The sequence below is a fragment of the Nuphar pumila genome, chromosome 14, assembly GCF_984573655.1.
Source record: "Nuphar pumila chromosome 14, dmNupPumi1.hap1.1, whole genome shotgun sequence".
In the NCBI taxonomy this organism is placed as follows: domain Eukaryota; kingdom Viridiplantae; phylum Streptophyta; class Magnoliopsida; order Nymphaeales; family Nymphaeaceae; genus Nuphar; species Nuphar pumila.
In genome coordinates, this window is record NC_143262.1 from 7,243,998 (window position 1) to 7,388,176 (window position 144,179).

At 37.1% G+C, this 144,179-nt stretch overlaps 4 protein-coding genes, 1 non-coding gene and 2 pseudogenes across 8 annotated transcripts; 4 read left to right on the forward strand and 3 right to left on the reverse strand.

The window, feature by feature from the left end:
* The first annotated feature begins 19,596 nt into the window (after positions 1–19,596).
* LOC149816214 (purine permease 3 pseudogene) lies at positions 19,597–22,634 on the forward strand (annotated as a pseudogene).
* A 2,427-nt stretch (positions 22,635–25,061) lies between these two features.
* On the forward strand, positions 25,062–28,121 carry LOC149816215 (purine permease 3 pseudogene; annotated as a pseudogene).
* A 6,507-nt stretch (positions 28,122–34,628) lies between these two features.
* LOC149816216 (chaperone protein dnaJ 1, mitochondrial-like) lies at positions 34,629–90,310 on the reverse strand. 3 transcript variants are annotated; one of them, XM_089986605.1, is made up of 20 exons: positions 90,061–90,310; positions 89,831–89,939; positions 88,960–89,052; positions 88,686–88,777; positions 88,052–88,135; positions 87,917–87,955; positions 87,388–87,510; positions 86,850–86,891; positions 86,655–86,742; positions 69,602–69,666; positions 69,370–69,432; positions 69,205–69,277; positions 68,247–68,338; positions 59,821–59,892; positions 58,642–58,698; positions 48,064–48,112; positions 47,913–47,982; positions 39,915–40,003; positions 35,506–35,769; positions 34,629–35,401 (listed from the first exon to the last, which is right to left on the reverse strand). In XM_089986605.1, exons 1-19 carry the CDS (start codon positions 90,115–90,117, stop codon positions 35,720–35,722), a joined length of 1,407 nt encoding a protein of 468 aa, XP_089842731.1. In that variant the 5' UTR covers positions 90,118–90,310; the 3' UTR covers positions 34,629–35,401; positions 35,506–35,719. The 3 variants fall into 3 exon arrangements, with proteins under 3 accessions (XP_089842731.1, XP_089842732.1, XP_089842730.1); XM_089986606.1 differs by having other exon boundaries at positions 89,837–89,939; positions 90,061–90,308; XM_089986604.1 differs by having other exon boundaries at positions 89,837–89,948; positions 90,061–90,251.
* A 16,027-nt stretch (positions 90,311–106,337) lies between these two features.
* Positions 106,338–106,409, forward strand: TRNAW-CCA (transfer RNA tryptophan (anticodon CCA)). The gene has a single exon. It is a non-coding gene; the product is annotated as a tRNA-Trp (tRNA).
* Positions 106,410–106,496: 87 nt separating this feature from the next.
* LOC149816218 (uncharacterized) lies at positions 106,497–109,335 on the forward strand. The gene is made up of 2 exons (XM_089987594.1): positions 106,497–106,982; positions 107,835–109,335. Exons 1-2 carry the CDS (start codon positions 106,608–106,610, stop codon positions 108,966–108,968), a joined length of 1,509 nt encoding a protein of 502 aa, XP_089843720.1. The 5' UTR covers positions 106,497–106,607; the 3' UTR covers positions 108,969–109,335.
* A 2,482-nt stretch (positions 109,336–111,817) lies between these two features.
* On the reverse strand, positions 111,818–116,658 carry LOC149816219 (uncharacterized). 2 transcript variants are annotated; one of them, XM_089987259.1, is made up of 5 exons: positions 116,241–116,658; positions 115,213–115,287; positions 114,902–115,041; positions 113,669–113,806; positions 111,818–112,226 (listed from the first exon to the last, which is right to left on the reverse strand). In XM_089987259.1, exons 1-5 carry the CDS (start codon positions 116,524–116,526, stop codon positions 112,020–112,022), a joined length of 846 nt encoding a protein of 281 aa, XP_089843385.1. In that variant the 5' UTR covers positions 116,527–116,658; the 3' UTR covers positions 111,818–112,019. The 2 variants fall into 2 exon arrangements, with proteins under 2 accessions (XP_089843385.1, XP_089843386.1); XM_089987260.1 differs by lacking the exon at positions 116,241–116,658 and adding an exon at positions 115,466–115,543.
* Positions 116,659–119,597: 2,939 nt separating this feature from the next.
* On the reverse strand, positions 119,598–140,066 carry LOC149816220 (protein RAE1-like). Its single transcript, XM_089987699.1, has 12 exons — positions 139,978–140,066; positions 139,729–139,824; positions 139,052–139,138; positions 138,854–138,922; positions 138,564–138,757; positions 136,939–137,080; positions 133,928–134,008; positions 125,017–125,145; positions 123,805–123,882; positions 122,884–122,955; positions 120,389–120,469; positions 119,598–120,010 (listed from the first exon to the last, which is right to left on the reverse strand). The coding sequence occupies exons 2-12, from the start codon at positions 139,783–139,785 to the stop codon at positions 119,960–119,962; spliced, it is 1,041 nt and encodes a 346-aa protein (XP_089843825.1). The 5' UTR covers positions 139,786–139,824; positions 139,978–140,066; the 3' UTR covers positions 119,598–119,959.
* Positions 140,067–144,179: the final 4,113 nt, after the last annotated feature.

The window sequence follows — 144,179 nt, forward strand, 5'->3', positions numbered from 1 at the left end:
CAACTCTCTCTCTCTCTCTCTCTCTCTCTCTCTCTCTCTCTCTCTCTCTCTCTCTCTCTCTCTCTCTCTGTGGCTGGTTAGGGTTTGTGATAGCAGCGAGGGGTTTGAAGAAGAGTGGGAGGATGAGAATGGCATGAGAGATAGAGAGGCCCACATATTTGGAAAGGAGAAAGAAGAAATCTTCTGTGAAAATCTAAGGGGTCAGTATCTTTCAAAAAATAAGAGTCAATCCTACTATAATATTCATCAGTAGGATAAATTGATAAATTTTTAATTAAAATTGAATTAAGAATATTTCCTTACAATATTGATATACAAGTATTTATAGGCCTCTAACCCACCAAGATGTTTTCATACTGTAAATCAGTTTTGGAGAGATTGTATCTTCAACCAAAAGATGACAATGCCCCTAGGGAGCCTTAAGCCGGGTAGAAGTACCATCTTGCCCTGGTTGGGCGTTGAACCAAATAAAAGGACTTTCTTGCCCTTTAACGATTTAAATATTCTCCATGCAACCCTTAATGACATTTGATCACTCTCAAGAACCCCTAATACTCCTATACACCTACTTGGGTCATCATATCCATAAGTTCCTAATGAAAAAGATATTCAAACCAGCTCTAAATAAAAAATACAATAAAAATAAAAGAAATCTCGAGCTGCTATCAAATCAACCTTGTCCTCAAGCATGAAACTCAGGAAGCACTCCATCAGTTAGTCCTCGGTTCATGCAGATTTCTATGTATAATGGACTATGAAAGGAGGTTGTCTTTGGTACAATGCTTTGAGTGGGGTCATGCGGAAGGCAGAGTGCTGGCCAAAACAACACCTTTTTTTTTTCTAACGAAGAGCTTATGATTGTCATGGGACCTTTTCGGTGGACTCCGAGAATACTTCCTTATATCATCATCATCAGAGTATTTGTTTAAATTGGGTAACAATGGGTTCTTGTGAAACTACATCTAAGGTGTGAAGTAAGAACAACTACCCACCTTGGTGCATAGGTTTGGATCATATGATCTCTACGAAAGACCGAGGTGGCCACGATATCCATTCCTTGATTCTCATGCTCAAACGTCATCTTCATGGACTTAAAGTCTCACATGGTGGATCCTAAGGTTTGCAACCATTGCATCGCTAGAACCATGTGTATCACTTTCATGGAAAGGACAAACACATCTAAACATAATGTAGTGCATTGGATCTCAAGCACCAAACTGGTGCAATTGGCTTCGCAACACAGCTTGCTGCCATTTTCATCAACAGCTTCAAAATGAATGTGTGAAGTGGTTGGTCACTTATATTTTTTGGCCATTTGGGCACATATAAAGTTTTGTGTGTTGCATGTGTCTATGATGATGGAAATTGTGGTGCCTTTGAGAGTCTCTTGAACCCTCATTGTTTAGAACACTTCAATTCCAGCAAGTGCATGGAAAGATATCTTCATGACTTTCACTTGGGGGTTCATCATCATTCACCTTTTTGTCCTCTTCTTTCTTTTCTTATTTAATTTTATTTTCACTATTTGTTACACAGTACATATGCATGATCTTACATTTGTGGCTGAAGCACCATATTTTATCACAATGATAGCATAGCCCATTTTTTGCCTTTTGACTATTTCACCATTGGACAACTTTTTTACATGAAATTTTATACTTTTAGGACTATCAAAAGAAGATTTCAAATTAGAATCGAAATTATCTCTGTCGGTGGCTGCATTGGAACCGCTTGGTCCACTCTTAGAGGAAGAACAAATTTCAAGTTGAATGGGTTATGAACCAGATTTGATCTGAATGCTTTTTCAAACTATTTTTATAACTTTTCTTCAGCCAATCGGGCCTACTAATATCTGTTCATGATGATGGTAGGATGGCTGGCTTGCACCTCGATTTAAAGCTCATAGTGAATGCTGGCTATGAAGGTCGATATCAAGGCCTCATGTGATCAATCTCATATCAAATTGTTGAGTCATTTAAACTCGAATTGGTACTCCATCACTCTGCCTATTTGAAAAAAAAATAGAGAGACGTTGTGGTTAACATATGTTGATGGCCCAAAATGTAGCACTAGCTAGGGCACGTGAAAATACATCTCAATTGGTAACTCCTAGGTTTATTTTGAACGAATGGTACCAGCACATTGCATCATCCTTCAAATGGATAGAGTCAATCTAAACTTTCTCCATTTCTGGTGTTTGCATTACCCGAAAATATCATTTCATCTTGAAGATACAGCTAGTTGGATCCTTGCCATCGGATGAGAAAAAATTTAAATGGGGGTGCTGCATATGATTGTGCTATGTCAAGTTTTCTAAAGGGTGCCATAGTTATCTGGTCTATGTTGGTTGAACCCTCCTAAATTCCTAGAGGTTAGGTTGGTCATGAACTCCTGCATCATGGTAACTAGATCATCAATTTTGTTGTTCAGTTCACTCATTTGAAGTTGGGTTTAGTCCTCAAAGAGTCCACAAATCACTATGCTCTGTGGGCCACCATGGCTTCAAGATATGTTGGTTTGGGTGTTGTTGTCAAGGTTATGTTGTCAGTTTGGGGGCTATGTGAGGATCTGAGTAAGCTAAAAGTGTTGGTTTTGTTGTTTGATGCCTGAGGTAGGGTGCAGGTATTTTTTGGGGATTTTAGAATGATTTTAAAGGATAGAACTGACAGATTTAGGATTCGTCAATCATAGTTTGGTAGGGTTTGGTATTTTTCTTATATCTCAAGACTGAGATAGGATTTTTCTTAATCATAACTTGGGTCTGATTGGGGACAGGTAAGGCTATTTTGTCTTAAATTTTTCAAAGTTTTTTACAGTGGGGTGGGCAGATGGCAACGATCGTAAATCGGTTCCTATCCAAATCTATAATAATTTGAGCAGAACATATGCCTGACTTGGGACAAATAGATGAGGGCTTATACTACTTTGATCAACGAGAAACAAAATTTGATTTTGAAGCTCGGGATGTGAAGAATATTTACCCAAACTTTTAGCTTCTAATTCATCTTTTGTGGATCAGGGTGAACCAGACACTTTCAGGTGTTCAGACAAGGTTGGATCTGAACAAATTTGACCACTACAATGGTTTTGGACACTAAGCTTGTGTCTTGAAGATCATAGCCTTACACCTTACATAGATCAGAGGTTCGTATGAGCTGGAATGTCCATGAAAGAATGGATCTGACCTTGAAGAAGATCAGAAGACATAGCGGATGTTGTGGTACTCTTGAACAAGGTTGATCTCTATTTTTAGGATTGCTTTGTAGATTCAATAGTAGAATCTTCTGATCTAATAGTGGGGACGTCTGATCATGCTTCAATCTTTGCTCTGACAACCAAAGATGGTCTACTATAATACCAAATCCATGGGTTCGGAGAAGAGAGGGACATCGGAAATGGCATGAGATAGAGAGAGGCCCATATATTTGGAAATGGAATAGAAATAAGGAATCTTCTTTAGAAAACCAAGGGAGCCAATCTCTTCCAAAAAGAAAGAGTAAATCCTATTATAATATCCATAGGCCAAATTGTGAAATTATCAATTAAAATTGAATTCTGAATATCCCCCTACATTGTTGCTATATAGGTATTTATAGGCCTCAAAGCTAAAGGACGACAATGCCCTTAGGGGGCGTTAAGCATGGTAGATTGAACACCTTGCTCACAATGGAGCATTGAGACAAATAAAAGGACTTCATTGCCCTTTAACAAATCAAATATTTTTCATGCAACTCTTATTGACCTCCCTCTCAATAATCCCTAATACGTTCATCCACTCATTTGGATCATTGGATCCATAAGTTCCTAATGAGAGATATATCTAAAATAATAGCAGCCTAGGGTTTGCAGAAGAGAGGGGGGCTGAAAATGACGTGAGAGAGAGCGAGAGAGAGATTGAGAAATGTGTGAGAGAGAGGCCCACGTATTTGAAAAGCGGAAGGAACGAAGGAATCTCCTTTGGAAATCCAAGGGAGTAAAACTCTTCCAAAAAGGAAGAGCCTATCCTACTATAATATTTAGTAAGCCAAATTGAAAACTTTTCAATTAAAATTGAATTCAAAATATCCCCTTATAATATTTGTATACAAGTATTTATAGGCCTCAACATCTTGGAAATCAATTTTGGAGAGATTGTCTCCTCAGCTAAAAAACAACAATGCCCCTAGGGGGCGTTAAGTCTGGTAGAAGGACTACCTTTCCCATGGTGGGATGTTGAGCCAAATAAAAAAAAAATCTTTCACTACAAGAAAAATGCTAATTAGCGACGGAAATTTGCGATGGATTTTTTCTGTCGCAAATTTGCGACGGATCAGCGAGCGAAAACTATTTGTCGCTAACATTTGAAATATTTGTAAAATTAGCAACAAAAATATTTGTCGCTAAATCCGTCGCTAATTAGCGATAGATTAGCGACAAAATTTTTTCGTCGCCAAAACACTACAAAAAAATGCTAATTAGCGAGGGAATTTTTTCGTCCCTAATCCGTCGCAAATTAGCGACGGATTCGAGACGAAAAATTCCCTCGCTAATTCTGTCGCTAATTTTCGATTTAAATCGGCCCGCCTGAAGCGCGAAATTTTTCCTCCCCCCGTTCGAAATGTTTCTTCCCCTCTATTTTTCCCTCCCCTCGTTCGATTTAAACCATCCCCACCTTCCTCTGACGACGCGCAGCGACCTCTCGCACCACGGAGGTCGACCTTCTCAGGCACCTCTCGCACCACGCGCAACTTCTGCAGCCGCTCTGCAGCGATCCCTCCGTCCCTGTCTCGTTGTCCAGCCTGACGGCACCTCCATCCTCCATCTTCCATTCTCAGGCACCTCTCAGTGGAGACTACTCGGGCACCAACGACACCTCCATCCTCCGCGTCGTCGTTCAGCCCGACACCTCCTGCAAGTTCTCCCCCGTCAACCCTGGCTACGTCACATGCCTTGACCGCTCCTCCCGGCAGTGCCCCTCGATAGTCTCCACCGCTCGTCCCGCCTCTCCCTTGCCGGATCCTGTCTCCACTACGACCCCTTCTCTCGCCATGACTGGCTCACTGCAGAAGAGCGTCCCGACGTCGGAACGCGCCGGTTCTGTGCAAAAAAAAATTGCTCCCTGCTGGAGAACGCACCGGCAGCGAGTAATTTTTTAAAAAAAATTTAAAAATTTTTTAAAAAAATTTAACGATGGATTAGCGACATATATTATCCATCGCTAATTTAAAATAGCGAAAGACTCGCGATGGATCATATATGTCGCTAATCTGTCGCAAATTAGTGACAGAATTAGTGGCGGATAAGTTCTGGCACTACTTAGCGTCGAAAAATTCGCGATGAAAATTATCTGTCGCTAATTCGATGCTAATCCATCGCTAAACAGTTTAGCATCGGATTAGCAACGAATTTAAGTCGTCGCTAATCCACAGGTTTCTTGTAGTGTTTTAACAATTTAAATATTTTTCATGCAACCCTTATTAACCATAAAAGTCTATTATGTCTCTCTTAGTAACCCCTAATACCCTCATACATCCACTTGGATCATTAGATTCATAAGTTTCTAATATCAGATATCTAAAACCATCCCAAACATAAAATACAATAAAAATAAATGAAATCATGAAGGTGACGTCAGGCTACTACCAGTTTGAATGATTAGGGATTTTGAATTAAGGTTTGATCGATTAGGGCTTTTTAATTAGGTTTGATTGATTAGAGCTTTTGAATGAGGATTTGATTTGATTTGATTAGGGCATTTGAATTAGGGTGTGATTGATTGGAGTGTTTGAATTAGGATTGATTGATTAGGGCCTTTGGATTAGAGTTTGATCGTTTGGGGCTTTCTAGTTAGAGTTTTTGAATTAGGTTTGATGTGATTAGGGCTTCATTTGATTAGGGTTTTTAAATTAGGCTTTGATTGATTAGAGCTTTTGAATTAGGTTTGAGTAATTAGGGATTTTGAATTAGTGTTTGATTGATTAGGGCTTTTGAATTAGGATTTGATTTTATTTGATTAGGTTTTTTGAATTAAGCTGTGATTTGATTAGGGATTTTTATGGTTAAAATTTTTCAAGATTTTGTTAATACCCATTAAAGCATTTGTATATAAAAAAAATATGATTTTTTTCTTAAATTACCCACATTTTAAACATGTTTTGGTATTTGGATTCAATCTGAGATCCATATCCAACGCAAAAACTAAATGCAAAGATGTTCAAACACCGAAATGGTGGGGCGGATCGGGTTATGCAACCAAAATGAAGCTATCCGACTCATTTTCTATATGTACCCATATTGTGGTCACAATGAAAATCAAACGCTCGACACAAGGAACACATGTCCTTGTCCATTTGAAGCAAATGCTGAACAAGGATCATTATTCTTGTTCTAGACAGAACATGTGTTCTGTTTGTGTTGGATGAATGAGCCATTCAAGCTTGGACAAGCAATCAAACAGACCCTAAATGAAGATCATAAAAATTCAAGATCTAATGTATACTGAATAATTTAAATGAATTTTCAATTTAACCAGTCTTTGGTTCCCAAATGCCCGTTGGATAAATTAATTCCCTATAACTGACTCGATTTTATTAGATAAACAAATGTGAGCATCACAAGTTGAAAGCAGATCATGAGTTTGAAACCCATGGGTGTGCATGTCTTGCCGTAAGGTGAAAGCTGGGTGCACTACCTATTTGAAAGGAGGACCTAGGGTTGGTACACTGATGCCCTCACAAGCGAATGAGGTAGCTTACTCCAGTTATTTGAAAAAACCAAATATTTGTCAGGCTTGTAGGTCTTAGAGGATCGCTTGCAATTTGCATTGGAAAAATTGCATCTAGAGTGACACTTTTTCCTGATATTCCAAAAGGAACTCTATTGTGGGTGTCTTGAATTTTGGACCGATCTGATCTGTGACCCGATCCAAAAATATTTTGGTGACCGCACAATGGAATTTTCAATGGGGTTTGTAATGGCATGTCTAATTTTATAATTTTTTTCTTTATACCTGTTAGGATTTTATGTCCTTTGTCATATTTATAGTCATCTCTTTTTGAGAGTTGGGTATAAGAGTTTAGCTGTATTGGAGCAGAGCCGGACCTGTAAAGAGGCCAATGAGGCTTGGGCCTCAGGGCCCAAAAAAATTTTAGGGGCCCATTTTTAAGGCCAATGAGTATTGTTTAGGTATTTTATATAAATATTTTATATATTTTTATTTAATATAATATAAATATTTGAAATATTATATTTATTTAATGTGAATGCAAATTTTATTGTTATTTTGATTCTTTAAAAAAAATCGGAAGCGCTGCCCCCCGAACTCCTACTATTAATAAGGGGCCCATTTTTTCCCTCCGCCTCAGGCCCCATAAAACACAGGTACGGCTCTGTATTGGAGATTAGGGTTTTAAGAACTTTGTATCATGCCTTTGTATTTTTTTTGCATTCGTTAGTCGATTTATTGATTATCCTTCACCCATGGACAAAGGCATGAGTGCTGAACCGTGTAAATCTCATGTCTTCTCTTGTTCTTTTCTTCTTTTTTATCTTTCGGTTTCCTTCGTTTTCATTGTGGTTTGCATAACAATTATATTCTTTAAACGACATTTCAAGACCTTAATAAAGAGATACTGTCAAAATAGACTTTTGTAGTGTAACTCAAGTTAACCATGACTTATATATGATATAATTGTTAAAATTTTCATACTGTATAACAAAGCAGGTAAAGCATAATTGTTGAAACCAAAAATTGAAAATGGCACTTTATATAGATCTTAATTAACCATGAAATTTAGGCTTCTATTCAGTAAAAAGTTGGGTCCTAAAACGTTTTTTTGGAATATCGGGCAAAAGGTGGGTCTCTAAACTGAATTTTCCCTTTGTATTTTTATGTCACTAGACAAAGTCTGGGGTCTTGTGTCAAGGAGAGACATGACACGACACATAAACATGCTGCATGACACGCCATGGCACGTTTTAATATATTTTAATAGTTATGAACACTTTCACGTGTTTATTTTTAATAAATATGTTTTCATATTATTCATATGAAATTTTGTTTTTTAATTAAAATTACTTGTCTACATGTCCTACTTTTCATTGAAATCACTTATTAGAGTGTCAAATCTACATACTTACCTAGCCAAATTACCATTTGGGTTTCTTGTTTTAAACTCTTGGTACAGTGTTCCAGACCGCCATGTTTTCACCTTTTTTCTCAAATAAGCACGTGACAACAGTATCACCTCTTTTTTTTTCTTTTCTTTTCTTTTCTTTTCTTTTTTTTCATGAAGAAGAACCTCCCTAGGAATGGGGGGGGGGGCCCTAGTGGATATTAAACCTCGCGTGCATTTGCCACAAAAAACATTCTCAAAGTGGAATTGATTTGGACATTCCCAAAGTGGAATTGATTCTATTCAAGACGGGGTCCAATTAAAAACAGGGTCACTTGAGGTGGGGTTGGTGCCACGTCGGTTGTTGCTACTTTATTTTCATGACATCATTAACTGAGAATCAATTCTAAGCAAGACGGGGACCAGTAGTGCAACATGAGGTGGGCTTAATTGGTGCCATATCACTTGTTACTTACTGCTCTATTTTCATAATACTTAAGCATCATTAAAAGAGCCCCAATTAAGGGGGTTTGGCATAGTGGGAGGGGGGGCTTAGCTGTTAGGCAGGTGGTGAGGTTTTCATTCTCACATACCTTAAACCTTTGTGTATAAAAAGGGGCAAGGCATTACCCTTGTTTATAAGAAGGGGCAGGGCATTATGTTCCTTACTCGTGCCGAAGCAAGACGACTTCCTAAGGGCAAGAGGTGCGCCACGGTTTACATCGTCAAAAAAGAAACCATGATTATGGCAGACTTAGCCAGCACGACTAGGTCTTTGATCATGAGGGTGGTTTCCCCATTCCTCATCAAACAAAAACAAAAAAATCACTAGCAGGTCTATATATATATCAATCACACAAACACTCAAGACCTTAAATATCATCTTATGTTTTCTTTCAATTAGTGAAACATATCCCAACAAAATGCAGTCTAGGGCTGGAAAACAAGACAAGCCATGCGTGACTAAGCTCTATACCACCAAAATGAACATATAATGACGTGTCCAAGCCATCACTTAAAAAGGACGGAGCCATTACTATATATAAATATTAGTGACCGCTTAGTGTTCAACACTAAAGATGATGAGATAGATATGTATAACAGTTTTCAAGTGGGAAATCCTTGCCTCAAGGGGGTTGGCGTAATTGGGTGGGGGTCTTGGCTGCTAGAAGGGCAGTCAAGGTTCGATTCTCATGGGTGTCGCCATTCTACGCGCAAGCCAATGTATAGCATAGTCCCCAAGGGCAGGTCCTGACCGTAGGTATGGAGCCAGCACGATCAGGTGTTCTTGCTGGGTGCGGTTTTTCTTCGGGTTATAAATTCAAAAAGTGAGAAATCCTTAGTGCCAAAGAGTTTTGCCAAATAGGGAATCTTTTATTCAGTTACTCCTTTCCTATCCCAAAATGGTGGATGATAGTGGTGACGTATTGGGCATTCACCTTTATCCTATCTCATGGCTGGCTAAGTATAATAAGTATGTAAAGTGGTGACGGCCTGGGCACCATTTATTTAATTTCTTGTGATTGCCTTTCCTGGCCGTCACCAACAGTGTTTTTTGTTGTAGTGTTTATTTTTTTTTAAGAAAAAATAATATTATTTCAGCAGAGAAATTTTATAATACAGTATAATAGGACTGACGAGAGATCAGTCCTCATAATTACAAAGTTGTTTCAAACTGCAAAAATGAAATGATCCTGAAGATTGGGCCATTTAATCACAATTCTTTGAGGGAGTTTGCGAAGAATGAGTGGTTGGATCGTATAGGCTTATTAACTAGTAATATATACCAACGGGGGGCTCAGCTTTGTTTGGTAGGAGCTGCATGTGTTGGGACGTTGCAAGTTCAAAACCCAATGGTATGGTATGTTACTGGTGGGGGTCTGCCTAACCCCAACTTGCCTTTATATATAAAAAAAACTAGTAATATATTCTAAATACATTTTATATCATAGAATGTGGATGGTTGAATTACCTGGCTTGTAAGCAATAAGTGTACATGGAGTACTTAAATATTATTGCTTTTAGCTTTGACATAATGCACTTGATTTGTAAATGAACCATTTTTAGCTTGGGTTGTCAGTATATTTAGAGTCCAATGTTTTTTATTTTAAATTAAAAAGTATATTTTTTATTAATGTGCCAGCTTGATCTGCTGGAGTTCAGCTTCTTTAACTCGGACTTGCCAGTGTGCAATCGCATGGGAACGTTGTTTGGTAGGAGTCATTAGTTCAATGTTTCACAGTCCATGAAAATTTAAGAGAGAAAAAGTTCTTCTTGTTCTTTGCCTATTTGGGGATTCTCTGTTACCCCTAGAGAAAAGTAAGACACGAACAAACAGCAGCAGATAATGAAGCATATGAGCAGTGCTGACCGTTACGGTTTGGAAACAGGCCAAGTTGCTTGTCTTGGTTCATGTTCAGCTCATAAAAAGCTAATTCAAACTCGTAAAATAGGCTCTACATGCTGAACATGAACAATAGGTATAAGACTCAGCTTGGCTCGTGTGAGCTCATTAAGTAGTAAAAATATATTTTATACATATTTTACATCATATATTATATGTAGAACACATGATTCAACTATTTGATTTATGAGAAATAGGTTTAGTGGTAAAATCTTAACTTATAGCCCTGAAACAAGGCATTTTTTGTAATCCCATTTCTTCCAGATTTGAAACAATGTATTTTTTTTTCTGTAAACAAGTCAGCTCGAACTTAGCTACTTTATCTCAGGCTAATTATGAGCTTGAACTTGGTTTGGCTTGCCACAAGAATGAGCCAAGCTTAGCACTTCAAGCTCGGCTCTTTCAGCTTGTTTACCAGGCCTACCGACCGTCTTATGGCCTTTGGCTTGTGAGGAGCTGTTGTCAGAATTATAGTGACCATGCATGTTAAACATCGAAGCAGGGTATTTCAATGAGCTTGTTAAACATAGTCTATTTCGAGAACAAGTACATTTGTCCATAAGCCAGGGTAGGACTGCGAAAAGAGATGAGCTGCTCCTGTCTCGGCTCATGTTTGGTTTGGTTTGGTTTGTAAAGAGCTGGCTCGAACTCATGAAATAGGCTTGATGACCTCGATTATGAATAACCAATGTTCGTCTCCTATAGACTCGTTTATTAATAATAAATATATTTTATATCAAAAAATTAAGATGGCTAAAGTGTTTGGCCTGCAAGCTATAAGTTTAGAGTTCAAATGCTATTGTGTACTAGTTTGAGCTTGACTTAGTAGGTTTAGCGTCTAAATTTTTATTGTTTTTAACTTTCAATATATATATATATATATATATATATATATATATATATATATATATATATATATATATATATATATATTTTATTTTTATTTTTTTTTGTAAAATGAGCTTCTTAGTTTAGTTCGGGTTTTTCGTGAACCCAAGCTCAGATAGGCTCGACACAAGAAACGAGCCAAACTTGAACACCCTCTATTTGGTTCGTTACGCCTGTTTACCAGCCATAAGTCATTGTATAAAGAAGCAGATGGTTACACCTCTCTCTCTCTCTCTCTCTCTCTCTCTCTCTCTCTCTCTCTCTAAATGGGGCTCCACTCAAGTATTTGATTGAATTGCTGAGAATTGGAGATTAGAAATGTCTGTTATATAGTGAACTGTGATGTTGACGGTGAATAAGAAGTGTTTGATGAAATGCCTAAGAGAGATGTGATCGCTTGGTATGTTATATATCACAGTACATCCAACGTGAATCATCTTCAGATGCTCTTGGACTCTTTGGTAGGAGGCACGTGAGGCCCTATGTCATACTTGTTGATGCGATGGTCGGTTTTTCAGCTTACTTACTGGGTTTAGCATGATTTCTTTACAACATCGAGTTGTCTCAGACAGTACCTTTTTCTCTAGTAAAAGGGCCTTCTAAGGATCCAGTTAAGGAGACACGGGGTGTGTCTGCATGGCAACCATTCGAGTTTATTACTCAACCAGCCTGTTGAGAGTCCCGAAAACAGAACACTGTGTGCAGCAAGGATTTGCAAGATAAATGTTTGCCTAAATGCCTTAAAGAGATGGCTTTGCTTAACGCTATTTGTCACTCCTAGGCACTTTTTATGAGCGGATTTTGGAGACTGCTGCAGACATGTAAAACAAAGTATGCTGCCTTAATGAATCATCACGCATAAAACATAAGCTATAGCTTGTTAAGGATGCACATATGGGTGTATCTTTGTCTTTCAAGTTAGATTGTACTGACGTTGCACATGGATTTAGTATTGCATGCATTAATATTGTTCATATGTTGGTCTTTGACATTTGATTTGGTATTGCATCAGATAATTTGCTGCAGTTTATTTCTCGAGTTACGCAGAAATTTGAAAGAATGTTTCAAAAAAGAAACAAACGAACTCAAAAAATTAGGAAACCAAGTGATTTGTACATTTTTTTTTATTATGTTCATAATTCTCTCTAAAGATAAGAATTTTCATGTGAACATATGTAGGAAGCAGGGAAATTGCTGTTTTTATGAGGTGATGGATGTTGGGAGATACTTGGTCTTTAGTATGGGTTCTTTTATCTTTATTAATTTATGAGAATTTTTTTTTTCTTTCTTTTCTTTTTTCAAGGATGCAGTTGGTCATGATTCATGAGGGTTGGCCGTGCTGAATTCTAATTACCTGATTGTATAGTTTGATTTGGATCATGAGTTGTGTTTTGTGGTTTCAGTTTTTTTAATTGAATTAAAGTGTTGGTTTTCTTCTTTTCTGATTGTTTATTTGAGTGTTTAAATCTGTTGATAAAGTGTGGTGTTGGATTTTTAGAGAGTGTAATTTTGAGTTTCAAAAAAGGTTAGAAATGGGCTTAATTGGCTCTTTTGGCCAAAGTTTTCTTTTTAAGGGTATTTGGTCTTTGTGGCTGAGACGCACAGTAGCCAACCCCAATAGGTCAGACATGTCAGGGTCAGCCAAGTGAAAGGCCCTTGTTTTGGCTGTTTTGTTTTTGGGTTAGACTAACTAGGTTAGGACCTAGTTAAACCAACTAATGGGCTAACTAGGAGCCCATGCACTTTGTTGGTTGAGATCTGGTTGTGTTTTGCCTCTCTTTGATTTTTTGAATGCAAAACCCTTTTGTGATTGCCTTTTTGTTGAGGAAATGCAAGACATTAGGTATATTTGGTTGTGTTTTCTAAAAGTGAAAATAATGTTCAAAAGGGATTCACATTCAAAAATCTTATTAGACCTCACAATAAAATGAATTTCACACAAATGAGATTCATTTTTTAAATCTCACTTTTGGGTTATGTGTCAACTCACTGTTTATGATACTTATTTTTTGGAGTTATGTGTCAAAAAAGTTTTGTTTAATTTTGAAGTACTGTTATGATATTCACTTTCTAATTCACTTTCTAAAATATATTAGAAAGTGAATCTCATGTGATCGAACCAAACTTACCTTTGATGGTGGGTAGATGAGGTCTTTGTTTTCAACAAATTGCAAGCACTAGCTTTTCATCACTTGCTTAGAGAAACATGCATATAATAGAGGGAAAGGAAAAAGAAAAGGAGAGTGGAACTTGCCACTCTCATTGTTGTATAAATTGGCTTGTCGGGCTTTAAGTATAAATTCTTGACCTGATTAAGTGTAAAATTTGGGTTTTAAGCTAGTCTGATCCCGGCCAAACTTTGATTAAGTCAAACATGGTAATGCCTATATCCAAACTGTTTACATCTCTAATCCTGGAGCTTTACTTGCTAGGGCAGTAGTTAACTCCTGCCGTCCATTTTGAGAGAGGTGGGTTCCAGGATACATGGTATTACTAAAATAGGATGAGTACTTTGATAAGTACTCAACTCCATAATTGGATCAAGGCCCCCCACAGGTGGGAGCACATCATGTCAGATGCAATTAGGGGTATCAATGGGTTGGGATTGACCCGAACCCGACCTATACCAAACCCTATAAGGTCAGGATTTGGTGATAAAAAAAAAGGAGGTCTGATTAAAAACGGAGTCTGATTAGTATATAAAGCCAGGTATTGTTTGTGAAATTTCATACCAGATCCGAGTCCAACCTGAATTCCAATTAAGACTGGTGATTTTTCAATATAAAAAGGAAAAAAAAATATTGTTTTACATGGTATGGACTGAGCCTGGTTCGTTAAAGCCTTAAAGGGTCTGGGTATGGTTTTTCTTAAAGCAGACTCGATAGGATCAGGGTCCGGACCGGTACCTGCACCGCAAAACAAATCCAGGTTAGTTCTCTGGTCCGAACTAGATCTGACCTGTTGACACCTCTAGATGCAGCTCTGACTGTTTACCACAGCTGTTTCAGATGCCGTTCATCTATGTGATGAACAGCTGCCAAAATATCATAGATGGATAGGTTGATACTTATGGGTCCCAAAAAAAAAATTAGAGCAAATCATGTTTTAGATTAACGGCAGCTGGAACAAAATGAAACAACTGGTGTTCTGGATGACGCTCATCACACAGATGAATGGCAGCCAAGGCAGCTCTGGTTTACTGTCAGAGCTGCATCTGACCAGATAAGCTCTTCCCACGTGTTCCATATGACATGGGTACAGTTTAAAGTTGGATAAACACTAATTTTTAAAACTTACTTTTTAATAACTCAAAATCCCTCAAAAGTTTTCAACTACTTTTCATTTTTATTCTTGTGCTCATACATATGCAGATGTCTCTTAAAATCATAATATAATTAATCACAAAGTCATCAATTCTGTCTGATGTACTTGTCTCATTTCTATATTCGCATCCAAGTGACAGACTATGATCCTATATTGTTCTAACACATTTTTTATTAGAATAACATTTTCTTTTAGAGCTTTTTCTATAATCATTCTTTCGTTATAATGTATTCCATTTTACAAAATGATTGCTCCCTTTATTTGGTCATCCATGACTAGGGATGGCAGTGGGGCGGGGCGGGGGACAAGGTTTCCACCCCCGCCCCGCCTCAAAATTTTATCCTCCACCCCCGCCCCGCCTCCGCGGCGGGAATGGATTTTATCATCCATCCCCGTTTCATACCCTTCATCCTCGGTCCAAACGGGGATGAGGCGGGGCGGGGCGGGGATATTGCGGGGAAAAGTGGTCGGGGCGGGGATCGGGGCGGGGCGGGGAAAAGTGCACGTCCACCCCCGCCCCGCCTCCGCGGCGGGGATGGATTTTATCCTCCACCCCCGCCTCCATCCCCGTTTCATACCCTTCATCCCCGGTCCAAACGGGGCGAGGCGGGGCGGGGCGGGGCCCCGCTTTCCCCCGGTCCACTGCCATCCCTATCCATGACCAGGAAGCTTGTCGTCACGAGAATACTTTTTTTTCCATAATAGAGCAGAGCCAACAGATGCCAACCTCTAACTGCTCCACAACCAGAGCCCCTGTTGGTAGGAAGAGTGACGTGAGGATTTTGAAATGTAAGAAGGTACGGATGTCAAATCTTTTAGTCCATATGATAGGCACGATTGTGAAAAAATAAAATAAAATTTGGTGATGTCAAATCTTGGAGTCAAATCAGCACGATTAAGAAAAAAACCTCTAATCTCCGATCGCACAGTGGCTGGGTCAAAAAAATATTGTATATATGTCCTCAAGACGAGACGAGAGATGGAGGGTGGTTAGGTGCTTAACGAACAAATAATTGTGCCATTATATTGCACCTGATCTTTTTACAACATGGGCTGCTTCCGGTTGGTACGATCCTTGAGGTTTGCAGGGAGGCCACCAAGGGGTCTATTACTTTGACGTTCCATCATTTTGGTAACATTCACCCGTTTCTGCTCGCTTAGGTTAATATGGTATTGTTGGACATTTTAGATCGAGTTTCATCATGTTTAAGGCATTCTTAATGAATGCATTAGTAAAGAGGAGGTTACTTGAATGTGAATTTTTTACATTTAATATGACATGTGAAGAGTTCACAGCTCTCATCCTACTATAAATTGAGGCAAGGTTGCTTGATGAGTGCAATCATGGTATTCTTTTTCTCTCATTTGAGTTCAGGGTCGTGCTCATCATCGACTTGATGGCTTGAGCTCATCGTGAGTAATAGGTTAAGGAGAACATCAAACACCCATGTTAGCACTCCCTTTAGTCATTTTTATGTGTTTTTATTTTTATATTCTGGTTTTTTTACGCCATCATTGGATTATGAGCTCACACCACACATTAGTTGCGCATATTCAAAGTGTGGGTGTACCAACATCCATATGGCGCTTGTCAAAAAAAAAATTGGCATTGTTCTTTCTCACGGAACTCCCATTTGTTTTTTAGATATCGAACGACGATGAAGAAGCATTGAGAAGCAACCCATCGCCTGCCACAGTCGTTTCAGTCAATCATTCGGTTGGTTGTTTGCCAACGACTGTTGAGGCAGCCTTTATTATACATTCTTAAATTTTGACCATCTCTAGCTGACAATCGATGATCCACTAGTGGATCTCAGTTCATTGACATGTGAGGATCTTGTCTGAACGATATTGAATCACTCAAACTTTCTCTTGACCTTATGGCATGAAGCTCTCTGGATAACAATACAAATATTGAACAAGATTTTTACGAAGGTTGTCTAAAATACTTCTTAAAGCTATGGACCGATAGAAAACCTTCTTTGTTATATATACGCATATGTGGATGTCCAGCTGAAGGTAAATTGTATAATTTACATATAAAAGCCTTTGATTCTAGGACGACTAGTAGATTTTCATTTGTTATCTAAAAAGAACAAAGTGCTTTAAGTTTTATTGTCAATCTCATACACTACAGATAGTGAAAACAGAAAAAACAATATTTATTGAAAATAGTTCTATTGAGATAGATGTATCTCAAAGTTTTGAATTTGAGAAAATGTAGGATTTAGGTTTCATACCTACGAAGAAAAAATGTCAAGTTTTTTCTATCATTGTCCCTTTGGATAATACTAGAAAAAATCTGGTCAATGAACGTCAATCCCAAGTAGAACAAGTTATTGATAAGGATATACAACAACAACAACAACAACAACAACAGAAAGTAGAGGTTCATTTTGAACCACCTGTAGCACATGTATAAAGGTCTACGATGATCAAGAAATCTATTATCCATCCAGACTATATGGTGTATTTGCAAGAGATCAATGATTTTATAGACATTGATAATGATCCATTTATCTTTGCAGAAGTCATTGAAAGTAAAAGATTGATATTTGATCAATGTCATGAAAGAAAAGTTTGACTCTAGGACAAAGAACCAAGTATGAGATCTTGTACATTGACTTAAGGGAATAAGACCTATTGGTTGTAAGTGAATTTTTAAGACCAAGACAGACTTCAAAGGGCGAGTGGAGAGGTATAAGGCTAGGCTTGTTGCAAAGGGTTTCATACAAGTAGAGGGCATTAATTATAACGAGACTTTTTTTCTTATCTCTACTAAAGAATCATTGAGGATAATCATGGCCCTCATAATTTATTTTGATTTATAGCTACATCAAATAGATGTGAAAATAGTTTTTCTGGATGAGGATCTAAAATATGAGGTATATATGCAACAACGTCCTAGTTTCAGTGTAGATGACTCTAATAATTTAGTTTACAAATTGAAGAAATCAATCTTTGGACTTAAACAAGTCTCTCGCCAATGGTATAAAAAGTTCAATTAGGTGATTTTAAACTTTGGATTTACTGAAAAAATTATTGACCAGTACATATACCTTAATACTAGAGGGTGTAAGTTCATAATTATGGTTTTATATCTTGATGATATTCTTTTTTCAACTAATTATTTGAGTATACTATATGAGACAAAAGATTTTATTATATCTCATTTTGACATGAAAGACATGGGTGAGGCCATGTATGTTCCTAGGATTGAAATCCATCGTAATAAAACTAAGGGTGTCATTGGCCTTTCTCAGAAATTATATATTTTTAGAGTTCTTAAAAGATATGAGATGGAGAATTATTCTTCTAAATCGACATCCATATTGAAAAGAGATAAATTGAGCTTAAAAAAATATCATCGGGATGATAATGAAAAGACTTATGACAATTTTCTCATATGCTTCGACAGTTAAGAGTTTGCAGTACGCACAGACTTGCACATAACCAGATATTGCATTTGTTGTGAAAGTGCTTGGTAGATAATAGTCTAATCCAAGCATTACGTATTAGAAGGCAACAAATAAGGTCACGTGTTATTTGAAATGAACGAAAGACTATATGTTGACCTATAAAAAAGTTGACCACCTAGAGGTCATTGGGTACTCTGATACAGACTTAGAAGGATGCCTCGATAATCGAAAGTCCACTACTAAATATATCTTCATATTGGCAAGTGATGTTGTCTCATGGAGAAGCAAAAAGCAAACTACAACTGCAGCTTATACTATAAAAATGAAATTTATTGCTCTATACGAGACTTCATCTCAAGCCATTTGCATAAGAAACTTCATTATAGGTCTTAGGATTATGGACTCTATTGAGAGACTACTAAAGATCTTTTGTGATAATAAAGTTGTGTCTATCTCGAATAACATTAAGAGTTCAACCTCATGTCGACACATGAAGTTAAAGTACTTTTTTGTTAAAGAAATGACTAAGAATCATTTAGTGTGTATTGATACAATCAGTATGAAGAAAATGATTTTGAATTTTCTTACTAAAAGGTTATCACCGGATTATATTTTCAACATGTAAAGGGCATGAGTTTGTTTCATTTCTTTTGAAATATGGCAATACATTATGGTTATATTTGATCACATTTGTGAAGCTAAATTGATTTTCTATAATTTTGTGTATTGTTGATTCTATATAAAGGATCTCTCATTTGGGTAGAGATAATAACAAAATAACAATATCAAAAGACCAATATAATAGGTTAGAAACCAATCTATTCATAAAGGTGGTCTTAACATGCTAAAATATTGAAAATAAATAATAAAGTAGTGCATGAAAATATGGCATCTCATATAGAAGTATTTATCTACGCAACTTATATGATTCATTCTTGTGATACAAGATAGCATGTGAACATAAAAGTTGAATCAAAATAATGGTAAAGAACATCAATTATGTGTCTTTTTGTGTCAATGTTGGACATTTCGGATCGAGTTAAACCATATATAATCCAATTTAACACAAGACACTCTTAATGAAGGTATTAGTAGAGAGGGGGTTAGGTGAATGTGAAGGGTTCACATATATGATTGTCATTAACCCCCCACTCTCCTCCCACTATAAATTGAGGCATGATTGTTTGATGAATACAACCAAAGTGTTCTCTTACCATCAACTTGATCGACTGAGCTCATTGTGGCCATCGATAGGATGAGAAGAACACGGAGCACCCGTGTTAATGCTTCCTTCGGTCATTTCCACCGGTGTTTTTGTTCTTACATTCCGGTTTTTTAAAGCCAACAGGTACTAGATGATAAATTCTATCTAATTAATTCACCGGGCCCACCACCATGCCTCACAACCTTCTTTTTCTTTCTATAAAATCTAACAGAATCACCCGTCTATCTTCAGCTGCACCAAAAAATGGAAGTTGCACCCGACCAAACGCCTGCGCCAGAAGCTGTTGATAACAAGTGCAGATTCAACTGGCTTCTGCTTGTAAACTCCGTGTGCTTAGCGGTGGGTTCTACTGCAGCCCCTCTGTTACAGAGGCTCTACTTCTTAAAAGGAGGAAGCCATCTATGGCTTTCGAGCTGGCTCCAGACCGGAGGTTGGCCCATGATGCTCTTGCTTTTGCTCGTATCATATGCTCATCGGCGTCGAACTCTACACTGCAGAACTCCAATTTGCGTCATCACACCGAGGCTAGCTGTGGCTTCCGCTTGCGTCGGTGTGATAACCGGACTTGCCAACTTCATGTACTCGTTCGGGCTCTCATACTTGCCAGTTTCGACTTCATCTCTGCTGTTATCCACACAATTGGCTTTCACTGCAGTGTTCGCATTCGTACTTGTGAGGCATAAGTTCAATCTCTTCTCTATAAATGCGGTGGTGTTGCTTATCATCGGGTCGGCAATGTTGGGATTCCATGCTAGCAATGACAGACCACAGAACGTCTCCAATTTCAAGTACTACTTGGGTTACTTTCTGACAATTGGAGCAGCTGTGCTGACTGGGTTGATACTGCCCCTTGCGGAGTTGATTTATATCAAGGCCAAAAGGAATGTAACATATACGTTTGTATTGGAAATGCAAACGGTGATGTCGCTTACCGCTGCTGTTTTCTGCACCGTTGCTATGGTTGTCAACAAGGACTTTCAGGTAAAGTTTCGGGGTACTCGTGCACAAAGATTTTCAGGAGTTTTCATTTTTGTTTTTGTTTTTGGTTTTTTGTTTTTTTGTTTTTAATATAACTATGATGGTGTGATCTACCAGCTCTTACATCGTCTTATCAAAACATATAAGTAGGTTCTTTTAGGGTTTGAAAATCAATAGTTTAGAAATTTCTTTAAAATTCAACCCTCAAAAACTTTCTTTTTTTGTCAAAAAAACATGATTCCAGTTTTCGTTCCTAACAACACTAAACACTTTTGCAAGGATGGATTTGCCAATTTCCCAAATCCATTTTACTAAAAGGGTCATGTTGAATTTGTGCAAGTTATGTATGCCCAGTCCACCAAGGTCTAGTGGTGGGGATATTGTCTCCTTGCCCATTTTTGCTTTTGAGTTGTCACATGGAAAATGTTATTTAAGTATTTTTCTACTTTGTTTCGGATTTTGAAAATTTGCTAAAAGTGTATCACCAAACACGATATTAAACAGTACCAAATTGACCCTTCCCGCCCTGGAGAGCAGGCAGCGCACACGATTGGGTCTTATCTCGGACCATATCTTCCACCCTACTCCAATAGAGCTCCCGCAAGACCCCCAAATGAAAGAGGAGACCTAAGTGCTTTAATGGTAGGGAGCCCACTTTACAATTAAATTTTTTTAGGCCCTCCATTGAGCCTCTTATCTAGGATCGTTAAGGACCATGGCCTGTCTCTTGGCCCATTCATGCAAAGTTCAAAGATCTCCGCAAAACACCTTAACACTATTCATAACGCTCACATATTATCATCGTTGCCCTCCCCAAACACCAACAAGTCATCGGCAAATAAAAGGTGGGAAATGGTGACAGTCTATATATGTGTTTCGATCTGGTCAATTTCTATTTTCTTTCTTAATTAGTTCGGTTACGGTAGGGTGCACATGCATATCTCTCTCTCTCTCTCTCTCTCTCTCTCTCTCTCTCTCTCTCTCTCTCTCTCTATATATATATATATATATATATATATATGAGTAGAGCATAGGTGCTTAATGATACGTGTTTAATGGGTTTTTTTGCTCTTTCCGTGTTTTTTTTTTTGCAGTTCTGACCACATAAATGTGTTGGGAATAGTCAATTTACAAGGAAACCAACCTGGATAATGTGTTTTTGATGAAAAAAATGATATTTGGAGTTTAAAAATTAAAGATTTTAGACCATTGATTTTTTGAACCTTATAAAAACCCACCCATGTGTCGTAATCGGACACTTCAAAAGCTGATCCCAATAAAATCAAGTACATAGATCACACGTATGGTCAGAATTTAAAAAAAAAACTAAAAAAAAAAACTGAAAACCCATTAATTAAGCACCTATGCTCTACTTATATATATATATATAGCCACTACAATATGCGAACTGAAAATATGAGAACTCATGTGTGAATTTTCATGGATTTTTTATTCATTTTCTCTTGAATCTTACCATAAGAATGTGATCTACCTGCTTGGTTTTACAAGAACCTGCTCTTGAATCATCCTATTTTGTTGCATAAACAAGATTTTTTTAATGCTTTAAAATCAATGGCTCATAATCTTCATAAATATTCAAGCATTCAAAAATCTTATTTTTCATAAAAAATACACGGTCCAATGATTGATTCCTAGCAAATTCACTATGCCAAGAACATCCACATGGTTGAATTTGCAAAAAAAGTGTTGGAAAAGTCCATATTTCTAATTCTCGTATTCTAGTTCTAGTATTCTCTCTCTCTCTCTCTCTCTCTCTCTCTCTATATATATATATATATATATATATATATATATATATATATGTGTGTGTGTGTGTTGTGTGTGTGTGTGCCATAGGTACGGATGAGGCGTTTACGGCAGTTTTTCCTTAATCAGAATCACAGATTATCATAGTGTTTGTACGCATGTTGGTAGTCACTATTTTTGGTATGGTTGCTGTTTTCCAGGTTATTGCAAGAGAAGCAAGTGAATTTGGTCTTGGTGAAATCAAGTATTACACGGTACTTGTTGTGAGTGCGATCATGTGGCAGCTCTACCTCATCGGGGCAGTGGGTGTCGTCTTTTGTGCTTCATCGCTATTTTGTGGCATCCTTATTGCTGTTTTACTTCCCATAACACAAGTGCTGTCCGTTGTTTTCTACCGTGAGAAATTCAGTGGTGACAAAGCCATTTCATTGGTCTTATCTCTTTGGGGCTTTGCCTATTATTTTTATGGACAGTACACTCTAAACAAAAAGAAACCTTACAGAATAACGCAAGATGAAGAGGTTGGCACTTCATAAAAGACTACTCTATTTGCAAGAGATCAATGATTTTATAGACATTGATAATGATCCATTTATTTTTGCAGAAGTCATTGAAAGTAAAAGATTGATATTTGATCAATGTCATGAAAGAAAAGTTTGACTCTAGGACAAAGAACCAAGTATGAGATCTTGTACATTGACTTAAGGGAATAAGACCTATTGGTTGTAAGTGAATTTTTAAGACCAAGACAGACTTCAAAGGGCGAGTGGAGAGGTATAAGGCTAGGCTTGTTGCAAAGGGTTTCATACAAGTAGAGGGCATTAATTATAACGAGACTTTTTTTCTTATCTCTACTAAAGAATCATTGAGGATAATCATGGCCCTCATAATTTATTTTGATTTATAGCTACATCAAATAGATGTGAAAATAGTTTTTCTGGATGAGGATCTAAAATATGAGGTATATATGCAACAACGTCCTAGTTTCAGTGTAGATGACTCTAATAATTTAGTTTACAAATTGAAGAAATCAATCTTTGGACTTAAACAAGTCTCTCGCCAATGGTATAAAAAGTTCAATTAGGTGATTTTAAACTTTGGATTTACTGAAAAAATTATTGACCAGTACATATACCTTAATACTAGAGGGTGTAAGTTCATAATTATGGTTTTATATCTTGATGATATTCTTTTTTCAACTAATTATTTGAGTATACTATATGAGACAAAAGATTTTATTATATCTCATTTTGACATGAAAGACATGGGTGAGGCCATGTATGTTCCTAGGATTGAAATCCATCGTAATAAAACTAAGGGTGTCATTGGCCTTTCTCAGAAATTATATATTTTTAGAGTTCTTAAAAGATATGAGATGGAGAATTATTCTTCTAAATCGACATCCATATTGAAAAGAGATAAATTGAGCTTAAAAAAATATCATCGGGATGATAATGAAAAGACTTATGACAATTTTCTCATATGCTTCGACAGTTAAGAGTTTGCAGTACGCACAGACTTGCACATAACCAGATATTGCATTTGTTGTGAAAGTGCTTGGTAGATAATAGTCTAATCCAAGCATTACGTATTAGAAGGCAACAAATAAGGTCACGTGTTATTTGAAATGAACGAAAGACTATATGTTGACCTATAAAAAAGTTGACCACCTAGAGGTCATTGGGTACTCTGATACAGACTTAGAAGGATGCCTCGATAATCGAAAGTCCACTACTAAATATATCTTCATATTGGCAAGTGATGTTGTCTCATGGAGAAGCAAAAAGCAAACTACAACTGCAGCTTATACTATAAAAATGAAATTTATTGCTCTATACGAGACTTCATCTCAAGCCATTTGCATAAGAAACTTCATTATAGGTCTTAGGATTATGGAATCTATTGAGAGACTACTAAAGATCTTTTGTGATAATAAAGTTGTGTCTATCTCGAATAACATTAAGAGTTCAACCTCATGTCGACACATGAAGTTAAAGTACTTTTTTGTTAAAGAAATGACTAAGAATCATTTAGTGTGTATTGATACAATCAGTATGAAGAAAATGATTTTGAATTTTCTTACTAAAAGGTTATCACCGGATTATATTTTCAACATGTAAAGGGCATGAGTTTGTTTCATTTCTTTTGAAATATGGCAATACATTATGGTTATATTTGATCACATTTGTGAAGCTAAATTGATTTTCTATAATTTTGTGTATTGTTGATTCTATATAAAGGATCTCTCATTTGGGTAGAGATAATAACAAAATAACAATATCAAAAGACCAATATAATAGGTTAGAAACCAATCTATTCATAAAGGTGGTCTTAACATGCTAAAATATTGAAAATAAATAATAAAGTAGTGCATGAAAATATGGCATCTCATATAGAAGTATTTATCTACGCAACTTATATGATTCATTCTTGTGATACAAGATAGCATGTGAACATAAAAGTTGAATCAAAATAATGGTAAAGAACATCAATTATGTGTCTTTTTGTGTCAATGTTGGACATTTCGGATCGAGTTAAACCATATATAATCCAATTTAACACAAGACACTCTTAATGAAGGTATTAGTAGAGAGGGGGTTAGGTGAATGTGAAGGGTTCACATATATGATTGTCATTAACCCCCCACTCTCCTCCCACTATAAATTGAGGCATGATTGTTTGATGAATACAACCAAAGTGTTCTCTTACCATCAACTTGATCGACTGAGCTCATTGTGGCCATCGATAGGATGAGAAGAACACGGAGCACCCGTGTTAATGCTTCCTTCGGTCATTTCCACCGGTGTTTTTGTTCTTACATTCCGGTTTTTTAAAGCCAACAGGTACTAGATGATAAATTCTATCTAATTAATTCACCGGGCCCACCACCATGCCTCACAACCTTCTTTTTCTTTCTATAAAATCTAACAGAATCACCCGTCTATCTTCAGCTGCACCAAAAAATGGAAGTTGCACCCGACCAAACGCCTGCGCCAGAAGCTGTTGATAACAAGTGCAGATTCAACTGGCTTCTGCTTGTAAACTCCGTGTGCTTAGCGGTGGGTTCTACTGCAGCCCCTCTGTTACAGAGGCTCTACTTCTTAAAAGGAGGAAGCCATCTATGGCTTTCGAGCTGGCTCCAGACCGGAGGTTGGCCCATGATGCTCTTGCTTTTGCTCGTATCATATGCTCATCGGCGTCGAACTCTACACTGCAGAACTCCAATTTGCGTCATCACACCGAGGCTAGCTGTGGCTTCCGCTTGCGTCGGTGTGATAACCGGACTTGCCAACTTCATGTACTCGTTCGGGCTCTCATACTTGCCAGTTTCGACTTCATCTCTGCTGTTATCCACACAATTGGCTTTCACTGCAGTGTTCGCATTCGTACTTGTGAGGCATAAGTTCAATCTCTTCTCTATAAATGCGGTGGTGTTGCTTATCATCGGGTCGGCAATGTTGGGATTCCATGCTAGCAATGACAGACCACAGAACGTCTCCAATTTCAAGTACTACTTGGGTTACTTTCTGACAATTGGAGCAGCTGTGCTGACTGGGTTGATACTGCCCCTTGCGGAGTTGATTTATATCAAGGCCAAAAGGAATGTAACATATACGTTTGTATTGGAAATGCAAACGGTGATGTCGCTTACCGCTGCTGTTTTCTGCACCGTTGCTATGGTTGTCAACAAGGACTTTCAGGTAAAGTTTCGGGGTACTCGTGCACAAAGATTTTCAGGAGTTTTCATTTTTGTTTTTGTTTTTGGTTTTTTGTTTTTTTGTTTTTAATATAACTATGATGGTGTGATCTACCAGCTCTTACATCGTCTTATCAAAACATATAAGTAGGTTCTTTTAGGGTTTGAAAATCAATAGTTTAGAAATTTCTTTAAAATTCAACCCTCAAAAACTTTCTTTTTTTGTCAAAAAAACATGATTCCAGTTTTCGTTCCTAACAACACTAAACACTTTTGCAAGGATGGATTTGCCAATTTCCCAAATCCATTTTACTAAAAGGGTCATGTTGAATTTGTGCAAGTTATGTATGCCCAGTCCACCAAGGTCTAGTGGTGGGGATATTGTCTCCTTGCCCATTTTTGCTTTTGAGTTGTCACATGGAAAATGTTATTTAAGTATTTTTCTACTTTGTTTCGGATTTTGAAAATTTGCTAAAAGTGTATCACCAAACACGATATTAAACAGTACCAAATTGACCCTTCCCGCCCTGGAGAGCAGGCAGCGCACACGATTGGGTCTTATCTCGGACCATATCTTCCACCCTACTCCAATAGAGCTCCCGCAAGACCCCCAAATGAAAGAGGAGACCTAAGTGCTTTAATGGTAGGGAGCCCACTTTACAATTAAATTTTTTTAGGCCCTCCATTGAGCCTCTTATCTAGGATCGTTAAGGACCATGGCCTGTCTCTTGGCCCATTCATGCAAAGTTCAAAGATCTCCGCAAAACACCTTAACACTATTCATAACGCTCACATATTATCATCGTTGCCCTCCCCAAACACCAACAAGTCATCGGCAAATAAAAGGTGGGAAATGGTGACAGTCTATATATGTGTTTCGATCTGGTCAATTTCTATTTTCTTTCTTAATTAGTTCGGTTACGGTAGGGTGCACATGCATATCTCTCTCTCTCTCTCTCTCTCTCTCTCTCTCTCTCTCTCTCTCTCTCTCTCTCTATATATATATATATATATATATATATATATATATGAGTAGAGCATAGGTGCTTAATGATACGTGTTTAATGGGTTTTTTTGCTCTTTCCGTGTTTTTTTTTTTGCAGTTCTGACCACATAAATGTGTTGGGAATAGTCAATTTACAAGGAAACCAACCTGGATAATGTGTTTTTGATGAAAAAAATGATATTTGGAGTTTAAAAATTAAAGATTTTAGACCATTGATTTTTTGAACCTTATAAAAACCCACCCATGTGTCGTAATCGGACACTTCAAAAGCTGATCCCAATAAAATCAAGTACATAGATCACACGTATGGTCAGAATTTAAAAAAAAAACTAAAAAAAAAAACTGAAAACCCATTAATTAAGCACCTATGCTCTACTTATATATATATATATAGCCACTACAATATGCGAACTGAAAATATGAGAACTCATGTGTGAATTTTCATGGATTTTTTATTCATTTTCTCTTGAATCTTACCATAAGAATGTGATCTACCTGCTTGGTTTTACAAGAACCTGCTCTTGAATCATCCTATTTTGTTGCATAAACAAGATTTTTTTAATGCTTTAAAATCAATGGCTCATAATCTTCATAAATATTCAAGCATTCAAAAATCTTATTTTTCATAAAAAATACACGGTCCAATGATTGATTCCTAGCAAATTCACTATGCCAAGAACATCCACATGGTTGAATTTGCAAAAAAAGTGTTGGAAAAGTCCATATTTCTAATTCTCGTATTCTAGTTCTAGTATTCTCTCTCTCTCTCTCTCTCTCTCTCTCTCTCTCTATATATATATATATATATATATATATATATATATATATATATATATATATGTGTGTGTGTGTGTTGTGTGTGTGTGTGCCATAGGTACGGATGAGGCGTTTACGGCAGTTTTTCCTTAATCAGAATCACAGATTATCATAGTGTTTGTACGCATGTTGGTAGTCACTATTTTTGGTATGGTTGCTGTTTTCCAGGTTATTGCAAGAGAAGCAAGTGAATTTGGTCTTGGTGAAATCAAGTATTACACGGTACTTGTTGTGAGTGCGATCATGTGGCAGCTCTACCTCATCGGGGCAGTGGGTGTCGTCTTTTGTGCTTCATCGCTATTTTGTGGCATCCTTATTGCTGTTTTACTTCCCATAACACAAGTGCTGTCCGTTGTTTTCTACCGTGAGAAATTCAGTGGTGACAAAGCCATTTCATTGGTCTTATCTCTTTGGGGCTTTGCCTATTATTTTTATGGACAGTACACTCTAAACAAAAAGAAACCTTACAGAATAACGCAAGATGAAGAGGTTGGCACTTCATAAAAGACTACTCTATTTTGCTTTTTGCATGTATGAACAATTATACATCACATGTATATATAGTGATGACTTGTGTAAGTTTCCTTGATGGGTATCGTTGTTATTCAATGGAATCACTGAATAGTTGCACATACATATGCATATATGTTTTTGTGGTTAGAGATTAGCTTTCATAGTTCACCAAGCTGAAAGCACATCATGAGTTTGAAACCCATGAGTGTGCATTCCTTGCTGCAAGGTGAAGGCTGCTATTGGCAAGGGGGACTTGGGGTGTTTACCAATGCTGTCAGTATCGGAATCGGACCTGTATTGTTTGGCCCACAATTCAGGTATATCGGCGGATACCAATACTCAAGTGTATTGTTCTGAATTGCCCAAAAAATAATTAAAAAATATTACATGTCAATCAGAACGCGACACGTGTTAAAACCATTAAAAAATATTACATGTCAATCAGATCTGTCTAATAGGGACATTTGCTGGAGTAACTCAAGTTAACCATGAGTTATATATGATATATATAATTGTTTAAATTTCCATATTATATAATAAAGTAGGTAAAACTTAAGTTTTCAAACAAATAATTGAAAGTGACACTTTATATAGACCTTAACCATGAAATTTAGGTTTCTATTTTATAATTTTCACAAAAAATTGGGTCCTAAAACATCTTTTTGGAATGTCGGGCAAAAGGTAGGCCTCTTAACCGAATGGTACGTTGAATAACTGGTGGGGGTCGTACTAACCCCAGCTTGACTTTAAAAAAAAACAAAAGGTTTGCAAATTAAATTGTATTGTTCTCTTTGTTACAATACTTATTTTTTGTTAACGAGCCAGGATCTAGGCTCATCTAGTTATGAACATGAGCCAAGACCGAGCTAAGTTAAATGATAAATGAGCCGAGCCCATTTTTTATATCGAGCAAGGATCTCAGCTCATCTAGTTATGAACATGAACCGAGACCGAGCTAAGTTGAATGATAAATGAGCCAAGCCTGAACAAGATGGGCTTGACTCATTCGGCTTATTTACCAGCCCTAGAAATGATTCTAAGCAAGGGGGGGCTCTACAACCACTAGTGCAACCTAAGGTGGGCTTGGTGCCATGTCGCTCGTCCCTACTTTATTTTCATGATCGCCATGCTATTCACAGGTCAATATATATCAAGAATCAAACAAAAATAACAATGAATTATGACAAATGGTCACAAAAATATTAAATATTAAGGGACCTAACATCGCACTTCAGGCAATTCTTGTCGCTAATCCTTGTTGTGGGTCCCAGTGTAAGGAAACGGCTTTGAATATATTAGGTTCAATAATGAACCAATACACATGCACATGAAGTGCGAATATACCCACTAAAGGGGAAAACACAAGCACATAATGTGCTAACACATAAACCCACAAAGGGGCAAAAATGCCTATAAGGCATAAGTTGATATTATTGAAAAGAGGAAGGGTGTATAACACCCATTACATGGAGCAAAGGCTCCTCCAAAGGAGTGAATAAATTACAAGGGAGAGACCCATATTTATAACAAGAGAGGAGCCACATAGGGGGCTCCCAAAGGAGTCATTGGGAGCCCCCAACGGTCATATTTGTGACTGTTGGGGGCTCCCCAACGACTCTTTGGGGAGCCTCCCTAGGTGGCGCAAACCACAAGAATGAATAAAATAAAAAATGAAAAATAAAAATAAAATTACAAACATATTCCAAATGGAATATGCGTAAAAAGGGAAAATGACTAAACTATCCTTATGCCTAATAATAAAGAAATATATATTTTATATATAATTAAGAAGATACATATGCATATATACCATATATGTATATGTATCATCCTTTATATATATAAAATATATATAAGATTACAAAGATTGAATGATACATTTTAACAACCCCCCTCCCCCCCCTCAAACTTTGCGTGGGGGAACAAAAAGATTGAAAAATGCAAGAGGAAGAATCTCAAGGCTTCAAGAGGATTCAGTCTGAATGCCATTGAAATTTGCAAATGTCTTCCTCTAAAGTCTTTAACGATGAGCATCTTTCATGATCTATCCAAGGTACTTCTTTTTCTCTCATCTTCAAGATCCTGATGAACAAATCAAGAAGTAATCCAAGTAAAAGATATCTTTGCACTTAAATCAAGTGAAATATTCCAAATAAGATGAATTAACCAAAAAATCATATCATATAATTCATCCAAAAGTAATGGTGCAAAAAGATATTCTATGCATACAAGATTTTGATAGAACAAGATGATTTTAGAAAACCAATTTTCATAATCATATACCATGTTTAAAGAGTGCATAATGCATTCATGAGGTCCAATATTGGACAAACCTAACATCATAATGAGGAATAACACAATGGTCCACTAAGGGACACCACAAGAAGCCTACGAAGAGGCATAAGTTATATAAACTTTATTGAATGAGGGCCTAAAAGGCCAAAATGAGCATATGCATATACTATCATGAAATTAATCAACACTTAAAAAAAACATTAATGAACATGCTCCAAACATATAGAAAGACAAGGGTTATTGATTTTAGCAATTCCTTTGAAAGCGATTTCAAGAGGGAAATGCTTCAAGAGCATAAAAAGAGTGTATGAAGCACAAGATTTCAAAAAGATTTTAAATCCATTTAAGATGCAAAATAATGAGTGTTATTTGAGTAGAGAACCTCACACTTTTAGGAAAATCTCACTCAAATGACAAAAAACTAATTTTGCATATCAAAAAGTGGCCAAAAAACCATAAGCACTTAATATATAGATTAAATGCTAAAAAATTGATTTGATTTTAAAATATGCATATCAAAGATATGATTCACTTGTATCTAAAAGAAAGCAAAAAATGAATGTAATTTCATAACTTTCAACAATAGTTCATCTACTAAAAACAACTACCTCATTAGTCCTCCAAAACCCATAAATCAAGTGTATAAGCTACTAGATCAAGAATATAAATATAATGTCATTAAAGGCCAAATGACACACACAAAGGTGTGCAAAAGAACCTCTTGTCTATATGTAATAATACTTGAAATGAGTGCATCAACGATAAGAACAAGAGAATACATGCCAACATGGACCAAAAACATCTCTTGTCTACGTAAGAAATGCACTCAAAACCAAGTATGTTCAGCTACTAGAACAAGAATATCAAGTCAATCATGGACTAAAAATACAATACATCTCTTGTCTACATAAAATGGCACTTGAATTGAGTGAAAGAAGTCAACCATGGGCATACATCTCAGCGACTAGAACAAGGACATAAATGCCAACATGGACTAAAGATCACACACCATGGTGTGAATCAACGTGCCTTGTCTACATATAATAACACTCAAGACAAGTGTGTTCAGCTACTAGACCAAGAGAAACAAAGCCAACAAAGGGCTACCAACACACAAAGGTGTAATAAAATTCTTGTCTACATATAATGACACTTAGATAAGAGTTATAAAAGGAGAAGACTTTTGAGGCTATAAAACTTGTAATGACAAACATATATATAAAACCTTGGACAATATTTTGAAAATAAATATGTGCACATACGTACAACAAAAACACTCGAAACACTTGTGCACAAAAACATGTAAAAGTATCTTTAACAAGATACTATAATCGATGGAACGATATAAATATAAGAACATACACATACCAAGAATACTTGGAACACTTGTGCACAAAAGCACAAAACACGAAATCACAAATGTGCAAATGCACTCATAAGATTCATAAGCAATAAAAGGTTGGGCAATAATCTCCAACACCCTTTAATTAAATATACCTTAAAACAGTTTAGGTTCTAAGACACCATATATCCATCACATTTATATATAAATAAGAGCATACATAAGATCAATGGCCAAAAGAAAATGAGTGACGCACTCATAATTAGAGATCATATAACAAATCATTCTAGAGTCCCAAGGTGCCCATAACTCACATCAACAACCATCTTTAATATGGTAATTGGACAATCTAAAATGACATAACACAAGGTGCCCTTAACTCACCTCAACAATTATCTCTAATATAACAATAAGGCCATACAAAAAAGATTGATGCATCATATAACTTGTGATGGATAAAAATAAATGTCATAAAAAGGCAATGAACACTTAGGAAAATCATTTTCCAAATATGTGATTTTACAAAGAGGGTTGATTCAAAGGTCCAACATAATTAATCACAACAATATGCCTTATAATAATTTTGCATAAATACGAAAATTATGTTCAATCATGATCATTATCAAAAGACTCAATAAACACAACATGAAATATTTAAGCAATGTCATGTTGTGAAGACGGATTTGGAATAATCCAATAATCAAATCAAACCTCTATAAATTGCAATTATATGCATACCAAGATGTAGAATGGCAATAATCTTAAATGAGCAAATTTAGGACATGTAACAAGAAATTGCGGAAGCACTTATAATGATAAAAGGAACAATCTCATAAGTCCACTAAGGGACAAAACAAGACCTAAGGAAGACAATATATATCATCTCTTTATTGAAAAGAGAGTACCATGTGAAAATGTCTATGAATAGACAATACGCATATAAGCATGAATACTTTATAAAAGAAGTGTACGAAGACACTCTCACAACACTTGAACAAAATACCCAAAAAGCATAATAATAGCAAACATGCAATAATGCATGTATAAAAAGGAGCAAATGCTTGAGTCTCTCAAGTTTTCACAAAGATGGTAATATTAAAAAAATCTCATAAAAACCCAATATTAAAAAGAAGCTTATGACAATCATGAAATCTTCTCAAAGAGTATATACTCATAAGAAGATTCACAAGGATAAAAAGGTCTCTCAAGGAGAGATCCAATGAACAAAAATTCTCAAATGAGGATACATACGAAAGGAAGAGAGAAAACTTTATTAAAGTGGAAAAAATCCCCAAAGAGAATACTAGGATTGCATTATGGCATAAATCTATAAAAAAATCATAATATTATGACTTAATAGATTATAACCAATGGCATGAATATGTTTTAAAATCAACACAATCATGAAATATTTAAAACATAGGTAATAAGTATGCAACATTAATGAAGACCATAAATCTTATAATAAAACATATTCTTGAAATTGAATTGAAAAATGAAAAAAGGATAACCATATTTTATGAGATCATTTTTAAAACTTAATTCAACCGATAAAAATGCCTTCTTAATCAAACATTGCTCATATGAAAAAGAACTCATTAGGTAGGAAAATAAAACATCATTTTTCAAAGACACATGTTATTATGAAAAAACCTCATATAGGACATTTTAGAGGGTAAACACATACCTTTAATATGAAATAATTATGATGAGAGTATGTGAGCAATGCTACATCTCTCACAAACATTTTACTTCTAACATAACCTTCTTTAAAAAACTTATTTTTCAAGAAAAGGCATACGAAAGAGAATAATATAAAAAGTTCAATGGAATTGTTAAGAATCCAAACACATAATGACATAGAGAACACAAATGCAAAAGCATATCTAATTCTTTATAATGCTTAATACTTAAAGAAATATAATGCATACCAAACATTTTTAAGAAGCAAAAGAGAGAAACAAGAACTTCACCGTTCTTTTTTAAAATTTCTTGAATAGCATGCTTCCCAATGCAACAAAGAGCAACTCAGTCCCAACCTTGCTCTGATACCATGTAAGAAAATGGCTTTGAATATATTAGGTTCAATAATTAACCAATACACATGCACATGAAGTGCGAATATACCCACTAAAGGGGAAAACACAAGCACATAATGTGCTAACACATAAACCCACAAAGGGGCAAAAATGCCTATAAGGCATAAGTTGATATTATTGAAAAGAGGAAGGGTGTAACACCCATTACATGGAGCAAAGGCTCCTCCAAAAGAGTGAATAAATTACAAGGAGGAGACCCTTATTTATAATAAGAGAGGAGCCACATAGGGGGCTCCCAAAGGAGTCGTTGGGAGCCCCCAACGGTCACATTTGTGACCGTTGGGGGCTCCCCAACGACTCTTTGGGGAGCCTCCCTAGGTGGTGAAAACCACAAGAATGAATAAAATAAAAATAAAAATAAAATTACAAACATATTCCAAATGAAATATGTATAAAAAAGAAAAATGACTAAACTACCCTTATGCCTAATAATAAAGAAATATATATTTTATATATATAATTAAGAATATACATATGCATATATACCATATATGTATATGTATCATCTTTTATATATATATAATATATATAAGATTACAAAGATTGAATGATACATTTTAACACCCAGAACACCTTAATATAGAACTGCGCAATGCTGCATTTATGCAACTGAGTATTTCGAAAAGGAAAAATGACTGTTGTTCTTGGAATGGTGCCTCGCCATTCATTCAAACGCTTTTTGTCACCGCCGCCCTTTTCAATAATAGATTCTCTTCCTCTCAAAAGAACAAAAAAAGAAAAATAACCAACAGGCTTCAACTATTGCTTTCAAAAAAAGAACAGAATGAATCTATTGCATCATCAAATCAAAGTAGCTGTGACAGAAGCAGCAGCATGAAGAAAGTCGCCCCTCAATCGAGCACATTATGTCTTGTACATCTTTCCTTCTCCCGAGAAACCCAAGCAAGAAGCTCCTTCATCACATACAATTAGCAGTCTTAAGTGCAGTGATGATTTGTTGCCCGTTTTGACAGGAACGTTGAAAAAGTGTTTCCCTAGCATTGAAGCTATTTGATCAGATCATCCATTTTGTTGCCCTCTTATTTCAATTTGGTCGCCTTGAAATTTTCAGCCCCAACTTCCAATCTTATTTTTGCAGCAATGCTAACATTGGGATCAAAAGTCATGGATATTCATTACTACGTACATTTGAACACCAAACCAACACCCCGCCACCATCTTCACCACAGTGTGCAGATGCTGTCAAACACGGACGTTGCACCTAACATTTACTATGTACAACCAGCATTATAGATTTAAGGCAAGAAATACAGCAGTCAGCAACACAACATGATCCAAGGGAAGACATTCACATTGATCCCTTCCCTTCTGTGTCAATTTATCAGGAAGTTACGAGAAGACCAACTGTTATGCATTAGAGAGACAGCCAGACACCACAAGCCGGGGTTGGGTATGCATGGAATGTGAAGCTGATCATGATCAAATAAATGGTGAATCGTTCAAAGCCCAAACATCGTTTCTGTGGATGAACGTAGGAGCTATTTCTGTACGAGTAGAAACCGTCATTCTGGCAACTGCACAATCACCAAGAGGAAAAATCGGATCTCCTCGAAGTTAGTCCACCTTGCATGGGAAATGTTTGAGACGATAAATGAATGCCTTTAAGTGGTTGTCCCACCTATAAAGGAATATGCTGGTAAAGGATGTGCTTCTTGGAAATGCAGCAGCGCTAACATGATGCTGTAACATGAATTACCATGAAGAATGGTAACTAACATCAGCTGCCGATCACACTGCATGTGTTATACCTCATCCAGAATTAACCAGCATGAAAAGAATCAACACAGCAAATGCAGCCTGAAGGGCCAGTTTGTTTTCTGCTATATAATCAGCTATCTTCTGCCACCTGTAAGTTCAACCAGTAGACAGCTGCTGATAAAGCCTGTTATTTACAAATTTACTGTACAGTCAGAGAAGCATGCACATAATGGGGGCAAGGAAAAGAAAAAAAATGGAAATTGTCAACTCTCATTGTTGTATAAATTGGCTTGCCAACCTGCTAGAATGAGATCATGCAGCATAAATACATTTTAAAACAAGCAAAATATCAATACAGAAACAAATAATGCAAATCCAATTGATTTAAGGAAAACTATAACCAACAACAAGTAATACAGAAATGAAAACTTCGAAACATCATGTAAGATACGCTGTGGGGCTAGAACTTTTCACACCCATCAATAATAGTCAGCTAACACGTATTTCATGGTTATATCTCCAATGTTTTTTTTGTTATTGGAGGATATGACTCAAGCTGCACTTATATCCACAATACACGCCAAGAATGCTAATCACCATAAGATTCTAGAAAAAATTAATATTGGCAACATTACTTGGGGAAAACCAAATGCACTGGCATTATCAAAGCAGGTAACCTCAATCACAGTTCCAGTAAAGAATAATAACCAACAAACACCTTTGTTAATGTATATCATTGACAATGTATATATACATATCAATATATGTATATATATTGTGTATTTACCAATGTTGTTAAAAACATGCCTCCCCTTAAGGCGTAAAAAGCACGCCTCGCCTCAAGGCAAGGCCCTTTGTGCCTTGACACGCATGTGTGTAGAGTAAATGGCCCAAGGCGTACACCTCAGGCTGAGAGCATGCCTTAAAAGTATTGGGTCAAATGGGGTCAAAGGCCCAATTTGACCCAAATCTGGTTTGTAAAAAAAATAGAAGGGGGGAGGCCCGATGGTTAGGGCACTCCCCTCTTTTAATCCCCCCCCCCCTCTGTATCTCTCTCTATCCCATGCCAAAAGAAGAAGAAGAAGAGGAGGTACGTACCCCCTCTCCCTTCTCTCATCTCTTCTTCTTCTCCTGTTTTTCTCCTTCTCTTCTTTCTTCTTTTCCTTCTTCCCTTCTTCTTTCTCTCTTCTTTTTCTTGTTCCCTTCTTCTTCCCCCCTTCCTTTTCTTCTTCAGTTCTTCTTCTTCCATTCTTCTTCCTCCATTCTCCTCCTTTTCTTTTTCCTTCTCCTTCTCCTGTTACTTTTGTTCTTCTTCTACTTCTTTCAGTCTTCTTCTGCTTCTTTTGTTCTTCTCCTTCTTTTGTTTCTTTTGTTCTTCTCCTTCTTCCAGTGTTCTTCTTCGATCTTTTTTTTTTCTTCCCACTTTTTTTCTTCTTCCCTTGTTCTTCTTCTTCAAAATGATTGGATTTTTTTTTGTAATTGATTGGCTGTATATAAAAATTGTATGTCAATTTCGTTAGTTTGTTTATATAAAAATAGTATATTTGAAATTGTTACTTTCAGTTTATGTAATTATTTGCAAATATGCATGTGAGTGTATATGTACTGTTAGATCATGGAAATTAAAAATAATTTTTTTAAAAGAAAATGTTTGTTTTTTGTTTGTGAGACTAAGTGTAGATATGGATTATTATATGTGATTTTAGTAGTTTGACAGAGCTAATCTTTCAAACAAGCATGCATGAAAAATTAGCTTAATGTTTATTTAGAACTTTAGATGAATTTGTGTGCATTATATGAGGATGTAGAGGAATTTGATTCAAATTGGAGAGATTCTAATGACAAACGCTCAACTATTGGTTTTGGTGTCTTTTTAAGTGACTCTAGTGTCCTGAAAGTACAAAAGGAAATAAAAAGTGTTTTTGTCATCTACTGAAGCCGAGTACCGTGTTATGGCTACCAAAACATCAGAAATGGTATGGCTGAGAAGGTTAATTGAAGACATGGGGTTCATTTGCAAAAAATCTCAAGACTATATATATGCACACACACTTTTATACTTGTAATATGCATGTAATAGGTCATGCCCACTAGGGGCATTTTAGTTTTTTCCTATTATGTAATAGGGTCTGCCCATTAGGGGTATTTTTATAAAATGCATTTTTATAAAGTGCTACTGGAGTGCTGTGCGATCGTAGAATGCCATTGCGGTTGAAGGGAAAGTTTTATAGGACGACTATTAGACCCGCTTTACTATATGGTACGGAATGTTGGGCTGCCAAGAGACATCATATTCAAAAAATGAGTGTAGCTGAGATGCGGATGCTTAGATGGATGTGTGGAAATACAATAAAAGATAAGATTCGGAACGAAGAGATACGTAAGAAGGTAGGTGTTGCACCCATTGAGAATAAGATGCGAGAGAATCGTTTACGGTGGTTTGGACATATTCGGCGAAGGCCTAATGATGCTCCAGTTAGAAGGTTGGAGAAATGGGAAAATATATTAGTTAAAAGAGGTAGGGGTAGGCCTAGGAAGACTTGGATGGAGATGATAGGAAAGGATATGAATGCTTTGAACCTCACCGAGGACATGGCGTTGGATAGAAATGATTGGAGGAAAAGGATTCATGTGGAAGACCCAAAATGAATTTCTTTTTTGGTTCATATCGCTGACCCCAATTGTTTTGGGATGAAGGCGTAGTTGTTGTTGTTGTTGTTGTTGTTGCATTTTTTTATATTGTTTAAAGCCTTATGGTTGTTGGGACTAGTCCAACTAGCCGTTGGACTAGCCCAACGGCTAGTTGGTCTAACCTTGTGAGCTCTCTTTTGGCTCTATAAAATGGGATCTCTCCCATTGTATGAGGTATGCTTTCTCAAGCATTTTATGTTGAATAAAATATTTATTTTTTACATTGTAGCCCCTTAGTGACTTGTGTTTGTGCGTCTCTTTGAGAGTTTTCTATCTTGCCCATAAGTGGCATATTGTTATTGGCACACTCTTGTATACATGTAGCCCTTAGAGGCATCCATTTGTGTACTTCTAATTTCATTTCAACCTTAAGCAAATGTAAGTCATCAATTGACGACATAGATGGGAAAAGAACAATTTCTTGGCCAAGCAATAAGTGTGCAAAGTAAGCCTCATTAACGGGCTACTGCTACAGGTAAAAGACCTAATGTTTCTTAAAATCTATTTCAACTTCCTTCTACTTCCCCAAGCATTCCACTGTCAGTATGCTGTTTAAAGTTTTATTTTGGGTAACCCACTGATAGTTGACTACTACACGAAGAAGCTGACAATATAGCAAACATATTTTCAGTCTGCTGTTTTAATTTTTATTCCAGATAGCCCACTGAGAGTTGGCTACTCCATGAAGAAGGCCAATATACCAAAAAGGAACTTTCAGGATTATCAGTAAAAGCACTGGAGTTAGAGAAACTCAGCAGCACTTACAATCGGCCTTCATAACCATCCATGGTTGCATAAAAGAATGCTAAAGCCCTCATAACCATCACATTATCTACAGCTTCAGCGCCCACTTTGGTCATCATTTATTGTCAATGCAATAGAACCAGGGACTGAAACATTCCACACAGCAACTCTCGCTTAGGCTTCCATTTAATGCAGATCATGTTTTCAGTTTCTATACAGTTAATTTATCCATAAAATGTTTAGCTCCTTCGTTCAAAAACCAATAAATGAAACCTAAACGGAATACATATAAAGCTGAAGAAGTAATTTTTATCAACTAAAACAATCATTAAGGATCAACTGATAAAGTGTGATTAGTGTCTTAGGACATTATGAGAATCAGAGGCAATCTCACTAAGCTGAACTATTTGTGGAGCAAATATGAGTAATGCTGCAATCTAACCACTACCAGCAGAAGGTAGTCACATCAACATTGTGATCAATGTAATACCATATTTCTATTTTAAACAATTATATAAGTACCCTCAATCAACATGCACTACAATATCTAGTCTCTTTGTTAACTAATGTCACATCTCACCCATTTCCAGTTTACCACACATAAGGTAAGAAAACTTGGCTAACCCTTTGATGTTAAAAATTGGTTAAATCCCTCTATCCTCTTGGGCTTTCAAATGTTTGGAAATACATAATTCAATACTGATATGCTGAAAACTCCAGAGACAAGGAAAAGCTAACAGCACAAAATGCTAGACAGAATGACAACCAAAAAATGAATGATCTTTTTATCTCAGAGATGATAACCGGGAATTAAAAAGTCACAGTACCAAAGAACATACATTACGCTACTCCAAATATACAACCACAGCCAAGAGACACATAAAAAATGCATACCAGCCACCACTTGGAAATATGCTTTCTCTTGAAGTATTTCCTCCTTTACAAATTCTTCCAATATGGCACGTTGACGTTCATTTAAAGTTCTGAAGGGAAAGGATGAAACAGTGTAACCATACATTTTGATTAGTGAATATCAATGCAGGATCATTTTGTTCTGAAAGGCCAATATGCAATACTTTGAGACTATGTACGCCACATTAACCAGTTTTAAATAAAATTGTGATGCTGATGCAAAAAGCAAATTTTTTCATGGAGTTTATAGTATTGCAACATTTTAACAGAATACTGAACATCCAATTTGTTTCTGAACAATAATAGAAGTAATAAAGGTTGAGTTCTTTTTTAACGGTTAACTAAGTAATGCAATCAATATATTACTGGCTAAATATATTTATTGACAAAAAGAACAAGGTTGACTCTATCTTAGAAATCTAGGCTCTCCTACTCAGTATCCCACAAGGTTGATGACACCCAACAGCAATTCCTTGTTCCCTACTCATAAGAATAATCTCTGAAGCATGTTCCAGCTCCAGTAAAATACTGTTTTTGAAAGAGGCCTGACTAGGACCATTACTGACAAGACAGGAGCTTCCTCTACCAGATAACCACCATGTTTATGCTAATATATCCTATGACCCCTCAAAATAGTTCAATCGTGCATTCCCATAATTATCTTTTTTGTATTTAACAAGAGGAGACCACTGTTCAGGTGGTGGGGCCTGGGAGTGATTGATGCCCTTGCCATATGGCCCATCCCCAAGCAGTTAAATCCCCTTGGCCACACCCCTTGCCCACCAGGGAGACTGCTACTTTGGCCTTAAGGCAAGGGATGCACACCCCTAGAATAAAACCATTGACGTCCTTCAACTTGAGTGCCTTAAACCGACCCACCTAACCAGGTTTGTGGAGGCCTTGAACATACATTCTGATAATTATTTAGGCTCAGACTTTTTCTCAACACATGCCACCATCCAGTTGGAAGAGCATCATCTCTCTTACTCGGTAGATTATAGCAGCAATAGTTCTTTATTAGAGCATTAGCAATAACTGTAAATAAGTATTGCATATTTTTGCTCCTTGGATACTTTCACATGGTGCCTCCTCAGATCACAGCTGACTTACCATGAAAGGCAAAATCATACCATCAGTCAAGCTTATAAAAATTTAAAAGCCAAAGTTCATGTGCTTCATTTTAATTAATGTACCCATTATCTGAGTATTCAATTTTAATGCATGTGCATGGCTACATGTAGTTTGATTTTTTTATTGCAATAGATGTAGATGTGTACTAGATAATTTAAACTTTAACATACATAAGAAGCTATGTCACATGGACTCGGCTAGGGAGGCGCCGCACCCGAGTCGACACGCCCCGACACGGGTGCGGCTTCGGACAGGGCCCGGACTCGGTCAATGCCGAGTCGGACTCGGTCAACGAGTCGAGGCCGAGTCCGTCCTTTTTTGGACTCGATCAACGTTGACTGAGTCCAAAAATTGTCCATTTTTAAGATAAAAAACAAAAAAAAATGATCTTTTTATATATTTTTTTTAAAATATATATATATAGCATGAGTCTCAAACATAAAAAAAATCCAGGGGGCGCTGCCCCCCTACGGCATACCACGCCGGGGGGAGCCCCCAGACCCCCCTTTCTGCAGGGGCAAAAGTACAATTTGCAAAGTTTATAAAAACACTCATGCTGATGCCAAACTTTAGAGGACAATATCCACATATATGCACACAGGATATATTATTATTATTATATTTTTTTTTTTAAATATATATATATAGCCGTGTCCCCGTGTCCAAAATTTTTAAAATTGCGCCGCACCCGTGTCGCACCCGCACCCGCACCCATGTGACATAGATAAGAAGACTCCCACTCATTCAATATTTTCCTGTTGACACTAAGATGAACTTCTTCATCAACAACAAAGTTGTATGCGATAGTGGCTAAAAATACACAATCATGAGTACCAACAACAGCGCCTTCATCCCAAACAATTGGGGTCGGCGATATGAACCAAAAAGAAAATCATTTTGGGTGCTCCACATGAATCCTTCTCCTCCAATCATTTCTATCCAATGTCATGTCCTCGGTGAGGTTCAAAGCATTCATATCCTTTCTTATCATCTCCATCCAAGTCTTCTTATGCCTACCCCGACCTCTTTTAGCTAATAGATTTTCCCATTTCTCTATCCTTCTAACCGGAGCATCATTAGGCCTTCGCCGAATATGCCCAAACCATCGTAAACGATTCTCCCTCATCTTATTTTCAATAGATGCAACGCCTACCTTCTTACGTATTTCCTCGTTCCGAATCTTATCTTTTAGTGTATTTCTACACATCAATCGAAGCATACGCATCTCAGTTACACTCATTTTTTGAAAACGATGTCTCTTGACAGCCCAACGTTCTGTACCATATAGTAAAGCGGGTCTAATTGTCGTCCTATAAAACTTTCCCTTCAACCGCAATGGCATTCTACGATCGCACAACACTCCAATTGCACTTTTCCATTTCATCCACCCAATCTGAATCATATGATTTACATCTCCATCAATTTCTCCATTCTTTTGAATGATAGATTCCAAATATTTGAAACAGTCATCCACCGCTATTTGTTGCTCACCAAGCTTCACTACACTCTCATCACTACTTCGTTGCTTACTAAACTGGCATTCCATATATTTTGTCTTACTCTTACTCAACGTAAAACCTCTTGCTTCCAAAGTCTGTCTCCATAATTCTAACTTAGCATTAACCCCAGCTCTAGACTCATCAATCAAAACAATATCATCGGCAAACAACATACACCACGGCACATTTTCTTGAATTGATCTCGTAAGTTCATCTATCACTATAGCAAAATGGAAAGGGCTTAATGCAGATCCTTGATATAACCCAACCGCTATAGGAAAATTGTTTGTCACCCCTCCACAAGTGCGGACATTGGTTACTACTCCTTCGTACATATTTTTAATTATACTAATGTACTTGAGAGAGACACCTTTCTTCATCATTGTCCACCAGAGAACATCCCTAGGTACTCTATCGTATGCCTTCTCCAGATCAATAAAAACCATATCAAATCTTTGTTCCCCTCTCTATATCTCTCAATAAGTTGTCTAAGAAGATATATAGCTTCCATAGTTGATCTTCCAGGCATAAAACCAAATTGATTCTCCGATATCATAGCAACCTTCCTCAACCTATACTCAATCACCCTTTCTCAAAGTTTCATAGTATGACTCATGAGTTTTATACCACGATAGTTTGTGCAATCTTGTATATCACCCTTATTCTTATAGAGAGACATCAAATTACTCTTCCTCCACTCATTAGGCATCTTATTTGTTCGCCAAATCTTGTTAAAAAGATTTGTCAACCATTTTAAACCTTTCTCTCCCAAGCATTTCTAAGCCTCGATAGGTATAGCATCGGGGCCAACTGCCCTTGTTGATTTCATTTTCTTCAAAGCCTCTGCAATTTCTTTCTTTTGAATCTTGCGCATGAAGTCACGATTCATCTCATGAAAAGGAATGGACAAATCTCCAAGATCATGAGCATGACTTCCATTAAATAGCTTATCAAAATAATCTTTCCATCTCTCCTTAATCTCCTCATCTTTGACTAAAACCCTTTATGTTTCATCTTTGATACATCTAACCATACTCAGATCCCTCGATTTCATATCTCTCATCTTTGCAAGCCTATAAATATCCTTTTCACCCTCCTTGGTATCCAACTTGTCATAGACCTCCTTATATACCTTATCCCTCGCGTTTCGAACTACTTTTTTAGCTTCCTTCTTTGATACCATATACTTCTCCAAATTCTCATTATCACGACTCTTACTTAGATTTCTATAACACTCTATTTTAACCTTAATAGCTAATTTGACATTTTCGTTCCACCATGATGTATCCTTACCTAGCGGTGCACCGCCTTTAGACTCACTCAAAACCTCCTTCGCCACCTTTCGCATGCAAGCCGCTATCTTATTCCACATTGATTTTGCATCCTCCTCGAGACACCAATTAGCTTCCTTAGCTACCTGTTCTACAAACATTCCTTGTTTATCTCCTTTCAGTGCCCACCACTTAATTCTAGGATCTATCCTATGTCTATTCCTTTTGTGGCATTTTCTAATTTTAAGATCTAAAATTAAGACTCTATGTTGTGTAGCTACACTTTCTCCCGATATAACCTTACAATCGATGCAACAACCCCTATCTCTCTTTCTGAGTAGGAAAAAATCTATCTGACCCTTATTAACCACACTTTTAAATGTTACTAGGTGAGACTCCCTCTTCCTAAACCACGTGTTGGCTAAGATCAAATCATAGGACAAACCAAAATCTAAAATCCTTTCTCCACTTTCGTTTATTTCTCCTATATCATAGCCTCCATGGATACTCTCAAATCCATCCCTACTAATGCATACATGTCCATTAAGGTCTCCGCCGATGAAAATCTTTTCACCATGAGATATCCCTTGTACTACTTCGTCTAAATCTTCTCAAAATTGACGCTTAATAGAATCGTCTAAACCGACTTGAGGTGCATAAACACTAATAAAATTAATAATATTCGTACCTGCTACTAATCTAATAAGTGTAATCATATCCCCCTTCCTACAGACCTCAACTACATTATCTATAAACTCACGACTAATAACAATCCCAACTCCATTCTTATTCCTATGTATTCCTGTATACCAAATCTTATATCCCCAAGGTTGTATCACTTTTTCTTTCTCACCTACCCATTTGGTCTCTTGTAAACATAAAATATCAATCTTTCTCCTACACATAACATCTACCAACTCTACCAACTTACCAGTTAAAGACCCTATGTTCCAAGTGGCTAACCTAATTGTATGGTTTTGAACTATCTCTTTTACCCTCACCCGTCCAACAAAGTGCGGGAACCCTTGCCTATTTGACCCCACCCCCGGGCGCCGGTTTGACGCATCGCTTCTGGGCAATGTCCTAGCTACCCTTGCCCACTTATCACTGCCTCCGGGCCCATAGAGTACAGAGCGTCGCTTAGTAGGGAACGCTCCAACGAAATTCGCATATTGATTCATATTCATAGGGTGTGACTAAATTTTTACGCTGCTTGTCACGGGCCTACCACAACCCTCCTCCGTTATCCAGGCTTGGGACAGACAGTGTATAACTAAACAGTTATGCACAAGACAAAAAACACGGCCTAAAAATGTATAAAAAGCAAGTTTTTTTTTTAAAGAAACAACATGAAAATGCCAACAAAAGGAGAATTTGGTGGAAGTACGTAAAAAAATACCTTAAATCGTCGCTCATCGATGAGGGCTTCCTCCGTCGCCCGTGTCGAATCTCCCAAAGCGTGAAAACCCCCTCCCTGACGCTGAGAGAGAGAGAGAGATAGAAGTGCAGTGGGAGCTTCGTCTACCTCCGACGACCCAGGTTCCGACGAGCTTCCTGCGCGCGCGCGCGCGAGAGAGAGAGAGAGAGAGAGAGAGAGCAGTTAATCGGGTTTGAGGGTTGGGGGAAGGCACCGACGAGCTTCGTCTGCCTCCGGCGACCCAAAGAGAGAGAGAGTATCCGGTAGTCGAGGGTTTCAGATTGCGTCCCTGCTCTGGTTCAGGCAACCCCAAAAAGAGAGAGAGAAAGAGTAACCGTTAGTCGAGGGTTTTGCTTCACTGTTAGTCGGCGACCCAGGTTCCGGCGACCCAAAGAGAGAGAGAGTATCCGGTAGTCAAGGGTTTCAGATTGCGCCCTACTCTAGTTCAGGCGACCCCCCCTTGATTTACACCAAAAATTGAACGAGAATCCCTGAGCCTTTCAGAAATCCACGAAATCCCTAAATCCACTACGCCTAACGAATGCCGATTCACGATAATTTCAACCCCTCCCTGAGAAACTGCGGCCTTCGGACAGGGTTCGGTGCAGGGCTCCGGCGTGGGTCAATCTAGTCCTACGAATGCCAATTCACGATAATCATGAGTACCATGGGTTAAAAACTCAGTGTGTCAATCTAGTCTCACCCAAGCCAATCTGGATCTTCACCAGACTTGGATGACTCAGTAACCAGGTTTTGGACAAGACCCATCCAGAATTAACTCACACAGAGTCACAAACCAAACAGTTGAGTTATGAGTTGACCCAGATAAGCCACTGGATGGTTCACTGGTTATTGCTTTTTGCATGTGCCATCTGACCTTTTTGTTATTTAAAAAAAATTAACATGACCTAGCCAAATCATGAGTCAAGCATGGATGAGTTCAGTAAAAAGTCATTGGGCTCTCAAACCATGGTTACAACACGCTTTGAGAAATAACTAGGCCCATGGGATTGTACACTAAACCACTCATCCGCAAATAACAACTCATAGTTTTCTTAATGAATATGCTCAGTCATTACTAGATTTTTATCTACATATATCGTTCTATTGGAAAATTTAATGTTTATCTTATTTTTTGTAACATATTTTTAAACAAAAAATTGATGTTTGGGGCATTGGTTGTTAATTTTTTAACATCATGTTTCACTAAATTGTAACACCGTTGACTCAGTTTACCATCATTAAAATAGAAATCCCACAAAATCAAACTGTTAACCCAGTTCAAGTCAGTAAGATTATGGATTCAATTACCTAACATTCTCCTAATTAGTTGGTATATTCAATGCGTTACAGGAAAAAAATACTTTTCTGCCTTCTCCCTAAATGTGTGTAAAAATTCAAATGAATAGAGCTTAGATCACATGTCCAGCCATCAGCAGCAGGAATGACACAAGTATGGTTGAGTGAAATGAGACTTTCATAAAATTTAAACACAAGGATATGCATTCATATGTGAATATTAAATATATCATACATCAGGAATCATACTAAATAAAAAATCACAAAACAAAGCATCAATATTGCCTCTAAAGCATGATCATGATTGATTATTCTAATTATTAGTGAATCTAACTTAAAGTGCATAACCTACGCTCTTCTGCAAGTCTCTATACGTGCCTCTGCATTTATGCCATGTCATGGTTTCTTCATTTTCAAGAATTTTCACATTCATATGAACACCCATATAATTGTGGAGTACATGATCATGAATGTGTGCATCTGCAAGTGAAGAATACAGGGAGAACAATTCTAGTAAGCATCCAAGTGCCCAATATAGTGCCTGACAGTCTAACTCTTGATATGTGTCAGATAAAGGTAAGGAATGAGGCATGGGGTGTCTATTTGAAATGGAGGGGTTAAACGCCACGCTGGGTATCCTGATGGCTTACATCCAGCTTGGACCCCAATTTTGGGCATGCATGGTAACTAAGGTTTAGCATGGGGTTTGGGTGCGAATGCCTGGCCTAGTTACTTATGTTATCAGGTCCCAGACTTTCATCCCCCACCCCCACACTGAGCACATTCGGAACCAGGTGTAAACCCAAGTTTGACCAGGTTAGAACCTGAAGCTAAACCATGTCTACCTCCAATACAAGTCAAAAGCCTGAGCCAATAAAAAGTAGAAGTGGGCATATGAGAGTAAGGCCGAAGAATAGAAACTTCCATGGAATTCCCTAAATTGAAAAAAAGCTTAAAAAGTGCATAGTCAAAGGGATTAATTTCAAAAAAGGAGAACAAAGGTGAAAAGCATTAAAAGCTCTAAGGCAACAAATAAGGACCACTTAAACGAAAGGAGAATACACTTAAACGAAAGGAGAATATACTGAGAATGGAATAGCAAGAACCCTTAACAGAACTCTTGGTATAGCCAAACCAAGTTAACACATAAAGCTATAAGCCTTTTCCATTTTAGAGGACTTCAGTAGCAAGTCACCAATGTCGTTAAGAGCATTTGAATCGTTATACAAAAAATGCCTTATAGTTTTATCAAAATTTCAATATTAACATTCACTATTCTTGGAAGTTTGAAAGAAAATTAAATTTTCAAATTCACCAGCAAAAACTTAGAAAACTATATTCAGAAAGAGGAACACCAGCTTACGATGGCAACTGTATCTGAAATTTCACAAATTGATCACCATGGTCTATAAAGCCAACATACTTCGGCAATCCTGACAGTCAATGTGAGAGGAGAAAATCATGTTAGAGATTAGACAAAGAAAAGGTAAAATAAAATAAATTAAAACAAGTACCTTTGCCTCTTAGTACTAGAAGTTGCCCAGGTTGAACTCCCTTTGGTATCTTCAGTGACAGTTTTAAGAAAGGGCACTCATCAAAACTTTAGCAAATACAATTATTTTGTGAACTCTAGCGATATGTAAGGATCATGATTAAAAACCAATACATGCAAATCATCTACAACATTTGAGAGAACGGTGATATCGATCACTTGAAACATAGTACTTTGCCAACATCCAGGATGCCAGCAACAGTATAAAAATTTACTTATAAACAATGGAATGCAGTAACAGGCTAAAAGCCAACAATATGTAGTTGGGATAAGGCTTAATGATAATTGAACACACCTAACTTAGAGCATAATTCACACAAAATCCGCTATTATATAGTTTCTCGACATGTATCATATTCACAAAAGATGTCCAAGTGTTATTGTCTATGACACCTGGGTACGGGTGCAGGTATGGGTACGACACGGCAATTCCAAAAAATATGGGTATGGGGACACGGCTAAATATATACTGAAAATATATATTATATATCTAAAATATATATTATATTTCTAAAATATACTGAAAATATATATTATATATCTAAAACATATATTATATACTGAAAATATACAACAACAACAACTACGCCTTCATCCCAAAACCATTGGGGTCAGCGATATGAACCAAAAAAGAAATTCATTTGGGGTCTTCCACATGAATCCTTTTCCTCCAATCATTTCTAATATTATATACTGAAAATATAATATATAAAAATATATAATATAGGACACGGCAAATGCCGTGTCCAGGTAGCAGTACCCGTGTCGACACACCCAAGGTGACGTGTCGCGGTAACATAGGTTATTTTGCTTTTGTCGGCCTACATCACCTATGAAAATGTGCTGTATGTTTTTTTTGTGTGTGTGTAATAAAGCAACACAAATAAGATGTATCCACCGGCACTAAGGTCATGATTGTAATGAAGTGCCGGATGAAGTCTCCAAGAGCAAAACAAGAGAGCACGCACATACACAAATAGCCACTAATGGGCAAAAGAACAACACAACCACTTAAAGTGGTAAGGCACCCAAAAGAAGAGGAAAAATATATATTCCACTCAAAAGGCTTCAAAGAAGCATACATTAAAGATATAAATATATATATATTTATATATGTAGATAGACACATAGACATATATATAATTAATATATATATGTGTATGTGTCGAGATCTATATATATAAATATATATATGTACAATATATTTTAACACCCCCCCTCAAACACACGGTGAGATCACCGAGAGTTTGCTAAGGAGAAAGAAGAAACGAGGCGATGGCAAAGCTTTGGTGAAGAAGTCCGCCAACTGGTACTCGGTTGGAACATAAGGCAATTGAATGGTGCCTTGTAGGAACTCATCACGAACATAATGGCAATCCATCTCAATGTGCTTTGTTCTTTCATGAAAGGTGTGATTGCTGGGAATGTAGATAGAGCTCTTGTTGTCGCAGCACAGCTTTGAGGGAGTTGAGAATGAGACTCCCATATCTTTAAGCAAACTTCTTAACCATACGATCTCCGTGGTGGTAGTGGCCATCGCACGATACTCTGCTTCAGTAGAAGAGAGTGAAACTTTCTGTTGCTTCTTACACCTCCAAGAGATAAGTGACTCTCCAAGAAACACACAATACCCTGTGGTAGAAATACGATCATCGGGGTTACCACCCCAATCAGAGTCAGTATAAGCAAGTAAAGTAAGAGGTGAAGAAGAGGGTAAGAATAATCCTTTTGTTATGGTGCCTTTCAGATATCTGATAATTCTCATGACAGCAGCCATGTGAATGGTGGAGGGAGCAGTCTGAAATTGACTTGCACTATGAACTGCATGAGAAATATCGGGCCTAGTGATGGATAAGTATGTGAGCGACCCAATCAATTGACGATAAGGTGTGGGATCAGCTAAAGGAGTGCCATCACTAGCTCTCATCTTGGCATTGATTATTTCTGGCGTCTCCACCTTCTTGTCATCAGTCAGTCCAGATCTGTCAATAATGTCGGAGGCAAGCTTCATCTGAGAGAGGACATACCCTTTGGGAGAGTATGCAACTTCAATTCCTAAAAAATATCTTAGATAACCAAGATCAGACATATCAAAATTTTCTTTGAGAATATTCTTAATAAGGTTAATACCTTTCTTATCATTACCTGTGATAATCATGTCATCAACATATAATAACAGAATTGTAATGTGATCATTAGAATTTTTAACAAACAAAGCAGTATCAGTATAACATGAGGAGAAACCATTATCAAGAACTACTTTGCTAAAAAGATCATACCAAGCTTTAGGTGCTTGTTTAAGACCATAGAGAGCTTTATTTAACTTTAGAATATTTCCTTTACCAATTTCAAGACCTGGCGGAGGATCCATAAGCACTTCTTCATATAAATTTCCATTTAAAAAAGCGTTTTTAACGTCAAGTTGATATATAGGCCATTGTTTAATGGAGGCTAAGGCAATTAAAGTTCTCACACTAGTCATCCTAGCTACGGGAGCAAAGGTTTCCTCATAATCAATTCCATATTCTTGGGCATAGCCTTTTGCAACCAAACGAGCCTTGTATCTCTCAAGAGATCCATCACACTTGGTTTTAACTTTATATACCCATCTACACCCAATTGCCTTTTTTCCTGATGGTTGGGGAATAATACTCCAAGTTTGAGCTTTGTTAAGAGCCTCTAATTCAACTTTCATTGCTTCAATCCAATGTGGATGATCTTTAGCTTCTTTAAAGGAAGTAGGCTCATGATATGAATGAATTAACATGAGACAAGCCCTATAATTAGGTGAGAAAGATTCATAAGATACAAATTTTTGTGGAGGTCTACTATTACGAGAAGATCTCCTAGGTGCATTAATAGGTTCTTCTAATGAGAGATCTTGAGAATATCTTTCAAAAGCAGGTTGATGTTCAATTCCTGACCGCCGGGTATATACATTCATTTCATTAAGATTCTCAACTTGAGAATCATTACCATGCTGAAGTATATCATTATGATGGGAGATGCCATCACAAGTATTATCGCAAGTACTTGCATCTGGTGTTTCAATTCTAGGAGCAAGATCAAATAGGAAGGAATAGTCAAGGTTTTCTCTAGATGTGTGAACATCAAATCCATTTTGTTCTTCAAGAAAATTTACATTTCTTGATATATAGAGTTTATTATTTCGAGTGTCATAGCATCTATAACCTTTTTTATTTTCACCATATCCAATGAATGCACATTCAATAGCTTTAGGTGATAGTTTATCTTGTCCTTGAACAAGCACAAAACATTTACATCCAAATATCCTTAATCTATTAAAATCTGGAGTAATTTTGAATAATTTTTCAAAAGGTGATACATTTTTTAAAGAAGCAGAGGGCATACGATTGATTAAATATGTTGCAGTAAGAAGAGCTTCGGCCCAAAAGTTTTTAGGAACATTTTTAGAAACAAGAAGTGTTCTTGTAGTTTCAATTAAATGTCTATGTTTTCTTTCTGCAAGACCATTTTGTTGTGGGGTTTTAGGACAAGATCGTTGATGTAAAATTCCATTTGTTTTGAAATAATTTTGAAAGTCTTTAGACATGTATTCTCCTCCAGAGTCGGATCTAAATATAGCTATATTGTTTTGAAATTGGTTTTGAATAAGAATATGAAATTCTTTAAAATTGTTGAAGACATCGGATTTATTTTTAATAATGTATACCCATGTATATCTAGTAAAGTCATCAACAAAACTAACATAGTAAGAGTAGCCTCCCTTGGACAGAACGGGTGCCGGTCCCCATACATCGGAATGCACAAGTTCAAAAGGTCTTTTTGACACAAAATTACTATGAGAATACGGAAGCGAATGAATTTTTCCAAGGATACAATCATTGCATGTGAATGTATTTGTATTACAAAATTTTTCCAAAAAAGGAAAGAGATACAATTTAGAAACACTAGGATGTCCAAGTCTTTTATGCCAAGTCTCAATATCTTTGGATTGAACATGATTACAAAATGATTTGGTTGGCAATGACAAAAAATCCATATAATAAAGATCCCCTCTTCTATGGCCTTGCCCAATCCGCTTCCCGGACCGGAGATCCTGCACATAGCAATGGGTAGGTGAAAAAGTGACATTACATTCAAAATCGGTAATTTGGGAAACGGAAAATAGATTTAAATTAAGTTTTGGAATAATTCGAATTTTGGGAACAAAAAATTCTTTGTTTTCATTATAAATTTTCTCAAGATTCCCAATGCCTTCAACATCCAAGGATGTTCCATCAGCAGTGGAGACAAAAGATTTAAATTTGTTGAGACTTGTTTTTGATAAGAGTGATGCATTCGGAGTCATATGAAAGGAGGCACCCGAATCAAGAATCCAAGAGGTCATACCTGGGAAGGAGGAGATAGCGGCGCCGGAAGTGGATGGTGTAGAAGAAAACTGAGAGGAGCTCATCTTCATGAATTGTTGAAGCGTTTCGGTAAGATGAGCAAGAGACTCTTTTATGTCACCATCTTTCTTTGAGTCTTCATTTGGAGGAACTTCACCAACGGAGGCCACCTTCTTTTTAAATCTTGGGCAATCCGGACGAATGTGGCCCGGTTCATTACAATTATGGCAAATGATTTTCCTTCCTCCACCACTATTATTTTTGAAGAAATGAGGAGGTTTGTATGGCCTTACATTGTTGCCGGGTCTAGATACGGCATGAACTTCATCAACATCTCGTTTTAATGCCAAACGAGTCTCTTCTTGACATAAGTCGGCTAAAATATCACTTAGAGGAGTAGAGGCCCTATGGAGAAGGGATCCTCTAAGTTGCTCAAATTCGGGGCGAAGCCCATGAATAAATTGGAAAAATCTTTCTTTTTCCATTTGCTCTTGCCTCATAGCAATAGCACTACCCTCCCATTGGGGTTCGAGAAGGACAAGTTCATCCCATAAAGAGGATAGGGCACTATAGTAGTCCCTAATACTCATATCACCTTGTTTAGTAGCTCTTACCTTTTCTTGTAGGAAGAAATGCCTAGCAAGGTCTCTTTGAGTGTACATGCCTTTCATAAAGAACCAAGCTTCATTAGCCTTCTTGAATTTGGCGAGATTTGCACAAATCTTTAATTCAACATTGTTCATGAACCATGCTAAAATTTTAGAATGCTCACTTTCCCAATCTTCTAATTTAGAAGAGTAATCAAGAATAGCCTTCTCTTTTTCCTCTTCGTTCAAAGCTTTTTCCTCATTACCTTCAAACTTAGTCAACTTCAATTGTGGTTCCGGAATGGTTCCACATACATAACCCCAAAGTTTTTTACCTTTGAGATTGTTTTCCATGGCGGCCGCCCACATGCGATAATTGGTCCCATCCAATTTGAATGAGAGGTCGATTTTTGCATCCTTGTTGGCCATTTGTAGAAGAGGAATATAAATGCACTAAAGAGAAGGATATTACTTGACAAAAGAAGATCCGATGAAGCTTTATCAACCAAGGCTTTGATACCATGTAATGAAGTGCCGGATGAAGTCTCCAAGAGCAAAACAAGAGAGCACGCACATACACAAATAGCCACTAATGGGCAAAAGAACAACACAACCACTTAAAGTGGTAAGGCACCCAAAAGAAGAGGAAAAATATATATTCCACTCAAAAGGCTTCAAAGAAGCATACATTACAATGGGGAGAAACCCCTTTATTTATAGACAAAAGAGGAGGCCTTGGAAGGGCTCCTAGAGGGACGTTGGAGCCCTTCCAACGGTCATAAATATGACCGTTGGATGCTCCAACGTCCCCCTAGGTGGGGCCCATTCCAAGGAGGAAAAGGAAAAGAATAAAGAAAATAAAAAAGAAAGAAAAAAAAGGAAATAAAAGAAAAGGAGAAAAAAATACAATATGCGATAAGAAGTAAAAAGACTGTTTTACCCCTATATGGGTCTATTTACAAAAGATATAAATATATATATTTATATATGTAGATAGACACATAGACATATATATAATTAATATATATATGTGTATGTGTCGAGATCTATATATATAAATATATATATGTACAATATATTTTAACAATGATCACAAGCACAAGTAGGTCACCAAGGACACAAGCACAATATGGCTAGTAGTCCTAGCTACAATAAAAAAATCAAAAATATATAGAACAAAAAAATACATATATACAAGTATATACACATACATACATATATATATATATATATATATATATACAAACATGAGTATGTATACAAATAAGTACATACATAAATATATATATATATGTACACCTTTACAATGAGAGTGTGGTATAGAAGTTGGGTGGTGAAACCCAAGTTTTGGTGTACCCCAGTGTGCCCCCACCCTAAACCATCCAATCAAATAAACAAATGACCAAAAAAGCCCCACAGATCTGAACTACATGGTATGTTTAATAAAATGCATGATTTGGATCACATCATTGCAATGTGCATGAATGCTTTTTAAGGGTTGAAAAAATCAACAGCTTACAATGCACTGTCTAACATGTTCATAGGACCAGATTAAGTAAAAGGGATGTTCTTGACCTTGGGGCACACCATCCAACTTCTAAGATATATATACATATATATCAGTCACCTGTATAGTTAAAGGTAATTTCTCGGCAAGGGTATTTCTCAGAGAGATTTTCAAAAGTTGATATATCTCGGGAATATCGCGGGAGTTTAAAATTTTGAAAAAATATAAATAACAACAAAAAAGCTAAGAAAATAATAATTTTTTGCATTATTTTTCTTCCAAAAATATAAAGAAACATGTTTTAAAGGTTTTTAAATATAAAAGAAACAAAAAAAAGGAAATGCAAACTTAAAATTTAAAAAAGAAAAAGTTTTTCCCAAGATTATTGCGATATTATCATGATATTTTGTCTTCTGGAGAAATTTTGAAAATATCGCGAGATATTACCTTTAATATCGGCGGCCTTAAAATATTGGTATTTCTCATGATATTTTCAAAATATCGTCGATATCGGTGACAGTGATATATATATATATATATATAGAGAGAGAGAGAGAAAGGTGTAGGGTCAAACTCACAAAGAGTTTCGCATCCATAAGAAAAAAAGAGTTTTAGAGGTGGTTGTGACCGCCGCTAAATTCCCTTTTTTAATACTCTTGGTGTGTGTTTGCGCGTCTGGCTTGCGTTCAATTTTTTTGGGTCCGACGATACTATATATATATATATATATATATATATATATATATATATATATATATATATATATATATATATATATATATATGTATATATATATATCATGGTAACTGATATTGCCGATAGTTTAAAAATATCGCGATATAATCGGTTTTTCAAGGTTAGATAATATTTTCCCAAGAAATTCCCAAGATTTTCAAAAAAACATCTTTTTTTATATGTTTAAGTATTTTTTTCTACTTTCTATTATATTCTAAACACTTTTCTACTTATTTTTTTAGATTTTTTAAAGAAAAATACTATAAAACCTTTTATTTCTTATCTTTTTTTATTCATTATATTTTCTCAAAATTCAAAATTACCAATATTTTCTTGAGATTATATTATAAACCATGTTTTGAAAAAAAAAAACTCCCAAGAAAAACACCTTGAAAAAATTTGTCGATATCGATATTGGTGACTATGATAAATATATATATGTGTGTGTGTGTGTGTGCGCGCGTGTGTGTGTCTATGTGTGTGTGTTACCAGTATTGTATTGTATCATACGATACGATATCTTGTATTGTTGTATTATTAGGTGAACTAATACGATATATCATATATCATAAAAAATAGGGTTATCGGTCTATATCATATAGTACAAGGTTGTATCGTATTGTATCATATGATACCCCATGTATCATACGAGTCTACCTCTTTTTTTCTTGTTTACTTTTTTGGTGCCAAAAAAGAGGTGATCAGCCACTTTGTGTTCACTGTGCCCAAACCTCATTTCCAAGTATACTCACTGATTTTTTAAATCAAAACCACCATAAAAATTTGGGATTTTGCTAAATCCAAGCCCTAAGAGCGTGATTCACCGCAAATCTCACTCATTTTCATCCTACCCAACCTTTTTTAGCATCTAACCCTCAAAATCGAGCCCTAAGAGTTTGACCTGAGTAAGATTGAAGTTAAGAGGAAGGCTCAAAATACCCAAACCAAGGATAAATTCATTTCTTTTGATGTTGTCTTAATATATGTTTTTTACTTTTTACTTTAACCCTTTTTTTAGCCCTAAATGTGTCGTTGATATTGGTTTTTTTCCTTTTCATCCTAAATGTTCTTAAAATCTCAAAATTGTGCCCTAAAGGTCGATGGATGATGGAGGATGTGGCTCAAAGCCTCAAATGATTCAGCATGGGAATAATTGAAAACCAGACAATTTAATGACGGTTTTTGAGAGGGATAATAAAGTGTAACTTTTGCAATTTTGTAATGTATGGCATATTGCATAGATTTAAATGTCACATAGTAGGGCAAAGATACTCCACTATGTCGTATTCCCTCTAATGTTCATGTCAAGCTTCTTACGAGTCTCATAGAAGATAATAAAAAAAGTACAAGTACGTGCAGCATTCATCAAAGAAAATTTGCTAGTAGTTCCTAATTCAGAAGATAAGGGTGAACCATCAATGTCCCGGGCTAGTGGATGTTGTAGCAAATGGAGAAAATCATTGAGTTGATACATACATATATATGTGTGTTTTTTGAGCTTTAGTTTGTAACTTTGTATGGCTTTTTTTTAGTCCTATCATTGTGTTATGTAAAGTTGTAAACCTCTTGAAATTTGTATGTAGTGATATTTTATTTTAACTTTTAACTAATTGCATGTCATAATTAGATTTAGCAATGGCTCAATATGCTGATGCCCTCACACGGCAGCTTTGTGAGGTTGTTGACGATCAAGATCGACGTGATGTTTTGAGACATAGATTATGTCATTCATTGATAAGTGGGTATTTTCATCACATTAAGCTGCACATTCTTTGGGAACCTAGTGCATCTTTGCAACCTATGTTACATGGGTGCGGGTGCGGGTGCGGGTGCGGGTGCGGGGATTCGGCACTTCCAAAAAACCCGGGTGCGGTGGTGCGGCAGGGGCAAAAATGTAAATATATATATATATATATATATATATATATATATATATATATTATGTATAGTGTATATGTATGAGGTCCATGACATTTATGCCCAACTTACTTTTTACCATTTTTTTTATCTTATATGGTTGTCCCCAAAGATGATTGTGGAGCCTGATTTATTGTTTTTGCCCTTGCAGGAAGGGGGGTCCGAGGGCTCCCCCCGGCGCGGGTCCCCCCCCCAAAGATTTTTTTTTAAATTTCGCAGCCCATTTCATAGGGCAAAAAAAAATTTAAAAAAAAAAATCCAAAAAAAAAGGACAAAATGATCCTGGGTGCGGTCAACGCACCCAGGGTCGGGTTGACCGCACCCGCGTCGAGTCGCGTCGATGCGGGTGTGGCACCCTGCTAGCCGAATCCCTGTGACATAGTTTGCAACTATGTATATGAGCTCCAGATGATGTACGTGTTACAATATCTGCCAATTTGAATGAGAGATATAGAAAGAGGAAAGTAAGATTACAATAAGTGTTGTGTGTAGGGTATTCATACACTGACACGAGAAAATACAAATCATGAATCAAATGAAGAGCAATAGGAGGCACAAGCCGTACAACAAATGTCATTTTCAATTATGGGCGCGGAATGTTTGATAATGAAGACGACTAATGAGTAGTTGTTTTGAATTTTTGACATTTTGTCATGTAGTGAACTACGTTATTAACTTTATGAGTTTATGTAATGAATTTCAAGTTATGAGTTTTGTTGTATAGTCTTTTGAATTTTGTAATCATGTAGCGAACTATGCTTCTACATTCTATCATCTATTTTATGACTTTATGTAGTGAATTACAAAACTCTATTTCATATTAATGACATGTCAATAGTCTTTGTTTATTTTTATTTGATTACTTGATTTTTAATTATTGTACTCATTCTTAAATTTATTTTTTTCTTCAATTCTAAGTTCTAAATTTATTTCTTAATTTTTAGATTCTTTCCAGATTTCTTGTGATTTTTTTGCAAAATTTAAGTGTTTTTTTCTCCTGTATCTTACAGTACAATATGATACGGTACACCTGTATCCTGAGCTTTTCTGATACAAGTTTGGATACAATATGTACAACATTGTGTGTGTGTGTGTATGTGACACGAATAAGTATTGTATCGCAAAAAATCACATCTGATAAATCCTTATAAAACTATTTAAAGCAAGTTTCATTTCACAGCTAGGTGTGTTACTATATGTGAATTTGAACTACTACTCATGAGATAATCAAAACTCATTCACGTTGTGCTAAGTTAAAAACAAAAGATTGTATACTAAAAAAGAGATGAACAATACCTAAACAAATCTAATAAATAGGCCAAGTACTTGAACAATTAGATAAAATAAATAAATAAATAAAGAGGACAACTTGGAGAGTGATTATAGTATGAAAGAAGCACAGAGAATAGGAGAGACGTTACTTTTATTTGTGCATTCCCATTCAATGTAGGCACATCGACCTTTCCACCAAGAGTGGCCTAATAAAACAACACACAACAGGTCATCGCACATAAAGACAATCTCATTTCAAAATAAATAATTTTATAATGTTTAAAATTGTTGTGGTAAATGACCTTTTTTGCTTATAAAAAAAGGGCTCTTTTTGCAAATTGGTGCCATCAACTTTTAAAAAATTGCTGTCAGAAACTCATAAAATGACAATGAACACAATTCAGAAGTAGAAAAGGATAAATTCAGCACTTATGAAGAAGTTAACATCTATTTCAAGGTGCAGCAGTTCATGTGAATCTAAATGGCTGCTGTTATTGTCATTGGGCAATAATCATAACAGCAGTCAAGCTTCCCTATTTTTTAATACAGAAAATATTGAAACAAACAATGATGAAAAAAGCTGGTGGAAAATTTGTATCCTATTTTGCTCTGTTCCTTCGGTGCATGGACATGCATGTGTACATTTCAAACATATTCAAAACAAGCATCCAAGCATAAATAAATGAACTCAGTTACATCTCCAGCAGTTGGATCTACATTGCATGTCAGAGTATGAGCAACTTGAAGACAATGTGTGGGCAAGATTCCATTTTCAAATATCACTTGATCAGGCAGGTGCACAGGTCCAGCTTATGGAGGGCAGGATATGTAGCTCCAGTTAGTCCCTTTGCAGATAATAGACCAAAAGGCAAATAAAACGGTGAAGAAAAAAATAAAGTAATAAAATAAGACAACTCAAGGCAGACTCACATTTAAACTATGCAGCATAACATATAAATGGGAAAAGACTAACAAATTCATTTGATGCAAAAATCCCTGCAGCCCTTTAAATTTGTGGTACAGATGAAAGGCCTACATCCTCCAGTAACATTGAGAATGACAGTACCTATATTTTGCCTTTCAAAGCTTCTCAGAAGCTGAAGATGCACAAGAAATAGAAGTGGCTTCAAAACTAAAATGTCCAACAAGTAAACAAATCAGAAGAACCACTACCACTTGTCACCATGGTACACACTCAAACCATATAAATTTTCCAATACACAGAGAACAATCAACAAACTAGGGGAATGATGTGCAAATATATTAGTTTAAGTGTTCAACACAGTCTGACTCTGATTCCCAGACCATCAAGATTCAAGAACTTTCACCTGTGTGAAGCTGATTCGAGCATCCACATATATGTCAGAACCATCTCTAACAAAAACAGCATCTTTAGCAACCTACAAATAACAATTAGAAGGTTCAAACAAACAGTCATATGAAACAACTCCCATAACTAACTCTATTAATCAAGAAATAGCCAATGTCAGGCACGGTTGGCATGACACAAAAATTTCAAAAAACACGGGTTCGGAGGTGTCATTTAATATATATATATATATATAACACTTTTAATGTTATAACTGATAATGTATAACCATTTGGTATAAGTTTTAAGGCCCTTTTAAACTTGCACAATTTTCGGACTTGGTAGGAGTTGGCCGAGTCCTAACTTGGACCATAATAGTCAAGTGTGGGTTGGCCACACCCGTCGCACCATGTTGATGAAATGAAATATGCGGAAAAGAAATGTATGTCCTACAATGGACATTCACACATAGAAATCAAAGAACAAGTCCAAAAGAGGACATACACAAAAGCCAATAATGGCTAGAAAGCATAAAATCTTATAAATGCACAAAAGGGCTTAAAGAAGCCACCCATTACAAAGGGGGAGACCCCACTTATTTATAGGCAAGAGAGGAGTGAGGGAGAGTTAGAGAAAAGCAAGAGAGAGGGACCATTGGGAGTCCCAACAAGGAGTCGTTGGGCTCCCAACGGTCACAATTGTGACCGTTGGGGGCCCAACGACTCTTTGTTGGGGGCCCCAATGGCTGTGCATTAAATGCACAAAAAAGAAATAAAAAAACAAAAAAAAAAAAGGAAAAAATAGAAAAAGAAAAAGGAAAAAAGAAGAAAAGGAAAAAGTCTAAAATGCCCCTATTGGGCGAGATTACAAAACTACCCCTTATCGGGTAGTGAATGAGAACTATATTTATATTTATATATATATATATATATATATATATATATATAAATATAGGTATTACATATATTTTAACACCCTCCCTCAAGCTTTACGGGGATACAACGGAAAGCTTGTTGAGAAGAAACATGAAACGAGGAGCAGCAAGAGCTTTGGTGAAAAAGTCCGCCAACTGGTACTCGGATGTGACATAGGGCAGTGCTATGGTTCCTTTTAGGTATTCATCTCGAACATAGTGGCAATCCATCTCAATGTGTTTAGTACGCTCATGGAAGGTGTGGTTGCTTGCAATATAGATAGCACTCTTGTTATCGCAACACATCTTCGAAGGAATTGAGATGATGATGCCCATATCACAGAGGAGACTTCTAAGCCACACAAGCTCCATGGTTGTAGTGGTCATTGCACGATATTCGGCTTCAGTTGAGGACAATGATACTTTATGCTGCTTCTTGCATCTCCAAGAAATCATAGAGTCACCTAGGAAAACACAAAAACCAGTGGTTGAGACTCTATCATTGGGATTTCCTCCCTAATCAGCATCTGTATAAGCAATTAAATCAAGGGATGATGAAGAGGAAAGAAAAACTCCCTTAGTTATGGTGTTTTTAATATATCTGACAATTCTTAAGACTGCACTCATGTGCACAGTTGTAGGTGCATGTTGAAACTGACTGACGGAGTGAACTGCATGAGCTATGTCTGGCCGAGTGATGGATAAGTATGTCAGAGACCCAACGAGTTGACGGTAGGGAGTAGGATTCTCAAGAAGTGTCCCATCTTCCAGTCTCAGCTTTGCATTGATAACCTCAGGGGTTTCTGTCTTCTTATCATCCGAAATTCCAGACTTGGCACAGATGTCAGCAGCAAGTTTCATCTGAGAGAGGATGTACCCTCGAGGTGAATATGCAACTTCAATACCTAGAAAATATCTTAAGAAACCAAGGTCAGACATGTCAAAATTTTCTTTTAAAATTTTCTTAATATCATGGATTCCTTGCTCATCACTCCCAGTGATGATCATATCATCAACATATAGTAGTAAAATAACTACAGAGGACCCTGCACTTTTCACAAATAACGCATTGTCAGTATAACATGAACGAAAATTTAAGCTAGTCATTACAGTACTAAATCTGTCATGCCAAGCTTTCGGAGCTTGTTTTAACCCATATAGTGTCTTTTTTAGTTTAAGAATTTTGTTTTCACCAATAGATACTCCTGGTGGAGGATCCATATAGACCTTTTCACTTAGTTCGCCATTAAGAAATGTGTTCTTAACATCCAATTGATAGATAGGCCATTTTTTAACGGATGCAACCGCAATAAGAGTCCTAACACTAGTCATTCTAGCTACGGGAGCAAAGGTTTCTTCATAGTCTATTCCGTACTCTTGATCATATCCTTTGGCTACCAACCTAGCTTTATAACGTTCTAATGACCCATCACTTTTAGTTTTAATTTTGAAGACCCATCTACATCCAATAGACTTCTTTCCAGTGGGTAATGAGGTTATTTCCCAAGTTTTAGCCTTTTCAAGGGTACTAAGTTCAAGTTTCATAGCTTCAACCCATTGAGGAATGTTTTTGACTTCATTATAGTGTGACGGTTCATGATAAGAGTGTAATGCAATTAGGCATGCCCTATATTTAGGTGTTAGGGACTCATAGGAAACAAACCTATTAGGAGGATTGGAGATCCGGCTAGATCTTCTTAAAGAGGTTTCTTCTATGTTGGAATTTTGAGAATATTTTTCTAAAGCGCTAATGGGAGTTTCTTGACCACGCCTAGCATAGGTTTGAATGGACCTATTTTCAACATCATTACTTGCATTTTCAACATTACTAAGAGGAGTATCCTCTAAATCATTAGGAACATCCTCTTCGTGAGGAGTCACATCTTCTTGAGAGAGAAGATCAAATAAGAAAGCATATTCGCTTTCATCAATATCTTTATTTTTCTCAAAACCGTTCTCATTTTCTAAAAATGTAACATCTTTGGATACATATAGTTTGTTGCTTTTGGGATCGAAGCACCTAAAACCCTTTTGATTCTCTCTGTATCCTAAGAACACACATTCGATAGCCTTGGGAGATAACTTATCTCTTTTATGTGTAAGGACAAAGCACTTACACCCAAAAATTCTTAATCTATTAAAATCGGGTGTTCTTTCAAAAAGTTTTTCATATGGAGATATATTTTGTAGGGATGAGGATATCATTCTATTTATCAAATAAGTGGAGGTTAAGGCGGTTTCGGCCCAATAGCATTTTGGAATTTCTTTGGAAATAAGAAGAGTCCTAGTGGTTTCCAAGATGTGTCTATGCTTTCTTTCGGCTAGACCGTTTTGTTGGGGAGTCCTAGGACATGACATTTGATGACAAATTCCATTGGTTTTCAAATATTCTTGAAATTCATTTGATAGATATTCTCCACCGGAGTCGGATCGAAGAATGGAGATATTAGTTGAAAATTGATTTTTGACAATCATATGAAATTTTTTAAAGAAGTTAAAAACTTCGGATTTTAGATTGAGAAAATAGATCCACACATATCGAGTGAAATCATCAATGAAAGTAACATAATATGAGTATCCTCCTTTTGATATGACCGGAGAAGGACCCCAAACATCCGAATGAACTAATTCAAAGGGTCTTTTTGACACAAATGTTCTCTTTGGAAATGGGGTGGATTTCATTTTTCCAAAAATACAACTCTTGCAAACAAAATGTTTCTCATTACAAAATTTCTTTCCAAAGGGAAAGGAGTACATTTTTGAGAAGCTTGGATGTCCAAGTCTTTGATGCCAAGTTTCTATATTTTTATCTTGGACATGATTACAAAATGAGTTAGTAGGAAGTTTCAAGTGGGTCATGTAGTAGAGATCTCCCCTCCTATGGCCTTGCCCAATCCGCTTCCCGGACTGGAGATCCTGTATAGAACAATCCTTGGTTGAGAAGGAGATTTCACATCCATGATCACATATTTGGGAGACCGATAAAAGATTTAAATTAAGTTGAGGTACAACTCTTACATTTGGCACAAAAAAATCTTTTGAAAAATCTAAGGTTCCAAAACTTTTAACTTGTAAAGAGGTACCATCGGCGGTGGAAACAAAGGAATTTTTGGAGTTGCTATATACATTGGATAGTCCATTTTCAATAGGGGTCATATGAAAAGATGCTCCAGAGTCAAGGATCCAAGAAGGCGTACCTGGAGGAGAAGAAGAGGCAATGGCGGCTCCCAAAGTTGATGGCGACTTGAGTAGAATTTGTAGTGCTTCGGATAGTTAAGCAAGGGAGAAGGACTCTTTCCCTTTCATTGTCTCCTCCTTCTTTTGTGGGATTTCTTCAATAATAGCAACTTTACCTTTTGGAGGATCATTTATCTTTGGACAATTAGGTCTTATATGACCCGGTTCTTGACAATGATGGCAAATGGCTTTCCTATAATTGCCATTATAGTTATTTTGCCTCCCAAAGTGTGGAGGCTTATATGCTTTCATATGATTGCCGGGTTTAGACACGGCAATAACTTCATCTCCTCCTTTAATCATGCCAAGACGTGTTTCTTCTTGGCATATTTCGGCTATGGCATCTTCCAATGGAAGTGGTTTGGATCTATGAAGGAGGGAGGACCTAACTTGTTCATATTCGGGCCTAAGCCCATGTAAAAATTGGAAAAAGTGTTCTTTCTCCATTTGTTCTCTCCTCATTTCAACATCTTCACTTGATACCCATTTGGGTTCAAGAAGGGATAGCTCATCCCACAAAGGGCCAAGAGTGCTATAGTAATCTCTTACACTCATTTCACCTTGCTTAATGGTACGAATTTTTTCTTGGATGAAGAATTGACGAGCAAGGTCTTTTTGGGTATACATACCTTTCATAAAGAACCATGCTTCATTTGCTAGGCGGAATTTAGCAATGTTGGCGCAAATCTTTAACTCCACGTTGTTCATAAACCATGCAAGAATTTTTGCATGCTTACTTTCCCAATCTTCTACCTTGGATTGGTGATCTTCAATAGCTTTCATGCGAGCATTTCCTTCTAGAGCTTTTTCTTGATCACCATCAATTTTCGTAAGTTGAAGTTGAGGTTCCCTAATGGTGCCCATAACGTATCCCCAAAGCTTTTTACCTTTGAGGTTGTTCTCCATGGCAGCGGCCCACATCATGTAGTTAGTACCATTGAGCTTGAAGGAGAGATCAATCTTTTGTTCTCCTTCCATTATATAATCAAGAATGGAGGACAAACAAAGAGAGATAAAACAAGACAACTAGCAATATGAATCAAGAGCACAACCAAGGCTCTGATACCATGAAATGAAATATGCGGAAAAGAAATGTATGTCCTACAATGGACATTCACACATAGAAATCAAAGAACAAGTCCAAAAGAGGACATACACAAAAGCCAATAATGGCTAGAAAGCATAAAATCTTATAAATGCACAAAAGGGCTTGAAGAAGCCACCCATTACAAAGGGGGAGACCCCACTTATTTATAGGCAAGAGAGGAGTGAGGGAGAGTTAGAGAAAAGCAAGAGAGAGGGACCATTGGGAGTCCCAACAAGGAGTCGTTGGGCTCCCAACGGTCACAATTGTGACCGTTGGGGGCCCAACGACTCTTTGTTGGGGCCCCCAATGGCTGTGCATTAAATGCACAAAAAAGAAATAAAAAAACAAAAAAGAAAAAGGAAAAAATAGAAAAAGAAAAAGGAAAAAAGAAGAAAAGGAAAAAGTCTAAAATGCCCCTATTGGGAGAGATTACAAAACTACCCCTTATCGGGTAGTGAATGAGAACTATATTTATATATATATATATATATATATATATATATATATATAAATATAGGTATTACATATATTTTAACAGTTGACACCGGTGCTTCAACCCTCTTGAAGAGTTCATGTGACAAGCAAAAGCATTCAAATGCAAAATCTACCCCATATTAATCAGAAAAATGCTTTCAGAAGATCACACAAGTTGACAGACTAACTGGAAATACCAGTCTGTGAATCAAACGCGATACAAGCCCCCGCACGGGGACCGTTTTGTCCCCTCACGGGTTTGTACTACGAGTTAAATGCATTCCAAGGGTGTTCAAATGTTCAGAACAAGGGATCCATACACACATGAATATATATTTAATACAGTCGATTGTAGCTATAATCTAGTTGAAATTTGAAATTTCACAATGCAAGTCATTTTGACTCAATCTAACCTCATAGATGTGTTCAGTGTGGTCGATTTAGTGGGAAATGACAATTGAATCATTTTTTTTTAATAAAAAACAATTGCAGCAAATCTTATATATATAGGGTTAATATTTGATGCTATTGAAGGCACCAAATTATATGGAACTATTAAGCTGGAAATCATAGGTTCAAGCTTTATCTACTCAATATGACCAGATAGATGTGTTAAGGAAGGTTTGTCTACTAAGGATCAAACCTTGGATTGTGTTATTTCAATCTAAAAATATAATTTTTTGAGTCATGAAATTTTAATGCATTGTAGACCATTAATTTTTGAAGCCCTTAAAAAATGTGCTTGTGTCGCAATCATATGATTCAAAACTCATTGCCCGATAAAAAAACATTGTAGATTACATCCATAATATTTAATTTATAAAAAAATATAAAACCTATGATTTTCAGGTCAATGGTTCCGTATAATTTGGTGCCTTCAATAGCACCAAATATGAACCCATATATATAAATAAAATAGAGAGAGAGAAGGTGGTAGCTGCTAACACCTTATCATAGCACTAGCAGCGCACCACGCGCAATCATCAGATCATGTGCGATCTGAAGGTAGTGTGCACTGAAGTCACAAGAAACGACTTTTAGCGGCTGCAGCGACCGCCACCAGAGGCCTTTTTGGCAGAAAAAATTAAAGAGCAGACGCGCATCCACTCGTAGTGCACTGAGAAGGTGGTTAGCAGCTCTCTCTCTCTCTCTCTCTCTCTCTCTCTCTCTCTCTCTCTCTCTCTCTCTCTCTCCCTTAATTCTGTATAGCGCGTTAGCAGGCATCTGTGTTCGGATCCAAATAAATACACTTTCTGTCTATCCAGTCGGTCTGTCGAGTGTCATATGTTATATAATCTCTGGAGTGATTTTTTTATCATCTCTCGAAGGGAGGGGACGCTTTCTTTCGACCCCCAATCTGGTTTTCCAGTGGAACTTCGTCGAATGATTGAGTAGGCCTAGCTTTTCAAAGCTGCTCCCAGCTCACACTATGGTGGAGGAGGTGTCATGAAGATCTAGGAGTGTGAGCAGTAAGAGCTGAAAGGCTCCCATACTGTTTGGAGGTCAGGGTGCATAGATGCCAAACCTGATGGGATGTCTATTTGCATACCCTGGGGCAGACGTTAGTGCCCAACTAGTGTCTTAGTTTCACCATGAATATCATACTATAGCCAGTAGTTCCCGCTAGGAGTTGAGTCTGAACTGGCGAACCAAAGTCACTTTGGAACCATACTTCCTACAGCTAAAATGTGTCCAACACGCTATACTGAATCCCCCGCTGACCTTTGGGGACTGAGTGGTATATATATATATATATGTATATATATATATAGAGTAGGGCGTAGCATCGAAACCTCGGAGGGTCGAACAGCGTAGGATACGCCTCGCATCTGCTGCACGCAAAAATGACCCTTTAGCAACAATCAATGGCGCGCTCTTGTTTGACCAACATCAGATGCTTAAAAGCGTCTAACGTTACACTGTCTCCTATATATATATATATCATAGTCACCTGTATCGTTAAAGGTAATTTCTCGGCGAGGGTATTTCTCGGAGAGATTTTCAAAAGTTGATAAATCTCGGGAATATCTCGTAAGTTTAAAAAATTGAAACAAAAATATAAATAACAACAAAAAATCTAAGAAAATAATAAGTTTTGCATTGTTTTTCTTTCAAAAATATAAAGAAACATGTTTTAAAGGTTTTAAAATATAAAAGAAACAAAAAAATAGGAAATGCAAACTTAAAATAAAAATTTATTTTTTTCTCAAAAAAATCGCAATATTATCATGATATTTTGTTTCTGCTGATATTTTGAAAATATCACGATATTTCAAAATATTGGCAATATCAGTGACAGTATATATATATATATAGGGGTGCAAAATTATTTTAATGGACCAGCCTAATTAATACCAAATCATCACAGGACCTATAACAGCAAAATATGAAATAGGGATGCACTGATACTGTTTGCGGAAATACTCCACAAATCAGAAAATTACATTAAAAAAATTGACTATCAATACAGATGCACCGATATAAGCACTCTCAGGCATGTTTCAATCACCCAGCAATTAATAAAGCATTTTGCCATTCTAGGCAGAATAAAAAAGAAGCCTGTATGTAGTATCATGCTTCTTTTATATGAAAAATAGATACATAAGCACTCTTTTAGCAAAGTTGAATTTAACTTTTAAATTATACAACACCATTGATCTTGCCAATTACAATACACACCATAACTTTCTAAACATAGAAACACTGAAAAATGAAAAGCATACAAAGTTTGTACCTTTATTTTAATGATCAAATTTCCTGAAGGAATGCCATGCCTACCGCTATTACCAGCTTTTGGAACACGGATTGAATCCCCATAATCAATACCTGCAATGCAGATTACACTTTTTTTTAAGTATTAACAAATATTATCCAGGTATCATCTAAAAGATCTGACGTATAGAACTTTATTGCATCTGTCCTCATGAAACAATCAAGGATCTAACATGATGCTGAAATAACAAATTTCACCGACAACTCTAAAGGACAGGCCAACAGGCACATTCATCGTTCTCCTTGTTTACCATGGCATATACAAGAGAAACTATTTGAAAATCACGTGCTACTAGCACGTTGTGTCCAATCACAGTCTAATGCCAAATTTTACCATTATCATTCTCATGTTTATTGTATCAATTTTTTCTGCATTTTTTCTCAGAAATTCTCCACCGTAGACTTTTGACATGTTATTTTCCCCTCATTTCTTACTTTTTTTCATTTATCATGTGCCCCTTTTTCTTTATCTGTCATATCGGAAGTGTATAAAATTTTGTTTTTTACATTACCCAATAATTCCTCCTTCCTAACCCACTCGAAGTCTGGAATAAAACTGTCAACAATAAATAATTATTTTCACACAATTTATAGTGGACAAGAATACAAAATCATGCACAAAATTGTTACTTTTACCCCTATCGCAAATACTAGATAGAGAGCATAACACTTATGGGTAGGAAAAAAACAGAGCAGTTTGTAAACTACTGCAGGGAAGATACGTTGAAAATACAAGTAGTCTTCATGTTTTATTCATATTGCAAGGCTTTGCACCACACACTACGCAGATAAAAGAAAAGTATTCCTGTAAATGAAGATCCACATAATAATTAAACAAATTGGAAATGGCATAAAAGCTTCCAATTCATGCACCATCAATAATAGGCAACGTCTACAATATCAAAGAGAATAAAGAGTACCTGCAGGTATGGTAATCTTAACCTCCTTGATCCCCTCCACAGTGCCAAAACCATCACATGCAGCACAAGATTCCTTGAAGCAAATGAAGATTAAACAAGTCAGATCCTAATGGATCTATACAGCAGCAATGAAGCATGTGGCACTCTTAAAATCAGAAAGGACACCTTTATGATGTGCCCCAACCCCCTACATGTACTGCAAGTTGATCTGAATGGAGGAATTGTAACCTGCAGAGCAATTTTGTATACATCAAAAATAATGAAAGCAGACAATTAAACAACAAGATAAGATAGTAGCACATTATAATTAAACATACATTTTGTTACTGGGAAAGACACGGAATCTTTCTCAAGAAACGCAACATCAGGAAGCAGCAAAAATATATAGGGAACATACCTTTCCAATGCCTCTACAAGTTGGACATACTCTCCGCTTGGAACCGATGGGATGACCGCTTCCTTCTGCATTAGCCCAAAGAAAAAAATAAGAGATTAACAAATAAACAATCTGAAATAACTATGAAAGTGGAATGCACATATAGCTATGTATGCATGATCTGGAAAAGAAAAATTACAGACCTCTATTGCAATGGGAAAGAGAAAACTGTGTAAAGAAACCACCCAAGAAACAAATAAATCACAAAATGCTTAAAGCAAACAGGTGGGTTTATGACCACTTTTATTCTAGGATAAACTTTTGATAATCCAAGGACCATTTAGTGTACATAAGACAGCTCTCATCCAAAATGCCATTACATTCTCTCTAGCACTAAATTCTCTTTTCACAAAAAGTGCCCACCATTTCCAAATGAAGGCTCCGTCCTCCCTTTCTGACCAGGCATAAGAGTGAATCCAAACACAAGACACATAGCATCTAAATAAATAGTACACGTGGGCTAGCAACAGGAAACAGATAGTATCAGTAAAAACTCCAACATGCATACAGAATCACAAGCAAAATCACCCGATATTGGGCTATCTTCCAAGCAAACTCCTGGATAAGAAAGAGATGGCCCTAAATGTCATATAGATTGCTAACAATTGGTGTGAAGCAATAGTGAAGCCACACTTCTTAATCCAAACCAAGAAATAGAACCATTTTTATGGCTGAACCAGAAAAACATCAATAAAAGTATAAAACAATTCATAAGAAAATACAGACCATCAAGTTCATCATTTTTGCCCTCTTTTTCACTATTTAATCCACCATTACATTGTTTATTGCAATTTGTAGAAATTGTTGGAAAAGATTTAATTTTTTTCAGATTTATTCTGATTTTTTTTCTATTTTTATGAATTTTTTTAATTAGAAAATCAGTTTTTAAAATAGATCGATTCCAGTCCTGACAAGTCCAATCAATATGGCCCGATTTAGGAATTTGTTCAAAAAAAATGATACAGATCTGATTCCGATACTGACAACATTGCTCAAGAGAGAATTAGCACTCAAAAACATCACTTTATTTAGAACTATTTTGACACCTGCTTAAAATTACATAACCCATAATATATATATGGAAAAATATTATTTGCTACTAATGAAGGAACTAATGAGCTAGAAAGCATAGGTGCAAGTTGTAACCACATAGATGTGTTCAGCATGGTTTGTTTGCTAAGGATCAACTGCCATTGCTGTAGTTCAACAATCTATCTATTTTCACAGGGCTCTAACTATCATCGAAGTACTTATTATTAGCGTGAGGTCTAGATTCACGCATGAGAATCCAGAACCAAATCACGTCAGATCCAGATCACCCAACGTGATTGTGCCTCTTGTGTTCACGTCTAATGTGATTGTTGTGTTTCCTTAAATGCCCTGATTAATCTCTTTTGTATTTTATGTAAATTAGGGTATTTTAGTCATGATATATCTTAGTTGTAAAGTTAATATATAGTTACAAGAGAAACATGATTTTCCCACATTGGGAATCGTGTGTTCAGCTCAAAACCCTATTGTCCTCTTTTCTCTCTGCAGGGAATTCAGAAACCCTAAATCTAACATGGTATCAAAGCCATGATCCGGAGCATTGCTGAAAAATCTTGGTGAACTTCAAGATCCGGTTTTTTCTTCCTCTAGGTAATAGTTGATTCTTCTAATCCCCCTTTTCTTCCCGCTTTCTTTATTCTTATTTAAATTTGCGCCCTCTTGCTATTTCTTTCTCAAATTTGTGTTTCTTCTTGTTTCCTCTTCCTTCCTCAAACCTAATTTCTTTCCCCTTGTTATTTCTTCTTAAATCAAATCTGCATTTGGATGAATCTCTATTTTTGAAATCTTGGGTTGAAGTTTTTCAAATAGATTCTCGTTAAATCGTGTTTGGGTCACGATTTTGATATTTCTTTCTATTTTATTCCTTTTTTTGTCATATTTGATTCATCAAGCTTGAGAATCAGATTGATGTCACCCTAGATCTCACGTTTTCGGTTTGTCATAATCAGGAAAAATCAAGTTCAAAGTTGATCTCGATATATTGGGTTGCTAAAATTTTATTCGTGGCAAATATCTTTGATTGTTAATCCCATGTTTTATTCTGCAAAAAAAAAGTGACAGATTATTGCCTCCTATTGTTGCCAATTTTCTGCAATCCCTTTTGTCGAGTGATATTGCTTCTAATTGCTTATTGGCTGCCCTGATTTAATCTTCCTGCATCGTTCCCTAGTTCTCATGTTTTCGGTTTGTGATAATCAGGAAAAATCAAGTTCAAAGTTGATCTCAATATATTAGGTTGCTAAAATTTTATTCGTGGTAAATATCTTTGATTGTTAATCTCACATTTTATTCTGAAAAAAAAAAATATGACAGATTATTGCCTCCTATTGTTGCCGATTTTCTGCAATCCCTTTTGTTGTGTGATATTGTCTCTTATTGCTTATTGGCTAACCTGATTTAATCTTCCTGCATCGTTCCCTAGTTTATTTCTTTTTCATGATCAATTTCTAGCAATTTCCTCTGTCAATTGATTTCTAAAAAATTAAATAATTCCAACTATCTTACGTAGAAAAGATAGATTGTTCCTTTTATTAGAAGCCAGAATCTTGCTGGTCACCTAGATGGATCAGTAATTGCTCACCTGAGTTTCTTATGAAGGAAGATAAAAATAACAAAGGGGTTGTCACCGCAACGAGGATCGTTCGTAATCCAGATTTCATCAACTGAATGAAGAAGGATCAAGCTTTAGTTGCATATATTTCTTCCACTTTATTGTAGGAGGTATTGGTGGAAATAGCATATGATTGCACTACCATGGCATTGTGGAATACATTGTTGCATACATACTCCCAAATTTCAAAGGCTAAGATTATATATCGAAAAAGAGAGTTCCAGATGTTGAAAAAGGAAGCATCCATGTTTATTATGGAGTATTTCAATAAAATCAAGTCCATCACAGATAAGTTAGATTTAATTGGATGTCAAATATCTGAGAAAGACAAATTTCAGCAAGCTCTAGTTCGTTTGAGACCTGAGTTTGACGTGTTGTCCACTATTCTGAAAAAAAAATGGAACCAGTGTTATCAAAAATGTGCCTTGAGGCGCAAAAGGTGTGCCTTGCCTTGAGGCGCGGCCTTCTGTGCCTCAAGGCGCAAGCCTGAGGCGCAAAAAAATGATTTTTTTTATAACAAGATTTCTGAGACATGATCAACAAGATTTTTGTAAGTTAATCTCAAATATTTTCCAGTTATTTCAGTTATGTAATCAGTTTCTTAGTATATTACTATATTTTAACTTTTGTTGGTTAATCTCGTATATTTTTCAGTTATTTCAGTTATGTAATTAGTTTCTTAATATATTTTAACTTTTATTGGTTAATCTCATATATTTTCCAGTTATGTAATCAGTTTCTTAGTATATTATTATATTTTAACTTTTGTTGCTTAATCTCGTATATTTTTCAGTTATTTCAGTTATGTAATTAGTTTCTTAATATATTTTAACTTTTATTGGTTAATCTCATATATTTTCCAGTTATGTAATCAGCTTTTTAGTTATTTTTATATGTTAATCTCATATTTTTTAGAATAATCTCATATATTTTAACTTTTGTAGGTTAATCTCATATATTTTTCAGTTATTTCAGTTATGTAATCAGTTTCTTAGTATATTATTATATTTTAACGTTTGTTGGTTAATCTCGTATATTTTTCAGTTATTTCAGTTATGTAATTAGTTTCTTAATATATTTTAACTTTTGTTGGTTAATCTTATATATTTTCCAGTTATGTAATCAGTTTTTTAGTTACTTTTATATGTTAATCTCATATTTTTAGAATAATCTCATATATTATAACTTTTGTTGGTTAATCTCATATATTTTCCAGTTATGTAATCGGTTTCTTAGTATATTTTATCTCTTGTTGGTTAATCTCATATATTTTCCAGTTACGTAATCATTTTTTTAGTTACTTTTATATGTTAATCTCATATTTTTTAGAATAATCTCATATATTTTAACTTTTGTAGGTTAATCTCATATATTTTCCAGTTATTTCAGTTATGTAATCAGTTTCTTAGTATATTTTAACTTTTTTTGGTTAATCTCATATATTTTCCAGTTATGTAATCAGTTTTTAGTTACTTTTATATGTTAATCTCATATTTTTTAGTACTTATTTGAGATTTTCTATTTCTTATTGGTTGTTATTTCATCAATAAAGCATTTCTTTATTTATTTGTATTTTTAGATATTTTTTTTTATAATTTTTTTAAAGTTTTCAAAAAAAATAATTGAGGTTTATGGCTCGCCTCGGTTTTTGGTGGAGCGCCTCGCTACGCCTCAATGCTTTTCACAACACTGACCGGGACCATTTCTAATTTTGATTATTTGAAGAACAAACTTCTTAGCTATGAGAGTCATTATAGGGGATGTCAAATACAGAGAAGGTTGAAGCAAACTCAGATGATATATTGTTTATGGGATCCTTTTCAGGTCATGGACGTGGAGGAGGACGTGGTTGTGGCAGAGGAAGAGGTTATAATCAGGGAGGACGATGAATTCTTCCTACTAATATTCCTTTAAGAGGAAGTACCTCTAATAACAACATCCTACATACTATATTTGCAAGAAGAAGGGCCATGTAAAATCAAAGTGTTGGTTCAAAGATGATCCGAGATACAATCTTGAAGCTAGAGGTAAGCCTGCGCCTAGAGATCAAGAGCAGAACAAGGGGCAAAGTGGCCCTGACAAGGATCTTTTGTTGGTTGCACTTTCTGAACTGAGCTTCAAACAAAATGATTAGAGTGTTTGGTATGTTGATTCTGGAACCGCCAGCTACATCACATGTGACGCTGATAAATTTTCAACTAAGAACTTGACTAAAAGCAATTACTTTCACCAGTCTATTAACTCCCACCTCATGCCCCTGCTTCTACTACCAGTTTAGACTACAAAACTAGTTACAATTGTGAAAAGGAATCCAGGCAATAGGAATTGAAGCATTTGGATAATAGATGCTAAAAGCATAGGCATACACACACAACAGTGATATTCTTGGTTTTTAAAATAAATAGGGGTGGCCACCAGGCCCGCTACCCGACAGGCTATCAGGTACGTGGCTGGTAGGAGCCAGACTCGGGCCTCATTTTGAGGACCCAGCCCAAAAAAAGTTGGGCCAAGCCCTCGTCGATATAATATTGGGTCAGGCTCAGGCGTGGTTTCTGGCCCAATTCGGGCCCTTATGGGCAAAAAAAACAAATAAATAAAATCGTAAGAGTTAAGGTTTGAGAGGAAGACTCCTCCTTTTATAGTGAATAAGGAATTGTCAACTCTCTTTCACCATCGATGTGGGACCATTTTCTCGTAAATTCCTATATTCATGTGCATGCATGATTGCATGAGAAGAAGAAGACTCCTTTTATTGTGAATAACGAACTGTCAACTCTCTTTCACCATCGATGTGGGACCATTTTCTCGTAAATTCCCTTATTCATGTGCATGCATGATTGCATGAGAACTAAAACCACTGCAATTCTTTATCTCCTTCTCTCTTACTCTATGGTGTAAAAGAAAAAAAATAAAAGTTTACTTATTGGGAATAGTCTCATATCGCCCAGGGAGAAGATGCAGTGCCTATCCAAATCCATGTCCTTGTTAAAATACATGTAATTCATATATATATATATATATATATATATATATATATATATGTAATTGTCTAAAATACCCGATAGGGGTATTTTAGTCATTTCACAAGTACCCGATAGGGGTACTTGTTATTCTTCTTTTATTTTCCTTTTTGTTTTTTGTAATTTATATTTTTTATTTTTATGTTTTTTGCTCACACAAAAGAGGCCCCACCATGTAGTCGATGGGGCCCCCAACGGTCACATTTGTGACCGTTGGGGGCTCCCAACGACTACATGGGGAGCCCCTAGGTGGCTCTCCTTTTAAGGCCTTTTGGCCATCCCCCCTCTCCTTCTTTTGTGTATAAATAGGGGTGAACCCCTCTTGTATTTTTCACACTTGAGAGCTCTCTCTCTTTTCAATAAGAAACATTTATATTTTTATGTTGTGTTGTCTCTTGTGGGTTTGGGTGTTAGCCCTTTTTGTTTGTTCATTAGTGGATGTTGTAAGTGCTTAATGCACTCTTTGCTTTTCCGCATATTTCATTACATGGTATCAGAGCAAGGTTTATGCTCTTCTTCTTAATATAGCTAGTCGTGTAGCTATATTTTTTTATTGTTGTATCTCTCTTCATTTATCCTCTTGTGAGTGATTGAAATGGAAGGAGAACAAAAGATTGATCTCTCCTTCAAGCTCAGTGGCTCCAACTACATGATGTGGGCCGCCGCCATGGAGAACAACCTCAAAGGTAAAAAACTTTAGGGATACGTTATGGGCACCATTCCAGAACCACAACTCCAACTAACTAAGATGGATGGTGATCAAGAAAAAGCTCTTGAAGGAATTGCCCGCATGAATGCCATTAAAGATCACCAATCTAAAGTGGAAGATTGGGAAAGCAAGCATGCCAAGATTCTTGCTTGGTTCATGAACAATGTGGAGCTCAAGATTTGCGCGAACATTGCCAAGTTTCGGATGGCGAATGAAGCATTGTCCTTTATGAAAGGTATGTTTACTCAAAAAGACCTTGCTCGTCAATTCTTTCTTCAAGAAAAAATTTGGACTATCAAGCAAGGAGAAATGAGTGTAAGGGATTACTTTAGCACTCTTGGTCCCCTATGGGATGAACTATCTTTACTAGAATCAAAATGGGTTTCTAGTGTGGATGTGGAATTAAGGAGAGAACAAATGGAAAAAGTGCACTTTTTCCAATTTTTACATGGGCTTAGGCCCAAATATGAACAAGTTAGATCTTCCCTCCTACATAGATCTAAGCCTCTTCCCTTGGAAGATGCCATAGCCGAAATATGCCAAGAAGAAACTCGTCTTGGCATGATTAAAGGAGGAGATGATGTCTTGGCCATATCAAAACCCGGCAACCATATGAAAGCTTACAAACCTCCACATTTTGGAAGGCAAAATAATTATAATGGCAAATATAGGAAAGTCATTTGTCATCATTGTCAAGAGTCGGGTCATATAAGACCTAATTGCCCTAAGTTGAATGAAGCACCTAAAAATAAGGTTGCTTCCGTTGAAGAAGCTACTCAAAAGAAAGAGGAAACCACCAAAGGAAAGGAATTTTTCTCTCTTGCTCAACTATCGGAAGCACTACAAACTCTACTCAAGATACCATCAACCTCGGGTGCCGCCATAGCTTCTTCCTCTCCTCCAGGTATGTCTTCTTGGATCCTTAACTCTGGAGCTTCCTTTCATATGACCCCACTTGAAAATGAGTTTTCCGATTTATGTAATAATTATAAAAACTCCTATGTTTCAACTGCCGATGGTACATCTTTACAAGTAAAAAGTTTTGGAACTTTAAACTTTTCAAAAGATTTCTTTGTGCCAAACGTGAGAGTTGTACCTCAACTTAATTTAAATCTTCTCTCTGTTGCTCAAATATGCGATCATGGATGTGAAATCTCCTTCTCAACTAAGGATTGCTCTATACAGGATCTCCGGTCCGGGAAGCAGATTGGGCAAGGCCATAGGAGGGGAGTGTTAAAATGTATCTCTCTTTATGTAAATATTTACATATATATATAAAGAGAGATACATATACATATATATCACGTATATATGTATATGTATCTATCTTTATATATATATATGTAAATATGTATGTTTCTTTTTGTTTCTTTTCTTTTCTTGTAAAACCCGCAAGGGTATTTTAGTCATTCACCTTTTGCGCATATTCATAATTATGAATATGCTGTAATTCTTTTTGCTTTTTCACTTTTATTCTTTTTCTTTTTTTCTTTTTCTTTTTTTCTTTTTCTTTTTTTCTTTTTCTTTTTTTGTCCTTTTTTTGTGTTGACTCAAAGTCAACTTGGAGGGCTCAACACTAGCTGTTGAGCCTCTCCAACGATTAGAATTCTAACCGTTGGAGGGGCTCCAACAGCTAGTGGAGCCCCTCCAAGGCTTCCTTTCTCATTATAAATAGGGGAGTTCCCCCTTTGTAATACTTACTTCTTGGAGCTTTTGTTCTCCAAGCTTCTCAATAAAATTCTTTATATTTTGTATGCCTTTGTGCATTTGAGTTTCTTTATTGTACCTTTGTGTACATTTGTTCTAAGTGTTCTTGTGCATTTGTGCACATTGGTGGTGTTGTGCTTATCGCACACTTTATCTCTTTTTGAGATATTTTCACATGGTATCAAAGCTAGGCTTAAAGGAAAAGAAGATCGTGCTCTTTTTTCTCTTCGTTGAATACCTCGTAAAGCGTGCCATTAAGTTGTGGTGGTTGAAGTGAAGACTCGGCTCTTCATTCTATATTTTGGAAGCTTCCTACATCAAGAAGGGACTCATTTCGCATTGTGGTACGCATTTATTTCTCTTTGTATCCTCTCTAATGGGCGAAAAGGATTCTCACTTCTCTCTTGGCTTCAAATTGAATGGAACGAATTATCATGTATGGGCCGGGAATATGGAGGCCCGTATAAAAGGAAAGGGTCTTTGGGGATATGTTCAAGGAACTATTCCCGAACCCGTACCAAAAATTACTACCCTTGACAAAGGGGAGATCAAGGTTCTTGAGGGAGAAGAAAGAGAAAAGGCTTTTGAAGATTACAATAAGAAGCATGAAGAATGGGAAATGAAAAACTACAAAATAATCTCATGGTTCTTCTCTTCGGTTGAGACCAAAATTAATGTCAATATTCTAAAGTTCAAAAAGGCATGTCAAGTATGGGAATATCTTGAAAGAATGTATACTTCAAGAGATTTGTCCCATAAATACTATCTCCAAAAGAAGGCCTTAACCCTTCAACAAGGAGAAATGTCCGTTAGAGAGTATTTCGCCGAGTTATCCACTATTTGGGATGAGCTTGCCCTCCAAGAACCTAAATGGAGTGGTGAGGCTATTGAATTGAGAGCCAAACAATTAGAAGAAGATCATTTCTTCAATTTTTTAAATGGGCTTAGACCCGAGTTTGAACAAACTAGATCCGCTCTCTTATCTTCTTTCTCTTCCCCTCCGTTGGAAGATGTGCTTACCAAATTAAGTGGAGAAGAAACTAGATTGGGAATGAATAAAACCAATCTAAGTGTGTTGGCCGTCCCCTCTAAAGATGAGGATGAGGGTGCTTATGCCGTCTCAAGACCGGGGAATAATGTTAAAATCTATAAACCCCCTCATTTTAACAAAAATCGAGGAAGAGAAAATGGTGGGCATTATGGAAGGAGAGATTATAGTAAGTTCATATGCCATTTTTGCAAAGAACCGGGTCACATTAAACCGGTATGCCCTAAATGGAAGAAGATGGTGGCTATGTCTACTACTTTCCAATCAACCAAGGAGGAAGGTCCTTCTACTTCCAATCATGCTACTTTGGCTCTCAATCAAATCATGGAAGCTCTTCAACCACTCCTCAAGGGATCCGTTTCCGGAGCCGCCATGACCACCTTCTCTCCTCCCGGTAAGACTCTTTGGCTCTTAGACTCGGGTGCATCCTTTCATATGACTCCAAATGTTTTTTCACTTTCTAAATACTCAAAAAATTTGTCACCCTCTTTTGTCTCCACCGCGGATGGGGCTTCTCTTGAAATAAAAGGAAGTGGTGATTTTGAAAGACAAGGTTTTTTTATTCCAAAAGTTAGATTTATGCCAAAACTAAATTTAAATTTGCTTTCCGTCTCTCAACTATCGGATCATGGGTGTGATATCAAATTCTCATCAAATAAATGTTGGATACAGGATCGCCGGTCCGAGAAGTTGATTGGGGAAGGCTCTAGGAAGGGAGATCTTTATCTCATGGAGTTTCTTCAAATTCCAAAAACCTCTTTTTGTAATGTTGCCCAACATAAGGATATAAATGTTTGGCATAAACGCCTTGGGCATCCAAATATTGTCAAGCTTTCGTATTTACATTTTGCTAAAACCTTATGTAAAGACAATTTCAATTGTAATGATTGCATTCTTGGTAAAATGAGAAGCTTACCTTTTGGACAAAAAACTATGTTTTCAACCAAACCTTTCGAAATTGTGCATTCGGATGTATGGGGACCGGCACCCGTTGTGTCTAAGGGAGGTTTTTCATATTATGTTATTTATATGGATGATTTTTCAAGGTATAGTTGGATATACTTCCTCAAACATAAACATGAGGTTTTTTCTACTTTCAAGATCTTTCACATGTTAATACAAAATCAATTCAATAGTAAGTTACAAATTTTTAGAACCGATTCCGGGGGAGAATATCTCTCAAATGATTTCAAAAGTTATATTGAAAATAATGGGATTGTTCATCAAAGGTCTTGTCCCAAAACTCCCCAACAAAATGGGTTGGCCGAACGTAAACATAGACACATAATTGAAACTACAAGAACTTTACTAATTTCTCAAAAAATTCCAAAAAGATTTTGGGCCGAAGCGGCTCTTGCATCGGTTTATCTCATCAACCGACTTCCATCCAAAAACTTGAATCAAATATCTCCATATGAACTCTTGTATAAAAAAGAACCCGACTACAATAGGTTAAGAATTTTTGGTTGTAAATGTTTTGTTCTCACCGATAAGAATGATAAATTATCTCCCAAAGCTATTCCTTGTGCTTTTTTGGGATATTCGGAAACTCAAAAAGGGTTTAGGTGTTATGATATTAAAAATGATAAACTATATGTTTCAAGAAATGTAACCTTTTTAGAAAACATAAGTGGTTTTGAAGAACACAAAAATCATGAAGATAATGCCGATTATTCTTTTTTGTTTGAACTATTATCTAGAAATGAAGATTTTTTTAGCGATGATGAATTAAAAGAGAATGAGGATATAAGTGAAAGCATTCCTCAAACCATTCATGATGAAGAAGAAATGATAAATGAACCCATTACCTATACTCATAGAGATAAAGGCACTTTTAGAAGTGCAATAGAGAAATATAGTGATCTTAGTGAATCTTCCAACAATTCTCGAAGAACTGAAAGATCTAGGAAAAATCCTTCTAGATTTATATCCTATGAGTCTTTTTCTCCAAAACACAGGGCATGCCTTAGTGCCATTCACTCATATCAAGAACCTAGAAATTTTAAAGAAGCTAAGGAAATGATTGAATGGAGGGATGCCATGGACAACGAACTTAGAGCCCTCAACAAAGCCAAAACGTGGGTTTTTCAATGTCTTCCAGAAGGAAAGAAAACAATAGGATGTAGATGGGTTTTTAAAGTCAAAACCAAGAGTGATGGCACTCTCGAAAGATATAAAGTCCGTCTTGTCGCAAAAGGATATAGTCAAGAATACGGCATCGATTACGAAGAAACCTTTGCTCCTGTTGCACGAATGGTTATTGTAAGGTGTTTGATCACCATTGCATCTATTAAAAAATGAAATATTTACCAAATGGATGTTAAAAATGCATTTCTAAATGGGGATCTTAATGAAGAAGTCTACATAGATGCTCCTCCTGGTATGAACGTACCAAAGGGGAAAGTCCTTCGTTTGCAAAAAGCGCTTTATGGTTTAAAACAAGCCCCTAAGGCTTGGTATGATCGATTTAATGATGTAATGGTTCAAAATGGTTTTTCCTCATGCTACACTAACACTGCTCTGTTTGTCAAAAAGTCTGATGCAGGAATTGTGATTTTACTGTTGTATGTTGATGATATGTTGATAACAGGTAGTGACATAAAGGGCATCAGAAACATTAAAACCACTTTAAAAGAAACGTTTGAAATGTCAGACCTGGGGTATCTGACTTACTTTCTTGGTATCGAGGTAGCCTACTCTCATAGAGGCTATTTTTTGTCTCAAACTAAACTTGCCTGTGAGATTCTTGACAGATCAGGTATTACTGATAATAAAATCTGTGAGACCCCTGAAGTTGTGGGATCAAAAATGAAGATCGATGATGGGAAACCTTTGGAGGATCCTACCCCCTACCGGCAACTTGTGGGATCTCTAATGTATCTTAGCATCACAAGGCCGGACATCTCTCATGCCGTGCATACTGCAAGCCAATTTCAGCATGCTCCTACATCCGTTCATATGAGTGTCGTTCTCCGAGTTGTCAGATACTTAAAGGGAACTTTAAACAAGGGAGTTTTCCCTTCCTCTTCTTCTGAGTTGAATTTAATTGCATATACTGACTCTGATTGGGGAGGTGACCCAAATAACCGTCACTCCACTACAGGCTTTTGTATTTTCTTAGGTGAATCCCTGATCTCATGGAGATGTAAGAAACAACAGAAGGTGTCTCTATCATCCACCGAAGCAGAATATCGAGCCATGGCGTCTACAACTATGGAGATTGTCTGGATTCATCAGTTGTTGCAAGACATGGGGATTCCAATTCAAGAACCCACAAAGTTGTGTTGTGATAATAAGAGTGCAATCTATATTGCTAAGAATCACACGTTTCATGAGCGGACAAAGCATATTGAGATGGACTGCCATTATGTCCGAGAGGCATATCTACAAAAAGTCATCGACCTTCCTTATGTAACGTCAGAATATCAGTTGGCAGATTTCTTCACCAAGGCGCTTTGCTCTCCAAGATTCAACTTTCTCCTTAGCAAACTTTCGGTCATTGTGCCCTAAGTTTGAGGGAGGGTGTTAAAATGTATCTCTCTTTATGTAAATATTTACATATATATATATAAAGAGAGATACATATACATATATATCACGTATATATGTATATGTATCTATCTTTATATATATGTAAATATGTATGTTTCTTTTTGTTTCTTTTCTTTTCTTGTAAAACCCGCAAGGGTATTTTAGTCATTCACCTTTTGCGCATATTCATAATTATGAATATGTTGTAATTCTTTTTGCTTTTTCACTTTTATTCTTTTTCTTTTTTCTTTTTCATTTTTTGTCCTTTTTTGTGTTGACTCAAAGTCAACTTGGAGGGCTCAACACTAGCTGTTGAGCCTCTCCAACGATTAGAATTCTAACCGTTGGAGGGGCTCCAACAGCTAGTGGAGCCCCTCCAAGGCTTCCTTTCTCATTATAAATAGGGGAGTTCCCCCTTTGTAATACTTACTTCTTGGAGCTTTTGTTCTCCAAGCTTCTCAATAAAATTCTTTATATTTTGTATGCCTTTGTGCATTTGAGTTTCTTTATTGTACCTTTGTGTACATTTGTTCTAAGTGTTCTTGTGCATTTGTGCACATTGGTGGTGTTGTGCTTATCGCACACTTTATCTCTTTTTGAGATATTTTCACAGGGAGATCTCTATTACATGAGCAACTTGAAACTCCCCACTAACTCTTTTTGTAACCATGTCCAAGATAAAAATATTGAAATTTGGCATCAAAGACTTGGACATCCAAGTTTCTCAAAAATGTACTCCTTTGCATTTGGAAAGAAATTTTTTAATGAGAAACATTTTGTTTGCAAGAATTGTATTTTTGGCAAAATAAAATCTACTCTTTTTCCAAACCGAACTTTTGTGTCCAAGAGACCTTTTGAGTTAGTCCATTCGGACGTTTGGGGTCCTTCTCCAGTCATGTCTAAAGGAGGGTACTCCTATTACGTTACTTTCATTGATGACTACACTAGGTATGTATGGATCTACTTTCTCAATTTAAAATCCGAAGTCTTTGACTTCTTCAAAAAAATTCATATGATAGTTAAAAATCAATTTTCAAGTAATATCTCTATTCTTAGATCTAATTCGGGTGGAGAATATTTATCAAATGAATTTCAAAACTATTTAGAAGTAAATGGAATTTGTCATCAAAGATCGTGTCCTAGGACTCCCCAACAAAACGGCTTGGCCGAAAGAAAGTATAGACACATCATGGAAACCACTAGGACACTCCTTAATTCCAAAGAAATTCCAAAGAGTTTTTGGGCCGAAGCGGCCTTAACCTCAACTTACTTAATAAATAGAATGATATCTTCATCCTTACAAAATACATCTCCATATGAAAAACTATTTGAAAGAACACCTGATTTCAATAGATTAAGAAAATTTGGATGTAAATGTTTTGTCCTTACACATAAATAGGACAAATTATCTCCTAAAGCTATTGAATGTGTTTTCTTGGGATATGGAGAAAATCAAAAGGGTTTTAGATGTTTTGACTTGAAAAATAACAAACTCTATGTATCCAAAGATGTAACCTTTTTGGAAAACGAAAATGGTTTTGTGAAAACTAAAGATATTGACTAAAGTGAATATGCTTTTTTATTTTATCTTCTATCTCAAGAAGATGAGACTCCTCAAGAAGAGGAAATCTCTAATGAGTCTTTGCATGACCTAGAGGATATTCCTCTTGACAATGTTATAGATGAAAGTGATAGACTAATCCAAACCTATGTTAGGCGTGGTCAACAAACTCAAATGAGCGCCTTAGAAAAATACTCTCAAGGATCCAACATAAAAGAAACCTCTTTAACGAGATCCGGTCGGATCTCCAATCCTCCTAATAGGTTTGTTTCTTATGAGTCCCTAACTCCAAGATATAGAGCGTGTCTAATTGCATTGCACTCATTTCATGAACCTTCACACTATAATAAGGCCAAAAACATTCCCCAATGGGTTGAAGCCATGGACTTAGAGCTTAGTGCCCTTGAAAAGGCAAAAACTTGGGAAATAACTTCGTTACCCACTGGAAAGAAATCCATTGGATGTAGATGGGTCTTCAAAATTAAAACTAAAAGTGATGGTTCATTAGAACGTTATAAAGCACGGTTAGTAGCTAAAGGATATGCTCAAGAATATGGTATAAATTATAAAGAAACCTTCGCACCTGTTGCTAGAATGACTAGTGTTAGGACTCTTATCGTCATGGCATCTGTCAAAAAATGGCATATCTATCAACTAGATGTTAAGAATGCTTTCCTAAATGGCGAATTAACTGAAGAAGTTTATATGGATCCTCCACCAGGAGTGTGTATTGGTAAAGATAAAATTCTCAAACTTAAGAAGGCATTATATGGTTTAAAACAAGCCCCAAAGGCTTGGCATGATAGATTTAGTAATGTAATGATAAGTTTGAATTTTCGTTCATGTTATACTGACACTGCTTTGTTTGTGAAAAGTGCAGGGTCATTAGTAGTTATTTTACTACTTTATGTTGATGATATGATCATCACAGGAAGTGATGAGCAAGGCATTAATGATATTAAGAAGGTTTTGAAAGAAAATTTTGACATGTCTGACCTTGGTTTCTTAAGATATTTTTTAGGGATTGAAGTGGCGTACTCTCCTCGAAGGTACATTCTCTTTCAGATGAAACTTGTTGCTGACATCTGTTCCAAATATGGTATTTCCGATGATAAGAAAATAGAAACCCCAGAAGTCATCAATGCAAAATTAAGGTTGGAAGATGGAACACCTCTCAAGGATCCTACTCCTTACCGGCAACTTGTTGGGTCACTAACCTACTTATCCATCACTCGGCCAGACATAGCTCATGCCGTCCACTCTGTCAGTCAGTTTCAACATGCACCTACAACCGTGCACATGAGTGCAGTCTTAAGGATCGTCAGATATATCAAAAACACCATAACTAAGGGAGTTTTTCTTTCCTCTGCCTCGTCACTTGATTTAATTGCTTATACTGATGCAGATTGAGGAGGAAATCTCAATGACCGAGTCTCAACTACGGGATTTTGTGTTTTCTTAGGTGACTCTATGATTTCTTGGAGATGCAAGAAGCAACACAAAGTATCATTGTCCTCAACGGAAGCAAAATATCGTGCTATGGCTACTATAACCATGGAACTGGTGTTGTTAAGAAGTCTCCTCAGTGATATGGGCATTGTCATCTCTACTCCTTCGAAGATGTGTTGTGACAACAAAAGCGCAATCTATATTGCAAGCAATCACACCTTCCATGAGCGTACTAAGCATATTGAGATGGACTGCTATTACGTACGTGATGAATACCTAAGAGGAACCATAGCACTACCTTACGTCACATCTGAGTACCAGTTGGCGGACTTCTTCACTAAGGCCCTTGCTGCTCCTCGTTTTTTGTTTCTCCTTAACAAGCTTTCGGTTATATCCCCGTAAAGCTTGAGGGAGGGTGTTAAAATACATGTAATTCATATATATATATATATATATATAATTGTCTAAAATACCCGATAGGGGTATTTTAGTCATTTCACAAGTACCCGATAGGGGTACTTGTTATTCTTCTTTTATTTTCCTTTTTGTTTTTTGTAATTTATATTTTTTATTTTTATGTTTTTTGCTCACACGAAAGGGGCCCCACCATGTAGTCGATGGGGACCGTTGGGGGCTCCCAACGACTACATGGGGAGCCCCTAGGTGGCTCTCCTTTTAAGGCCTTTTGGCCATCCCCACTCTCCTTCTTTTGTGTATAAATAGGGGTGAACCCCTCTTGTATTTTTCACACTTGAGAGCTCTCTCTTTTTTCAATAAGAGACATTTATATTTTTATGTTGTGTTGTCTCTTGTGGGTTTGGGTGTTAGCCATTTTTGTTTGTTCATTAGTGGATGTTGTAAGTGCTTAATGCACTCTTTGCTTTTCCGCATATTTAATTACAGTACTTCACAATGCCATGTGGGCTTTTGTGGATCATGATTTGACCTACTGCAACCTGACCCAACAAGTATTCTGTGGATTTCAGACAAGATTTTAGTATCCGAACCTGAATAATGTTGGGCTGAGCCCGACCCAATAATAGTTGGGTTGGGCTTTCGGTGGCCCAATGATTGTGTCGGGCCTTTGTGGGGTCTGGATCGGCCCAATGGCCACACCAAAAGATAAAGTGATTTCAGATCGAAGAACGTTTCACTTCAACCAGACAAATCTGTGGAGACTAGAATCAAGAAACATGCACCAAATGGCAATCAGTATACTGTTAGTGACTCAGGAATGTCAGCCTTTGGTGTGTTCAAAATCCAAATGTAGATGCTATCAGTAAAGAGAGAAAACCGACAAACAAAAAGAAGGTTCTATTTTACTTACTACAAGTGTCACAAGGGACTTTGGCACCAAAGGATATATGCTTGGTGCAACCCTTGGCAGCTTCAGCAAATGACAGTGGCAGGTCTACCTATTCAATAAGCCATAAGAACAACAAATAATTCAAGTAATGAACACATGAACAAAAGACCATGCCCAATTCAAGTCTTAATTGAATAACACTAAAAGCACTCGTACCTGTATGTCAGTGGCTGCACTTTCTGTGTCATTCTCAAATATCTGGGGAATACTCGATCATTAGTTAATGACTAAAAGAAGCAAAACTCTCCCACAAGTATGTCCAACACTTTGAAAATGCTGGGATATTTTGAATAATGTTTCCTAATGATAACTTCCCAGATGTATCATAATATTTTCAAAATATCATCAGATTTGCATTTAATGCAAACACTGTCGCAATGCTAGACAATATTTGCTGCAACATTTAGCGGAGAAAATCAGCTGCTTCTATATTGCTAATTTTCTAAGGATTTTTCCAATAATTTCCCAAGACAGAACTTTTTCCAAAGAACTCAGGTATTTGCTTATGAAGATATTCCTGAGAAAGATGGTTGAACAGTAAAACATGTAAAGACAGTACAATGGAAGAGATGTAACAGATATTTTTCTGTCAAGATATTTTTGAGGAAGATTGTAGACCAAAACATGTAGAGGTAGCATAATGGATGAGTATAACAGAGTCAAGAATCCACAAAGAAACGGTAACCTTACATACCTCGGAGAAGATTTTCTGGAAATCATCAGAAAAATGTGCTTGAAAACCATATCGAAATCCAGCTCCTTCAATATTTTCACCTCCCTGGAAATCATTTTCTTTCTGCTGACTTTGGACATATACCTAACATACATGTGCAGAGTACGAGAAATTCAAAAGTTATCATCATACAACCGGTATGCAATGAAATACAACTGTTGTTCTGAACTTCCAATCCACATTGTGGTCAAGCATCAAAAATGCTGGACAAGAAAGTCTGCTGCTTCTTTCTTTCTCTATATGGATGAATATATGAAAGTTAAAAAGCAGTATTTAGTGTGCCAAATGATATTTGAAATTCATTACTTCTCTATGACAGTCATATCTGTGGGTTCTGTACCCAAATTTCCCTTAAAAAGGTACATCCGCAATGATATTCATGCAACATGGCAAAAGTAGCGAAGAAACAGAAGTTATATTATTGATGAAGGAGAAGTAAGCATACCCTAAACATACAGAAAAAAAACAAAAATAAGATTATTGGGTGTACCTTATCATACTGCCTTCTCTTTTCTGCATTACTCAGTATCTAAAATTTACCTTGCATATAAGATGTCATCAAATTAAGAATATAACGTAGATCACTCTAAACAAACAAATAAGTTTTTCTAAAGGAATGACAAACCTCATATGCATCTCGTATCTCTTGGAACTTTCTTTTTGTAGCTGCAGTGTTTTTATTGGCATTTGGATGATACTTCTTGGCGAGCTGCATAAAGTTAAATACATTGAGCATTGTAGGATAAAGAATCATCAAGAAGCTGATAATAAGCAAATAATATTTTAGATCAAGTCCTTGTAGGAAAAATATTAAAAAAAAAAAACTTAAAACACATGTATAAGATTTCAGAATGATAAGAAAGGTAAGGAACAATATCTCACACATACCATGAATATTTCTTATGTTTGGTTGCATTCAAATGTGATTTGGAATCTCATGCAAATGAGAAACGGAATGTGATTTGAAATCACATTTGAAGTGAATCTCATGTGTTTCCAAATCACATGGTGGAATATGTGATTTGAGATCATATGACTTCGAATCACATTTGATTCCATCTCATCCAATTCCCAATCACATGAGCTGCAACCAAACATTTACAAAATCTAGCAAATTAACCTTCCTCAACAGTATAGTGGGGACCACGATGCACAAGATTTTATGCTAGAGGATAATCAAGGGTAACATTGTTATGACTATGTCACTAATAATCTTTTCCACCATCTAAAGAGCAACTGTAATTCCAAAATGTACTCACATTATGAAAAGCCTTTTTTATTTCTTCCTTGTTTGCTTCTGTAGACACACCCAGGATCTCATATAAATTTCTCTCTGCCATGCAACGGAAGCCTGAAAACAATCCAATGTCATTATCAACATAATGGAGAACTAATAATAGGAGTAAGAATATCATCAATGACAAAGAATGAAATGCAAACATAAAGGGTAGTATCTAACTGTACACTCATTCCGTAGAGGAAAAAGACAAGCACAAAATTGTCAATCAGAAACAGATCAGTAGAGCTACATACCTGTATCATGAATAGTCCGTCTCAACAACTGCACGTTCAAGGATGGAAGTTTAACAAGCATTCCACAATCATCAATCCTTTGATTGTACAATCCTGCTTACGTGAGTACATATAAGCATTGGAAAATACGAACAAAAGCAAATTAGAGGATACATTAGGTAGCCAAACACATGCTGCAGAAATAACAGAAAACGAGAGACTGCAACCTATAACGTGCGTTCATGCTACAGGAAAAATTCCAGACCAGGGCAAATCGTTTTAAATGCACAACCTTATCCAGAGAACAAGGGATAACCTGGGATATCACATTATCTAGTAGCCCAACCGACCTCACTTTTCTTGGTAAATAGATCCATCAAAATACCTCTTCAGTGCCTATCGTTCTCCACGTTGCTTACGAGAGATACTCTCGTAAAATGCCATTGAATTCCAGTTTTAGATCATGTTCCTTCAGAACCATTATATAGAGACGCAATATGGAGGCCAATTTGGGGTAATCTTGGCAGTAACTAATCCGCGACAACGACCAATACTGCACATATATCTACCGAGGTGTTTGGATACACCAACTTATCCAGAAAAACGGGACTAATTGGGATACTACATTACATCGCCCAATCAAACATCTCAAGTTATCCCAGTTTTCTGGATAAGCAGTTGCAACATCCAGGTTGCAGATCAAAAGCTCCACCAACAAATCAAATTCTCGATCAAAATCGCAAACGCATAGAATTTTAGCAACAGACTTCCTGTTCGAACCGTAAAAGCCAGAGGAAAACAATAGAAAAAAGCAACATAATTCAGATCGAAATCAATCCAAATTTCTCGCTTGACTCGCTTCCTATTTGGAAAATCATGTATCAGAACGAACCGTTACCGCTCGCGTAAACCGTAGCCCGAAATACGCACGGATTATGATCCCACAATCTACGGCGAGCAACTTCCAAACCCTTCACCCTGCATGGCGGCATCTGATGAAGCTGTTGACACTAAAAGAGAGGACCAAAACCAGTCAAGAACCATTTCATCGGAGAAGAAGCACAGAATTGGACCGTAATTACACCATACAAGAGAACATCGGAAAACGAGAGAATCCTTGACCTGATTGAACAGAAGAAGAGATTTGGGCGAGAATCTTAGCGACCCAAATCGACCCATTCCAGATCAATCGACGACTCACCCTCTCGCCGGATCGGAAAGGGATCGCAAAAACCCTAATTCTTTAGAAATCTGTTCCTACGGAGGCGAAACCCTTGTACGGTTTCCCCGATTCTTCGTCTCCTCGATTTGTTTCTCCTGTTTTTTCTTCAGATTTTGATCGGAGTTTTGTGGCGGTAACTTTGGCGAACACGTTTAGTACGCTTGGGTTCTTGAAACTTAAAGGGTGCAAATGGATCGGATATTGGATTGTGATAAGTAAGAATACGAATTATAAGCATAAGCTATAAACCGTAATCCGTATAATATATCTGTTAAAGCGTATTTGAATCCGAATATCATATTGATCCTATCTGTTCCGTTAAAAATATGACGAGAACAGTGTCAAAAATATCGTTTTCTTGAAATCTTCGCCATAGAAAAATCTTGTGATAGTTCGAGAACTGTTAAAAAAAAATTTTTTTGAGAAAATCTGACGGAATTACTGGCATATAAAAATGTGAATAAAATATAAATATTATTAAAATATTAGAGAATACTGTTTTTATGATTAAATGGATCTAACCATTTGTCGAATTCTTGGTTCTTTAAGGAGAGGTGGTTCTAGAACCGTTCAAATTATATGACGACTGAAGCTAGGGATGCAAACTGTAAGAATCCCGAACCGCTAAATACGTGGGGATTTGGATCACCATCGAATCCAGAACAGCTAAAAGTTTCAAAATATCATCCTGGATCCAACCCATTTTTGCATCCTTATCTGAAGCTGATCAGATATTACCACTTCCGTATTAATCTTGAATATCTCAATTTATATGTGGATTTTCGATTTTGGGTTCAAGCTGAGAGACCATTTAACAGATTCATGCCCAAGGTCATTCGTTTCTCATGAGTGCAATCTAATTCATGTTCCATTGCATAGTTGGTGGATTGATTCTGGTGCCATGGTGCACATTGCCAACTCTTTGCAGGCATTTCTGAACAAAAGGGAACCAACAGAGCATGAAAGAAGCATTTTCTCAAGAAATAAGATGTGTCTGCATGTCAAGAGCGTTGGGACCTGCAGATTTGTGTTGGAGTCGTGATTTATATTGGATTTGGTCTATACTTTTTATGTTTCATCTTGTAGTCAGGACCTAATTTCAATTTCAAAACTTGATAAGTTTGACTTTGTATTTAAATTTGAAAATTCTGAATTTATTATTATTAAAAATTCAATGAATATAGGTTCTGCATATATGTGTGATGGTTTGTATCGATTAAGAACCAAACTTCGAATTCAGGAATCTCACTCCATTGAGAACACAATGATTGGCAATAAACGTGGCCTAAAGGATAATCAATCCTATTTGCTTTGGCATCGAAGATTAGGACATATCTCGAAAGAGAGAGTCCAAAGACTCGTGAAAGAGGGAATCCTTGGATCCCTTGATTTTACGAATATAGAGTCATGTATTGACTGCATAAAGGCTAAGCAGTCTAACACATATAAGAAAGATGTCAAATGCAGCAATGGAAAGTTAGAAATAGTGCATACAGATGTCTGAAGCCTTTTTTCACTGTGTTATACGGGTGAAAAATATTTTGTCACGTTTATAGACGATTACTCACGGTATATGTATCTCTACTTATTATCTGAAAAATCAGAAGTCTTTCAGGTTTTTATGAACTTCAAGAAAGAAGTAGAGAAACAAACTGGTGAAGTTATTAAGGTTGTCAGGTCAGATAGAGGTGGCGAATATTATGGTCGTTTCACTGAGATGGGACAAAAGAAATGTCCATTAGTGCGGTTTCTAAAAGAGGAAGACATTGTATCTTAATATATCATGCCTGGTAGTGCTTACCAGAATGGTGTAGCTGAAAGGAGAAACCATACACTTAAAGAAATGGTTCGAGTGATGTTGAATCACTCAAACCTCCATTTGACCTTGTGGGGTGAAGCTCTTAGGACAACAGTGCATATTTTGAATAAGGTTCCTACGAAGGTTGTTCAAAAGACTCCTTACGAGTTATGGACAAGTAGAAAACCTTCTTTATCATATATGCACATATGGGGATGTCCAACAGAAGCTAAATTGTATAACCCACATATAAAAGCTTTTGGTCCTAGGACAACTAGTGGTTTCTTCATTGGTTATCGAGAAAGATCGAAAGACTTTAGGTTTTATTGTTCATCTCATACACCATAGGTAGTGGAAACATATAAAGCAAAATTTCTTGAAAATGGTTTTGTTGGGATAGATGTGTCTCAAAATATTGATTTTGAGGAAATGCAGGATTCAAGTTTCACACCTGCTAAGAATAAAGACTCGATTTTCTTTATCATTGTTCATTCGAGTAATGTAAGAGAAAGTCCAGTCAATGAATATCAATTCCAACTAGATCCAATTGTATATGAGGATATACAACAATAACAGGATACAAAGACTCATTTTGAACCACCTGTAGCACCTGTATGGAGGTCCACCAGAATTAAAAAATCTGCTATCCATCCGGACTATGTGGTGCATTTACAAGAGTAAAATTATTTCATAGACATTGATGAAGATCCCTTCACATTTGCAGAAGCCATTGAAAGTGAAAGATCAACACATTGGATTAATGCCATGAAAGAAGAGCTTGACTCTATTGCAAAGAACCAAGTGTGGGATCTTGTACATCGACCTGATGAAGTTAGACCTGTTGGTTGTAAATGGGTTTATAAAACCAAAACAGACTTTAAAGGTCATGTGAAGAGGTACAAGGCTAGGCTTGTTGCAAAAGGTTTCACACAGATAGAGGGCATTGATTATAATGAAATTTTTTCTCCTGTCTCAACTAAGGAATCATTGAGGATAATCATGACCCTCGTAGCTCATTTTGATTTAGAGCTGCATCAGATGGATATGAAAAACGCTTTCCTGAATGGGGATCTGGATGAGGAGGTATATATGCAACAACCTCTTGGTTTCAGTATAGATGAATCAAATAACTTAGTTTGCAAATTGAATAAGTCAATTTATGGACTTAAACAGGCCTCCCGCAAGTGGTACAAGAAGTTCAATCAGGTAATATTGAACTTTGGATTCACTGAAAACATTGTTGATCAATGTATTTACATTAAGACTAGTGGGAGTAAGTTCATAATTTTGGTTTTATATGTTGACGATATTCTTCTTGCAACTAATGATTTGAGTATTTTACATGAAACAAAAGACTTTATTTCCTCTCATTTCGATATGAAAGACATGGGTGAGGCCACTTATATCTTTTTTGAAATCAATATCCGTCGTAACAGAACTAAGGGTGTCCTTGACCTATCTCAGAAATCCTATATCCTTAAGGTTCTTAAAAGATATGGAATGGTGAATTGTTCTCCTAGTTTGACACATATAGTGAAAGAGGATAAATTTAGCTTAAAAGACTGTCCTTAGGATGATATTGCGAAGGCTCAAATTGATGCACCCACCTAAATATGCCTAGTCGGGTTAGTATATGGTCCAAAAATATTTTTTTGATAGGTAAGGATCAATCCAACTCTTTTCATCCTTCAAGAGCTCTCCCTCCAAAGTGGGGACGGAGTCTGCCAGTGGTGATAGCAAGGATCACAAGAGATAAGACTAGGGATGTCAAGGGTCCGATTTGTCTCACATATCTGACAGAATTCTAATCCATTTGGTCCAGTTCAGTAGAGTAAGACACATCTAATTAACAATCAGATTCAGATTCGGTATGTTGTTTTACATCCCGGTTTGAAGCTGAATCCAAACAGAATCTCAAACTGACAGATATCTGAATCCCACTATGCTTAATCAGATATAGATCAGGTGCTACCCTTCTTCATCAGAATCCGATTCCAAATCCAATTATATATATGACAGTATCTCTAGTAGGTTGGATTCAGTAAAGCCTACATCCGAACCAAATTAGACCCGTTTAATCCTGTATAGGACCAACGTGTCTATTGTGTCAAGATGGTCCTGCAATTATTTTTTCTCACCGTGCACTTGTCCTTCTCATCATGACAGTTCCTTGATGTACTATACCGTATTACTGTATTAATTAAATCCACAAAAAAGGAGAGAGAAAGATAAGATCAAGTTGAGGAGAAGGTAAACCGTCAGTACCTTGGCTCAACACCTACTATGGCTAAATCCAGGCCCTGATCCCTCTAGAGTCCAGACCATCATAGTGACCTGGTCAGGTTTTTGCAGCCACTGATTCTGTCAGTGTAGCTCAGTAGTCCAGTTTATGTGTCTGCATCGGTAGAATTCGATCCTGAGTAATTAAGACACTGTCCAATAAGGAAACAACGATGTCTTAATCAATTTAAGATGTTTTGTACCGAAGGCCGAGCCAGCACGGCTAGGTCTCTGATCTTCGGGTCGGTTTCTCCATGTAAATATAAAAAATAAAGATGTTTTACTCTATAAAAGGGATAGATCCAAGAGGGTTAACAGCGTTGTATTAATGATGTTGGACCAAGAAAAGCCCCATCCCAAACCCAATAAAGATATTGCGACCCAATTACCCACATGCAGCCTGTTTTAATTGCAGCCATACCCATGGAACCTTGGAAGGGCTATTGCTTGGTGCAATTACAATGCCTATGTCAGCATGAAAATGTGGGTTCGAGTCATTTTTACTTTTTTTTAAAATCAAGCTGGGTTTGGCCAGACTCTTACCAGTTATACAACTATACCATTTGGTTTTGAACCTGCAACATTCCAACACAAGGTGACGTGCAACAGCTGCTCCTACCAAACAAGTGGAGCCCCCGTTGGTGTGGGTTCGAGTCTTGAGAGTGGCCACTTCATGCAAAAGGCAAAAGGTTAGGACCGTCATCGATCTGTCCTTTCCCAGAACGGTGATCAAATACAAGAGCCCGCGTCGTTAGGTTTCCCCTTTTTACCCATGAATCCTTCGACCATGGACTACTCTAAGCTTGCATCCTAAGAAAAATTCATGTTTTTTTCAGCATTAAATCAACCTCTGAAAACATTTTATGGACATATTTTCAAAATATCTGCAATATTCATAGCCTTGGCCCACTTTATACACTCATATCCACTGAAGGGCCAAGGGGGGGCCAATGGTAGGAAGGATAAGGTGCAATGTAATGGCATACTTTTAGTGTGCTGCTGCATCTGATCACCCGCCATCTTTGGGATACAGCCTGTCAGCTGTGCGGCACAACAGCAGATGGAGGGTGATCAAGTGCAGTAGCACACCAAACTTGTGCAATCACATTGCACATGATCTGCTCTGGCCCATAGTGACAAACTTTTTTATCGGCAATTTCTCATTTTTTCAAAAACTCGCAAGAAATTGAAAAAAATTCATAAATCTCGCATTTTTTGTCAAAATCTCGGTAATAAAAAAATGAATTAAAAAATCTAAAAATTATTTTTTATAAGAAAATATTAATAAAAATTATTTAAAAATAACAATACACAATTTTTTTGAGATAAATAGCCATTTAAAACATAAATATCGTGTTTAAATCACGGTATTTATGTTTTTTTCATAAATCCCGCGATATTTTGAAAATTTCACGAAAAATTGCTGTTTTAAACTTTCAGGCAATTTCTCGCGATATTATCGCAAGATTTTCGTAAATCTCACGATATTTGTCACACTGCTCTCGCCCAATGGAAGCTGTGAATCGTTTGCAGTTTGGAGCTGGTCCAATATACTCCATGGTCCGTATCCATTTCCTTGCAGGATCCATGTGGAGCTTCCACAAAAGAGTTACATTTGTTAAATGCCCTACACACTAACTAATTGGTGGATGGATATGGAACAATGACTAGGAAACCAGATTCCATAATTTCATTAAAACCGAGAGGTCACCCTCACGCATTGTTTGGTGGAGTTCATTAAAAGGAAGCTTCACTGGTAGTGCACGCTACACATCCTCACACGCGAAGCAGCAGAGGCTCTTGCAAGTGAAAACAAAGTAGGCAAAGCAAAAGGGAACTTGTCTCAATTTTGATAGTAGAAGTTCATGCGAGTAACAAAGGCACTCATCATGAATCATGTGATCTTTATTTAAACCAAAATCCCACAACTTCTTGAATAAATTCCAATGCTCAAAGATCACTATCCTCCTCACAATCCTCATATTTTCCACCCCCTGTCTTCCTTCTCAATTTATTTTGCCTTCAAAATTCCCAAGCACTCAAGTGGCTAGGCAGTACATATGAAGAATTTCTTCTTGCTTATTGCCACCATGATGTTAGTTACTACGATTCTTTGGTTTACAGTGGGAAGTACCACACCCATGATGTGCATTGGTGAGCATGATCTCTGCTTCACGTTTTTGAGCTTGCATTTGCTTTGATTTATGTCATGCATGGTTGGTGCTAACAATTGCATGTAATTGTTGCTAGAAGTCCAAAAAGGCTCAAGTTTCACCTATTTGTAGCCTGGTTTTGCTTTAGTTTATGCTTTGGTCGATGCTAACAATTGTTTGGAATTGTTGATAGAGGTCCCAAAAGGCTTGAAAAGAGGCACCAACTTGGCCTTGGAGGAGCAACATGTGATTGTAAAGGTGAGCAACTCTAGTCCTTTCATTATCCTTTATTTTTTCTTTTTTTCGTTTTGGTATAGTAATTTAGCTATACAGGGAAAGAGAAACCCAGAGCCTGGTAGCAAGTAGATCATAAATCAACCGGCAGGGGGAGAAAACTGTGGCTAGAAACCTTTCCCCCAGGTCCATGCTGGGAAACTACACTAGAGTGAGAGACCTGGCGTGCTAGAAATTCTTTGATGAGCCATGGTCGTTGCTTCAGGATGTGTTTGGAATGCGAGAAAAGTTTTCCTCCTGGGAGAAACTTGATTTTTTCGGTGGACGAAATGTGCACCTTGCCTCTGGTGCGGGAAAAAAGTGCTGTTTGGGGACAGGGTGTTGCATGTTCTCCTCCGAACATGCACTGTTGCTACAGTGCGTGTTGGTGTGTGGGTGGACATATAACCTGCCCCCCTGTTTGAGCTTTTGATATTTACAGGGAGAAACCGCCCACAGGATCATAGGCGTCGTGCTGGCTCTGCCTGCCCTACTATATCACTATCCTGGCAGCGTAAAACTCCATGGGCTTACCCCTTTTATGCAACAAGGATGCCTCCTCTGCGGTTTGAACACATGACCTAGGGTTTGCACCACCTCACGTGCCTGCCCCCTAGCCAAGTGTTTGCAGTCATTGCCACTTATTTTATTCTGCAAGATGTTTTTCGTTTTTCTTGTTAAGGGTTGGTTGCTGATGTTAGGGAGATCTATTATAATTTCCTTCCAATTCAACATGGATAGAGAACATGTTGGTCGACCTTAATGATCTATTTTATATTTTCTAATGTTGGCACCTTTTGTTTTGCATGCATATAGGAGGGGAAAATAGAGAACAAGGCAGATCTGGAGGATCTTGTCACTGGTTCAAGCCTGCCGGACTGCTCGCATGCATGTGGTGCATGTTCCCCATGCAAAAGAGTCACCGTCAGCTTCAAGTGTTCCATCGCGGAGCCTTGCCCCATGGTCTATAGGTGCCTTTGTAAGGGTAGATTTTTTCATGTCCCTTCAAGTTGATAGGATGTACCTCTATCTTAATTACTAATTCTAGTTTTCTCTCGATTTTTTCCCCTTTTCCTTCTGTTTATTCTTCTCTTACTCTTATCTAACATGTAAGGAAACCTTATGTAGTTTTGCTAGTTATTAAACTTAAGAGGATTGGGTATATATATACAGTAGGAAATGCTTTTGGCCTTCAACATATCCCTTTTCTTAGAAAGGCCAGTTCCTAGTAGGGATGGCAGTGGACAGGGGACAACGGCGCCCGCCTCACCCCGTTTGAACCGGGGACGAAGGGCATGAAATGGGGATGGAGGCGGGGATGAAGGTTAAAATCCATCCCCATGCAGGGATGGACTTATGCTTTCCCCCGCCCTGCCCTGTCCCCATCTCAATCCCCGCCCCGTCCCATCCCCAATCCTTCAAGGGATGACTATAGACCAAGGAGAAATGGGTCCCGCCCTGCCTCGCCCCCGTTTGGACCGGGGATGGAGGACATGAAACGGTGGAGGTTAAAATCCATCTCTGGAAGGGATGGAGGTTCGGATTTTGAAACAGGGCGGAGGTGAAAACCTTGTCCCCCACCTCGGCCCCAGTCCACTGCCATCCCTAGTTCCTAGTACTCTAAAATCGTCCAAAGCTGAGCCTGGTTAGGCAGACCCTCACCAGTTATTATTCAACGTACCAGTAGGAATTTTGAACCTGCAACGTCCTACCACAACGAGACGTGCACTGATATTTACTACCGACCACGTGGAGCCCCCGTTGGTGAAAAACCTCCATACTTTTGGACAGAGAATGCTGGGGTTAGGCAGACCCCTACCAGTTAAATAACCATACCATTTGGAGTTCGAAGTTGCAACGTCCCAACACATGGAGACATGCACTAACTGCTTCTGCCAGATAAGTGGAGCCCCTCTTGGTAAAAACCTCCATCCCTGATCCGACGCATTTGCATAATGTGAAACCTCCTTCCACTTCACACAAACACACCCTACGTGGATCAAGGTTTGGACCCCATGTTTTTATCCAACCCTGTCTCAAGCAAAGCACCTGAGGTCTGATCTTCATTCTAAGCTAAAAATTCGGGCTGGGCCAGCCTGGCACATTTAGTGGACTGGCTTGTCTGGGCCATTGATGTGCCAGGATTGGTCAAACCCAGCTCATTGACCAACCAGGTCGGGCCTAGGCCCCGTTCGTGCCGGGTACAAAGCTCATGACCATCCGATACAGACTGTGTCGGCCCGGGTTGTAAGTCATTGTATATTCACAAATTGTTTGGGTTGAGGAATCGTAATGGAAGAGCCTGAATAATGTCCAAGTTTACAAAATTTCCGTTTCTTTTTTTAAGAAATTTCCTTATTTTGCTTGTCATTCTGAAAAGAGACCCATCTTTTTTAGCATAGGACATTTTGAGACCCAAATTGTCACTTATGGCGCGTTTGTGTGTCAAGAAAAGTGGGTTGTTTTTTTCAAAAAACACAGCGATGGTATTGGTTTCTGTGGGGCCCACAGTGATGACACAAACAGTGGAATCTTGCATTTTCGCTGAAAACCCTCAAGTGGCATACCATTTTACACGCAGGAGGTGGGTTTTCTGCGGAAATGGTTCCCGTGGGAGGAGGGGTCCGATTCCATTTCAGAGGCGGTGAAAACTACGGAATGGGATATGCTAACGCCCCCCTTAAACTTTTCAAATATAGCCCCCAGTTAGTTTAACCATGAGTTAATATGATAAAATTAGGGGTGGCAAAATCTGACACGACCTGCCAACACGCTTCTTAGGCGGGTTCGGGTTTGGCTTAAATGGGTTCGTGTTGTAAATGGGTCGACCTGCCTAACCCGTTTATTAAACGGGTCGGGTTCGTGTTAGGGGTATGCCAACCCGGCTGACCCGTTTAATAAATGGGTTAGGCAAGTGGGTCAACCCGTTTACCCGAACCCGACCCACCAACCCGTTTACCCGACCCGCCCACTAACCCACCAACCCGTTTACCCGACTCGACCCGACCCATTTATTAAACAGGTTAACCGTGTCGTGTCGGGTTACCCGTTTAATAAACGGGTCGGGTTCGTGTTGAGGTATGCTGACCCGCCAACCCGCTGACACGACCCGCCAACCCGACCGGATTGCCACCCCTAGATAAATTGATGAAACTGTCCCGGTTGCATAGCAAAATAGGCAAAACGTGTTACACGCCTTTCCAAACCAACGGTTAAAATGATATTTTTTTATAAGGATAAATAGGCCATGAGATGGCTTTGGTCACATGCTCAGTGACAAATATAGCGAGAATTATAAAAATCTCACAATAATATCGCGAGAAATTGCTTGAAAGTTTAAAACTTAATTTCTTGTGAGATTTTCAAAGCATGACAAATATCGTGAGATTTTTATTTTTAAATGTATTTTATCTATAAATTTTTATATTTTAATTTATTTTTTATTGCTGAGATTTTGCAAAAAAATGCAAGATTTATGAAAATTTTCAAAATATCTAGAGTTTTTTAGTGCAGATATTTTGCCGTTTTTAACTTTTGTCACTATGGTCACATGTGAGAAAGTAGAAACTGTGCAAGATTCAAATCCAAAACAATCACTTCGGTGATGGGTGAGAAAACAGAAATTTAAAAAGTAGAAGCTGTAATTGTTGTTCACACTTGTGACCAACTTTCACAAGTTTAAGGTGAAAGAAGGCGAGAAAGCAGAAATTCTGAAAGTAGAAGCTGATATTGTTGCTCACACTTGTGACCAACTTTCACAAGATTCAAGGTGAAAGAAAACAGGTAAAAACAATCATTGAACTTTAAAAGTTTCATTAACGCTGAAAAAACATGGTGTAATCACAGGGCATTGTGCCACAAGCAACTATTTGACAATTTGAGTGCAAAGTTCGTCCACATAAATCTTCAGAGGACAATGGTCTCTTTCTAAAATATCAGGCAAAATGTGAGTCACTAAAAAAAAAATTGCCCCTTTCTTATTTCAAAAGTTGACCAAATTGATCTCTCATTAGGGATGGCACTGGACAGAGGTAGGGGCCGAGGACAAGGTCTCAACCCCTGCCCCGTCTCAAAATTTTTTCCTTCATCACAGTCTTCATTGCCGCACGGGTTTTGATTTTAGCCTTCATCCCGGGTTTATTTTTCATTTCATGTCTTCCATCTTCGGTCCAAATGAGGCGAGGAGAAACCCCATTTTCTCGGTTCTTCCATAGTTGCAGCCTTATGTCGTTAGAGGAAGAAAGGAAGGAGAGGAGAGAAATGAAAGCTCGTGCAACCCGTTAGAGGAAGGAGATGAGATATTCGAGAAAGGGTTTTACGTTAGGGTTATATATATAGTAATTTTATTAACGAGAATCAGAGACGAGACAAAGGCAAGAGTAAGTTCATCCCTGCATGGGTTTTTATTTTAATCCCCCATCTTGGGTTTATTCCCCGTTTCATGTACCCCATCCCCGATCCAAATGAGGCGAGGTGGGGGCGGGGCCCTGTTTCCCCCGGTTCACTGCTATCCCTATCTGTGGTATAGAGGGCCTTCTCTTTTCTTTTCTTTTTCATTATTATTTTTTATTGGAGATGTTTTTAGGGATGACATGGATGTTGCTTCACCCTGTGCGTTCTTTACTTCTGCTAGTTAGTCTGAAAATGTTTAATCACATAACATTATTTTTATTTTGTCTTCATCCCATTCACCACCTTTTTCAAAGTTAAAAAAAAAGGGGTCCATGTATTCACGTACATCACATGTTACCTTGAAAACAAAGACTTTATGTCATTTTTTTTTTCTATCTCTCAAAGTACAATCTACTTTTTGTCCTATCATCTTTCACACTTTTCTATAAAAAAAAATGCATAAAAGACTCCTTCTCGACAAACTTGTCTTTCATCTTATCTTTTAATTATTAAATGTTCTTTTCATTAGTACCTTTAGTACCATCCTTCTCTCTCTCTCTCTCATACGAATTGAGCCTCCATTCTTTTCAATCCGTGATTTTGACTCCTTTACTAGTTTAAAACTTAACTTTATTCTCTAAAAACTATGAACTTCCTCCAATCGAGTTTCTTTAAAAATATGTTTATCAAATAAACATTAATTCATGTCAATCATAACTTTATTTTATGTCTTTCATCTCATATCAATCATGATTTTTTTCTTGTTTTTTTATTCCTATCCTACTCGAAAATCCATATATGTCATCTCACTTTTCTTTATGTCTACTCTTACTCCTTCCACACATATCCATAAAAATACTTCTTATATAAGCAATTATTACTCTGCACTCATGAATATCTTTTGTCTCCTCATTTCATCTCTCGAATACATTTTTTTTATTATATATTTTAGATTTTTGAATCCGACTTCTTCATGTCTATTCTTATTTTTTAATATATCATTCATCAATTCTTATTTTTTTTCGAATATATTTTTGACTCTTTCTCTTTTTGTCTCATCATCTCTCTTACCACTATTCAAAGTCAAAGTGTGTCCTTCTCATATTTACATATACTCATAAAAATTACAAATATGAAAACACATTAATCATGACACATTTTGTAAGTCATTCTTTTCTTTCAAAAATGTCATATCTTTCAAAGTACACATCACATGATCACCCTATGACCTATTTTCTTTCATGTCTATCCATAAAAACTATTTATATATTAAATAAGCAATCATGACATTTCTTTATCTCTTTCATCTCATATCAGTCATTAATTATTTTTGTCATCTTCTCTATCCATGTCTTATTTGAAAATCCATGTCTGTCATCACTCTCTTCATACACCCAACTTAAAATTTCTCATTATGTCTTTTCAGCTTGACTTTATCTCTATTCATCTCTCTCACATGAATTGAGCTCACTTCCTTCTTTACTCTGTCTCAAAACAATGGATCGCCCCATGTATTTTTTGAAATCCATTTCTTGACTTGTTGTCTTCAACTCTCAACTTGCTTCAACCTGGTCTATAATATTAACTCTTCGACTCTGATCCCTCTTTTTTGTCAATGACAAAGGGGGAGAGAAAACCTACCTCTCCTATGTAGGAGAAAAACGTTTAACTCTTTATCTCATACACATGAAGTATACACAAATTTTTTATGTTAATTCTCGTGTTTTTTATGATTACTATTTCTGTGCATTTTTTTATTTCTGATATCATATTTAAATCATCATAATATATATGGCTTATTGACAGGGGGAGCATATATTGTCATCATAAAAAAGGGGGAGAACGTTGAGAAACTATGTTTTGATGATACATGATAAATATGATATGCTTTCATGATGCATATATATGATACATGATAAATACATGATAAATACATTATATGCTTTCATGAGATATGATAAATATGATATGCTTTCATATGTGAAACTGAATATGTTATATTATGACTGGATATGATGTGCTATGTATTTAACGAGTATTTGATGCAAGGTTATTTCACTTAAGAAGAGTGAAGACAACTTGATCAAGTGCAACTATTTGATGCAATCATACTACTCTGAAGAAAAAGCTTGATGGGCCATACATTCATAAAGATTATCCAAGAAGATCGGCTACCTCAAGATGAAGATTTTTTTCTTCTTTAGGGTCATATGTAACAGAACCTTCAGAAGCATGCATATTTCATATTAGACTATATGCTTTGAAATCATACAAGCCATTTATTTACAAAAAGTTAAGCTTTCATAAAAGAATACGTTATATATATTGTAGCATTTCAAAAACACCTTTTTTGAAACAAATCATTGTACTTCCTACAAGCATTTATGAAAAAGACATTTTGACAAGATATAATAGCTCATGATTTCAAAAGCATTAATTGTACTTTCTTATAAGCATTTATGAAAAAAACATTTTGACAAGATATAATAGCTCATGATTTCAAAAGCATTAATTGTACCTTCTAACATGCATTTATGAAAAAGACAACTTGAAAAGATATAAAAGCTAATGATTTCAAATATGAAAGAAAAAGACAAAATGAATTAATTCATAATACACAAACATTTACGTAAGAAATTTTGGTTCATAATACATAAGCATTTATGTAAGAAAAGACAAATTGTGAAAAGATGTATTGGTTCATAATACATAAGCATTTATGAAGAAAAGACAAAATGTGAAAATATGTATTGGTTCATAATACATAAGCATTTATGTAAGAAAAGACAAAATGTGAAAAGATGTACATAATACATAAGCATTTATGTAAGAAAAGATAAAATGCATTAGTTCATAATACACAAATATTTACGTAAGAAATTTTGGTTCATAATACATAAACATTTATGTAAGAAAAGACAAATTATGAAAATATAATACACACACATTTATTTGAGAAATGACTATTTGTAATATAAGTATTACTCAAGCATTTTGTGTACTTCACAACCGTTCATTTTAGAATTGATGATTTGAGAAAATAAATATTATTTTATTAAAATAAGAAATGACCATTTATTTCTTTAAGCATTAAATGCCACCTCAAAAAGCATTTGAGAAAGACTATTTATTTATAAATAAAACCCACACTCAAGAATGTTGACTTACTTAAAGTCATCATTCCTTCTGTAAACATTAAATGCTATTCCAAAAAGCTTTTAAAAAAATGACCATTTATAAATAAAGTACTCAACAAACATTTATCACACTTACATACATTTATTATAAGTGACGACTTGTAAGAAAAATATTAATATACTAATATTCATTAAATTGAGTAAAGACAAAATTACATGATAGAATATATTCCAACGTTCAATGTACTACAAACCATTAAATTGAGTAAAGACAAAACTATATGATAAACTACACTTCAACGTTCAAAAATACTACAGAACATTTATTATGAGAAAAGACCTAATACAAAGAATAACTCATTTAAAATACACCAACGAATAGTGTACTCCAAAAATACTTCGTATGGAAAGAAGACTTTTTGAAAAAGCAATATAGTACACTTATCTTTTTCACACTAAGTTGTTTTTGAAATGACCTTCTCATATCCCAAAAGGACAATTATTTCAAAAAGACAACGACTAGTTTTCTTAAGACTATATATATACAAACACAATAGTGTGAAAAGACAAGCAAGCTTTCAACGAGAAAAATTCCTGCTCGACACTCTGAGAAAAGAGCTTAGAAAAAGAAAGAGAAAAAGAAAGAGAAAAAGTCAAGAAAAGCTCTCAGAAAAATACAAGAGTGTGTAAGAAAAGAAAAAGATCATTCTGAGAATCTTCATACGTGCATTCATACTCTACATATCATTCTGAAGGTTCTATAGGAAGTATTGAAACTTTCTGTTATTCACTGTATTCCTTATCTGTTGAGAGAAGTAGACCTCTGGGAAAGAGGGTGTTTCTCTTCTCTGTTGAGAGAAATAGACCTCTGAGGAAGAGGGTGTTTCCCTTCTTTGTTGAGAGAAGTAGACATCTGAGGAAGAGGGTGTTTCCCTTCTCTGTTGAGAGAAGTAGACCTCTGAGGAAGATGGTGTTTCCCTTCTCTGTTGAGAGAAGTAGACCTATGAAGAAGAGGGTGTTGTACTATTTATCCGGTAACTCGGATGTTATAGTGGAAGACTCAAGTGTTTTACTTGGGGACTGGATATAGGTCAGTAACTCGGCCGAACCAGTATAAATCCTGTGTTTATTGTGTTGTGCTTTATTGCCTTATTTTTTATTTCATCGATCTGCATCGTATTTCACTATTCACCCCCCCTCTAGTGGAATTTCATCAGAGACTCATGTGATCCGGGAACTAAACCAGGCCCAATTAAATGATCCAATTGTTTATTTGATGAAGCCAGGTCTCGGTGAGATTCCACATTGAAAATTAACTTTAGACCCACCTCGATAACTGTTTTGTTACTTTATGTGCCTATTCTAGGGTCAGGTTACTCACAGTCATAGTGACAAAAGTTAAAAACAGCAAAATCTCGGGAGTAAAAAAATTCAGAAGATTTTGATTTTTTTCATAAATCTGGCATTTTTTTGGCAAAATCTTGGCAATAAAAAATATAATAAAACACATTTAAAAATGAAAACCTCACGATAAATATCTGCTATAATGGTAAATATCGCGATATTTGTCACAGATTGAAAATCTCGAGAGAAATTACCGTTTTAAACTTTCAGGCAATTTCTCAAGATATTATCGCAAGATTTTTTATAAATCTCACTATATTTGAGTCGGCTTCAAATTATCATTTTCCTGCACTTGTGAAGAACATCACCACGAGAGCGGGTCCAAAAATTCATTAAAAATAATACATAAAATGACACGATGCTAGAGGTTTATCCCTATGACATAGGGTATGAAGGTTGAACCCTGACTCAGTCTCATCAAGATAGGGACGGCAGGTGCAATCATATTGCACACTTTAGTGTGCTGCTGCATATGATCTGCCCAACATCTTCTATTGGGCCTCGCAGCTCATACCCAAAAAAATGGAGGTCAGTCCGGTGCAGCAACACACTCAAAGTGTGCAATGTGATTGCACCTGATCTCAGGATAGCCATTGTGAAAACAAAACAGTATTTTAAAATATTACTTATCTTAAAAATACTGTTTTCATCGCAACGTCAAAGTGGTACAAAAATACATTTGAAAAATTTTGTTTGTTAAAACATCAAATAAGAAAAACTAGATTGAATGAATAACAAGTGGATCCGTGGCGCAATGGTAGCGCGTCTGACTCCAGATCAGAAGGTTGCGTGTTCGATTCACGTCGGGTTCAAGATCCCGATCTGCTTTTTTTCTTTCGTCTTTTTCTGCTTTTTTTCGGCCGTTTTCTCATCCGGAAAATAATTTCCTCAGCCTAGTAAAGTATCCGAACGAGCTCTATCGATTTCCTTAGCCATGCGGCTGTCCTCTGCACCTTCTCTAAACCTCAAACCATGACCAACTTCCCCAACGCACAGAGAAACCCACCAAAATGCCTCCAAATCTAGCCCTCCTTCTTACCACCCCACAGCACCTCACTCCCCTTCCAACGCCATCCTTCCTAAGGCCACACAGAACGGTCACAGGGTTATCCCTTCACTGCCCATCTGTTCCTAACGTGTTTCTGCCACCACCCATCAAGAAAAGAATCGATTGCGCTCACACCAGAGCCAAGCGGAGGGCTGCAAAGACCCCAAAACTAGAATCAGAAGCAGAAGGCCTCGTTCGGATCTTGCTGAAAAATTTCAATGGAGAGAAGCCCCTCCTGTCTGTGTTGCAGAAGTATGTCAAGCTCATTCGGACCGAGCACTGCTTCCTGCTGTTCGAAGAGCTCGGGAAGAGGGATAAATGGCTTCAGTGCCTCGAGGTAAAGTGCCCATCTTCTTGGTGCTTCTCTTTTCTTCATTATTGTTCCCCTTTTTTCTTCTTCTACTTCTTCTTCTCTTTTAATTAGTCTTTTTTGGTCTTAAATCTCATTTCTGTTATCTTTTACGGTATTTTTTTTGTTTCCTTTTAGCTTTGTTTATATATATTTACACGGAGAAACTGCCCGAGGAGGGCTTACCCTTTGCCCCTAGGGAGTCGCCACGCTTTCGCTTTCTTTTGGGCAATTTTATGTTGCTTGTTTGGGGTGTCTAGATTTTGGGTGCACCCACTTATATAGAATGAGATATCCCAACTTATCCCATTTATCTGGTCAAGTGGGTGAACCAACTTACCAAGCAAATCAGTTGCTGTTTTCTTTTTGAAAAGAAAGGCTTTTGTGCGACAATTCTTCTGAATAACCGTAGAAACAGAAATTGACTTGAAGTGCCTGTTTTGGTTAGGCTTATCTATCTGTATAAATTCGATATTAAAAAACAAAAGTTCTAGAATTTTAATTTTCTGGTGATTGGTCAATAAAATGAGATATGCAGAATTTGCAGAACTTTAAAAAACCCTGAAAACATTAAATCCATCCAATAGTTTGAAGAATGAAAACAGGAAATTTTTCAGAATTTCTAAAAACATAAGTTAAAGAAACCCCAAAATGCAAAAGACCAGAAAATTAGATTTCTAGATTTGCATCCAAACAGGCCCTAAGTGTGTGGAAATCTAGCATCCTTTTTGTTTGACTTACTCTGAGCTTTATCAGAAATTCGATCAAGAACATTTTTTCTCTTTTCTTTGTAAGCAGTCTTTTGGTGGTTGTATGATGACGTTTCTGAGCTGCTCCCAGGTGTTCAGGTGGATGCAAAAGCAGAGGTGGTATATTGCAGATAACGGGGTTTACTCCAAGTTGATATCTGTAATGGGGAAGAAGGGCCAGACCAGAATGGCAATGTGGCTGTTCTCTGAGATGCGTAGTAGTGGTTGTCGGCCCGATACGTCTGTATATAATGCACTGATTACTGCACATTTACATTCCAGGGATAAAACCAAGGCTCTGGCAAAGGCTCATGGATACTTTGAAAAGATGAAGGGCATGGAAAGGTGCAAGCCCAATGTTGTAACTTACAACATTCTCTTGAGGGCATATGCTCAGTCTGGGGATGTTAATAAAGTGGAAGCCTTGTTTAAAGATCTTGAGGGAAGTATTGTTTCAGCCGATGTTTATACCTACAATGGTGTTATGGACGCATACGGAAAGAATGGAATGATTACAGAAATGGAGGCTGTATTAAAACGTATGAAGAGCCACGAATGTAGACCAGATATAATCACATATAATTTACTTATTGATTCTTATGGAAAGAGGCAGGCTTTTGACAAGATGGAGCAAGTCTTTAAGAGCCTACTGCGGTCGAAAGAGAGGCCCACACTGCCTACTTTCAACTCGATGATAATCAATTATGGAAAAGCTCGGCTAAGAGACAAAGTAGAGTACATCTTCAAGAAGATAGCAGAACTAGGTTCTGCACCCAGTTATATCACATATGAAAGCTTGATCACAGCATATGGATATTGTGATAACATTTCCAGAGCTAGAGAAATATTTTCTGAAATGTTGAATTCGGGTAAAGAGTTGCATGTTTCAACACTGAATGTCATGCTTGATGTCTACTGTAATAATGGTTTGCCAACCGAAGCGGACTTGCTCTTGGAATATGCCCGTACAAAAGGTTTGCTTCCTAATGCTTCAACATATAGACTTCTTTATAAAGCTTACACAAAGGGCAACATGAAAGATCTTCTTCAGAAATTGCTTAAGCAGATGGATAGTGATGGTGTTATTCCAAACAAGAAGTTCTTTCTAGAGGCATTGGGAGCCCTAACATCTTCAGAGACTGCGTCTCTCTCTGACAAGGATGTACAGAATGCACGTTCATTAGAACCGAGTAATCAAAAGGACTTAACTGTACTATGTGAATAATATCATTTCTTTCATGAAATTTTGTCTGCACTTGCTGCAAATCAACTCATAATTGTGTAGGCCATTCTAATAGCTGCAAATTTAGCATGCTGTAATGGATGAGTTTGAATGCTTTTCTTGTTTTTCAAAAAGAATAATATCCTGCTTAAAGGAGTGCAGCAGAAACTCAGTCCATACTGGACACTGAGAAATGGAAACAACAGCCTATCTAGGGTATTAACTTATCAATGGTCTTACATCATAATGCAAGGTGATGAAGTAGATCATCAATTCATCATCTGGTTTCAGGTTGTATTTTAGTTTTGTGATCGTGTTGTGAGAAAATATCTACTTCAAACATTGTAATACATAATTTTCAGCTTCTCAATCGATTTAGAGGAAATTTCTTTTCCTTGTTCTCCAGGGTTCACAGGCACTGCTCTTTGATAAATTTCATCTTTTTTGTTTGTCACTTGCAAGATAAAGGGTGTCTCGATATTGAATTATTTTTGCTTAAAGCTGAAACTAGTGCATGCGTTTAATAATCTTGTTTCCCTGACAAATGATAAAGTAGGTGCTGTCTTGAACAAGCACAGTGAAATATTCAACACTGCTTCTTTACTTGAGTCATTTATTTTCCTTTAGAGGAAAGAAAATACAATAGAAGAGGTTCACTCCTCATATTCACTTAAATGTTTCAATGGCTGCAGGAGTACTAAAAATTGTTCCTAATGCAAATGGCCTTGTATCTTTTCACTCTCGTTTCTCATTTATTTCTTCTTAAATTTTGAATTACATGGGGATTTTCGCTCTTGGAGATGAAGGTTTCATCTCAAGGCCATTTGATGCTTGGTATGAATATAATTTCTAGTACAGTTTCCAAATAAATAGCCATTTGGGTATTGCTTCCTAATAATATGATGCATCGTAACTTGTTATTAAATGAATATAAGCAAATCTCATTATTATAATTACATGACTCCATCAGATTGTCAATTAAAAGCCATATTGCAATGTCATGTTAAACTTGGAGGAAGTACTAGAGTGTTCCATGCGATTCTATTACATTTTACCATGGAAGCATAAGCCGTTCCATTACCATATCAGGGACCCTTTTCCCCATCAATTATGCTGCTGCTTTTTACTGTTGCTTCCTTTCTTTTATTGTTTCTCCTCTTTATCACCTTGTATATTTGGAATTGAGTTGACTTTGCTTTCACTATGTTTTATGCTTCAATTATGAAAAATGGAGAAAGAACATCTGTATAACAATGGAAAATTTTGGAATTCTCAAAATGAATATTTTCCACAGAACTCCGTGTACTGGAATGTATATGAAATGACTGGCATTTTAATACGGAACTTTTCCTTTTTTTTTCGTGATTGGCAATCTGGGGGATAACCCCTGTGGATTCGAACTGAGACCCCTTGATTATGATAGTTTAACCTCACCATCCAGCTATCTCGTTCGACCCTGGAACCACCTGCTTTGTTGCCTTCACTTGTATGCATGTCTTTTCTCTTGTTTTCTGCAGGTGACAGATCCCTTGATTTTGATTCAGGCATATGGTTTTCAACAATCACTACCACACCACCACCAAAACACAATGTTAATAGGAAGGTAGGCACTTTATTTGAAGAGAATTTGGATGTTCTTGGTCTATAGTTAATCGTAGTTGCATAAGTATACTTTGACGCGACTGAGGCAGTTCACATTTCAGATATCAAGGTCTCAACTCAAGATGATAGTGTCAAAGTCAGTCCAATTTTTAGATGTTCATCTGATTTCGATCGCATTGGGCTACGGGGTAATTTGAAGGGATTTCTCGTCTCAACTATTTGGATATTTCATTCAATAGATTACCGGAGATTCCCTGCTATTAGCTTTTGCTAACCTTAAAGCTGAGTCTTGAGGAAATCATGCACCCTTTAGGATGAGAGAGAGAGAGAGAGAGAGAGAGAGAGAGAGAGAGAGAGAGAGAGAGAGAGAGAGAGAGAGAGAGAGAGAATTCTTCATTTTGCAGCTAATTTAAACCCACTTCAGAATTGAATCCTCAAAGAAAGTTAATTTTTGATAGACTTATGAGAAAAGTAGCTTGCGCAATGGAATATCTTCCCCATGGTTATTCAGAAGCGGACAGTATGACTGCATATGTTGATCTTTGGTATTGTTATTGGTTATATTGCACCAGGTATCACATGGCTCCTTTTTCTTTCAAGTTGTCTTTGATCATATATGCACGGATGCACACACTTTTTATCTTGGCTGGAAGCCAATTCCACGGAGTCGAGAATCATGTTGCATTTGAATTACAGTTGATACAGAAATCCCCCCAGCTTTCACCAGGGATATAAACCAGTTGGATTCAGTTCAGATCTGGCATTACTGAATCTGACCTAATCAGATTCAGAGTGGGATGAGAAACGTCATACTGAATCTAGATCGATTAGCTAATTGGATACTTTTATCTGTAATCAGGTTGGATTATCTGTTGGATTTAGACTTGACCACAAAACTGTGTACTGAATCCAAATCTGATTGTCAATCACATCCTTGATGTTAAAATTTCCTTCTTTTTTCCACTAATGGACATTGTTTGCACATATATTTGAACGTTTAGTTGCTTCCTGACTGAAGCTAGCAACTTTATGATCATTGTCGACCAAAAACTATGGCTTCCCAGAAAATAAAAGACAAAAACATGTCCTCAGCAGTGTAGCATATGGTCGAAACAATGAATCGCTAGACAACCAACCAAATCTTCCATCAGAAGTACAATAAATTTATTTTGGTTTTATCAATTCTACTTTTGTGAAGGCATTTACTTCTACCATCCAATACAAACGAACGAGGCACCACGAACAGTCAATGACACAAAGCTGCCTTTCCATTCTCCTTTCCTTTCTTTTCTTTTTCTTTGTCCTTTATATGAATTTCACAAATTGAAATATATGTACAGTCTAAGCTTGAAGCAAATAGAACCAATGAAACACTTCAAGAAATAAACAGCGTATTTACACGGAAAGCTTGTTGAGATTTCCTCTTCATTTCCTTCTAGAAAAGAATATGATTCAAAGTCCATCATCGCCGCCTTCAAGCTCAAGACCCTCTGCTGCTAGAAGGCGGTCTATAACTTTCTTTGTCTCTTCCTCAGCCTTTTTCCGCATTAAATCCCTTTTCTTCAACACAAGTGTATGTCTTTTAAGAGTATTTGTGAAGTTCTCCCTGGATGCTTTCTTTTCTCTTGCCAATATCCTTCTCTCCTCCTCGGGATCAATCTGAAAAGGTACCACATTTATTCATCTTAGTGAATGTATTGCCAAACATCATTTTTCTAAGCATATTTTGATATTAGTTTAGTTTACATAGCTGCATTTCAGTGATTATCACCATTGAAATTACACAAATATAGTTAAATGTTTGTGATCATAGATCATTCATGAAATTTAGATAACCTTTTCAAAAAACATGAAAATTTCAGGCCACCTAAGTCACAGGGACTCGGCTAGGGAGGCGCCACACCCGAGTCGACATGCCCCGACACGGGTGCGGCTTCGGACATGGCCCGGACTCGGTCAACAACGAGTCGGACTCGGTCAACGAGTCGAGGCCGAGTCCGTTCTTGTTTTGGACTCGGTCAACATTGACCGAGTCCAAAAATGTCCATTTTTACGGCAAAAAAACAAAAAAAAATGATCTTTTTACGACAATGCCTTGTTTGGATATATTATTATATATATATATTTTAATATATATAGCCGAGTCCCCGTATCCAAATTTTTTAAAATTATGCCGCACCCGCACCCATGTGACATAGCAGGCCACTTGATGACCAAACAAGGCATTGTCAAAGCTTATGACAAATGCCCAATCTTTCTTTTGAAAATATAACAAAAGTTGAATGTCCAAGGACAAAACATGATTTGTATTCTAGCTGCTGCTACTAAACTGTGTGGTTGCCCAATGACACCATATGCAGTTGCAACGCTTGTTGCCGCTAATTGATACTCAACATATATGATCTTAAAATTCAAATGGCTAGAGGTCAGCGAAAACAGCAACAAGAAGCAGTATGTAAGTTTATTTTCCATGAATATGAGAAAGCATGGCCAGGGAATGGAAAACAGAACAGGCAGGATAAGTCTTGAATTCAACCACAAAGGTACAACGTGCCAGGGCAAAAATAGGCAGGCACATCCACTAAACAGCAGAATAGGTGGGATAGGTCTTGATTTCGACCACACAGGCACAATGTGCCAGAGAAAAATAGACGGGCACATCCACTACCTTATCCTAGGACCAGTTCAGGACCTTACAGGAGCCTGGAGACCAATATGTAACTGGGCTGCACACAGCCCACAGTAAAAGAAGCTGCACCATAGGTTTCATTCTAGCCCAGTGGGTTATCTAACCAAGCCAAAGGCCGTGTCAATCAGGCTCAAGCCCGAGCCAAGCCAGCACATACGGAGCCAAGCCCATCAAGCTACCCAGTGGAATATCTGCCCAAAATCTTGGCATTTCTTTTGGAAGACAAGGACAAAATTTTCAGCTGATAGCTTTCAAACCACAAAAATTCACAGCCAGATTAATGCATAATTTCATAGCATGATAAATAATAAGATAGCCTTCCAATAATTAAATATTTTGAACATTAAGTAGATCTTTAACTGAAAGTGTAAAGGCCTAGTCCAGGAATGGTCAACTAGGAATGTTGTCTCACCTTTGACCGTGAAAGACGACGAGCACGGAGATTCAGTTCACGTTGTTGCTGCTCTGCCCAAGCTGCAATTGCCATATCACCACGTTGGTCAAATGCTTTCCTCTTTTTCATCAGCCATTCCATCCATGCTTGAGAAGCCTGACGAAAGGAATGTGCAGATATGTGATTATTCCAGCAGGGAAAAGTTTATCAAGTTTCTTCCATTTTGTTTATCCTTCATTAAATCCAGCTTGTGAGAAAGTCAAAAGGAACAAACCATGATATATTATTTACATATGGATGTGTCATAATAGTTTAAATCCAAGTTGTAAATATCATATTCATACCATATCATATGATACACTAGGATACATATCATAAGGCCACGTTTGTTTCATGCAACTTACATGGGAAAGTGCTGAGCTGGCAACCCTGAAGTAAACCTTTCCCACTAAGAATGAAACAAACATCAAATCATCACAGTGGAAAAGTGCCATGCTGGCACAAGTGAGCCCCAGTTTTTCCCACCACCTACCACTTTTTATGTGTAAATCCTTTCATACCTCCTCCTGTGAAAGCTTTCATATGGGAAGGCTGAGCTGACAGGTTTTTTAGAAATATGTGCCCATTCCCATGGAAAGCCTTTCCTATACATGAGAATGAAACAAACGGGGCCTAAAAAAAATGATACGATACACACTCGTATAGTGATATGAGTGTATCAAACAATACACCTCAATATGGGGCATATCACACAATACGCTATCCGTGCAACTTATGTTGCATTGATTTCCCTTTTTTCATTTTTGAGACATAAAAGGCCCCATAGTGCTGGTTCACCCATCCAGCACTTAAACAGCTGATCATTTGATCTCTTTGCCCCTTCTTTGTTGCCAATTACCCATCTAATGATGGTTAACCATACTATGGAAATTTAATTTTCCAACCATAAACATTGCCCCGCTGTTTTAGCTACTTCTAAGATTTGAAGATTATCATCATATTCATCAATTTGAAACAGCAATATCCCAAGAGTCAAACCAAAATTGATAGCCCCAAGATAGATGTAGAAAGTTAGAAACACAACCAACTAAAAAACTTGTGTTTTCTTTACCATGTCTGTCACTTTTATAGTTAATTTTGTTCTCATTTAACCTGACAGTTTGACAGAATTTGCTTGATGGTGACTGATCAAAGGAAATTCAGTCACAGGAAAACTTGACAGTGTATATTGCAGTAAACATAAACCTCTACCTTCATGGGATTCACTCGGTGTTCATTATCATACTGTCGGCGCTTCTCCTCATCAATGAGCAACTCATATGCTGCTTGAATCTTAATGAAGCGAGCTTCAGCAGTTTCCCCTTCTTCTAGTGTCCCTCTACCATCATAAACTACGGATAAAAAAAGAATATAAAATTACGTACTATCCAGCAACAATGCAAAAACATATTTCGAAACAGCTAACCCTCACATGTGTGTGTGTGTGTGTGTGTGTGTGAGAGAGAGAGAGAGAGAGAGAGAGAGAGAGAGAGAGAGAGAGAGAGAGAGAGAGAGAGAGAGACCATCAGGGTGGTAGTATTTTGCTAATCGTCGGTAAGCAAACTTTATCTTCTCCTCATCAGCATCCCTTTCCAGTTCTGTAAATCAAGAATAACAAAGTATCATTCAGTCCTAACTAATATATAAACGGTTAATATCTACATAGTAAACCAGTAGATGATGGGCACACGAATTTTACGGTTAAAACCTGAAGTTTAGAGGATAAATCAACAAGAGATTGCATAAGTGCAGCATATCAAGGATAATGACACTCACCAAGAGTAAAGGTCCCAGCTATCATGTTCATTTCCTGGATTCAACTACCAAACACGGTTCATTAATAGGGCCATCTTTCTCTCAAGGCATAAGCTTGCCTCAGCCATCCATTTAGGCAACTGCATACTTCACTTTATGATGTTCAACGCTTATTAATATCATCACTTCCCAGATTTTTCAAAATTTCATACCTGCTTCTCCTAATCTCAGATATGCTCCAAACTTTTTCTATCTTCACGAATTCTGCATACGTAGGACAGTATCCTATAATTCCGTCAACCATTAGATAACCTGGCTCAAGAGCATCACGTAGAAGATGCTAAAGATTCATCATAATTGTCGATCCTATTTTTCATTTTCAGATATGGGGATCAAAATCCCATCCAACGCATTCCCCACAAAATTTTGTCAAGGATCACCACAAGTTTTCCTCTTTGTTTTGCCAATTTTTTGCATATATCAACTATTTTCAAACAATTTCTCACAGTTGAAAGCATTGGGTTTGCATCTCTATCACACTTCCTTCAGGATTTTCGGCGTTTCTTCCCTTTGGCGCGACAGTCTTACACAAACAAATAGGCGACTGATCAGCTAGGGTGCGCTTGGATCCATGGAAGAATTGGGTGAAATTGGAATCAAGGATTGCATTAAAGACTACGATGATTTTGATGAATTTATGAAGTTAGAATCGATTTACATTCGATTCAACGAACCCAAACATACACGAACCAAAACCAACCAATGAGAGAGAGAGAGAGAGGGTCCGAAATTTTACCGAGAGTATCATAGGGGGACTTGTCGGAATCCCACTTGGTGGCTCTACTAACGAAGGTCCGCCGATAGCCAGAGCGACACGACAGCTCGACCCTCCGTGGGTGACCATGTTGGAAAAAAAAGAGAGGGTCGAAGAAAGAGATGCGAGACGTCGAAGAAGCAGAGGAGGAGGGGGAGTTGGGGAATCGAGAAAAGAAGGCCGACGACCGCAGCTGGTTCAACTCTACCTTCCAACTTATGAAGGAAGACACCATGTAGGGGCGACAAACCGCCCTCAGGTTGTTCATATTCTGAGAGTGAGAGAGAGATTGGTGGTGGGTGGTTGTTCTACGCTACGGCTCCTTCTTCTTCATTGGAATGCAAAAGAATCGTGCAGAGAGAAGAAACCGGTACAAGCAAAACCAGGAAAAATGGAGCCCAATATCTGAAATTGTGGTTTTTGTTTGAAAAAATACTCCCATGACAAGATTTTGAATTTCAAAAACCAGCTTGCCAGCTCTTCCGCTGCCTGTGTAATTATTATTTTTCTGCGTGTGAATCGATGGGCTTGACGTACGGATATCTTCCTGATTACACGTAACTATCTCGTCTTTTTCTTTCCCCATTTTGGGAATGGGTAGGGGTGAAATTGGATCGCTTTGTTCTGAATCAAACATTATCTTTGGATACATGATACGTCGTCATACATATCCTTAAATAAGATCCGAGCGTGTGATTCAGATTCATTTACGGATCGGCGTTTTATGTCAAATCCTATTGAATCTGGGTCAAATCCGATCTATTTATAGTTTTTAGCCTTCTTTTACCAGATCCAAAAGTACCGTCTACATTTGGGATCCAGATTAAATCCTACATCATCGGATCTCAATCAGATGTGATCTCAGATTCCGATCTATTGCATATACTGGATTTGGATTAATCAAGCACGATTCCATCCATATTGGATTCAGATCTCATCATTTGGCTTGATTTTGCCTACAGCCAAGGCTGTGTAAATTTGGAAATGAGTTGGGAAGTCTGGCTCGCCAACCGGTAAATGGACTTGACCCAACAGGAAACTGGAAAAGTAGTAGGGGAGAACATGGAGTTAAAACTGAATAAGGGGCCTAAGCCCGTCTGGTGCCCCAGGGTTTGGCCTAGAACATACCCTTAAGACTAGGGGTGTTAATGGGTCGGTTTTACCCAGACCCGACCCATACCAAACCCTATAGGGTCCGAGTATGGTGCTAAATAAGAAGACCTGAGTAAGACCCAGGTCCGGACCTGAAGGTCCAATTAATAAATGGACCCAGGTATAGTTTGTGAAATTTTATACCAGACCCGACCCATACCAAACCCTATAGGGTCCGAGTATGGTGCTAAATAAGAAGACCTGAGTAAGACCCAGGTCCGGACCTGAAGGTCCAATTAATAAATGGACCCAGGTATAGTTTGTGAAATTTTATACCAGACCCGGGCCTGACTCGAGTTTCGATTAAGACCCACAAATTTTCAATGTAAAAAAATATTATTTTACCGGGTATGGCCTGGGTTTGGTTCATGTAGTTCTTATCAGGTTCAAGTATGGTTTCTCTTATGGTGGGTTTGATTAGACCCAGATCTAGACCGGATACCATACTCTGGCTAGGTCTGGTTCTACCTAGGTCCGAACCAAACTCGACCTGTTGACACCCCTACTTAAGACAAGCCAAAGCTGGGGGATGCTGGGCCCAGGCCAATTGAGGCTATTAATATTTTTTGCATTTTTGGCTACTAGGGAATGCTAGTTTGGGATATTTGGGACGAGTTGTCAGATCTTGACGTTAAGCTAAAGGGGGTTGGGATGTAATTCATTATTGAGGAAATACGATTTGATGGAGGAGAGTCAAGGAAAGTAACGGTGGAAGGAGGATCAAGGAGAGCTTTAGTGAATGGAGCACTCTTTGATAAAGCACCTTGTATAAACATGAAGTGACCTCTTTTTGTTGGAATACGATGATATTTTGGATGAAAAATGTGACGCTAACATTGCACCACTTTTTGATGCTGCAAAATACTTAAGAAATTCAAACGATGTTAAGAAATTCACAAAAAGAGAATAGAGGGAGGACGAGAGATGATGGAAGAGAATAGAATCTTCAATAGATTTGCATGAAACCCTAGACATTTACTGAAAAAATATCATATGAATGATTGACACACTTGAATTAATGAATGCGATCGGCCCAAATTAAAGAAGATTCATAGTTACTTTGTGCATACCTACTAACATTCACACTACAACCTTACAAAGAAAGGGTCACAAGTATTAAAACATCACCTGCACAAACATCATTTAAAACAAGTTGAGAATCTCTTAAGAGAGATGCACATTAACTGACATACTCAAATTAAAGAATGAGATATGCATGTTTGTAAAAGAGATTTGCATTTACTTTGCAAGCATTTACTAACATTCATACTAATATCTTAAAAAAAGAGACTTGCAAGTACTAAAACATTATTTGTACAACATTTAACATCAACTCTAACAAACTTCAAATCTCACAAGAGAGATGCACACCCAAACAACAGCTAGTATTCCTAGTAAAAATGTGAATCCACTTTAGGTAGGAGATTCGCGGCATCCTGATAAGCAGGTCTACGTAAAACATGTGAAGGGTAAAATGGCCCAAAAAAGTTTGGATAGACAGAATTTTGGCGAATTAGTAAGCATTTGCATGAACTCGTCAAATTTAGTAGATAGTAGCATCTTGAACGCTGTCCAACTACAAAATGAACAGCACCCAAAAACCATTTTATAGAATGGGCCCCAAAAAGGTTTTTGATGACATTCACTTTCTAGATTAACGGCATCAATGTCAGAGAAACTGACAGCTGAAATTCATCTAAAAGACGAAGCTTTTGGTACATTTTTTAGTACCGTTCGGCATCCAAGGTGCCTTGCCCTGATCTGACCTCATTCAAACACTCTTTTAACTACAAAGGTCCAACTGGCTTTAGAGCAAGCGTGTCTTTGAAGTATAACTTATAAAAGCAGGTGGCTAAATGCAATAACAAAAACATTAGGCGGCTTCCCCTAACCGTTAAGTTAGGAGGCTCTTCGTAAATTACAATACAATTTGTAGACTGTATATCCGAGGCTTTGATATTACACAGAATTTATGGTTGGACATGAGAGGGCCAGACGTCCACGCTCGTTTAAAAATGAAAACCTCAACTGTTTCTTTGATCGGCAATTTCAGAAACATAAACCCATGAAAGCATTCTATCAATGCCCATGGCATTGCAGAGAGCAACTTGAACCAAACTCAAACCACGCTCACTGTTGTCCTAAACAGGGCCTACAATCTTATAAAAAGTTAAATTACCTTAAATTAAACAATCTTTGAATTCCAATACAGATGGAGACAAACATGATCATCCTTGCTCAGACCCTTGGAGCCAAGGGATATTGGTCTATATGCGACCCATACTCAAATGCACACTTGCTGTTCTACAACATACAAAAAAGGGACTCAACGATTCATTACAGAGAAAACTCAGTTTACAGGAATTGCCCAAAAGGAGGTTGGAACCAATGCAAAACTACAATTGTTCAATACATGGTGCATACCAAAAAACATAAAAAGCTCTCAATCACTATCATATCTTCTCGGAAAGATACAAATGCCTATTCCTCTCTTATTCCAAATAGATTTTCCTGGACAATTTTGCATGCTGGACGTCTGCATCAAAGAACTATCTCCGGCCGCTCGTTCCAGCTCGTGGTTTCCCTTTAACTTCTGCTTCCTGCATACCAAAAAGGTAAAATAAATCTCATATCTGAGCAAATGTTGATGGAAGCACACAACTCCATGAAAATTATGGGGACTACAAGATGCATGGTCATTATTGTAGAAAGCAAAGTCCCAGACATGGATCGCTGCTGCTTTGTATAATTCATACCCACTCAGGGCGATGGCAGTGCAAATTTACATGTATACATGTGCAGATCTCCTGGTAGTCTCTCTCTCTCTCTCTCACACACACACACACACACAACTGTAAGGGTTGACCTTCAATGTGCATAGAAGGAAGAAAGAACAGAAGATCTGTGATCCAACACACACAAACTAGGTATCGAAGAAGCAAATACTATAGCATTCTAAAATAGAAAAAGAATCATACTTGTGGCATATGGAGAAGAATGTATGTCTTGGCTGTTGAAGGATTGTAGTTTTCTGCACCCTTACTCCAGTCATAGCATACCTGTATGCATAATCAAACTAGTCATCCATCTTTCATTTAGCAACCAAGATGGTGCGGGTAACTTCCACAACTCACAAAAGGGTAACAAAATAGTAGTGATGATTATCCCATACACTCACAAAAGGGTAACAAAATAGAAGAATGTATGTCTTAGATGCTAAGATTAATGAAAATTATGTAAATTGAACCAAAAAACATATCTACATACTCCAAATCGCTTCAGTAGCAAGTTTCAGATGCAACCCCACCGTTTCGGCCTTCGAGTTTTTTTTTTCTTTGGCTTCATATAAGATATACCATCTTCAATTAAAAGCAGATTCAGTACTCGGCAGAGTACCTTGCAAAGTTACTTGGCCGAATGTCAGAATGTCATGCATCCCACCCTCCCCCCCTCTCTCTCTCTCCTCCATTGGGGATGTGTGACATCCATTGATCGGACCAAGTACCTTGCAAGGTATCCAACCGCTGGATCTGCTCTCTCTTCAGTTGGGAAAAAGGAAAAGAAATCACATACATAAGTAGAGTGTTCTTACTGTACATGAACATCACATCCATAGTCACCGATATTTTGAAAATATCATGATAATATTGGTATTATAAGCATTTATTATCAGCAATGTCATGATACCTTCAACATATTGCCAGAATTCAAAATAATTTATAATATCATGATATTTGTGTCATATTTTAAAAAAAATTATTTTTCATATTTTGGCCTACTTTTTTCTTTTGTATTTCAAAACCTTTTAAAACTTGTTTTTTTTTTATATATTTTTGCAAGAAAAATAATGCAAAACTTATTGTGTTCTTATTTTTTATATTTTTCAATTTCTAAAAAAATTGAGATTTTTTTGAGAAAACCACTTCTTGAAAAAAACATCAACGAGAATTTGCCTTGAACGATACTGGTGACTATGATCACATCAAACAGTAATAATGTTTGACAATAACCAACCAGATTTAATGGTGACTTAACACCTTTTTGGCACTTAATAGAAAGGACATGAAGACGATAGTTAAGACGCAAATATTTGTATTAACCATTGCACGACACTGTTAATGACAACATAGTCTCAACAAGGAATGTCTCAAGATAATTTTTGGTTTGTTTATGAACATGAAAATATCAGCATGTTTAGAAAGGTTAAAATAATTAAAAGATAAGCTTTAGTAAAAATTTCACAATAAAAAAAGTAATTATGAATTGAAAAATCAATAAAGTATATTAAACAATCATTAAGGTACCATAGCATTATCAAGATATTTTCAATTTGTGGATAGTTCCAAAGAGTGACATTTTGCCTACAAAACTCGGTTGCCAAAATATCAAGGCAATTTTGCGATTTACTCAAAATATCACTTCTATTAGTGACTGCATATGACGAGCTCACTTCTTGAAACTTATGCAGTCTAAACATAGGCAAGTGGCACTAAAAACTTTGCAAGCTAGTAAAATGACATCACTGGTATTAAGAAGTATCACTAACAAAAATTTATTAGCAGCTCGAGCTCCGGAACAAAGTCGTATCATCAGGATACAGCTTGGAATTATGTTTTCCTTTTTTGAGGAAAAGAAAAACTCTACAAATAAAGCTAGTTTTATCACTTAAGGTCATAAACAATTTTTGTTTTTCACAAATATTGGCATTAAAAACTCTTAAGAAACTCTTAAAGGTGACATCATGAGTCAGAAGGGCATTGATAGAGTCTACAGTCTACACAATGCATTTAATTACCATGGTTAAATGTTCCCGTGGTTCATCATTTATGTTGCACTTCAATTGTATGGTTAAATTAAAGATGCACCATGCCTGATAAAATCTTCAATTATTTATGAGAAGCAGCCCACTACAACCCAAGAAAATGCAACATGGAGAGCCTAAAGCACCATAGAGCGGTACAGCCTAAAAGATTAGGGATCACATCTTTCTGTTCAGTTCTTCAGTTGAAGAAATTTTACTCGTTACTTTCCGATTTCCAAAGGAAGATACCAAAATACTGAATCTGAATCATAGTCATCAATCCATATCTCACACTAATGTCAGCGAGGGCTTTCCATTAACAATTTAAAAGCAAGTGTTCTTAAGAAAAACTTTGGGTTTCTAAAATAAAAGTGGAAAATGGAAACATGAAGATAATTGGGGAAATGCTTCCAGAAAAACATAAGGATATTTTAATTATTGAAGTTTCATCAAGGTATTGTGATATTTTCGAGTTTTATTTGCCTTTGAGAAAATTTTTATAAACAAGATAAATTGAAGATACCACAAGTGCCAATAAGCTGACAAGAAAATAACAATAAAAGACCCAAACTTAAACTCCTATATGGCTATAAGAAGGGATAATCTAGACAAATTGCAAGACAAGACACATATAGGTTCACGAGCAAAGTTATAGCAGGAGTGTCTACTTACTGAATATGCAAATATTGAGCCGTCATAGTTGAAAGTGCTGCAAGGAATAGGCTGATTGCACCTTGCCATAGCCTGGACCAATGTCAATCTCAAATGAGCACCACACATATATTTTTTTCACCCATGTTGGTATTATGGTATCAACAAGCAAAAACTTATTTAATTTAGCTTTTCTTTAAACAGGATTTTCATGACAGATACATTAATCAGCAATCATTTTCACGGGCCAAGAACAGATACTCGATAAAAATGCCTCTGATGTTTGTAGTTTTATACCGTCTATCCACAACCTATTCATCTTCTTGCCTAACAATATATAATGATACCCTGAAAAACAGTTATCAAAACATTTTGTATCTCACTATTGCGAGGAATAAAATCTTCAAAAAAAGTAGATGATAAATTTACAAATATATATATATATATATATAATGTATGTATATGTATGTATGTATTCTAAATACACATCATTTGAAGAAGAAAACATTTCAGACATGCAATTTGCTACTCAGAAATCCCAACTTTGATCATAACAAAGGTTTCACAGATGATTTTTTGATAGACGCTAATGATAAAAGTGAGATACATAAAGGGGAAACATGCAGAGGAAACAAATATGGAAGAGATTTATGGATACACAAGATGTTTCCACCATGAAAATAGCATCCAAATGATGGTGGAAGTTCAAAATTAATGTGCATAATCAGTTGTAATTCTGTGCTTAAAAATCTAAAGAAACAAAGCGCTTGAAATGGTGGATCTTGGATCTCTCTCCCTATATATATACATATATCGTTGTGTAGTTCTTTCCTTGTGGGAGTGTGCATTTATTGGGTTAAACAACTGAGAAACAAAGAATGTTTTTTTTTTTTTGTGAATAACACCAGCAAAACCAAGCAAAAGGACTGGTCAGAAATATACCTTAAGCCTTTGTTTGCTGTCCTTGTCCCAGAAGTTGAATGCACCATCAGATCCAGCAGTAGCAAATGTATGGTGTACCTGCGGTAGTCATGCTCATGTAAGCAACAGCAACCAAAAAAAAAACTGAGCAACATTGACAATAAATTTCAGTAATTCAATTCCACCCATAACTTTTATTCTGGCATGCTAAAACAAGATGGAACATATGAGTAAACGATTTCCAAATTTAGGACAAAGGGACCTTGGTATATAAGAGGAAGAAAAGAATAATCATCAATTTTTTATAAGGAGATGACTAGCCATCATCCATTAAACTAAGCCAAGCAGTACCAAGTATGCTCAAAAGCATTCCAGTGTATATCAGATGATAGGGCTATAGAATATGAGAACTACTGTGTGAACTAGGCATTTTCAACAATTTTTTTGGCAAATTAAACCATGTAGATGTGTTTGGCATGGTGAATTTGCTAATAATCGACTGGTGGATCGTGTATTTGTGACAAAAAAGATGGTTTTTGGTTGTCTGAATATTTATGAAAATTCTGAGCCGTTGATTTTCAAGACTTAAAAAAATCCTGCTTATGCATCCTGATCAGATGATTCAAGAGCTGGTCCCTATAAGATCGAGCATGTAAATTGCATCAGTATGGTTAGATTCATGAGAAAATAACAAAAAAAACCATGAAAATCTTAGTGTATATGGTAGTTCTCATATTCTAGTAGCCCTCAGATGATATCACAAAAACTTGCCACCAACTCAATATGAAACCAATTGTATGAAAAAAAAATTGGAAAATCCAAAATTCGTAGATGAGCTTTGGTTTATTGAATCATGAGCTCTCCCTTAAAATTATTGGTACCAGCTGTACCGTCTATCAGTAGCGCTGGTTCACATTGCCATCTTATTAGTACTTTAGCAATGCCTATAGGTGATGACTAACAACCTAGTCCATCACCGTAGCAGTGAAACTGCCCACCGTCAAGCAAGAGATAGGCGCATAACAGTTTGAACTTTTAGGGTCAAATGCTCAGGTTCTAGCATGCCAAATGAAAATAAACAAAACTAAAATATCATGAAGGAATCAATGGCTGAGTAAGACCATGAAATTATGATAGGATACTAGCTGTCTTAGCATAAAAGCCTCAAAATCAAAGCACATAAAATGCTTAAAAAAAAACATTAATTTACAAGGAGAAAAGCTATGAACTTACTGGGTGAAAATTTAAGGAATTCACGGAGTATATTTCATTCCCTTCTCTATGACACTTGAAAGTAAAGTTTTTAGTCTGCTGTCCGTCATCCAGATGGTGAACGCCGACCCTTCCTTCAATCGAACCAACCTATCAAAACATTTCAACTCAGAAAAGATAAAGTCTGTGTTGTGTGCATTTACATGGGGTATACATGAAACGGAGTTGCACAATCAACAACCAAGCTGAAACACTAAAGCAATTAACATAAACTAAATTAAAGGAAGATAGAAAACATAAGAAAATATATATAATCTTAAGTAACAAAAATTCAGTCCAAAAATGTTTTCTTTGCCAGATTATATGGTCCATAGAACTTGATGTTTTGAAAATTGATTACACAGCTTGATAATGCAAAAGAAAAAAATTGGAATCATGTGAAATGTGAACATTTGGACCCGATCTCACATGTCTGAACTAAAGACTGAAACCACTTAAAACTTTCTTTTTTCTTCATTAAGATGGAGACTTGGTAACCACTTGAAACAAGTTTACATGTTATGCTAATATACGGATGATATGTACCAGGTCTCATGTACATGGGCACTTAATGCATTTTCTTGCATGTCTCTCTTCCTCGTTTACTTCATTTCTCACACTGCCCCAGCATATATGAGAATTCAAATGCTCAATGAAAGGGACTTGCTTGAGGCCTTACTCTTTTGGAAAGACGCCTCAACATCTCAAGAGGTGCCACATCATTCTAGAGGAATAAGGAGCCCTTTTCTAAAGATGTTGCTGTAGAAGGGGATAGATATCATCTTCAAAAGGTGAAGCTGAGAAGACATGCAACCTGCAGAGAGATTTGTAAAAGAATGGCAGCCAAGAGAATGAGGACATCCCACAGGATTAGGGTTCTCCTCTTCTTATATTAAGTTATTTTGATGTACAAAAATACCCTTGCTCAAATACAACATATATACTCTATTATAACTTGAAATACTAAAATACCCCTACTTGTGAACACGTCTATTCTTAACACTCCCCCTCAAACTGTGCATGGTTATAAACCATGGACAATTTGGTTTTTAGAAATCAATGCCTATTGACTGAAAAAGGTTTGGTAAATAAATCTGCAATTTGTTGCTCTATAGCTACAAACATAGGTTGAATCTCTTTATCCTTTGTTCTCTTGAACAAAGTGTTGATCTAATTTCACATGCTTCATTTTTTCATGTAGTACAGAATTAGTGAAAATAACAACTACACTTCGGTTGTCACAATAGAAGATTGATTTCACGATTCCCTGATGCATTGTTGTAAAGAGATGCCTAATCCACAAAACTTCTGCTGTAACTGCGGCCATGGCTCTATATTCCGCTTCTATACTAGATCTGGAGACAATTTTTTGCCTTTTGTTGGACCAAGAGACAAGATGTGTGCCAAAGTAGACCCCGTAGCCAGTCACCAACCTTCTGGTGGTTGGATCACCTGCCCAATCAACATCTAAGTATGCGAGAATAGTGATATCACTGTGAATAGACAACAACTTCACGCCCTCTATTATAAACCAAACCATCAGACAAAATACCTTTAATGTACCGTAAAATTCTCTTGAGAGTTTCCATGTGGCTTTATCTAAGCATATGCATGTATTGAGAAACTTGATTGACAACATAAATAAGGTCAGGTCTAGTGAAAGTCATATATTGTAGGGCTCCTACTATACTTCGGAATTTTTCTGGCTGCTCAAGCAACAAATCGCCATCTTGAGTTTCCTGTAATTTTACATATCGCTATCTTGAGTTTCCTGTAATTTTACATTTTGAGCCATGGGAGTTTTAACTGCATTGCAGCATCCCACTTTGCTGAAGAAGATCACGGACATACTTGGTCCACTTGAACACCCAAAAAATATGTGAGCAACCCTAGATCTTTCATGTAAAATCGATCACGTAATGCTCTTTTCAGCTCTTTGATCCTGAAGATGTCACTTTCAGTTATAACTATATCATCCACATAAACGCAAAATAGTAATATCTTTGTTGTCATGATGAACAAACAACGAATAATCACAATTACTTCTTGTGAAACCAAGGTGTCTAATCACATCACTAAAGATCTCAAATCAGGCTCTAGATGCTTGCGATACCTAGGAGGGTACTCTATATAAACTTTCTCATGTAGATTACCATGAAAAAAAGCATTCTTCACATCTAGCTGAAATAGAAGCTATTTGTAAGCAGTTGCAAGGGATACACTACCCTTATTATACTCATTCGAACAATGGGGCAGAAAGTCTCATCAAAATCCAGCCTGTGTTCTTGGGTGTATTCTTTAGTAACAAGGCGTGCTTTAAATTTCTCTATACTCCCATCGGACACATTTAATTTTGAACACCCATATGCAACCTACAATATTCTTTCACGGTGGTCGATCAACTACTGTCCATGTGTTTCATTCATGTAACACCTTAATTTCCTTATTCATCGCTTCCACCCAACGGGTTTTTTGACTAGTTGCTCCACAGGATTCATTCTCAAGTGTTGCAACGAACATAGTGAAGTCTAAGGAAATGACTCATATGTGACAAAATGATCTAGAGCATGTCTCACCCTTGAAGATTTCCTTATCTGTATAGGAGGGTCAACATCAGTGCTGATTTGATTTTCACCTGTACTGGGTTGTATACAGTTCAGTTCTGAATAGAATTAAATATGCACAACACCTCTTTCAGGTGCTGATTGATTGTGTCTGCTGTATATATTCTGAAACCGAGGGAACTCATGGTGTAACAGCAGATTAGAAGAAGAGTGAACATGTTCAGCTTGGGGCATCTGCGATGTGCTGGCTTGGCTATCGGTAGGCACGAGTATACGCTGCCTTTGGTCAGACTAATGTGTTGAAACGTTGTTTTCGTTGGCATAGGGATCATGGGAAGAAGGCTAAACGGCAGACAATTTATGCGACTGAATACAGTTAGAATTGATGTTGCAATTTCCCATCATGTTCTCATCAAAATAAATGATAAGTATACAAGAAACATTATTAAAGCATCTATAGCCCTTAAACTCGTCCTCGTAACCAACGAACTGGCAGGTTCTTGCTCTTGGAGCAAACTTGTCTCGAAGAGTCCTATGGATGTGAACATAACATATGCAACCCAAAACTTTAATGTGCGAATAATCTGTCTCTTTCTCAAACATCAAGGAATATGGTGTATGACCATTCAGATTTGTCAAAGGCATTCAGTTGATAAGAAAAGTGGCGGTATGAAATACCTATGTCCATAAATCAATCCTAAGGTTGGACTCGACCAACATAGTAAGGGCAATTTCAACTATATGTCGATGTTTACGCTCAACAACACCATTTTGTTCTGGTGTTCTAGGACTGCACATCTCATGCAAGATGCCATTATCATGAAAAAATTGTTTGAATGCACAGGATGTGTACTCACCACCACTAGGGGTGGCAATCGGGTCGGGTTGGCGGGTCAACATACCTCAACACGAACCCGACCCGTTTATTAAACGGGTCGGCTGTGGCAAACACGAACCCGACCCATTTATTAAACGGGTAATCCGACACGACACGGTTAACCCGTTTAATAAACGGGTCGGGTCGGGTAAACGGGTTGGCGGGCGGGTCAGGGTCGGGTAAACGGGTTGGCGGGTCGGGTTCGGGTAAACGGGTTGACCCGCCCGCCTAACCCGTTTATTAAACGGGTCAGCCAGGTTGGCGGGTTGGCATACCCCTAACACGAACCCACCCCGTTTAATAAACGGGTTAGGCGGGTCGACCCGTTTATGACACGAACCCGTTTAAGCCAAACCCGAACCCGGCTAAGAAGTGGGTTGGCGGGTTGTGTCAGATTTTACCACCCCTAACCACCACCATCACTCCTTAGGGTAAGGATTTTGTGGGAAAAATGGTTTTCAAAATAATTCTTAAAACGTTGGAAGGTATAAAGTACTTTATCCTTAGATTTAAGAAAGAAGATCCAAGTATATATGCCGAAATCATCTATAAAGATAACATAATATCGGAATTTAGAAAAAGAGAGAACAAGGACAAGTCGCTAGAGATCAGTATGAATCAACTCAAAGGGAAAATAAGATCTTTTATTAGATTTTTCAAAGGAAAGCTCACGGCTCTTACAAATTTGACAGAATGAACAAATGAATGAAGTTGTGGGAATCTTGTTTTTCAAGGGAACATGATTCTTATTACATAAAACACTGAGAAAATTGAAATTGCAATGTCTGAGTTTTCGATGCCACAACTCAGCCTCTTTATTTTGACTCTTAACAACAAACATAAAAACTGGACTAAAGGATGATGATGATGACGAAGGATAAGATTCACTGATGACATAGAGATTCCCGTATCTCCTTCCCTCAGCGAACATTCGATTCATATGAAGGTCTTTCATAGAAACAAAAGACGGGGTAAAGGAAATTTAAGATTTAGACTGATCACAGAATTGAGCAACTGAAATGAGATCACATTTAATACAAGGAATAAGAAAAGTGTTTGGGAGATGCATAATGCCAGTGACTATTTGACCCATGCCATGATAAGGAACTGCATTAAGAAGCTTACTTAAATCACCAGTCATATGATGTGCAGCCCTAGAATCAAGGTACCAAGTGTCAGAATGCTGCCCATGTGATGCCCCTGATGTGCTGCTCATTGATGTCCATGGAGAAAATGAATTGACAGGTGTTGCCCAGGTATTTGCAAGAGGATTTTTGTTCACACTTAAGTTGTGGAAACCAGCACTCAGAGTGTCAAGATAGTGGGCTCCGACTTGAGGAGAATAGGATGCTGTTTGGGATCGATGAGTGACATATTCAGGACCCATATATGATGGTGCACGTGGTCTTGGAGAAGAAGGAAGACCAGCAACTGCTAAGGCTCTGAAACGTGAAGGAATGAGAACTGTAGGCAGACGATAGGAAGGCACGTACCTCCAATAACAATCAGAACTAGTACGACCACGTTTCCCGCACATATGACACGTGAGGCCATTTGGTTTGGGACTTGAGGGAGTAGGTAGGACACCTAAGGCACACCCATATTGTTTGCCTCTACCTTTACCTGATCTTGGTGGTCTTGGTGTGGCATGCCCGGTGAAAAGAACTTCATGCTGAGAAGACGTTGGTTCCTTGTTGATATTGGCTGATATGTGAAACATCCCTTCATGTTCCAGAAGTTTGTTGTGAAGCTGATCAAAGTTTGGTCGGGGACTTATGCCATTATACATGGTAACAAACATGTCATATTCAGGTCCTGATCCCCTAATGGTCTTCATGCAAATATCCTCATCAGATATGGGAGATCCAACAACAACTAATTGATCTGTGATAGATTTGATTCGATTAAGATATTTAATAACATGAGAATCCCCATGTTTCAGTTCAACAAATTCTCCTTTCAAATGATAGATCTTTGGGGAAGAAATCCTCTTGAACCAATGATGAAGTGTGAGCCACAACTCGCATGTTGAAACCTACAATAAGACTTCCTTTAATAAAGTTGCTATAATAAAGATGACAGCAGATTGATCATTCTTTTTCTATGCAGAATACGTTGAATTCTTTGTAGTCGATTGCCCTTCTTTTGCATCCGAGGTCGCAACACATTCATCAGCAGGCATAAGAAGAGTCCCATTAAGATGCCCCAGCAAATCAAGACTGCTAATGAACGATATAATCTGCTTTTTCTAGGTTATAAAGTTCAAGGAGCCAAGTTTGTTAGAAACAAGCTGATTAAGGAATGAAGAATTGATGTTGGAATTTTGCCAAGACATTGTAACACAGGGTGATTGAAGGAAAAATAACCAAAGAAATAATCTGATCAAAAGTAAACAAATGAATAAAATTAGAAAATGGCGAAAGAGAGAAAGTAGGAATGACGTTAGCAATGGCGGCTGCCTTTTTTTTTTAATCACGGTCCTTTTTTTTTTGATAAAGTCATTCCTTTTCCTTTTTGGAACGATAGTGCTGCCTTTCAAGAATATGGACTCAGATATGATTAGAGTGAGATCAGATCTGATATGGACTCAAATCTAATTAGAGTCTGATTGGATCTGGTTATGATTCAGAACTGATTAGGGTGAACAGGGTAAAGTAGGAAAACACAAACAAAGCAGAAATCAGACCTGATATGAATCAGATCTGATCAGAAACAGAAATCAGACCTGATATGAATCAGATCTTATTAGAAATGAACAGATTCGACTTATGATTTCGATCTGATCAAGAAAAACAAGTTTAGGACTTTACAGGAAAGGACACTATCAGATTTGGAATGGATTGGTTCAGATCTGATTGGATGAATAAAGAAGAAAAGGATTTAGGAGAGGAAAATGATTTAACTTATCTGAAAGAAGTAGATGTTCATCAGCAGTTTCTGATTTGATGAGGGCTTATACTCGAACCTGCTCTGATACCATGAGAAGACGTGCAACCCGCAGAGAGATTTGCAATAGAATGGCACCTAAGAGAATGAGAGGACGTCCCACATGATTAGGGTTCTCTTCTTATATTAAGTTATTTTGATGTACAAAAATACCCTTGCTCAAATACAACAAATACAGGTATACTCTGATATAACTTGAAAGACTAAAATACCCCTACTTGTGAACACGTCTATTCTTAACAGAAGCAGTGCTCCCCTTTGGAGGCAGAGCCTCTCAATTTTTTTTCATCTTATTGTTTGTCCATGTCTCTCTCACTAAGAGCTACATAAAGCTCGTCCAAAGACCATGAGATGTTATGCATAACAAAAGTGCAAATTTTCATAGAAAAACAAAATAAAAAATACACAAAAAATAGCATGACTTTGGGCGACTTAATTTATCAATGAGTTTTTCAAGCACTTTGCCAAAACCCAAAAATTATAAATAGAAGAGTAGGATCCTATCTCAAAAATCAGAAAATTGAAAATCCCAATGAAAATCATGCTAAATTAAGATTATCACTTTATGCCCTATATTAAATATATTGAGATTTTCCTTGGCAAGAAAATCCAAAAAAGAGATTGGGATTGTGTTATTCCTATGCAAAATGGATACGGACACTGGAACAAGATATGGAACAGGTACGGGTCGTACGAACAACAATTTTCAAAAAATATGATTTGGGTATATATATATATGGAAATGAAAACCTCCCCAATGGAAAACCCTCCCAAACCTCCCCAATGAATGTTTTATTGGATTTTTGGTATTTTTTTCAAAATTCTGACCGTACAAATGTGATCTATATGCTTGTTTTTATAAGAATCAGTTCTTGCAGCATTTGATTCGGATGCATGGATAGGTTTTTATAAGTTTCAAAATCAACGACGCATAATTTTCATAAAGTTTTGAGGCTCCAGATACCATTTTTTCTATCCAAAATTCATGATGCAAGTGTCGATTTATAGTAAATCAATCATGCTGAACACATCTATATGGACAGAATTATGAAAAAAACACAAAAAAATTCCACTGGGGAGGTTTTCATTCCCCTATATATAAGTTTATGGTAATGAGGATAGAGGTGTAATGGATCCAAGTGATCATGTCAGGAGTTACAAACTTTATCCACATTTGAGTCCATATATGAATCTGGTCCAATCTAAACAATGCAAATTAATTTTTTTCATTTTTTCTTTGATACATATCTCAAAGTATGTTGGATATAGGTGGATGTTGATGGTCTGGATCTATTCTAGATAATATTTGATCCACTCAATTTGTTAAAATCTTGGATTTTAAACCTATACTAATAGGTGACAGCAAAGAGAAATGCCTTATAAGTTTTTTATTTTTAGTATCATATCAATGGGAACAAGAGAAGGGCTCTCCCTACTCTTCTTTTGGTAAAAAAGTGCTGCCTACTCATGGGCTTGGCATAAATTTTAAATTAATTTTTGTCTTTAGTCCCATCAGTGGAAAAAAGAGGCATGCCTGCTCTTATTGTACAAAAAGGAGGCCTACTCTTGTAGGCTTTGTAGCTACTGCTGGCCACATGGATCAAGTACAAATTTATTTTTTTTGGGTTTGATGTCTTTATGTTTGACTGAGTATTTGACCTAAAATGATCAAATAAAACATGATGATAGACTAGTAGGGATTTGTCGCCTTATTCGATAGATTTTTTTTGCATTTGGTTGAAAAGAAAATGGGTGGGACACGATCAAACTGTGTTGGATACAGTTTTGACTGTATCCCACCTGTATCGGGCCCATATCCGAACCGACCTGTCCAGCAAGGATACAAAGGCAAAATAGCCATATCCCTATGACATAGGTTATTCCCAAGCACATATAGTTCAACAAGCATACTTTTATGTCCTCAAACCAAAGTCGAGGAAGTTGAAGCAGAACTCACTGGAATGGCAAGTTGATTGTGGACTTTCTTGCGGAAGATGCACAAACCTAGCCATTTCAGAAAATTGTACAAAAACACTTCTCTCTATCCACAAATTGCTCAATCCAATTTTTTGACCAACAATTCATATGCATCCAAGGACAATTTGCAACTTGAAAGGCAGAACCAGAATCTTGACTGAGATAATTCCTGTGACTATTTATTCTTTTCTTGTCTTAAGTAATCACCAAAAATATATAATAAGACAATGCTACATGCCTAACATGGCTAGGCATGCATCATGATTACCAAGAGCAAGAGATCTGTTGTCTCAATTTGTGAAAAATATCACAGCTCCCAACCTAGTCTGATTCCTTTCCTTCTGTCTAGCTTTCAAGCTCAATCGGATGGTGTAGCAGATGAAACAAATGTTCAAGCGGGTACAGAAGATTAGAACAATTTGCACATGCGCACACACACAGATGGGGGGATCAAACCGAAAGTTTACTACCCCATTCAAACCGCAAAATTGCATAATAAACAATAAAACACATGGGTAAAAACAATTACCAAAAATCCTTGTTTGTCAGGAAATGCAGCAATACATCTAGTTTGATATTTGAGAGGTGATGTGATCCTCTTAAATTCAGCCTACACAAAATACGAAGAAAAGAATTATTCTCTGAAGAAACATAAGTAGAAAAACAGAAACAGGAACAGCAAGATGCAGGAAGATGCAGAACACGCAAGACAACAACCAAACAATGAAATTGAGAAATAAATTTTAAAAATCAGTTTCCACATGAAATTTTCTTGCAACTCTTTGGAGAGCAAAAAAACTAAAATATTAAGAAAAAAAAAATCTTTTCCCATAAAAAAGAATCTCATGAATTATCATGAAAATATTGCAATAAAATGAAATAGGCCAAGAAAATGAATATACAGAGTGAAGGGGAGGGTTTTTTGCTTTTGGCATTCTAGTAAATCCAATAAATGCATGAAATTTGTTTCCTATAAGACAAGGTGACTGTGTCTGTATGTTGAGAGAAATTATTACAATCACATCAAACTCCAAACAATCCAACAAGCAAAATCATCTACAGCAAAGAACTAAGAATCCCCATTGTCGAATCAGGCTGAGGGAAGAACATTTCCAAATAAAGCAAGGTCAACAAAGTAAATGCATAAAAACAGGATAATATAGGTCCTCAATTGAAACAACTGGATGGTCAGGATCACGACACAATGACTTTGAATGGCTAGAGGAAAAATGTTTAACAGAAATTCTTCCAAGACAAAGTGAAAGATAAGGGCCCATTTGTTTCAACGAGTGGGTGGGAATGCCCTTCTGATGGGAGATGGAAAGCTCTCTGAATAGTAATTGGGATACGCCTTTTCCAGCAGTGGTCCCCTTTCCCCCACTAACAGATGGGAAAAACAATTGGGTTCTAAGTGTGAGAATTTTTTTTAATAATGAGAAACTACCACTATGGTTGACGTTCAGTTATGGGCAAAGACGTGCCATGTTTACTGTGGCCCAGTTTTGGTGTCTACACTCTACAGTGCAAAATTCCATGAGTACTCCTATTAAAACATTATTTTATATTTCCTCTTTATATATATATATATATATTGGTGTGTTATTTAACACACAAAACTATTTGAGTATGAATCACTTTCTTTTCATAATTTTTAGACTTTTTTGTAGATCGGACCTTATGGATGTGATCTGCAAGGTTTATTGAGCAGAAGATGAATTTTGAATCATGTGATTGTAACATGTAAGCAGGTCTTTTAAGAGCTTAAAAAATCAAAGGCCCACAATCTAAAATTTCATGATTCAAAAGATCATATTTTTAGATTGAAGCAATATGATCTCAGGTTTGATCCTTATCAAACAAACCATGCTGAAACAAATCGATATGGTCAGATTGAGTCAATAAAGATTGGACCTGTATCTCTCTCTCTCTCTCTCTCTATATATATATATATTTATTTATTTAGTTTGTACACTAGGGTCTTTTTATTTTTTATTTTTTCTGTGTATTTTTGCTTCCCATTAAAGGCATTAATGTAATTTGGCAGTTAGCTGTTAGAGTATCCAAACAGCTAGCTATACTAGCCATTAGGATGCTCTAATGGCTAGTAGTCCTCCTTTTTGTAAAAATATCGGACTGAGTCCCTCTTGTACACTATGCATGTTTTGTGAATTTGTTATTTTTATGAGTGCTCTCTTGTGCCCTTAGGGCGTGTTCGATAGCGCATCGCGCAGGATGCTGCGGAACGGCATCACCATCAAACAGTGGATGCGCAGAACTGCATCTGTGGAACGGTGTTTCACCGTTCCACTCTCATGTTACACTGGGAATAGGGACAACAGTTACATTCAAAAAGAAAAATTATTGGACAGGCCATTCATTTCGTCTCCCCCTCCCCTCTCTGTGAGTCTCCCCCGACACCGACTGCCCCTCCTCTGTGAGCCTCCCCCTGATGCCGGCCCTCTGACGTCCTTCCGGCGAGAATTAGGCGGCCTTCACAGGTCTGTGTGTGTCTCCCTCTTTGTGGTTCAATTAAGAAGGGCTAGGATGTGGGATTCGTTTTTCTTGTAGATTAATGTTGAGATTTGGGGCTCTCATGTATGAGCAAGTTCATTTTTTAATGAATGAATGTATGAGTAGGTTCATTATGAATATATGAATTGTTTGCACAACGTAAATCAAACGCTGGACACAAGGAACATAACTACTTGTCCAGTCAAAACAAACACTGGACAAAGTACAATTGTTACAGGAGCAGACATAACATGTGTTTTGTTTGTTGTATTCTACTATTCTGTCCAATCTTGGACAAGCAATCAAACACACCCTTAGCGGCATGTTGTTTGTGGCCTATTGTGGCCTTGTGCTTTTGGGACCTATTTTGTTACCGTTGGCTTCGACTTTGAAGCAAGGGATGCACACCTGGGTACGAGAACTCATGTTTTAAGAAAATATACAAAAATAAAAATTAGATTCAGAATTTGCAACAGGCTCAACACTAAAATTTGAGTGCTTTTCATATGCAAATCAGATAGGTAAAAAATCAGCCGCTATATCTGCCATGATTGCAGGGATTTATTATATAACTGAACGTAGAGCTCTCTAATTCAGGTTTTGACCCTACATCTCTTTGTGATCAGATTCTTAATTTGAACCTTACAAAACATAACTAAACTTGAATGAACCATGATCACTGAAAAGTTGTAGTTCAAATTCTAGATCACAGACAAATGGAAGATAACTTCATCAAATTAAAAAAAATATGAAAAACAATTCAATTCCTGAAGAGGCTAGAAGAAAAGAGGGTGCTAGTCTCCTAAGCAAAAATAGCAAAAGCATGGGGCAATCATGAGTTACTGCTATGTGGCATAAGCAAACTGACTCGTCCAGTAACTGCAAAACCAAAAATCCAGATGCACTACCCCAAAAAAATTCAAACCATAGAAAAAACAAAACTAAAATCTGCATGTTGCATGAAACTAACTCCTTATTCAAAATACTACCACCACCACAAATCTAAACTCTAAGATATTAGATGATCACCTGTGGATTTTGCAAATTGAAAACGACAATATTTCTATCTGCAGTACCAACGACCATCAAAGGATGTCGAACTGTAAGTGCATAGCAGCGGTCTGGAAGCTGCTGAGTGTGCACAGGAGTTGACTGCCTAGTGTCCCAATACCTGATCAACAAGAATAACCAACATGGTAACAATAGATGCAGAAAAGCACAAGTTCAAGAAAGTAACTTAAACCATAAAGCTCAAAAAGAACAGCAATTCTGGACTAAAAAAAGCTGACATTAAACATTCAATCTGGCAGCATATGCATGTCTAATTTAAATGGAGTAGATAACTACAAGAAATTCAGAAAAAACACACCAACCAAGCCATAGAAGATAAAAGGAGAAGATAAAAAAAAGTACATAATAATGAAATGAATATCACATCCAACTATCTCAGAAATGGTTAAAGGATATAAGTAAAGAACAAACTTTAACTGAATACAAAGAAGAGCTCCCGGATTTTTTACTTTTGACTTTCTTTCCTTTTTTGGGAAAGAAAATGAAACTTAAACTAATCAGAAATAATGAATGTTACAAAAACGAAGCATTTCCAAATCATGTTAAAAAAAAGAAAGATTAAATGCCAAAAGAGTGATATGGTATAGATGAAGTTGACGCCGCTAGGAGAAAATATAAACAAACCTGAATCAAGAAATGCAAAAGGAATGAAGATGGGAAAGTACATATAACTTCATTCAAGGCACAGAAGAGAAGCAGGCAGTCCTTTGATAAGTTTATTAATTTAGCTTCCTGGTCAACCACCACTCTTGTTGAGGCTTGTATAACGTAAGCCTTAAGCTGGGAGAAAGAGGTAATGAGTAGGAGGTGGCATCTAAGTAGAAAAGGTTAAAAATTTTAACATTGTGTTAAATAGAAAATCACTGATATGTAATTTTTAAAATTTACTATTTTCTTAAAAAAAATTCAAGATTTATTTTTTTATATCTTGGATATTATTGGAACAAGCTACATAGGTTATTTCTGAACTGTTACTCTTCATATCTACTATTGATATTCGAGATGCTATCACTGTCTTCCAACAGCAGACGAGTAACCTGTTCTTCATCTTGTGCAAGAAAGAGAAGAGCTTAAAGTAGACCTGCAAAATGCGATTGGCAGGTTTTCGCCTCTAAACTTGTTGTCATACATGAATCCAAATGATGATAGATGGCATCCTGTTTTTTTTTTCACTGCCCATTGTTTTAAATGTGAAGCCGCTGGTTGTACATAGTATCTCCAAAATAAACTTATCATTGCTTAAATGGTTGTCTCATCCGTATGGAGCACTACCATATGGATAAATGGCACCATCATTTGTGGAGATGGTAGCGAGTTTGTTTAAATATTTGAGCTGTTAACATTGAGACAAGAAAAATGATCGCCTTACATGAGATTTTTTTTTCTTTTTACATTGGCAACAAAAGCATACCCTCAAAGACTGCATAATTAGAAGTAAATGTGATGCAATTATGTGCAGTTTCCTACGAAAAGGATACAAAATTTGCAGCATAGAACAATGAAGGTAGGTTACATAAGCAACACAAAGAGCACATCAATCAGATGATAATTTATTAAATAAAAAGCCAACAAACGTATCATGCCTGATAGTTTTGTCCCAGCTCCCAGTAACAAGAACATTCATTTCTGGAATCCATGCTATTTCTTTAATAGGAGCATCATGCATGGCAACTGTCGTTGCCTGCCCACCAGCCATGAGTGGCCACATTTTGGCTTGCTTATCACAACCTGCTGAAAACACAGTGGTCCCATCGTCTTTCCAAGCCGAACAAAGAACCTATCATGAAGGCCAAAAACTATTAAGATAACGCTCATTCTTATAAATGCAAAATTTGCAACACCCAACCAACTAAATTCCATAAGAGTAACATACCGGATGATCATGTGAGATTGATGCTTTTGGCACACTGCCTCCACTCGTGTTTACCTCCCAACATCTTACCTGGTAAATTTTCATTGCTAACCCAAAGCATTAAAAAAATTGAACATCATAACATGCTTTGCAAAAGAAGACAGCAATGGTTCAACCAGTTATGAAACAAAAAGAGGGAGAAAAAAAAAAGAAAAACACCTGGTTGTCCCAAGAGGTAGCAACAAGGAAATTGCCTTTAGGACTGAAGCTAAGGCTGGAAACACCATCTGTTGGGGGCTGCAGTACCTGAAACAGAAAGAAGATATTGATTTAAAAAAAAAAAACCAGTTCTGGACAAATGAACTTTCAGCATATGCCGCGATAATTTGACTGGAAGTCACAGGAACTTAGACAACAAGCCTTTAGCGTCCTTCCAGTGATAATTTGTTTGGAACACAGGCTGTTTATCAAATCTAAAAAGTACAAACAAGGAAGCCACAAACAGGATTTTGACCAAGTATTTATGGAGCCCGCCTCCCCAGTATCCAGTCATCACCAACCAACTCGAAAATCATAAAGAACATTAGCTAATAAGTGTATCATGTTCATATGTACTTCATAAAACACTCTCATATTCCTTCTTTTGTTAGGTTTTAACAGGCTTCGAAGAAAATTGCAATCTTGCATCCCTTCTAAATCCAGAAAAGACCCTTTCCCATTATCGTATAATGTCTCTATTCGTCAAACCTGAACCCTATTGCAGTCTTCGAACTACATTGTCTTTCCTCCGGTACTTTTCCATAAAAAAACAGTGATAAGTAAAAGATGAAATTAAAGGAATCAATCGATGAACGAAGAAAATCACAGAATAATACAAAGAGAGATAAATCTCTTACCTCGAAGGACTTGTTTGGATTGACCGGGTTAGTACCCGTACTCAAACCGGCAGACATCCCCGCTAATCTTCCACTCTCCCAATCAAATCAGAAAACCTAAGCAAAAACAAGAGAAACCACAATTCATACGAAATTCAACCTAAAAATCACAATACGCAAAACCAAACGGGTTTGATCGAGAAGAGAAAGAAAAGAAGGATTAGAGAAATCATAAGGCCCAAAAACATGCAAGAAATCAGGTTAAAATACCTCGAAATTATGGAAAGGAGAAAGTAGAGAGTGAATCTGGATATTCTTATTCTTACTTTTGATTGATTGAGAGTGAGAGTGATAGGAAGGAGGGAAGGGAAGGGAGGGGGCGTTATATATATATATATATATATATATATATATATATATATATATATATATATATATATATATATATATATAGAGAGAGAGAGAGCCGAAAGTAATTCAACATTACCACTCATGAAGATCAACAAAATGTTGAACCCATGAACTGAACAAGAACAAAATCCAAAACAAATAAAGAAAGCACAAGAGAAAAGAACATTAAACAGATAAAATGGGCTCACGCCATAGCCGCGTGCCCAGATTGTAACAAAGGATAGGTAGCATCAGCAGGAGGGAGTGGAAGATCACTAAGATGCATACGCAAGATCGCATAAACATCTACCAAAATTTTATGCACCAGGTTTTGAATGTTAACTCGAATATGACGAAAATGAGCATCGTTACGCGCCATCCAAACAAACCACCAAGAGGTAAGCAACCACGTCCGCCAGATGAACCTCCACCTCTTGCTGCGCCTAATACAAACCGGCCCCAATATCAGATCTAGCGCAAATGACTCCTCCTTAACAAATACTTCCGGATGCCTCCAGGTTCTACTAAAGATTTCCATAAATATTGGGCAAGACCAGAACAAGTGAAACGTAGATTCTTCTGCAGCTTGACAAAGCACGCACCAACTCGGCAGTTGAATGCCCCACTTCTTTAAATTACTGTGGGTCTGGATCCTATCATGCAAAATTAACCAAGCCAGGACTCGCGAACGGGGGGAAGGACCCTTCGCCCAAAGCACATCCTCGGGCAACCAATCAGCCCCTGGCGGTAGCAACGATCTATAGACTTTCTTGGTGAGAAACTCTCCACTTGGAGCCAACGCCCACTGCAACCACTGACCAAAATTTCCGGAGACCTCAAAATGGTCTCTAAAGCAGGCTAAAGCCCTCAACCACGATTTACGCAAGTGCGAGAGCGCCAAACCTCGGGTTCCCAGACGAACCGGAATAAGAGTTGGATCCCCATATTTAGCAAGAAGAAAACTAGCACAAGGGTTATCCGGTTGGTGGGCCAACCAACATTGCTTGGCGACAAGAACAATGCTTCGCAGTCTGGGCACCGGGATGCCTAAACCACCCATACGCCGAGGTAGAACCACCGAACGCCAACCAATCAAGTGACGCTTACCTGTGAGTTTACACCCAGACCAAAGAAAGTCTGCCAGCAAGCGCGTCAGCTGCTTCTCTACTCCCACAGGCATCACAAACAGAGACATGAAAAATTCTGGAATAGTTGAAAGAACATGTCTGACTAAGGTTAGACGTCCAGCGCTAGAGAGATAAGACGACTGCCACGAAAGCAATTTGCGCTTCACTTTTTGAAGCGTCGGAGCCCAAGCAGCTGAAGATAGAGGCTTCACTTGTAACGGCAAGCCAAGGTACATAATAGGCAAGTTAGAAGTAGTGCAATTAAAAATTCTCTTTCCAGCTGCAAGCATATTGGCATTAACATTGAACATGGTAATAGAGCATTTGGTCTCATTTAGAGAAAGCCCAGACATGGAGAGAAAGAACTGAATGATAAGCTTGAACCTGAGCATCTGTTGAACATTTGCACGACAAAAAATGATCATATCATCAGCATAAGTAAGAATATGACCCGGGAAGTCAGAAACCTGCAAAGGATCAATGAAACCCGATACAACAGCCCGCTTAAGCAAGACCACAAGACCCTCAGCAACTGCATTGAACAACAAAGGTGATAGGGGGCACCCTTGCCGCAAACCCCGCCCTAGCTTGAACCGGTCTCCTCTAATACCATTGATATTTAACATGGCCTGGGCATTTGAGACCAACTCTCTCACCCAACCAGAAAAACGACGACCAATACCGAAATTTGCTAACATTTGAAATAAGAATGACCAATGCACAGAGTCAAAAGCTTTATGAAAGTCTAATTTAAGGACAAAGTAAGGTTGACCGCTATGCTGCAAGGAATGGACCACCTCGGACGCCATGATGAACGAGTGCTGGACCCTCTTATTACGGATAAAGGCGAACTGAGAGTCTGAAAAAATCTGGTTAGCCACCGATTTCAACCTATTCGCCAAAACTTTGGCAAACATCCGATAGAGAGCACTCATAACTGAGATAGGTCGGAATCGAGAAATATCATTGGCCTCATCATCTTTCGGAATGAGCGAAATAATAGCAACATGCAAATGATAAGGCAGTCTGGAGTTACGATGAAACTCATCGAACATACTCACCACGTCTGATTTAACACAGTCCCAAAAGATTCTAAAAAAGTCGACATGAAACCCGTCAATGCCAGGCGCTTTCCAACCCGACAGATCCTTAATGGCCGAAAAAATCTCATCTTCAGAGAACCTTCTTTGCATATATCTGGCTTGCTCAAGCTGAATTGAGCCAACTAGGAAATTACCAAAGACACCCTCCGCAGTTAACGAAGCAGAATATAAGTCCTTAAAGTATAGCGAGACTGCCGGATTAACGTGCTGATTGAGATAAGAAACACCCTCAATGGAGATAGAAGGAACAACCTTCCTCCTATGACGATGGGAAGCATATGAGTGAAAAAATTTAGTGTTGCCATCACCAGCCGCAAGCCATTTCACCCTAGACCTTTGCTTCCAACGAATTTCCTCTTTGATCCTCCAGTTTTTCAAGAGCATGGTTAATTCTAAGGACCTGGCCTGAAGATTGAGAAGTTGCAAATCAGAAAGAGAGTCAGGAGAAGACATAGACTGATACAACTGAGAAATCTCTTGATCCCATGCGGCTATTTGCTGAAATTTCTCCACCTTACGACTATGAAGCCAAGCTTTGATATCCTTAGCTAGACGAGAAAGCTTATTTTGAACACGTAGCGCGGCCCAATGCACATCAACAGTTTTGTTCCAAGAATTAGTAACAATCGTGAGAAAATCTGGCTCCTGAAGCCACCATTCTTCAAACGCAAAGCTCCTAGTGGGTTGAAAGTCATCTCCCCAATGAGTGATGATCTGCCCATGATCCGAGATAGAGGGAGCAAACAACACACACTTAACGTCGGGAATGAGGTCCAAAAAATTAGGTGTGACAAAGACCCTATCAAGGACCCTACAGCACGGACGGGACCGCATATTCGACCAAGAGAAGCGCTCCCCGGTTAAAGGAATAGGGTAGAGAGAATGACGGTGAACAAAGTCTTGGAAACCTCGCATAGAGGGATTGGGAATTACGAGGTTATTAGAGTCATGGATAGATAACAAACAATTGAAATCCCCCATAAGAAGGTGACAATCCGCGCTGGAAATGACAACCCTATCCAAATCATCCCAAAAAGCGGGCCTCATGGCGGCGAGATTAGGACCATAAACAACAGAAACCACTACTCTTCTATCAACTGCCTGCAAATTGAAAGCAACAGACAAAGAGAAAACACCCACATCCAGCTGTGATAAATTTAAAGACTGCTTTCCCAAGATAAGGATACCGCCTGCATGATTTACCGCTGGCTTATAGAAATAGTCAGCTCCCTGCCAGATGCTAGAAACGACCACGAGCGAGATGACCTCCATTTTAGTTTCACATAAAGCAAGAAGGTCGGGCTTTTGCTCCCTAACCCAATTAGCCAGAAACAGGCGTTTAGTGGGACAATTTAAGCCCCTAACATTCCAACAAACAGTCTTCATGGAACAAAATCTGGAAAAACCCGTGGTTGGTGGCACCGAGATGACCTTCTTGGGGACCTAGCATCGGTAGCCGAAACAATTAATAAAGGCCTCCTTCTTCGCTGACCACCAGCACTGACAGACGACCTCAAGTGACCATCGAAAATGCCCAACTGCTCGCAATCTGCTCCACCAGAGTTGCAGAGAGAGTCCCCAATAATCGCAGAAATATCTGAAATCATAGAATCCATATCAACAGCTATCGCTTGCAGCTGTGAAGATGAGAGAGAGATATCCAGCAACTTAGCTGCATCGACAACTGTGACACCCAGGGGTTGTGGACTAGGATGCTGCTGACCCTGTGCTGGACTAATGAAGGAGACCGCGTCTGGCGGAATACCAAAAGATTTGGTAGAAGAAAAAACCTCAGAGACATAATGCGATACAGGAAAAGGACGAGGAACCGAGGAGCCAAGCACCATGCATC

What these genes read in the sequence shown, in the direction of transcription:
- LOC149816216 (XM_089986604.1), bottom strand. Translation starts at nt 90,117, where the DNA reads ATGGGTCGATTTGGGTCGCTAAGATTCTCGCCCAAATCTCTTCTTCTG. An exon ending in GGTTGGGGCACATCATAAAG is followed by an intron (nt 69,278 to 69,369) that starts GTGTCCTTTCTG and finishes ATTTGCTTCAAG; the next exon opens with GAATCTTGTGCTGCATGTGA. An exon ending in ATGGGAATGCACAAATAAAA is followed by an intron (nt 48,113 to 58,641) that starts GTAACGTCTCTC and finishes CTGTCACTGAAG; the next exon opens with ATACCAAAGGGAGTTCAACC.
- LOC149816218 (XM_089987594.1), top strand. Translation starts at nt 106,608, where the DNA reads ATGCCTCCAAATCTAGCCCTCCTTCTTACCACCCCACAGCACCTCACT. An exon ending in AATGGCTTCAGTGCCTCGAG is followed by an intron (nt 106,983 to 107,834) that starts GTAAAGTGCCCA and finishes AGCTGCTCCCAG; the next exon opens with GTGTTCAGGTGGATGCAAAA.
- LOC149816219 (XM_089987259.1), bottom strand. Translation starts at nt 116,526, where the DNA reads ATGAACAACCTGAGGGCGGTTTGTCGCCCCTACATGGTGTCTTCCTTC. An exon ending in AAAATACTACCACCCTGATG is followed by an intron (nt 115,042 to 115,212) that starts GTCTCTCTCTCT and finishes TTTTATCCGTAG; the next exon opens with TTTATGATGGTAGAGGGACA. An exon ending in ACCGAGTGAATCCCATGAAG is followed by an intron (nt 113,807 to 114,901) that starts GTAGAGGTTTAT and finishes TCCTTTCGTCAG; the next exon opens with GCTTCTCAAGCATGGATGGA.
- LOC149816220 (XM_089987699.1), bottom strand. Translation starts at nt 139,785, where the DNA reads ATGTCTGCCGGTTTGAGTACGGGTACTAACCCGGTCAATCCAAACAAG. An exon ending in CTACCTCTTGGGACAACCAG is followed by an intron (nt 138,923 to 139,051) that starts GTGTTTTTCTTT and finishes AAAATTTACCAG; the next exon opens with GTAAGATGTTGGGAGGTAAA. An exon ending in TCAATTTGCAAAATCCACAG is followed by an intron (nt 134,009 to 136,938) that starts GTGATCATCTAA and finishes TATTTTGTGTAG; the next exon opens with GCTGAATTTAAGAGGATCAC.